Here is a 142,067-nt window from a genome sequence, read left to right as displayed (position 1 = left end):
TGGGGGATTACGGCCGTAGCCCTTTTTCTTTTGTGGATGAGGTTTAATTTGCTGCTAAATTGCGCTTGCCCCCTGCCACATCATCATCATCGTTTTGAGGGCCTTGCTCATTTCTTTCAAGTGTCTAAATGCTCACTTTTGCAACAATTTAGTGCACATGCAACGCTTTCATAATTAGTTCAAGTGGCAGCTAGAGAGAACCTGGTGGTTGCACGTTAATTGGTAAGACTGAAAGGGCAAAAAAAGGGTTAACCCAAAACAAAGTATAAATTTCTCTCTATTTCATAAGGGGGGGAAGCCCCTCCTTTGCCTTTTGCCATAAATCCTTTGTTCTGAGGATGACTCTTGGGATTATTTATCTGTAAGAAATTCGCATTAAAGCGCTATATATCATAGGCACAGACACATATATGTGGATGGGGGTGGGGGGGTTCTACCTCCCCCTGTAACATGATTTTTTTTTTGGGGAGGCAGCCGAGGCCTTGGCTTTCCTTTTGCGCGCGAAAACCCTCGAAAGAAAATACTCGAGTGGCAGCGAGAGAGGGAGAAAGAGAGGGTGTAATTTTCGGTGCATGCGTTTAATGAGCTGCCGCGATGCACCACACCGGATGCCATTTTGTGGGCAGTTTGGTTAAATGCAGCACACAGCAGAGGCAACTATTTTGGGACCTGGCAGGCAGCCCCTTGAAGTGGAGGACAATCCACACGATAAGCAAGAAGACAACAGCGCCAGAGCCAGGGCCAGGCCCAGAGAGAAATCCTGGCAACGACAACCAACAACTGCGATGGCGAAAATGCGTGGAAAATGTGTAAATGACACCAAGCAATTTACAATAATTGCTGGCAGCGTGGCAGCGAGGCAGCGTGGCACAGAGAGGCACAGAGAGAGAGGCCTTAAAGTGCACTTGAACTTAAGCTGATGCTGCCACAGAAACGTAGGCAAGAACCAAGTCAAACGGGGAGGCAGGGAGTCGTAGAAATCTTATTAAAACTTACAGCTGCAATAAATAAAATAAATTTATTCCATTATGTTAACCAAACACGATTTACGGATTATAAAGATGATTTATAATCAGATCCAAACACCGTAATCCACTTGCATAAACAGGCAAAGGCGACGAGCGGAGAGCCAGAGCCAGGCAGGAGCAAAAACATGAAGCATAACAAGCAGTCGAGACCACACGGAACCCCCTGGCAGGACGAGGAGAGCCAGCCAGAGCCAGAGCCAGCCCGGTTAGGATGCCAGCCAGTCGACAGCTTACCTGAAGCCGGCACGGGGAGGCGTCTCCCGGCTTATGAAAACTGAATCGATTTCAATATTTACACAGGAGCCGGGCGAAGTCAAGGCGCAGTCCGTCGGAGCGTCAATCGAGCGAATGTTGGGGCACGGAAGCGGAAGTGTATAATTTAAAATTGACCCCAATGCGGGGTCACAGGGGGGGGCGTTTGGGGGGGCGGTGTCCTTGGCTGGGATTTGGTTTTGTTTTGGGGGGGAAACTCCTTTCCAGTTAGCTTCATTAGCCATGAACGTTGAAGGGACTCGAAAGCGCGACACAGATCAGGTTGAATGCATTCAGTGCCCCATGCCCCATGCCCCATGCCACATGCCACCCCCTCCCAGTACATGAATTTCCCATAAACGAAAGCTGAAGGCCTGTAGAGGAGTCCGGATTCCGGATTCCGGTTTGAACGGCTCAGCCGAGATTGAAAGCCCAACAATGGCAATGTGCTCGGATGTGCTCCTGCGGGTCGGCTGAAAAGAGCATGCTATTTGCATATCATTACATCACGTGTGTGTGTGCGGGTTGCACAGGTGCACAGACAGGGGCAGGGGCACAGCGGCAGGGGCACAGCGGCAGGGGCACAGCGGCAGCGGCAGACATTTCCAGGCCATCAAACCGAGACACTCGATAAATCAGTTTGACAAATACACAAATCGATCAGATTGAAATGATTCGCGAGTGAGTGGCACCAGACAGGAGGGGATTTCTAAAAGTTTGGGGGTGGCACTGCTGATTGCTGTCTTTACCACCGATTAAGTGGCAAAAAGAGAAGCCCAAATGGAGCCCAAAACTGGCCAAAACACACATAGGGCTCCTCCAAAGTCTCCTCTCTTTCTGGCTTTCCGGCCAGAGCCTCCTCTCTCTCTGGGTTTCCGTCCAGAGCCTCCTCCTCTCTCTGGCTTTCCGTCCAGACCCTCCTCTCTCTCTGGCTCTCCGGCCAGAGCCTCCTCCTCTCTCCCTGGCTTTCCGGCCAGAGCCTCCTCCTCCACTCTGATTCTTGGAATTGGAAACTCTATCCCTCTGTGTGTCTGTAATTTTATGCGGATGCTTGTTTCTTGTGATTTAATGAACTCATTAACATAATCTTAACATCTCATCAACTCCTAGACAAGTTCAACCAACAGCAGACAGACCCAGAGAGGGAGGCAGGCAGTCAGGGGGTGCTGTGGCCGGACAACATGTTGCATGCGTCATGCGGGTGCCCCGTGAGTTATGCTTCGGAAATTGCGCTCATGTAACCATGTAATTATTACATTGCAGCCCAAATCAATACATGCACATGTACTTGTACTTGTACTTGTCCCGGCCCGGCCCGACCCAGCCCGGCCCGGCCATGGCCACTGTGGAATGCTGTTGACGTTAGTCGGGCACACAATGAGCCAAATTCTAATTATTATGGCCACAACTGGCAGGCGAGACAACCGACAACACAGGATACGGTTGAGGATTTGAGGAGTTCAGCCGCTGAGGAATGGAGTTCTCTACTAATTGGTGTGCCCCCCCACCCCCCGTGCCTCCACCACCCCCTCAACCCAGACGATACCCGATAGGCTCTGAGGGCGGGCTGCGGTCCATTTTGGCAGTCGTCTCCAGTATCACAGGCAGAGAAAAACAGCTCAGGTTTAACCTCGATTTTGACATTATTATGAACAGATTTTTATAATTAATTTTTATTATTTAATTTTTAATATTTCTCTATAATACATAAAAGTGTGTGGAGTCCTCGGGCAGTACTACATTTAAAAAAGAACCAGGTCTAACTGACTAATAGTTTTTGCCCATTAATTCTGGATAAATCGCGGTCTATAGAGGGTATTTTTTGTTAATTGTTATTCATATTAAAAATAAATATATTTTCAATTTAAAAATAGTTGTATATAATTTTAAACAAATATATATAGACATATTTCATATTAAAATTAAATAAATTTCCATAAAAATGGGAATTAAAAATTATTTAAATATTTTAAAATTAAAACCATTTATTTTTAACATACTAAACATATTAAAAAAATTGAATTTTAATTCTGGACACATCGCAATATATGTATGTATATATATTTCATATTTCAATTAAATAAATTGCCATAAAAATAGGAATTAAAAATTAAACATATGTTTAAAAAAAAAGAATTTTAATTCTGGCATCGTGGCATATATATATTTCATATTTAAATTACAAAAATTTTAATAAAAATAGGAATTAAAAAGTAATTAAAAAAGTTAAAATTAAAAATTAAAACTAAATATATTTTGATTAAACATATATTAAAAAAAAAAAATCATTTGAATTCTGGATAAATCGTGGTATATTTATATTTCATATTTAAATTAAATATATTCCCATAGAAATGGGAATTAAAAATTAATTAAAAAATTCATTAAACATTTTTAAATACATACAAAATATAAAATCAAAATTAATTAAAATAGATCGCGGTATATGTATATATTTTTTTTATATTTTAATTTTTTTTATCAAAAAATGTATCTAAAGATTAAATATAAATTATATTTAATTTAGTTTTATTTCTATTTAAAAACCGAATATTTTTTGTAAACTTCTTGGCACATTTTTCTCTGAGTGCAGGTTGAATGAACACATTTTGGGTGCTCAATGTTATACCCGTTTACGGAGCCATAAAGAGGTCGGCGTACTCTTGAATTGATGGGGCCGGGGAACAGTCCGTATCAGTACTGTAAAGTACAGTAAAGTAAAGTACGATGGTTGTAAATCACACGAATGCGAATTAAAACTCAAGCGCATTAAGGTCATATCTCTCCGGCTGCGTGGGGATAAGCGGCATGGCTGGTGGAGCAAAGCGGAGTGGAGCGCAGAGCTAATAAATTCTATAATCTGCATAAAAAAAAAAACCCAGAATTTTGTAATCAAAAGTATAAAATGAAATATACCCCGACTCGCACACTCCCTCTACGGGCAGTGCATGCAAATGGGGCAGGCTGAGAAATCTGAGGCGACACCAGCTTGTTGAATACAATTATGGCCGAGCCGTTGAGATTGAGACTCCGTCTAGTCCGTCCAGCAACGTCCCAGCACAAGATGATGAAGTTGCCACTTAGCTAGTAACAGCAACACAAGTGCCACATTAACAAGCGGCAACAGCAAACGGCAACGGCTACAAACAATAAGGAGACAAAGAAGACATCTACCGAAGCGTCGAATACCCTTTAGACTAGGCTAAAACCTGCCTTTGGGCCTTTGGGCAGGTAAGTCGGTCCCCAGAATCCAGCAAAGAAAAGATTGTTAAACCCTTTGCTCGCAGCCACTGATGAGCATAGCACCCTCTCTGTCTGACGCTCTTTGAAAAGGGTATGCCTCCAGCATCCAGGGACGTTTTATTGCCCAACCAGGCGCTGAAAGACGGCCGTCGAGTGGGGGGCAAAGTGCTGCAGCAAGTTTATATTTAATTTCTGGCGCGGCAGAGACTCAAATATGTAGGGGTTTCCTCCTACGGATGACTCGGCTCTCGGTTCTCGGCTGCAGGTGCGCCATTCAGCGTCGTGTCGCCATGGATCAAAGCCTGGCAGCTGGCAACGGCGGACAACTCTTGTCGACGTTTATGAAAAATTACCAGCATGAAAGGACTCAAGGAGCCGAAAGACACTGCGACAAGTGAGTCGGGCCTGGGGGCGGGGCCTGAAGGGCGCGTGCGAACGCGCGAGTGAGCAAATAAGCAGGCCCGAAATGAGTCCTCGAAGCGGTGTCAAGAGGACAAGGGGCAAGGGGCAGGGACTACGGACGGACGGGCAAAAGACAATAAGCGCATAAATTACGCACGAAATGTGCAGGGCCCTCCACACCCCCCGCTCCGGCCCAAGAGGTGGATACAGATACGGATACTGGCGACAGGACGCACACCCGGATAGTTGCCTTTACTTGTAAGGTTACAAACGTAATGAAAACGTAAATCCCAGCCTGGCATTCACAACTCAACGCAATTTCTTTTCTTTCTTTATTTCTTTTTTCTTTTTTGGGCGGCCCCGGAAAACGCATCCTCCGTCCGGGCTTAACGGCGGCTTGTGCCCGGACTTTTGCGGTGCGCGGACTTACATGCAAGGCGTACGGGAGTATCTGCTGCCTTTCATGCCGTTCCGTGGCGTTCCTTTTCCTGAAGATCCCTGGACCGCCACCACACTGAGCCTCTGAAATTTATTATAGGTGGTGCCACACCCAGGGGCACGTTCTCGCCACTCAATTCCCCGCTGGTCGTCGGGTCGGTGTGGGGCCTGGACGTTGCCGTAATATTTTTATAAGTAGGCGGTGGGTCTTTTGCGGCGGCGGCAGGATTTCGCCGAGTCATAAAGTAACTCGTCTTTCGTTTTTCCTTTCTTTTTTCTTTTTTTTTGTCCATAGCGGAAATTACATATTTCTATGTTAATTTACAGGAATATTCCGTAGAAGTGCAGGTGCTCCCCCACCGTTCTCCTCTATTATGCGTAAATTGCCGCAGCGTTAGCGACCAAAGAATGGGTTGCGGGGTTGGGGGTTGGGGGAAACTTTGCCTAATTAGAAAATCACAGCAGCAGCAGATTGCAGGCTCCTCCGCTCCACCACATAATTTCGTTGCGTCGGGCATGTCGTGCGGCGGCATCGCAACACAAAACTGTGGCATAGACCGACCAATTTGGCAATGCAGAAAGTAGCCAGAGAAGAGACCAGAACCGGGACCAGGACCAGGACCTGCACCAGGAGATCACGCAGGTCTGTGGGCGTCTGCACTGCGTTAAGCTGGCAGATTGCATCCCCAGCTATAGGGTTTTCCCTTTTCTGGTTTTTCTTTTTTATTTTTATGTGTTATTATTTGTGTTTTTACTCCACAGGTTGCCATGCAATTAGCGCAAAAAGCGCAAGGTATTACCACGCATTCCGCCACTGCCATTCGCATTTAATGAAATAAATGTGAGGGACATTACGACCATAAGATACCCTCTAAACGGTGGCTACTTAAGTAGTGCTCTTACAAGGTTTGAGGCTGGTTGCAGTAAAAACCTTTTTTTTTCATGGGAATTAAAATTTTTGTTGCTCATTTAAGAAATACTGAAGGAAAAACTAGCCTATACATTATTCTAAATTTACTGAAATTTAAAGAGAAAACTAAAACTATTTTGAAATAAAAAACAAATGGCAAATAAAAAAATATTCTGGTATTTTTATATAAAACTTGAAGATAGAAATTTTGTTTACATTTTTATAATACAACTTATAAATATTTAAGTATATATTTAAAATTATATGGTTAAAAAAAATGTAAGTTAATAAAATATTCGATTTCAATTTCTATTTAAATTTTCATAGTCCAAATTTGTATTTTAAATTTAAAAAATTTTAAGATTTTTTATAAAAATTTAAAAATATAAAATTTTTGTAGGTTTTCATAATACAAATTATAAGTAATATCTATAATATTTAACTAAAAAAAAATGGAACGTTCCCCTTGTATATATGTAAAGTAAAAATTTATTTTTGTTACCATATTTTGAAGGGACCGTTTACCTATAAAATATAATTGTATTAAACTTATATTTTACATTTAATGAAAAAAATTATTTGAATTTTTTTTATAGTTTTTTATACAAATTATAAAGTATGAACGATTTAACAATTTAATTCAAATTTAGGGCTAATTAGAGCTTATTCTGTTCAGGATACCTCTTAAAAAATACAAATTATAAGTACAAATATCTGAAAGAGTTATTATAATAGAAATACATATTTAAGGTTAAACATTTTCTTTAATCTTAAAATTAAATTTATTTTATATTCGATAATTCAAATTTTTTTATATCTGTATTACAAAAATGTCAAAATATGGGCGATAAAACAATTTATAAGTAATTAGAGTTTATTCTGTTCCAGGATACCTCTTGAAAGAAAATAGTGTAGCTTTGATCGCACACCTTGGTTGCTTTTTTGGACTCTTTTTTGTGCTCCAATAATCCTCCAGAATGCTTGGAAAGCCCTCCTTATTGGCACATTGCACATAACATTCCCGAACACAGCATGCCCTTGAAGTCGAACGAATATCGCCGCCGTTCATACATATTTGTAAAACATTAAGCAGGGCCAGGGACAGGGACAGGGCCAGGGCCCAAAACCTGCTGACAATGTTAGGCAACAAATGTGTGTTAGCGACCACGGAACCGAAAAATTGATGTTACTGCCAACGAGCCGGACAACCAGGAACCAGTAACCCACAACCAACAATCAGCCGGGAGCAAAGAGCAGAGCAGAGGAGTGGGGAGGAGAGGAGAGGAGCGGTCAAGAGCCATTCCCAGTTGACATTAACGCGTTAATTGCATTTTCATGTTGTTCGCTGAATGTTTATGCGTGTGGGAGTGCGTGGTCTGGTCTGGTCTGGTCTGGTCGGCGGCTGGTTATAGCCGTGTGCCAAAGACGGATGCCACCGACGGCACATAATGCGTTAATGAAGCGCACTCATCCCCATGCCACCGCCATGTCCATGGCCATGTTGCGATTCGTCTAATGGCCTAATGAGTCCGCGGGCCGTACAATACCAATATAGACAGATCCCTGTGTATTCCCGGAGCCTCAGCGCCAAGAATAACAACAGTTGTCAATGTATCATTAGTCCCCATCAGGTCGCAAAAACAGAAAAAAAACAGACACACAAACAGCCCACGAAACAGTCGACTGATGCAATAGATTAGCCATACTCGTATCGTATCGGCAAATGACAAACCCCCATCGCTTTTCCTTTGAGTATAATTGCGCTGGCCCTGCACGCAGAGGCCCCGAGGGGCCCCGGGCCAGGCTTCCTGCATGGCTAATGAGTCCTTTGCTGAGATTTGATACAAATATGCCAATTGGATTTCACGCCGGGATGATGAGAACTTGCCAACTTTTAAGTGCAACCCTTGCAGATGTCACCCTTAGGGCACCCGGAGGCCGCCTCTTTATTAGACGCGTTCAAAAATGCGGCTCAATCAGCTGAAGATTGGTTGTTGGCTGGGCTTGGATGATGCATCAACAGCACTTTCAATAAACGCGGCTCGGTGGGCGGGGGCGCGAACCAATTGAGGGTACTTCTGGCCTTTTCCGCCACTTCAAAGGCCAACAGTTCGCACCTTGGCTCTGTTGTTGTTGTTGTTGTTGTTGTCCTTGTTGCCGTTGCCATGTCAAACACTAAAATATCTTGAGGGGTTTACGCAATTTCGTTTCATTTCATTTGTACTACCTCGTAGAATACTCAGAGGAGTATCTTAGGCAGTGTCTCTGTTCTGCAAGGCTGTATCGCACTTTAAAACTATTAAAAATAAATAAATAACAAAAAAAAGTTAAAAAATGGAAAAAATAATATGTAAAAAATAACAATTAAATACAAAAAACCATTAAAAATAAATAAATAAACTAATAAATCTTGAGCATGAACTGAAATCATCAATCCAATAAAAAACTACATAAAACAAATAATTAAAAAAATAAATAACAATTAAAACAAAGTTTTAAAATAAATAACTAAATACACCTAATAAAATAAAAATAAATAAATTACAATTAAAGACAAAAACAATTGTAAAAAAATAAATTCTCCTAATAAGTCTTGAGCATGAACTTTAATCATCAATCAAGTAAAAAACTTTAAAAAAAATAAGAAAAATTATGATTTAAAAAAAATTGTTAATTAAATACACCTAATAGGTCTTTAGCATGAACCTATGTAAATCAGCATAATTAATTTGTAATTCATTTATTTAATTTTCACTTTAAATTAAAGTATTATTATTTTATTTTTTCCTTTGTTTTTATCCCAATTATACCCAATTAAGTCTAAATTCAAACTTTTACACGACTTTTACCACCCCAATAATAATTATTAATTAAATTATTAATTAATTTTAGTCTATTTTTAGGTTAAAAATTTTTATTTATTTTTTAACCTTTTAGTTATAGGAAGGATAAAGATATAATACGTGATGTCCACGTTTATAAATGTTTTCAATGAGGAAAACTGTTTTTTTATGCTCCAACAATCTATCAAAATCCCTTTCTACTCGTCTAAGAGAGCACTCTCTTGAGTAGAGGGTATCTTGTAGTCCTCTCGTAGCCTTCAAATTTCGGACTTGTTTTGCATTTGAATGGTGGCTTCTGTTTGAATTGTGTTGGCTGTTGCTGTTGCTGGCTGGCTGCTGGGTGTTGCTACCTCTTGTCCTGTTTGCTGTTCGTTTGGCACAAATTGTTTGCCCAAAAGGCAATTTGACTGGCTGTGCCCCTCTGTTCGAGTGTGTGTGCGTGTGTTTTGTGACTTGTTTGTCTATTAATTATGTATTTTTACACCCTCCCACAATCAGCGACACGCAGTTGGAAACTATAATTGTTTATTTGCATTTAATTTGCATTTTAATATTGCCATATGTCACCAAAAAAAAACTAATCCCATGGTTTCTCTCACATTACCATAATTTTGGCCCACACGATGCTTCACCTCTTTTGGCCATCATTCAAGTGAAATGTCTGCTTCATTGACGTTTTGCTGTCTAAAACCAAAACCAAGCCAGGCGAAACCAGAAAATTATATATGATATATAATTCCAGTTAGCTGTGATTTATACAATTTCAAATATGCTAATTTCTATGGCATTTCTATTCGACTGCTGCTTAATCATCATTGTGGCACCTGAAATAAATCACTTAATGCCACATTTATAGATTGCCCAGTGGTTTTCAACATCAATCAAATGGAAGATGGACTGCAGCTTGGGGAGGGCTATTCGCCTGATAATTGAGACAAATTTTCCGCCCTCCTGCTTTTTGGGGAAATTTTCAAACTAAGAAAGATATACACGAGACTTGCTTAAATTTATTTTTATTTTTCAAATGGCAATCATTAGGTCTCCCCTTTCTCTGTGAGGCATCTAATGAGTGTAAACATTTCAACGCTGCCTGAACTCTGACCCCCCCCACTGTACTGGCTGGCCTTTGGCCCGTCGGACTTGCTTTGTGTTTCGGTGTTTCTGGATCTTGTTTGGGGTTAAGGGAAATAAATGCTGATTGACTTTTATTGCTTTGTCATTGTTGTTGTTGTTGTACAGTTAATAGGGCCATAACATTAACGCCAGCGTCACGATTTACTGCACTTTTGCCATACACTTGAATTATTTAAGGAACTTTAAGGGGGAGAGGGGATTGGGGGAGGACAGTGTGCAAAATCGAAACTGCAAATTGGTTGAAAAAGTCTGCCAAAAGTGGCCCAAACAGGCAGCATATGTGCTGCCATGGCAGGGAGGGGGCGGAGCGTGGGAGCATGGAAGGGTGGCAGCTTCATCCCTTCCTGTTGTGCAACATGAAACAATAACAGTAAAAGTATTGACTGGATTTTCCAAACGGTTGCATTTCATAAGACTTTTCCTATGCGACGGCACTTGGTCGGGCCATTGTCTCTCCTCCGCTCCGCCCATGCACACACACACAGGGGCAGGGGGCCGTGGGTCGGGGGTCGGTGGCTCAGAGCTCAATTTAAAGTTATTGAAAAGTTCGAGGGGTACTTTGGGTCGCGTTCAATCTGGAAATTGCTTTAATCTCTGAAGTGTGCGTGTGCGCTTGAGGATTTACGAGTACGAGTACCCCCTCCCCTTCCCCACCCACCCATGCCGATCCGGCGGGAGATGTTGATAAGCTGTGACAAAGTGCACTTGGGATCAGGACAGACCCCGCCCCCGCCCCCACCCCCGCCCTGTCATCAAATTCTGTATTTTTATAAACTCTTTTTCGTTGCAGATCGTTTGTCAGCGATAATATCGAATGTCAATGTCAGGATGCCATCCAAAAATGGAGGAAAGGGTACTTATCCGATGAAGCCGATGTGCGACGAGAGTCCTGCTCGAGTTGAGGCAATTTTCGAGCGATTTGTAAGCGATTGCCCTGGGCTGGGGGTTGGGGGTTGGGGGGGGGGGGGGGGGGGGTAACTGCTTTCATAATTCAAGCAAAACGGGAGCCAGAGCGTTCGTTCAATTTCCATTAGACGACTGGGCCAATAAAATAAGGAAAAATATGCAACAGCCCTAGGTAGGGACTACACAGGCCCCAACAAGTTTTGTATTGAATGTTATTTGTTTTCTAAACTGCCGCCAAAGCTCGGCGATGCCAGGGCCAGGGCCTGCACTTAAGTGTATTGAAAATTATTGCAAAAATATAATTGAATTGCCTCGATACACTCAGACGGGACTTTGCTGCTGCTGCACACATTCCCAGGGAATTTGTTGGATGGACATCCAGACCCCCCCTCCACCCACACCCCTGGACTATGAGTGGATGTGTTGCCTGGCTTTTGATTTACTTTTTGTGGGCACTGTTTTTCCCGTCGATATTGGCTTAGATTTTGTTTCTCCCTGCACTCAAATTTTTACCATTCACGGCACTTGTTTGTCCTCTGGTGTTTGGTATTTTTTTTTTTTTTGGGTTTTTGTTTTTAAGAATTTTTTTGTAGCAGCAGCAGCAGCACCTAACATATTTGCAACCCTTTTAGGCAAAGTGAAAAATCCCAAAGCAAAATTCGCGAAATTACCAAATGAAATTTTTATGAATGAGAGCCTGTGTGTGTGTGTGTGTGTGTGTGTGCAGCACAGATATGGGGGCTATTAGAGCCGGCTAATATTGCATCGATTTCACAGGTTGCCGGATGCCGAACACCAAGTGTTAGGGAGTTTTTGGAAACGCAATTTTATTGCCTTGTTTCGTTTTTGGTTGAAATAATTTATGAGGGTCGCCGTGGAGCACAGATCGGGCCATATTTCGAACTAAGCCCGATACCAATACTGGTACCGGAAACCGAGCTGCTCGTGTAATTTACGCTTCGCGCCAAAGGGTTCAGCGCCTTAATGGCTTTATGAGCGCCAGGGGGCAATGGCAAACGAGGCATTATTATTATGTTTACGGTAGTCGGGCGGTGCGGGGCGTGTGGCTCACATGACTATCTACCAGGATATAGAGTACATTTGTATACATGAGCTGTGGGAGCCTGTCTATTGTTGGAGTGAAGCTGTTCCACAGAATGCCGGCTGAATGTTGCAGTCATTAGCGACGCTTGCCTAATGAGGTTCCCAGGATAGTCGACAACTGTCTGCCAGCTGGGACGGGACCGACTGGCATTGGGATAGAGATCGGGACGGGAACGAGAACGAGAACGAGACAGCCACTGCCACTGGGGGGGTTGATGTTCCGTTCTGTCGCTTATTGATTCCAAGCTGCAAGCGATTTCCACTGCAACCTCCTGACACTCCCCAGGACTATGACTATGGCCGTATTGTGCCGAGCACGCGTTCGGTTTTGTTATCAGGCAACTGCAATCCTGTGTCCTGGGGTGGAGCTCCGCTCCCTTCTCGCTGGCACAAAACGGCGACTAATTTGGTTTTTGGTGGCGGCATCAGCGGGTCTGTTTTATGAGGATGTCGTGTACATCGGACATTCATTAAACTTGGCCCAAATGTTCGAGGCGGGGGGGGGGGGGTGTAGATGACAGAGAGTTGTGGTCACTGCTACGTCTTTGTAGGTGCTACCCAGTAATCTTAGAGAGCGGCGGGTATATCGAAGAAAGGAAATATTTGTGACAGAGCTGGCAAATAAAACTCCAGACAAAAGGCAATTCGTTCCGTCTCTGCTTTGAATCTAAGCGAGAGATAAGCTTTGCAAAGAAATCGGTACTTTATTTGTTCCGCCGCTCTCTCTCACCCACAGCGCATCGAACTGTGTCTGTTATTGTTGTTCTTGTTATTGCAAGGCAGACGTTCTTTGTCGCTCTCTTTCTCTCACCGAAATGCGTCTCCGTTTTGAGCGATCACTGGCTGCCAAAGCCTGACTTTGCTTGTGCTGCAGCGGTTCATTGTCGCTCTCGCTCTCACTGAAATGCCTCTCTTAATCTAGTGGTTGTTATTGTTGCGAGACAGACGCGTTCAATCGTGCCGAACCGAAGGCACAAATCAAAGCCCACGCCGGCGCAGGTAGAAAAGGTGCTCGGCTCAGTGAGGGAGATCGGGTGTGTGCTTGGTTTGCGGCTCGGGCGATTAGTGAGCAAATCTCATTTGCCGAACTCTGCTTTTACATTATTTCTGCCAGTAGAGGACATATTTTCGTCGCCACATTCACTGGGCCCTTTCCCACATGTTGTTGTTGTTATTTGTCGTCGTTTTGTTTCAATATTTCAATATTTTGACATACGCGACTTGCTGACTCCCTTGCCCGCCCCTGTGCATATCGAAAGACCACCAGCGGCCACACCCCTTGCCGTTAACAGCCCTTTTGCGCCCCGCTCGTACCCCCTCATTACGGTCGACGAGAGACGCCACGGGATATAGCCGACGTCTGCTGTTGTTGGATTGCGGCTGGTGATGGTTTGGTGGTTGTTGTCCTCATCTATGAGGTAATGGTAATGGTGGTAGTGCTAGTGGTTCCCCCTCCCCCTTCTGCTGTTGTTTGGACGATTCTTTGCCGAAATTAATTTTAAGTAGGTGGACAGCATTTCGCCGCCGCAATAATTCTTCATGTAACTGGCACTGCTGTTATTTTGCTTTCCCCTCTCTTCCCCTCTCTTCTCTTTTCTGGTGTTTTTTTTTTTTTGCGTCGAAAATTTATAGCGATTTCTTTTCCGGTCTTTTGGTTGCCCGGGACGCCGGGTTCCTTTTCTCCCGCTTCGCTTTGCGTAATGAATTTTTATTGTGATGGCGCGTTTGGCTTCACTTCCTCTGCCGTCTGACGATTGCCGGCTGCCCACATCCCCGGCTCAAGTCGAACTGCGCTTTATCTCTGGCTGTTGCATATTCATGATCTATGCCCCAGCCACAGCACTGCCGCTCTGCTGCTTGGCTGGCTGCTCCTGCTTTTCATTTTAATGGCCTTCGCGCACAAATAAACATCACTCATTTTTGGGCCCACCCCCCAAGCCCCCCCAAATTTATGTATGGCCGAGAGAGAGAGAGAGAGAGTGGCATCTTTGGCATATGTCTCTTGTGCTCTTTCTGTTGTATAATAATTGTTAAATAGGCCTGCAAGTGCTTAAGGAGGCCGCCTTCTATTCTAAAAGCAATTCCTTGCTTTATGCCAGGGCATATTTCACCATTAGACCCCCCCCCCACACACAGAGATACATTTTGGGTTGCAAATAAATATTTATGCCAAGTACATGACACCATTTGGCCATAATCTTCGAACCGTATCTCAGGGTATACTCCTTTTGGCCTTTATCTTAATCTCAGCCTCAGGTTTTGTCCAACGGGAAATTAAAATTAATGATGCCTGAAAACCTGAAAAGGTGTAAAAATAAAAAATTTATTGTACACGAAATTCAAAAAATAAAATCGAAAAAAATGTAACACAAAAAATTTGTTGCAAATTAAAAGTCAGTCCAGGGCGGCGTCACGTGCCGCTCATTAAACGCATCGCTGGAAATCTGAGAAATCAGCTGCTCTGCAGACGTCCCGGTTGTCAACAACTGGGCTCCCATCCGTGCCACCGAGAGTCCTTGCTTAATTACCGACAACGTCGCGAGTCGCAAATCTGCGGCTTAATGCATATTTCAGGCAACCCTTCGCTGGGTCCTGGTGCTGGGTCCTGGTCCTGGGCCTGTGGAAAAACACGTTTAGACTTGAAGTGCGTTTGAGCGCAAATTAATTAGGCCAATTAAAGCGGCGTAATTGAGTTGTTGCGTGCCTGCCTGGCACAAGGACACACAGCAGTCAGCATCTGGATCTCCCCCGCCCCTCCCCGCCCCCCGCACAGATTTGCAACCATTTGGCTTTGCTTTTGTCAGAGAGAGTCCTGGACAATCTGCTGGCTCCAAATGCTGCTGCCGTTTGTTGTCCCCTTTCCCGATTTGCCTTCAAGGACACTCATTAGTTAGAATCGAAGGCGATATATAGTTGGGGGTCCTGCGAGGACGACATGTCCTCCGCAACATTAGCTGCACAGCAAGTTTTTCCAAGTGGCAGCAACAGAAGCAGCAGCAGCAGCAGCCGTTGCACTAGCCGCAATAACTTCAAAGGCAGAAAGCGGCTAGCGTCAAGCGGAAGCTGGCAAAGATGCTGCTAACAAAGTTCTTGAAAAGTCAAAGGAAGCCAAAGTGGCAAACGGGTTGAGACAGAGGGATAAGATGGCAAAGATTCTGGCCAGGAGATGGCGGGGCGAGGCGAGGCGAGGAGTGGCGTCGAGTCGAGGGCCGTCAGAAATTCCCCAAAGTCGCATAACTCCAACGAGGCGGCAGGAGGGGGGGGAGTGGCAGCAGGAGTGGAAGTGGTGCTCTGAAGGAGTAAATTCTAACTGAAAGGAAAGTAGGAAATGTGGCGCGAATCCTTTCTGTTGGCTCTTCCTGCCGCTAGCCGACTGTTTTTGTGCGTCACCATCGGCTGTGGCTGTGGAAAAATGGTTAAAGCGAACTTTTCACATTATTTTTGAGCCATTTCGACCTCATTGAAGCGCAACACAAAGCAGCAGCAGCAGCAGCAGCAGCATAAAGTGCCGCCCAAGAAACTTTGCTCGGAGGCGGTGGCAGGCGCCATTTTGGGGAGTCTCGACGAACGAAATCTATTTGTGATTTATATTTTTGGACCCAGCACTGGGTCGCTTTTGTTGCACGACTCCCATAACCAAAATTGTGGCTGCCACTCGGAAGAGTGAGAGTGAGAGCGAGACCTGGGCGTCTGCTGCAGGGCCCCAGCCGCAGGACCATGAAGTGCAGGTCTACCCTAAAGAATGCCAGCCCCAGTCCCCAGTCCTAGCCCCAGTCCTGGCTGCTGGCTGCTGACGTCTAACGACTTGTGAAGCAATCGAGTTGAAAGCTGAGCTCACTCGGCAAAAGCCTGGGTCCCCTCGGCCGACATGATTGCGTTGCCATTTCTGTTTATGCAACTCAATAAATCACTGCCCCCATCCCCGGCCGCCAAAGTGGTCAAAAGTGTACCCAAAGCAAATGAAACGAAACAAAGACGGGCGGACCCCTCAGGGAGCAAAGAATAGCATTAACAGGGACAGAAAGAAAAAAGAAACAGGATACTGAAACGGATTTCACGCCGTGCGAATATCAATTTCAAATTTGCCAAGCCCACAACAGCCCCAGGAGCAGCAGGACCACGGAATCCCTGCCAGGAATCGGAGAACAAACAAGGTACATGGACACCGCCAGACAGAGGAAAGGGTTGCTGTGCCCGCCACGCGTCTAATGAAGTGCCCTGCAGTTGGTCGAGTGCTCTTCAAGAACTTCGGGGACTTGGCCTTGTGTTTGCCATAATTTGTTTGACCTTTCAATCGGATTCATTTAAGTGTTGCACTGTTGCACGGATGCCGGGTAGGAGGCCGCCTGCCTTTGTTATCTTAAGCGGCGGCCGTGGCGGGGTCGCGTGCCACGCACTAGATCCTTCAACCGATACATGCTCATAGCTTTTGGCACTATACCATTTTCATATTTGTGGATGGTCTCATTGTCTGGTTGTCGCCTCTGTCTCTCTGTCTGTTGGCAGCGTGCTAGAATAATCAGTTTCTCATAAATTCAAATCAGTTTGTGGCACATACAGACATTTATGCGAGTGCGAGTGCGAGTGCGAGTACGAGTACGCGTGTCTCTATCCCTCTCTATCGCTCTATATCGCTCTCTATTGTGTGCGAGATTTATGTGTCTGGAACGGAGAAGACTGAAATATGAACACATAATAATTTGGATTTTTACACACGGAGTACAGGGTATACGTATGGTTTTAGTGGAGGGATAGGCCACAGAGGGTTCTTCAAAGAAAATTAGAGCCGAAGCTAAAACACAATACTTCGTAGCCAACAAAAATTATAAAGTAAACAAGTTTCCAGTGAGTTAAAAAAAAATCTGGAAGTTTTTATTTATTAAATTAATTTAAAAAATATATACTTTTTAATCTAGAATGTAAAATAAGGAATTTTTTTCATACACATTTTGATATTGAAATGAAAATATTTTTTAAATATTTTTCATATATAAATTAATGATGTTTCATACTTAAATTAAATTTTCCCCTACTTAGATTAAATGAAGTTACAATTGAAACATATTTTATACTTCAATTTATTTAAAATCAAATTTAAAACAAAATTTAAATATTTCATATTTAAATGAAAATTATTTCATATTTAAATTAATTATGTCATATTTAAATTATATTAAAATTCAAATATATTTGGTACTTAAACTCTTATACTAAAATATTGTCATAGATAACTTAAATTTAAATTGAAATATAACATATTTAATTTTAATATGTTTGATATTTAAACTAATTTTTCGTCTATTTAAATTAAATTTAAAAACTCTTATGGTTGAATTAAATTAAAGTTAAAATGAAATATTTCATATTAAAATAATTATATATACTCGAACTTTTACTTAAAAATTTAAAAAATCTTAAAAATATGTAGGAATGTTAATTAATATAACTTTTGTTGGTATTCAGTGTATGTTTTATATATTATTCTGGGTGGTTTTTAATACCTACGACTTTCGCGACGGACAACTGATGAGACGACGACTGACAACCGATCAAATGAGAGCCCTCTCTCGGGCGGCTCTCGCGCTCTCGTGATCTGCTCTCTGCTCTCTCGCTTTCGGAATAGCCGCCTTCTTACATGAGCTTTTGCCCTGTAAATTACAGGGTGTGCCCTAGTTCGTATGTCATATTTATTGGTTCTTTCTTGCCTTTGCTTCGATTGCACTTTTTGGCCCGTCAAGATGGGCGGCGGAGGAGCACCAGGCACTTGTGCAAGAAAGTTGCCAACTCAAAGACAAAGCCCAACCACGCACTTTTCCCCCACTCGAAAAGAGTGCCAGCCAGATCAGACCAGACCAGACCATACCCAAACCAGACCAGACCAGACCAGCCTGTAGACTGGTGGCATCCCATCCCCAGCTGCCACTCACATGCAATCATAATCAGAGCCGAGCCCCCCCCTTGCTGGTTCCCCCCTGATTTCTGCCTTACTGGCGTCTCTCCAAATTTAATTACACGGCATCGCTTTGAAGCGCCCAAAACGGGCAGAAAATTGATAAACAATGAAAATTGAATTGTGCGAAACTGAAAGGGAAAAGCCGCGACAAACGAGGGTGGCCCGGCCGATAGGGAAAGTAAAGGTTACAAAGGGTTGGGCGGTCACACACACACACACACACGTACAAGTTGTTAATAAAATAAACAAAGTTTTCTACCAGCAACCCCCAGGAACACCCACCCCCACCCCCAACCCCTCCTCATGCCATCACCGTGTGGTGGCAAATACATTTGTCACCCCTGCAAATCATATAATCGCCGCCGTTGCGCGACTTTCAATAATCAAATTTAAAATATTCCTTCTGCCATCCTTACCCCCCTCCCCCTTCCAGGCCTTGCCTTTTGCTGACTGTTTGTTTTGGCCATGCGGGGTCCTGGCCCGTTTTGTTGTGCGACTTTTATTGAGATTTATTGCAGTTCATTGGGAGGCGCCATGCAAGCGACGACCAACCCCCCCGCTGTGGAGCTGGCATACCAATACCCTTTCCTGCCAGTCCCGACTTTACTCTAATCCCCAAGTTCTGACATACCAGAGGAGCCGAGCCAGCAGTCTTGAAGTGCAGCTAAGACCCCAAGAGGATATTCGGATGAAATTGCAGCTGCGGTCTCAAAGAGAGTATTTAGACATCAGCCTTGAGCCGTGAGGAATTCCTCTGGTTTTTTCTTAGCAAATACTTTATTCACTTTGTCTATGTTTGCGCATAATCTCTGGTTTATTGAACATGTGCCCGGGCAAAAGGGAGATTTATGAACACTCGACACCCGAGGCTCGAGCCAGAAGGCTCACCTTTAAGCAGGCGCTTGTACACGGCTACATCGTACAAGGGCATCGCAGTCCGGGCTGTTATCGAGCTCTAATTAATTTCATTTGGACTTTAACAAGTCGCACCCGCCGCCCCCGCCCCCCAAAAGGGTGGAGCGGACACGCAAAACCCCGACACGGGGTGGTTGTCCCGATATCGAATTCCAGTCGCGACTTGATTTGACTTCCTAACTGCCCTGTCATTATGCCTTCGTTTTGTATCTGTATCTGAGCGCAGCTCATTTCATTACTGCGTTCATTAATTTGTGTTTCTGTCTGGCTCTGTCACAGGGTTACTTTTCCTTTTCCTTTTTTTTTTTTGGATTTTTTTGATACACGGTACTCTTGGAATTCAAAGGGTAGATGGATCCATGGACTGACAGGGCAGGCCATTAGGCAATCAATCAGTTTTCGTATATTTCCAGCAAAAGGTAGTGGTCTTTTTTTGGGTATATCTAACAATTTCTTGTCTTGGTTCCATCTGTTTATAAAAAAAAATATACAACAACAAATTTTTTTATTCATTTTTTTGTGTATTTTTTTTAGAATTTTTAAATTTGAAGTCTGCACAGCCAGAATATGATTCAAAAAACTATTTAAAATTTGATTCTAAAATAAAATGTGCAATGCAGAATTCAGAATTTAGTCTGCTTTTCGGAATTTTATTCAGAATAATATTTAATATTTTGGGTTTTTTTACTAGTTCTAAAAAATAATTTAATGCATTTAGCAGCCTTTAAAAAAGAAAATAAAAATACAAAAAAGAATGCAATCCAGAATTCCGCATTCTCTACTTTTCAGAACCAGAATGTGTTTCAGAACCATATTATATATTTTTGCTTATTATTTTTAAAAATAATAGTAATTTAGAGCATTTGGCAGCCTATAAAAAATATAGAAAAAGAAATGCAAACCAAAATTCAGCACACAGTTTTCTTTTTATGGATCTTATAAACATAATTCGAATCGTAATAGTTTTTAATAATTTTGTAGTATATTTAAAAAATAATTTTTCAGCATAAAAAAAAAATTTAAAAAAAAGCAATCTGTAATTCAGCATCCAGAATTTCTTTTCGTAGTCCTTATATCCATAATTGGAATCGGAATCGTTTTTAATATTTGTTAGTATTTTTTAAAAATAATTTAGTGCATTTTACAACAATTAAAAATAAAAAAAAAATGCAATCCAGAATTCTGAATTTATTCTGATTTTCGGAGCCCTCACAAGCAGAATAAGTTTTTATATTTTTTTCACAATTTAAAACATATTTTAATGCATTTAAAAAAATTTGAATTTAAAGAAATAATTTTAAATAATTCCAGCAGGACCCGAAAAAACGAGGTAATGGCAATGTCTCTTCACTATTTTTATTAGTTTTTTTTCAGACACCCCAAAAGTGTGGAGGCTCTCCAATAGAAAGTAACACCGCTTGAGGGGTATCTGGCGAGTCTGCACCATTACTGGCAGTGTGCCCGGCTGGCCGTGACGACAACGCACTTGCGTGTTTAAATGTTGAAATGTCCCATTCGGCATCGAGCCGCGGCTGGGCGGCGGTGGGGGTCGAATGCACCATATTGCAGCAGTCGCACTCCTCAAAATGAGAGGGTGGTTGTTGGAGGGGTGTGGGGCAGGGCAGGGGCAGGGCTGGCACCTTCGACTGGGTGGCTACATGCAACGGTAATTTGTTTTCATTTAGCTTAACGCTTGTATTTGGCATTTGGACATGCACCCGGACCCGGGGGTTGCTCCACATTCCCTCCACTTTCCCTTCCCTTTCACGGGGTTTTACTTTTCGCGGGTTCGCTTCATAAATGTCATATGAGTTGTACGTTTCAATTAATATTGTTTGTGGATTGTTTACTTTTTTTGGGTTCTCGGGATACGCTGGATTCGCTGGGGTTCTGTTTCCTGGAACTCGCGTGTCTCAAGTGATGAATGTGGCGTAACATTCGGCCTAAGTGATAGACATTTGTCCGTAATCCTCCCGCCTACCTCCCCCCCACCCAAAACTGTGACTCGTTTTTGGAGGTTTTCCTGGAATCCAATCTGGAGTTATGAAATTTTAATTCGCTTAGGGTTTGCGTCTGCGTCGACGTCTGCGTCTGGGAAGTTTGATTCCCAATTGTCTCAAGTTTATTTTGCTGCAATTATCGGGGGCACCCAGACAGCCGGGGAGACCGCCGTACTGGGTTGAGGGGGGGGGCCTCCAATGAATGGCAAAAGTTGTCTGTTTTGGGGCCAGAATATTCTGGGTTCCGTTTTTGTTTTCTTAAGCGGAAGCCGGAAGTTGCTGTTGTAAAATATGAAGAAGAATATGCAGGAAATGCAAAGTTTTTGCATCCAAACAAAAAAAACAAAAAAAATCCCCTCTGGAGCCAAAGTTAAGCCTGGAAGATGGAGCGGGTTTCATTAAAAAAAAAAAGTTCAATGTCACAAAACAACACCAGGATCCTTGGTTCCTTGTTTTCCCTGCAACTTCCTGACGGGTTTTCCTTCTTTTTCGCACATAAAAACGCCAGGACTGCTGTCCGACTGTGTCCTGGTGCTGTGCATAATTTTCAAATTCACTTTTATGTGTGGGCCCTGCCTTCAAAGAAAATTGACTTCCTTTCAGGGGCTGAAGTCCGGGCTAATCATAACGAGATCGGCCGGCGAACCTGCCGCATCATTGCAAAACATTTCAACCCTCCCCCCCCTCTGCACCTTGGGGGGGAGGGGGTGTGTGCGGCGGCAATAACACGTCTCTCTCTCTCCCTCGACCAGAGTGCCTGCTGCTTGCCACACATTTGGGTTATGCCCAGTCCCCAGTGCCGTATTACCTTTTTTTTATGTTTATGTGGCACAAAAAAAAAAAGACGAGTGCCCCAATCCGATTCGAACCTCGGTGCTGCGCTCTTGGGCGGAAGTTTAAAATGTACACATATCTGACAAATATCCATTATCACGCCACGTACTTCGGAGTGGCTGTCGTGCCTCAATATTCGTAATTTATAGTTGATGATATTGCAGAAAATACATATATACAGGGCACCCCCCAGACCCCTGTTTCGGTGCCAGTCCCTGCACTCAGTCCTTTTGCCAATTCAGCTTTTAATTCGTCGTCAGTGCTGTTTAACAGCCGGCAAAGAACTGAGGCCCACGTGTCGTCTGCCCTGCCGTGTCCTGCCCGTGTCCTGGCTGTCCCGGCTGCCATGACTGTCGATAGTACGATACGGGAACTGTAACGGACATTAAACCTGACAATGGCCAAAATGCTGGATAGACGAAGGGACGGACGTCTGGCCCCGTCCCGTATTTGGAGGCGCGTACGTGTGGAACATTTGACGATTGGACGGAACGCCGTCCCGTGAGTTGCGTTTTTTGGCCCTGCTTTAAATCTGGCCTGGGCTTGGATTTAAGCCTAGGTGATGAGAAGGCTAAAAAATGACGCGCAATTAGACCCAGGGCCAAGGCAAAAGGTAGGGCCTAAAGTGGGTGGGGGTCTCGGCTCTGATTGAGTGGCCTTCACTAAAGTGCGACTATCTTTCAAGGGGAGATGACTTCAACTTTGCCTAGAAATATCTTTGGGTATCGACAAGGTATCGATGGAGAACAAAAATTGAGAGAAACTTTAAACAATTCTCTTTGGAAGACATACAATTTAGAGGATATCGGAGCGGTATTTCAATTTCTTAAAAATATTCTAACTATTTATGACCAAAAAAAGGGTTTGATTTTTCTTGGGTATTAGCCAAGGTATCGTTGGAAAAAAAAATGTAAAGAAAGTTCAAATATTTCGTTTTTAAATCCATACATTTTGTAGGATTTCAACGCAGCTTTTACATTTTTAAAAAATATTATAATAATTTATGACAAAAAAAAAAATAATTGTTTATGAGAATGTGAACGTTCCACTTTGTTTTAATTTTTCTTTAAGAATAGCCAAGGTATCCATGGAGAAAAAAACTTTAAGAAAATTCTAATAATTCTCTTTTGAATCTATAATATTTTTAGGATAACTACGTGGTTTTTAAATTTTTTTTAAAATATTCTAGGATTTATGACCAAAAAAAAAAAAGAATTATTTATGAGAATGTGATAAATCCACTTTGGTTTGATTTTTCTTGGGGAATACTAAAGGTAACGATGGAGAAAAAAAAATTCAAAGATAGTTTAAACAATTCTCTTTTGAAGGTATAAAATTTGAAAGATATCAGAGCGGTTTTAAAATTTTTTTAAAATATTTTAGGCATTTATGCCTAAGAATCTAAAAGTTTCATTTTGGTTTGATTTTTCTTTAAAAATAGCCGATGGTATCGATAGGGAACAAAAATTAACAGAAAGTTCAAACAATTCTGTTGTGAATCCATAACATTTCTGGAATATTCCTGCAGTTTTGGAATTTTTAAAAAATATTCCAAGCCTAGGACCAAAAAAATATATATATTTCTATGAGAATGAGAAAGTTCCACTTTGGTGTGATTTTTCTTTGCGAATAACAAAGGTATCGTTGTAGTACAAAAATTTAAGGAAAGTTGAAACAATGCTGTTTTGAATCTATAATATTTTTGAAATATCCACACGGTTTTTGTTTTTTTTTTTTAATATTTTGCGCTGATGTTGCACATTGTGTAAGCACTTAAGACCAACAAAAAGAAGCCTAATCCCCCCTTTGCGGAACATGAAAAAACTAACAAAAAAACAAAGAAAGATATAACGATTTGCCATTAGATCATCCATCGAGCGTCTGGCACTGGTGTGCATTGGAAACCACAAAGCTAATTAGCTCTCAGCGTCAATTTCCGCACGTTTTAATTTTGCAATTTCCTTTGTGATGATTGCTCCTCTGGTGGCTGCTGCTCGGCAGCTCGGCAAAAACTTAATGATTTCCATGCACCAGCAGAGACCACCCTCCGCCCCCCGCCCCCCAAGCCGGGCGCATCTCCACGTTCGATTTGTATTTATCTAAGCACTCTGCAAACGACAGAAACCGGTTTGGGGGGAGAGGCTTTCACATCAATTAAACTTATCATCCAGACATTTGTGGGGGGGGGGACTAGAGCGGGGGCTGGGGGGCTGCCTTGCCATGCGTAAACTTTTGCATTTCCCACATGGATTGCGTCGCAACCATTAGGTAGGAGTATATTTATGTTTCATCCGGAACCGAAGAGACAGACAAACAAACAATTAGGCAAAGCATTGCCAGAGATCTCAATTGGAATTATTGCAAACGTTTTTTGGGCTCATACATATATGGAGATATTTGTTACAAATGTTTATGCTAATACCGGACCCCTAACGGAAGATCTAAGCATCGATTAAATGCGTTTGGGGAAAATTGCTCAAATGAAACGAAAACAAATCGAAGACAGGCCGAAGATGGAGATTGCACCTGAGAGGTTTCTAATTGGATTTCTCTGGGCCCCACCACCCCCCTTTGGGTGATGCCTGCACGTCGCCAGGACTCGACATGGCCTAATGTCTGCGACGTGAATTGCATAAAACTGACGGCTGCGGCGTCCAGACATCAATGTCGCCCTCGTGTCGCCATCGGAAATTGTCCCAAGTGCAGCCGGAAAAGCGTTTAATATTCGGTGGAAAAAGAAAAAAGGAAGAAAAAGAGGAAGTCATGTTGAAGGTCCTTTTTATGCGAGTGACCAAATCGTTGTCTGCATAGCAAATTCACATTGGCATATGGCCGGGGGGAGTCCTTGAGCGGTCGCTTAATTATTTTAAATCCATATTCAATAATCTCTCACGGCAATTGTTCATCTTATCCGCCCGTCGCCTCTGACATGTGTCAGCTGTCGGGGGGAAAAACCGCAAAAAGCTTCCTCCTTTACGGCGGAAAACAAAAAAAAATCAATGCCAACCCAAGTGAAAGGAAGCCCAGGAGGAGGCAACAAAAAAACATTGGGGAAATCTCTTTTTCGAGATCAAAGTGCCATTGTGCAATACAACGCAGGATGGCAGACCGACAGACAGACAGACAGACAGACGGACAGAAGGAACACTCCGGGCCGGGATAATGGAAAAGCGTAATCGCGTAAAATTTGCCTTGTACATCGTTCGGTGATAAATGATTGTCATAAATAAAAGCGCAAAGGCGGTCAATGGCGGCGTACACGGTGTGCCAGTGGTTCCCAAAAAAAAAAAAAAAGAAGAAAAGTAAAAAAAGACCCGATGGATATTGATGCTTAAGAATTTTTATCGCACAATTTTGTACGGCTCGGCATTTGTTGGAGGACTCGCAAGTCATTAATCACAAATCGGCCCAGCAAAAAGCCAAAAAACGAAGCCATTTGTACAGTTCACTTTGTGGTGGGGCCGGGCACGGGCCCGGGCCCCCGTCTGGAGGACTCAAGTTTTAATTGTGAAAACTTGAGCCAAGATTTGGCATTTGCCAAACTACAAACTGGCTTGGAGGATAAGGTTTGACGGCTGGTCAAGAAAACTGCAAAATTACACCCAGAGAAAAGAGGCATCAAGCAAGAAGCAGGCAAAATCGAACAGAATAACGAAAATGTGCGTGTGAGCATGTCGCCAGGACGTGGAATTTAAGCATAAGGCACACGAGATGCAGGAAATCAGCAGCAACCTTTGGAAGGGAACCAGTGCGAAGGTAAGTGATGTATTTGAGGGTCATAGAGTAAAAGGCAGACCACGACTACAAGTCCAGACATCGAGAATTTAACAAAAAAGACAAATACTGCATATTCCGCTCATCCGAAAGTGATGATTGCGGCCTTAGGCAAGGAATTCTAACATTGTGATGAGCTCAAATTGATAGAGGAGTCGGGAAAAAGGGAACTATCAGAGGTAGAATCTTTAGAATCATTGAAGGGCTTGTTCATGGGCATTGATCCAGATGCAAAGCTGTTCCTAAGGTTCCTTAGTTCCTTCGGAGCAACGTACATACATTCTTTGTTCCTTTTTTTCACCATAGCACTTTTCTCCGAGTGTAGCAGTACGATAATGTAAAGTACTCGAATAGTAAAGCCCAGGCTTTTCCAGGAATGGCTTGTATTCAGAGGGTGTTTGACTTTTCCAGGAATTGCTTATGTTCCGAGTGTGTTTGATTCTGTTTTTTCTCAGTAGAGAGCTACCCAAAATGGCCACCACCTTTAAACATGTCCCATAGGTGGGCTGAGTGGCTGCCTTTTCTTGGACTGTGCGCCTACATATGCACACACAGGCACGTACTCTCGCCGGGCCGGGACCGGCCATCTTCTTAATCTTAATTGCGGCACATTAGCACAATAAACCAAACGAATGGCCAAACATTATCATAAATAATAAGGCAGCTTTCGTATGGCTCAATGCGCGGCAGGACATCCGCTGGACCACCGCCTGCTGCTGGTCGTTCCCCTTGTTCCTTGGTCCTTGTTGACTAAAATATGAATAGTGTAATATTGGAATAATGTCGGAATGATGTGTGCCACGCCCAGCGGAAATGGGATTCCGGGAATTCAGAGGGGGGAGTAAATTGATGGTAATGCATTTTTGCATGTCCTTCGAAGGAGGAAGAAGCAGCCGCTTTCGGAGTGATATTAACTATTGATTCTGCAATTAGTTTTGTTAATAATTCAGGGTGGGGGGTGGGGGGTGGGGGTGGCAGTCCTTTATTTGATTTTTGATGGGGCGTGGCGGCACATATGTGACTTTATTGGATCTGTATTTGATTGATGAGGCTTGTTATTGCTAGTTTTTGGGGGTGGAGAAAACTTTAATTGAACTGCGAAAACCTCAAAACTAATCGCCATAACAGGGCAAGAGCAAAGCAAATATGAGTAGAGGAAGGGAAGGGTCCTGATCTACAAATCACAATTCTAAGCATATAAATTATTGCCTTTTAGCACCTTTCACCCCTATGCCCATTCCCTCCCTTGGGTTGGTTTTTTTTTCCTGTGGTGGTGGTTTGTGTTCCCCTCCCCCCCCTTGGCGGGGTAAAGAAGTCAGGGGGGTGGTTGCAACATGAAAAACTATTAGCACTTTTAACGTTTAAGCGGATTAAGTGCTGCAGGAGGCAGCAGGCTCAACGAAGGACGTTTAAGAGCACCAGACTGTCACTGTCCTTGTCGATGTTGGTCTTCCGGCTGCTGCTGCTCCCACTGCTCTGCTGCTCTGCTGCTGCCACTGTTGCATGTCGCATGTGGTCGAGGCTTATGCCAGAAAGTGTCAAACAAAAACTTTCACCGGCCTCCACCCACCCCCACCCCCGGCCCAAGGCCCAAATTCAACTAATTTGCCAGCAGCAGCAGCAGAGGCTCGAAAAAAAATAATACTAAAGACAGCAAAAGTAACCAAAGTAAAGCAAATAGACAGAACAACGACAAAACAATCCTATGGGAGTCCTATGACGACTGAAAGGTACCCTGGAAAACAAATATACCCAAAAAAAAAATAATTCTCGAAAATAAAGCAAATAAAAGAGGTTCTTTTAAGGCAGAAATTGTGTCTGTAAAATGATGAAAGATAGACAAAAATAAGGCTGTAGGGCTGGTTGAGTAGATCACATACCCATATTAAACCTCGGTCGAGGTCTTGGGACTCTCTATCTATCTTTCAATTATTAGATGCTTAAAGAAATTCCCGATTTACTAAGACGAAGGCATTGCAAGTTGTTTAATTACATCTGTTTTTATTGAGCAGAGTGTTCATGGATTGGGCCATCTTTTAAAGATATTTTCTCTGGCGCTCCATCAAGTTTTCAGTCTCCATCAAAGTCGATCTCTTAGTTCTCCCCTCACTGGTTCTTGGCTTCAATTTGCATTACTTTTTGGGTGATAACCCTTCGACTTTTGGCAGGCCTAGAAACAGGCAAAATATTTGGCCATTTTGCGAATTTTTTCTGCGCCAAAAACCAAAAAAATATGTTATGGCTTTAAAAAAAAAAGTAAGATCTTTTATATGATTTTTATTGGCGTTCATTTAATGACTATACCCGAAGATAGATACATTTATATACATATAGATACATACATACATATGTATGGATTTACAGTGTTGTGAAAAATATTAAGGATACCCGGCTGTTTCCACATTGAAGTCTATTTCCAGTAGTTTTGAAGTCAGTATAGTAGAAACAGCCAAATGTCCTTAATATTTTTCATACCTCAAGTATATCAAGGAAATTCCTGAGTTTTCCACTAGTTTTTCTGTTCCTATAACCTTTATTTTGTATGGGAAGATCTTCTTTTAAGACTGTATAATTCCTTTAATTCCCCAAAAATCAAGCCAGAAATCATAGAATTTATCTCATGAATGACAAAGGTACTTTTTTTTGTAGAGGATTCTTTTCTAGATAAACTTTTTTGATACTTTTTGTAGACATTTTTAGATTCTATAAATACTTTATAGTTACACACTCGCCCCTGCCCACTCGCCTTGTTGCTGGGCGAGGCCCCCGACTCACTCGCCTCGCTTGCTCGCGCAGATATGAGCAAATTTCGAAATACGAAAACGACGAAAACCGAAAACCTTTTTTTATAGAAGTTTTACTCTTCATTCCGAGAGGCTTTCTTCGCATACACCCTCTCCACGATTACAGGGTACACAGAACCCGAAAAAAATAAAAAAAGGGATGTGATACGGGAATGGAAAGGGATAAGAATTGGAAATGTGAAAATATGTGCGAGTGTTTTTGGTCTCCTAGCCGAGGGGTGGGGGTGGGGGTGTGGGTGCGGGCAGCGGCTGTTTACATTGCAAAAAGCATTGAAGTGCAGTGAAAACAACACACGGAACAACAGCCACACCCACTGTGGGTGGCCGTTGCCAAGGGTAACCCGGGGGGGGGGGGTACCCAGGGGTGCCGGAGGAACATCTCTCAGAGGCACAGATTGGCCGGCTGCACGCATATCCTGGCTAGTGGCTGCTGGCTGCTGGCTGCGCCGAGGCATGCTTAATGCTATCAACACCATTACCGGTCGAGTGAGCGACCCTCCAGCAGCATCAGTGCAGTGCAGGGGGGGTGGGGGAGGGCACCACCAGGCCCCTGGTGGTCTGTTGTTGTCAATTGAATTGAATTCAATTGTTTTGCCTTTTTGCGCTGCAAATGTGTTGCAATCACGACGAGCCGCTTGTTTATTTGTTTGTTCCACCCCCACCACCCCCTCCAGCCCCCCCTCCCCGTGGCACCCGCATGCTGACTTCCTGGCCAACACAAACGTAATCCGCTTGGCCGCAGGTGGACCAATCTTAATGTCCAACCAACTGAATCGAGAAATGTTGTAATAATTGTGGCAGGCCTCCCACCCACCACGTGCCCCACGAAAGGAAGGGGCATGCGGCTCCTTCTTGGAATCTGTTTAATCAGCTTAGGGCCTATTATATTTGCTTGGAATTAGCCAGCGGCTCCTTGGCCTAATGAACAATCAAAAATGGCAGATGGCTAATCAAAACGTTAGTGGAAACCAAGTCATTATTCAATTATTGTTGAATGTTTGCTTTGGCTTTTTGAATTTATTCTTGGGAAATTATATTTTAAGACGGCTTTTAGGCCAAAGGCTTTAATTGGGAAAATGTATAAGCCGAAGGATTCTATTCGATTCCTCTATACCCAAGGCCCCCTTCCACCTGTCCTCCCCCCTCTTGAGAGCTGAATGTTCATATTTTCGAAAAACAAATTTATTTTCAAGCGCTTCCAATAAATTGAGACTGACCTGCGCGCCGTCCATGGCCGCCTGTTGACCCTTGACGCCTAGGTTGTTTCAATTTCCGCCTCTAACGGGAAAATATGACGACCCCCTTCCCCCCGCAGTCTGGAGTGCGGAACGGCGGGGATTATGTCTTTATGTGCATATTTTAAAATGTGCCAGGGCTGGAGCTGTTTTTCACTTTTGATGCAAAATCTGCCATTACTTCTAATGAAGTCGAAAGTCCTGCCGTTGCGGCAGTAACGCAAAACCGAAACAGAAACAAAGACAAAAGACCTCCGCACACCGCACCTCCCCCCTCCAAAACGGGGTCGGAAAAATATTCAAATTAATTTCTGTGTCCTGTTTTGGTCCTGTCGCCGGCTCCTTTGACCAGCGCGCCGTTTTTAATCCTGACTTATGGACTCCAGCGTATTCGGTTTCGTCATCGTCCTAATATCCACCAATCCGACAGTTGCCTTTTGTTTCCTGGCCGAAACCCGCTGACTGGCCTTTTTATGGACGAGTCGCATGAGGTTGTTTTTGGGGCCCATTTTGTTTAGTTTTAATTACACGCGAGTCTGCCTTTGCGCCAGGTTACGCATCGATGGCATCGCGGAGAGGGGTGGGGGGCCAACAAAATGTACCTCTACCATAGGCGTATATACATTTCGAAATGTTGCGGGAGACATTCGAAATGTTGGCAACATATTTCCAGGCAGTTCTGCTACCCCTGCGTTTCGGAGTGGCGTGAGAGAGAGCCAGCGCGGCGAAGAGAGCAAGATAGAGAGAGAGTTGCCGAGTGAGAGGAGGGAGAGGAGAAGTGCAGAGAGATCTCCCCGAAGGATCAGCCTGAGAAATTATATAATCCTCACTTTGTTTATAGAAAGAAAAGAAATGGGCCTTCTGGCGGGCCTTCTGATGGGCCATAATGTATAAATGTAGAGCTGCGTTCGCAACCACATTCCCCCCCCCCACCCCTTGGTTTTATATCTCTACCGACAAGCATGGACTTGATTATTCGCCGTGGCACAGTTCGTTCTGCGGCGAACAGCACCAGGGAGAGCAGCCGACCCGACGAGCAACCACCCACTCGCACGCGCTCTCGCTCTCTCGCGCTTGGGCACTTCGGGCCAGAGCCCGAGCCAACAACGAGCACACCCGAAGCCGCCCACGAAGCCACGAGTCCAGAGCGCTGCCAATAACGGTAAAAACGGTTTCAGTTGCTTCGAAACAGTGACACGATTCGCGCGCGACACGCTTCCTCCCCGCATCGACTGTGCGAACAGAACAGCTGTGTGCCAGAGCATAGGGATTTTCTTGCAGCCAGAGTGCAGAAATTTTCGCAGTGCTGTTCGTGCTAGTGCTCTTCGTATAACTGAATGAAACAAGTGCAAAATAACTGTATGATACAGTGACAAAAATATAACCAAGAATTTGTGTGTGGAGTGCTAGAAACCTTAAGGATCCGCCGAGACCCGCCCCCCCGCCAGCCCAGCTCGAAGGATAAGGTAATATTCTTACATTTTGGTAGCAGTTTTGCAAATATTCAAATTGGCCAAGAGCCAGCCAGCCGCCTAATTCTGTCTGACTGTCGCTTAGAATTTAAGCGTGTACGTGCCACCGAAGACACGGTGCGGCAAGACGGCGGGAGGTGCCTGCCAGTGTTTACATTTTGGATTTTATGCGATAATACTCAACACCCATCCGCAGGGAAAGCCGCCAAGAAAGACACGCTGCTGGCTGGCTGGCTGGCTGGCTGGTGGCTTCTTTTGCAGCTGCCAAATAAATACAGCAACAATAACAAGGCAGGCATTCAGCCAGGCAATAAAAAGCCACCGCCAAGGGCTTCTACCACACAGCCACAGCCGCAGCCGCAGCCGCAGCCACAGTCGCATCCGCAGAAGGAGTCTTAGCCGAAGAGCCTTCGAGGGCCTTCAGCTCCTCCTAAGCAAAGCAACAAAACCAATTTTCATTGTTTTGCGGTTCGCGGGGTGGGTGGGGGGTGCAAAATTTCCATCAGCCAGGACTGGAAAAAAAAGGAAAATATATATAAAAAAAAAAAATTGTGCAAATGCCAACATGAAATGAAGTAGAATGTGGCATGTGGCGTCTTTGGGGGGGGAAGGGGGCGGTGCAGGCGGAATGTTGCTGAAAATGAGAAATGAAATAAACACATGCGAAGGCGAAGGCGTTGCCGTTGGCCGAAGGAGCAAAAGTTTTGGTGGCGGAAAATCCCCTAGATCCCCCACAGATTTTAAGCGAATTTCGAAGAAGTTTTTGGAAAATTGTATCCCTGTTTTGATCAAGAAAATGCACATGTTTTTGGCGTAGAAAATATATACATTTTTTGGGTAGAAAAAATATATATTTTGGAGTTTAAAAATACACAATTTTTGGGGTAGTAAAAAAATATATTTTTGGATTAAAAAATTCACAATTTTTGGTGAAAAAACGACATCAATTTTGGGGAATAAAATTCATATATTTGGTGAAAAAAAATACACCAATTTTGGGGATAGAAAATATATATATTTTTGGGTAAAAAAAACACAATTTTTGGTGAAAAAAATACACATATTTGGAGGTAGAAAATATAGTTTTTTTTTTATCAAGAAAAAACACATGTTTTTGGTGAAAAAAATCCACAAATTTTAGGGCAGAAAATATTTACTTTTGGGGCTAGAAAATATATATATTTGGGGATAGAAAATATAGATATTTTAGGTGAAATAAATACACAAATAGTGTAGAATGAAATACACAAATTTTTGGTGAAAAGAATACATACATTTTGGTGAATAAAATCCATATATTTGGTAAAAAAATACACCAATTTTGGGTAGAAAAAAATATTTTTTTTGGAGTTCAAAAATTTATATATTTTGGAGTTTAAAAAAAAATATATTTTGGGTGTAGAGAATATAAATATTTTTGGGTTAAAAAAATACACCAATTTTTGTACGTTTAGGGGTAGAAAATATATATATTTTGGGATAAAAAATACACAATTTTTGGTTAAAAACAAAACATAAATTTGGGGTACAAAATGCACAAATTTTTGGGTTAAAAAATACACAAATTTGGGGCTCGAAAACATATACTTTTCTCCATTAAAATTCCAGTACTTTTCGACAGGGGGAAAATCCTTAAGTTTTTCCTAGGAAAAACATCAGATTTATGTACTTTTTGTATACCCTTTTTCTTGGGTTTTTCTTTGCTCGGAAAAACTTTAACGTACGGAAAACTTGAAGAAGATTTATAAATTAAGGAAAGGACTAAGAGGCAAGGATGTGCCGTGTGGTAAGCCCCACAATGAGCCCAATTCCCAGGCCCATTCCGGTTGGCAGTCGTGTGAGGCATAAATAAGTCGTTTGCAGCTGTTTTGGGTAGCACTTTTCGGCTGCGTGGCAATTGTTTGGGGCATGTATCGCAATTTTGTATGCTAAAATGTTTTGTGGCAAGGGCCGGTGGCACCCAAACTGACAGCCAGACACGCGCTAGCTGCCATTTAATGCAATTGATTTGTGTTGCCTAATTCGGTTAGACGTGGGCCTTATACTCAATGCGCCACTGCCACTCCAAGGCACTCTTGCCCCAAGCCGCAGCAGCGAATCAAAGGGCAGGCGACGGCGGCGGTGGAGCCCGTTTTAATTCCATTATCAGCGTTGGGCCCACTAAAACCAAAGACCAAAGCATCCAGCATCCTTTGGCAAGGACTTTTTGTCTCTGCCCCCCCCTCTGGCGGGATTTGGGGCACATACACGCACAAAAGTTGATTGATATTCAATTGGTGGTCACGCCACAAGTTGTTGCCCCCGCAACCCCGCTCTCCCCCACCCCTTTAAGCTCTTTAAGTAATTTATAAACGCCTTTCGACCAGGCCGAAACGAAAACGAAGCAATAACAAGTTTATTGGATTTGCTTTTCCTTCATGCACTTTGCTTTCGGCTTTCGGGTATTCCGCTTTGTCTAGAGGGAGATAGAGAGCCACAGAGAGGGGGAGAGGGGGGGAGGGAGAGGCGGAGAGGCTTTTCTTGTTGTGTGTTAATTGAATGCGATTAGACGTTCGGCAGCGGCTTTAAGGGCTCGGCAAATTGCTAAAGATAAAATGTATCCAAGCTGCGGCTAACGAGGCAGCCGTTGCTGCCACAAAATCAAGGGGGGGGGGGGGTTGGGCTGATTGGAAATTCAATGCGGTCGCGATAGCAGGCAGCCCGTGACCAGGTTTTTAACATTTTAATTATTGTACAGCAGGAATCATATTCCACAGACCACCCACCACCCCCCCTGTAAGCCTCTCAGCCGGGATCCGGGAGACTACCTCAATTTCCCTGCGGTTCTAGAGCCACTTGCCGTTGCGGGCACTCACTTTGCACAGTTTTTCCTGCCAATTTGCTCAATTTGTATTTCAAATCAAGCCTTGAGAGAGGGCCTCTCCCTGGAAAACTATGCCACCGCCTACGGTTTTCTTTTTATGCCCGACTCCGGCTCCGGCTCCGGCTCTCTTAGTGATATATATTACAAAGACGTGGTTTAAGTTCACGGCACAAAGTGGCTGGAATTTCATGAATTTCATTTGAATTCGTAATTGGCTTTTCCGTGAACGATGCCAGCTATCTGGCTTTATATTTATTTAAATTTCCCTGGAAAGAAATACACAAAAAATAGACCACTTCCAGGCCGAATTTAAGGAACTCCCAAAAATCGGTGCCCACTTCTAGGCAGAATTTAAGAGGCTGACTCCAAGGGTGGGGGGGGGAGGGGGGCCCTGCATTATGTTGTAGTTGTTGGCCAAGTTTTTAATTAAATTTCATGTTGACTTTTGTGTGTCTGTGTTGCCCGTAATATATGCCGTTTACTGCACACATATCCTTCCGCCCCCCCCCCGCCATGCCCCATCTCCATTGCAATCTTTGTGAATGTTGCACGACTCTGCACAAAATATTTGCGCACAAATTTGTTTATTGAAAGCAGCAGCTGGCAGCTGGAATGTTTGCCCCCCCAAAAATCTCGGCTTTGCCTCGATTCGGGGGGAGCCATTAAAAAGTTGCACCCAACCGACAGCTCTCTCTCTCTACCTCTCCCTCTCTCTCTCTCTGGCTTCCAATAACTTTCATTAATTTCCTTTTAGTTTTTCCTCGGGAAAAACTGTGTGTGTGTGCTTGGCACACATTAAAACACTAATTATCTGCATTAGTAATGGCTTACGAGTGCGCTGTGAGCCAAAAGGGGAATGAGAACATGATCTGGATGGGGGGGGAGGAGTGACAGGAGGGAGGTGGGGGGTGGTAGGGGGAGCTAGGAGGAGCTAGAGGGAGCCAGGAGGAGTCAGAAGCAAGCAGGAGGAGCTAGGAGGAGCTAGGAGGAGCTACGAGGAGCGAGGAGGAGTCAGAGGCAACCAGAAGGAGCCAGGAGGAACCAGGAGCCGCCAGAAGGAGTCAGAGGCAGCCAGGAAGAACCAGGACCAGGAAGAAGGTGCCCAGAGGAGCCAGGAACAACCAGGAACAGCCAGGAGCAGCCAGGACCCTACCTCTTGGCAGGCTAATACCTCCCTGGAGGAGCGGAAGGAAGACCTCCCCTGAGCTCTCCTGAAAAATGGCGCAACTTTAAAATGTTGAATCGGTCTACGGGCCATTTTCACGCCCAATTTCCAGTCATTTTTCATTGCCATGGCCCAAGTTTTCTGCTTTACTAATTACTTGGCACGGGTAGGGGGGCAGAGGGGCAAGAGGGGAAGGGGGGCTTGAAGGACGAGCCACCCTTTTGCTTGTCTCGCACAAACTTTGCTTTTAATTTGACAAATCATTGCGAGAGGGCGCCGCACATTTCACTCACTTTGACGGCCAAGAAAGGGTTCTTTTTGGCCCGAATGTTTGAGCCATTTTCCGCTGTTTGCATTTCAAAAAGTGCCCAGAGTTTTTTCTAGAGTTTTTCTTTAATTTCGGATGGTTTTTTCTTGTGTTTTTTGGTGCCTGAAAATAGTGGTTTAGCATTTAGATTATTGTTTTTCCTGGCAAACGCTTGCCCCCACAAGTGGCAGGTTGCCACGCAGGACAGGTGGGGCAATCGAGGCAAAAAGATAATATTATCTTCGCTGGCAAAAGGGGTTTTTCGTCCATTGTGTGGAAGCCCACAAATTAATCAAAATATTAAAAATAGACCCCCGAATTTGTATGAATGCCTGCAATGGCTGACCTTTCACCCTACCAGAAGAAAAAGGTCTGCCGGAAAACCTCAATCACGCAGAAACAATTTCTTGGGGGCAGGCGGTCAAAGGAAAAAGAAAAAGCGAAGAAAACCCCCGAAAACAACAACGGAAGAAGGGGTTGAAGGGCAAGGCCAGCCAGCCATCCCTCCAGCCTGCCAGTTCGTCCATTGTTCTACTTCAATGTGGCAGTGGCAAGGTCTTCCTGGTGGTCTTTCGTCCTTGTTTGAGGGTTACTCCTGCCTTTTGCTGGGGAGGCGTTGGAGCGCACTTTGGAGCTGTCTTTGGCTCTGGGCCCGCGGCCCAAAACATGACTTTGACATGCGCTTTGAAATTGTATAAATTTCGGTGCTTTTTGGAGTTAAATTTAACTATTTATGGGCTCAAACCCCTGGCCCCAGCCCTCGTCCTGGTCCTAGTCCTAGTCCTGGGTTTTTAGCTAATTAATGGACCATCATTGAAAAGCCCTCGCAGTGGAGGAAGCAGGCACTCGCTCTGGCATTTGCATACCAACCGGTAATTACTGCAGAATCCCCCCCCCCAACACCCTCCCCTCCCCCTCCCCCTGTGTTAACCTGCCCCAAACAGGCTACTTGACTGCCAGCTCCTGTGCTCGGTGCTTATGTGTTTTGTGTTGCGAAATAATTGATATTATAATTTAGTAGCGAGGCGACTTTTATGTCTGTTGCCCCATTCAGCGGGTACGTGCCTCAAAGAGACACCAGGAAGGGGGAGGGGGGGGGGTGTGTGTGTCGTCGGGACATGTGCGAGTGGAATTGAAATTAATTTCAACTACTTAAATGGCAGGAAGCCACCGCGCAGCTCCAGGACTCGACTACAGCCAGCCAGGACTATTTATTGCCAGTGTGTGGGTGCCTGCCGCCTCCTGTGGCATATCCTTTAGCTACCGTTTCAAGGCTCCACGTTATTAATATGCAAAATTAGCGCTTTACGTTTTTCTTTAATTAAAATTCTGTCAACGGGCTTGACTTTATAAGCACTCATTAGTTTATTGAGTTGCTGTCTGCCATGTGTGCGTCCCCCCCCCCCCTCCTCAACCCCCCTGCGACATGCCATTAGCACAATTTGTGGCAAGAGTTGATTGCCAGGCGATGCGGCTTTCATCGATTCGATGGCCCAACTTTCACCCCAAAACAAAATCAAAAGCAATCTAAACACCAAAACACAGTTAGTGAAAATAATTTGTACGCACTCAGACATCATTAAAGCCACCGCCAGCAGAGGGCCCCCCCAAAAAACTTTTCCCATAGGCCAGCACCACCGCAAAACGGCCAGGACACGCATCGAAATGTGGAATAGAGGAATGGAACGGTATGGAACGGCATGGAACGGCATGGAACGGTTTGGCGAAAGAAAAGAAAACTTATAATTGAATATTAAGACACTTTGGCGTTTAATGTGGTAATTAGAGTTAATAACCGGCCAAAGCAGGGCCAACGGCTTGGAAGGAACGTATCACTAAGTCGCCTTTGCGCCCCGCGCACACAAAAGGCCGGGTCCGGGCCGGGAGGGGGCCGGGAGGGGGCCGGGAGGGGGCGTTGGGGGAAACGAATTTCAAAAGAAAAACTTTCCGCAGTGGCAGAAAAGGCATTCAGAGAGCCCTTCGGCCATGGGCCTGGGTTCTGGGCTCTGCGCCTGGGCCTGGGCCTAAGCGGAAAAGCAAGCAACAGCTTTTGTGGCACCAACACTCACACACACACACACACACACACACACACACACACAGTTTCTTAGACTAACACGCATATTCATAAAGCAAATGAAAACTAGAAGAAAAACCTAAGAAAATCAAAAGAATCTTCAGGAGACGCACCAGAAAATACCCATTAAAAAAAGGAAACACTACAAAGATTGCAGAATCTTCAGTGACATTTTTTGACCATATTTTATATTTTGTTAATTAAATCAAATTTTAATTAAAATTTTAAAAAATTTAATAAGAATAAATTTTAAAAATTAAATATCATTTTATATTATTTTTGACAAAATTAATAAGGCAATTAAATTTGATGTATTCATTTGGTTATTATTATTATTATTATTAAATTAAATTTTACACATTAATTTTTTTTTTTAATGAAATATGTTTTTTTTTCTATTTACAAAACTAGAATTAGATTAAATTTAAAGGCATTAATTTAAATCTTAGGAATTATAATTAAACTAAATTTGATGCATTAGTTTTTTGTATTATTCTTAAAAAATTATAATAAAATTATATTTGTTATATTATATTATTCTTAAAAATTCTTAAAATTAAATTGTATTATGTTTGAATTTATAATTAAATTCAATTTAATGCATTGGTTTTTTTTATCATTTTTAAAAATTATAAGAAATATAAATTTGTTGCACTCATTTTTTTAACATATTTTAAAAATTAAAAAATAATTACAAAAATAAATACTCAACAAGTCCATGGTTTACATTATTTTTATAAGTTGTAGTCCGCCAAATTGTGGGTCTTTTGCTCCACTGAGCCCTGGCTCGGCGCCCAAACGTGTCGCGCGTTATGCAGCAGTGCCCCTCGGCGATACGGTTGTACCCCTGCCGTCTAAGACCTGCCAGGGTATGTATAAACTAGCAAAAAGAAAAGAAAACTGGTAAAGCAACGGCAGCTGGCGACGAAGGAAAATTGCCGCCCAGGAAACCCCGCCTGCGCAGGCCGGAGGGAGGGGAGGAGCAGGAGCAGGAGCAGGCGAATGAGGAGGGTTTAGCATTCACGGAATGCCGAGAACTATGGAAGGTTGCTGCAGGCCAGACGCTGACGCCGGTTACAGTTGAAATTTCAAGACAGCAAATTTTTAATTGCCTGGGCGGAGTCCTAGTCCTCCGTCGGTCCTGTCGGTCCGTTCTCCCATGAAGGTCGTTGTCATTTATGGGGGGCCATTCACAGAGCCCCCTGTCAGCGTATCTGGTGCTGCCCCCCGGGGCACGGGCATGGGCACGGGCACGGGCACGGCAAACAATTAAAGAGCACAAACAGTAAATTAGATGTTTACTCTCTGCCGGACGGAAGACGGCGCGTGAAATGGATCCGTAACAGTGGAGGAGGAGACGAAGGAGACACGGAAAACGTGTCACTAAGCCAATATGCCTAAGCTTTTTGGCCCAAAAACGAATTTCCTTTTGCCATCTTTTTCAGCCACTTGCACTTCCATTTACATAAACAATTTGTCAAACTGTCAGTATTTTGTGTGCTTTTTTTTCCACACCAGACAACCTGTCAACCCGCCCCCCCCAGCACCCCCACCCCCCCGCGCGACTGGCGCTTCTTCCGCGGGTCAATTTACGTTGTCAACTGTGATGGAGCCAGCGGTCAGTAACCTCCTTCCAACTGTTTGGGCACCTGTCTGTAGTCCGTATTTAACGCCTTTCTGCGGGAAATTGCAGACGAAATGAACTTGTTCCCCCGACGGCCAGGGGCTGTCGCTGAAATTAATGAGCATGTCACTGGGGGAGGGGGGACACAGAGGGCCAGACAGAGGGCTAGACCTGGAGTCAGGGGCAGAGGGCGCGGGCGGGTCCATCAGGAGGTCGTCTTCGTCGTCAACATGCGTTGACATTCTAATGACACTTACTTGACATGCTGTTTGTTAATGGTAATCAATAAATTATCTCTGGGCCCTCGCCGTGTCCGTGTGCGTGTCCGTGTGCCTGTGTGCCTGCGCCTGTGTGCGTGTTGTTAGAGGCCATGTTTTTGTGTGCTTCGACTATAATTGATTTAGGCTGAAAGAAGACTGACTGCAGGACTACTGCTGGGTGGTGGATAAGCCAGTGATTTATTGAGTAGCGACTTGGCCAAAAAGGTATTTCAATTTGTTTATTAATCACAGCTGGGGCCAAGGGGTGGGAAGTCTTGACTTGCCTTTTGTGTTGACAGAATCGTTGCATGTCATCGGCTCGGCAAATATCCGGAATAAAGTCAGAAACCTGCCGCATCATGTGCGTCTCGAGTGTGTGTTTGCCACAGGCCCCCACCCCACCCCTTCCCCCTGTTGGAATCCCATAAACCCGAAAGTCATTTGGGCGTAAAACAAAGAACACCTGCTGCTGCCGCTCGCGAGCGCACACCCCACCCCCCTCCCCCCCGTCATATGCCGTCATGCCAGGAGCAAAGCCAAAATCCTAGCACGCGTCGGCCACGCATCAAAAGGAGTGAGAGAGAGAGAGAGAGAGGGGGTGTACCCCCTTAATACAGGCAATCAATATATTCCCAATAACGTATTATTATTGCCATTCTCGGGAACGGGACATGGCTTTCTGGTGCTTGGGTTACGGCAGGATCCACCACAGCTGACGCAATGACAGCTGACACATGGAAACAGGAACGACAGACAGTGGGGACAGGGAAATATAACTAATATGTTGTGGAATCCTTTTCTTTTCTTTGGCTTAGATTCCTTACCATTTTGTGCATTTTTCGGTCTGTTTTCTCACATGTTGCGTATTATTCGTTATGTCATTCAATCTCGTTGTGTTTTACATTACGGCGTCTGTTGCTGTTGCTTTTGCTTTTGCTTGTGCTTTCTGCTGGCTGCTGCTTTTGCTATCTGCTGCTGCGCTGCTGCTGCTGCTTCTGCTGCTGCTGCTTCTGCCGGCTGCTGCTTTTGCTTACTGCTGGCTGCTGCTGCTGCTTCTGCTGTTGCTGTTTGTGTTTCTGTCCGCCCCGCCCCACTTTATGGCACAGTCAACAATTTTATTTGTTACACATATGAACCGTTGTCGTGACCAGCCTCCCGATCCGCCTTAGCTCAACCATTTCTATGTTGCGTCATTTTCGTTGTGTGTGCGTTTTTCTGTCTACGCTTGTAAAAGGGTATTATTCTTATTAGCAGAGCTTTGAGCAGCACAAAATGTAACGCCAGCCGCAGCAGAGCTTGCAAAGCCGCGCCTGAGATCGCGAACAAACACCCGAACACCCTTTCCAGCTTCGTTTCGTGTGCTTGGCTTCGTGCCTTCGCTTGAGCACGATTGATCAGGTCTCACAGTAACAAAAACAATACGCATTCGGTGAGAGAGGGAGAGCCACACAGCAAAAGCAAAAGGCGGGCTTTGGCAGCCTTCGATCAAAAAGACCGTCGGCAAAACAGAAAGTAATAGAAGACGGACGCAAAAAACGTGTGATGTGATTTTTGTTTGTTTTATTTTTCCTTGAGGGCTAGAAACAGTAAACCTCCTCGGAAAGTGTATCCACCGCTTCGTTTGGATCCCAAAACCAGACTTCCTTTCATGTTTTTGGGTTTTTTTTTTGCTGTGTTTTTGGGTTTGTTTACTCGGATGTTGTTTCCATTATTTACTTGGCCATTTATTTATTTGTAGGTGTCGAAAGGTTAACGTTTCCCTGCATATCCCCCATTGTACGTGTATTGTTCTATTATTCTATTATTATTATTATTCTGTTGCTTTTGTTTTGTGGGCTAAACTGTGGCTCTAACTGCTGATTGCCATTCAAATGCGGTTACGGTTTTTGTTTCCAGCTCTAACTTTCGCCAAAAATGCCGATTTTTCCAGCTCCCGGAGTAATGGCTGGAAAGCCTGCCCTGCGGTTACTTTTTTATGTTTGGCAATTTTTCATGCTGTCATTTTATTGATTTGATTTATGGATTTTGTGTGCAAAATTCGCAACAAATGTCGCCGTGCGGCTGCCCCAAAATGGTGGACAGGACAATGCGCTTGAATATTTGCATTTAAACTGCCCGGGAAGGTCCCGATTCAATTTCAAATTCAATTTCCAATGCTTATTTTGTTTAATTTAATTGTGTGCATCGCATCGAACATATTTATGCAGAGCTTCTGGTGGCTGCTCGGAAAATTCTATTTAAATGGGAAAATGTAGCAGGTTTTCCTGCCTGTCACTGGATTAGAGGCCATGCGGGAGTGCATAGGCCTTGCCGCAGAGTCCGTGCGCCGACGTGCCTCGCCATGCATGTTCGAGGATACAACAAAAGGCAGTCCTGAACGCAGGAAGAGAGAGCGAGGAGGAGGGGAGGGGAAAAAATGTTGACGGCACAAAATAGCAGCACAAGCAGAAATTGCATCCCAGGGCACTAAAAGGGATAATCCATTTCGGCATAATAAATAAAGCAGTAATTGCCAAGTGAATACGGCGCCGAGGCAGGCAGCTCCAGAGCTCCATGAACTCCAGAGCCAGTGCCAGACCCAGAGATGGATATGCATGTGCGAGAGTGTGGGGTGGGGGTGTGTCCGTGTCCTGTGGCAGACTGCCTGCCACCCTGCATAATAGACGAATTATGTTTGCTTCAGCAAAAATGCCTAAGTATCAGGCGGCAGAGGTCCCTGGCGCTGCACCAGAGATAGGTCCTGGGCCCGGACCCCGGTTGGGGGCTGCATATTAAAGCAGACGTCTAACGCCTTAATATATGCAGAGATTACTTTCATATTTCATGTACGAGCACCGGAGACTCGTAGGTATTCATGGGCCCGGGCATTGTCCAGTGGCCCCGAAAGTTGAACAGAATTCAATTTTCACCACCCCCCCGCACCCTCCCCCCGCACCGTTAAAGCTGCCCGGACTTTGGCACAAAGATAAGCCCAAAAAGTTAAAGCTTCGGCCTCGGGCGACGGGATTTTGCATTCCACTCGAGTGCTAGATGGGTGCTTGACTTTTCTGCTGGAAAATGTCTGTCAACTTTGTAGACCCGCGCGCTCACACACACACACAGACAGGCACACACACACGAACACGGGAGTCAAGGAGTGTGTGATGCTGGAGATAACCTTTTGAACCTTTGACAAACTGCTGCAGCGCAACTTTTGCCATTCGTTTGGAAAATTTTAATAATCTTTTATCGAGCTGTATGTAGATCCTCCCCTACCCCCCCCCCCCTCACATCACTTGCCACATCTTCGTGCTTCTTCGTTTTTCATTAAAACTTGTTCAACTGCATAGAAGGTGGGAGCTCTGTGCGTGTGTCAGCCATCTTGCCACATTGTTGCCGTGTCAATTCCCGGTACCAGGCCCAGGCCTGTGGCCGTGGCAAGTGCTCCAGCTTGAACTTTGCACGCAGCCAGCCAGCCTTTGTGTATGACTGAAGGACTTGCCGCACACATCCATGCATCCACTTTTTTTCCTTTTTTGCGGCCTTTGAGCTGGAAGTTGGCTTGTTAATCATTTCGATGACAATGTGGTGCCCCACCGACAGGACTTTGTCGTTGCAAATAATTCACCTCCAGTGGCCGACAGAAGGGGGGGGCGGCGGGTTCCTCGTCTACAAGTTTTGCGTGGATGATCCTATGCCTTTGCCGCTAACCGTGTCTTTCCGTTTTTGTTAATTTTAATGAGGCACACTTGATAGTTGGCAGAGTGGCATTCAAGAACTACAACTGAGAAGAAAACTAAGAACGAAGAAACAAAGGGAACAATCTGGAGCATTGGCAAACTATGCTCTTGGTTCTCTTAGAGCAGAGCAGAGCTTAAAACAAATATCAGTCAGCGGCTGGCTGAGAGCACATACAAGAGAGCGCTCAAAGTCCAGCTACGGCAGCGCGCTCTCTTTTTGGTACAACAGCAAACTTCGTTCTTTGCTCTCTCATCAAAGATGTCGCTAAAGCGCACTCAGCACGTAAGATCCGCAAGAGAGTCGGACTCATACCAGAGAGCGCACTCTTCCAGGCTGCCAAAAAAAGCTCAAAGTCCACCTCCCGCAACTCACTGTCTTTTCTTCGTTCATCTCTTTCTCATCAATGCGCTCTCAGTTGTAAGATCCGACAGAGAGAGTCAGACTCATACCAGAGAGCGCTCTCTTCTAGGCTGCCAACAAAAGCTCAAAGTCCACCTCCCGCAACGCACTGTCTTTTCTTCGATCTTCTCTTTCTCATCAACCATGGCATCAATGCGCTCTCAGTTGTAAGATCCGACAGAGAGTCAGACTCATACCAGAGAGCGCTCTCTTGTGGATTATCAATAACAAGAAATGTCTGCTCTCTACAGTGCCATGCAATAGGAGATTTTTCTCTAAAGCAAAGCCAAAGCTCAAATCGAAACCGCTGCAGGAGGGCAGGGCAGCTCTTGTTGTCTTGCTGTTTGCCCCCTTGAGCCGCGCTGTGCTGTGCTGTGCCACTTGTTTGGCATTTGTTCGTTTAGTTTACAATGCAATTAACCCATTTTAAAGTTCCGCTAGTCGACCGCAGCGACGGGTTGCTCGAGAGCCTGACAGAAGACGAAGCTTTTCCTTTTTTCGCTGGGATTTAGTTTCACCCGGGCTCACAGTGCAGCGCAGCGCTCTCCCCTCAGCCAAATGAAAATCAGTTTCACAGCGAAACCAGCAAAAACTAATTACGACTTTGCTCCAAGGAAAACTTGCCGAGCGAGTAGCTGTGGAAATTGTACCGCAAAAGTGCAATTTGGTTGGAAAAGTCGAGGCGTGTGAACTGGCAAAAGTCGAGACTCAAGTTACGATGCGATGCGACGGCGACGGCATAAAAATTAAAAACATCTGAGCGTCGGAACGTGAAATGTTGTATCTTTTTTTTTGTTTTTTGTTTAAATAATTAAAACCGCTTTATTAGAATATTAAAGTTTTATGGCGACCGCAAACAGCGGCAAGGGTCCATCGTCACCGATGAAACGTTTAGCCAGAGCCGTCTGTGACCCGAACTCGGAGATCAGATGCCGAGGAGAAACGAGAGGGAGAAACGAGACACGAGAAATTTGTAGCCGTGTGTGTCGGTTGGTGCCCCCCCCCCCCCCCCACGCACAGCGTGTGGCATAAAAATCTGTAGGCCCAAAGCCCATAAAACTGATGATAATTTTGGCCACCGTCTCCAGGCTCCGATGACAACGACGACCCTGCATCTTTTGTTACCGTTTTATGTGCCCGCCGGCTATTTATTTACGGCTATTTACCGCCTACATGATAAAAGCCTTTTCCTTTTTGGGGCACGGGGCACGGGGCACCGACTTTTTGAGTAATTAAACGAGTGCTGGGCCAGTGCAGATTTGTGGCGACTCCTACGATAGATACAAAATATTTTATTGCTCCTCCAGGATATGAGCCCCAGCCTGAGCCTGAGCCCGAGGTAATAATGAAAACGATAGATAATTATGCCCCCCACCCCTCTCTAGCCCTGGGTCTATCCTTCGATCTGCTGGCATTTCGTGCGACTTTTAATGGACTTTTTCAAGCGTCCCAGTCGGCCAGTGAAAGTGGGTCCTGCCGCACGGGTTAATCTAAATTTATAACTTAATTTTTTTTTGTTCCTGAAGAGTCCAGTCGCCAGTCCTTGTCCACTTTTCGCTGTTGGTTTTTATGGCTGTGGCCGAGACGATGTACTCGATGTAGTTTTTTGGGTGGGGGGGGAGGTTGGGTGAGGTCCTGCACGGAAGTGATAATGAAATAATTTGAATTTTTTTCAGGCCACTCGCATGGCCCAGGATAAAGCTGGCAAACTCGTAAAATTATGCAAAACTTTGTCATTAAAAATGGCACAAGTGGTGGAGGAGGGTGGGGTGAACGGAGGGGGGGAGGGTATGGGGGAAAAGACTGAGGTTCCTTGGCCCCAGGAACAATTTGTTATTTGGCTTTGGACTTTGCTCTTGAAGTGTTGTTTACCCATGGCCCATAGGAGTTTATTCTCCCAAGCAGCGGCATGTGTGTGTGGCAGGACCCAGGCAGGACTCAGGCAGGACCCAGGCAAAAGGTTAAAAAACGGAACTTTTATAATTTAACTTGTGTGCTAATTGCACTTTGTGGGGTAATTTTGCGTGTCAGTGAAGTTTTCGCTCTGCAGACGCATTTCGGTGCGCCCCTCCCCCCCCGTGTGTGTGTGCCCCCTTGTGTGTGTGTGTGTGCATAGATGGATCCCTGCATGGGTTCATGGGGCGCATGTGAACTCTTTAAAGCCCGCTTTGAGCCACAACCAAAAAAAAAAAACCAAAACCCTTCCCGAGAGCTGCACTTGAAAGTTGGGCGCTTGGCGGCGGGAAGCTACCCCCAAAACGTCAAGGACTACAGGATACCACCTATACGGACCAGTACTGATACCATACACTGAGCGAAATAGGCTACCATTTGGGTGGAAAAATGTATAACAAGTGATTTTCCCGGCGAGTGGAAATTGTATAAAAGAAAGTGTTTTTCATTTACATTAAATATGGAAAAATTTATTTGATAAACTGTATTTCATTTAATTAAAATATAAAAAAAATGTCTATTGAAATGAAATACCTTTAATTTTTACTATTCGAAATATTCAATTTTAAATATATTTTTTATTGAAATTAAACACTTTTACTTTTTAAATTTGTATTATTCTAAATATTAAATTAATACATTTGGTTTTTAAATAAAAATAATTAAAATGAAATATTTTCATATTTTTATCATTTTTTTTTTTATAAAATAATTACTGATACAAATTATATGAAATTAAATGATCCTGTGAAAATATCTCCCTAAATAATCATCGAAATTTTATCCTGTGACTGTTGTATAAGTTGCTCTAATGGTATCAATGATATTATTTTATAATCAAAAATACAATCCTAATTGTATTAAAAAAAAGTAACAGCGAACAACATTATTGTATCTGTGATAATATTTTAAATATTATTTAATTTATTATTATTTATATTATTTCATATTTGAAATTAAAATTTTATTTAATTATTTTCATTATTGAATTATCAAATTAAAAATATTTTGTTTTTAAAATTAAAACTTTTCAATCAAAAACAAAAATTTACTTTTTAAATTAAATTTTTATGAAAGATATCAAAAATTAAGTTAAATATCAAACAAAATATATATATTTCTTAAACAAAAAATTCAATATTTAAAATATAAGCTTCGTCGTCGTCTGCAGGTTGTTCAGCCCCTAGTAATTTTATATAAATAAAACAAAAAATAAAGTAATATATTTAAAATCGAAAATAAATTATTTATTTAACATTTAATTTATGTTTAAATCAAATTAAATTCTGACTTTATTTGCATTGAAAAATGAGTGTTTACATTTTCGGCCAGTGTATATTGGTAGATCTATATGAATATGAGGGACAAGGAGTGGTTTGTGGTGCAAATTATTGCTGGAAGTGCCCAAACTCCCATTCAAACTTGCAACATACGAAATGCCCTTTTGAGTCTGCAACTGAAACAAATATTTATTTATTTATTGCAGATACAGATACAGATACAGTCGGACTCCGACAGGACTACTGTGGCAATTGGAGGACATGCAATGATAATTAGCTATTTGTTGGGCTCTCTCTGGCGCAATAAAAATTAATTAGAATTTTGTGAAGGATAAAAAAACTGCCACAGCGACTATGCAAAAATATGTTCAAGCTCAACTGAAATGAAAACTTAAAGCGGAAAAAAACCCCAAGGGAAACTCGAGGAAATTTCAACACAAAAAGCGAACAAAAATCGGTGGCAAAACAATGAAAATAATTTCGCGTGGCATACGTTGGGGCGCCGGTAAGGAAGACGACTCTGCCGCTAGCAGGAGGCGCCGCACAGCGCTCAAAATGAATTGCCCCATTCTGATTGTAATTAGCCTCGGATGGCTGCTGCACAGCCACGGCGGGGCAGCCGAGGCAGCCATTTCAAATCGAGGTAAGTGATTCGTGGCAGTGCCACCACCGTGCCACCATGTTGCACGTATAGTCACATCTAATTTGGCCAGAGCCAGAGGGGCTCTGCCATTTTCCATTCTCCATTCAACGGCACTCAACGCAAGTTGCATTTATGTAAAAGAGAGCGAGGCCAAAGAATACAATATATATATAATAAAATATGAGCAGGGAGTACTCGGTGGTTGGGGCTGTGGGGCCCCGCGTAATCCCCTTTTTGCTATTTTAATGCCAGTGTAACGCTGCATAAATCCAGGCGCCGTGGTCCTCGAGCACGTTGTGGTGTTTAATGTTTAAAGCCGCCAGGGAAATGGCGGAAAAAAACCCTAGATGGGGCGTGGTCACTAATCCCGCCCCCCCCCCTCACCCACCTCCACCACCGCCCACAATTAATAACTCGTTATGGGTCCTGAAGGCATTAGGCAGGCAGCCCAGGACCCAGGACTCTCTGAATTGAAAAGTTTTTTTGGAGACCCGCACAAATAGTTGGCTTATCTTTCAGGTGGAGGCCTGGAGGGGGGGTGGGGGGGTGGCTGGGCCAACCAATCGATAAATTTAAGAGCACAACATTTGTCTCCATTATCGCAAACGAAAAAACTGCGGAGCGCATAAAAGAGCCATCGATGCGTGGCGCACACGGCTAGAGGGGGAGGGGGAAGGGGGAAGGGGGACTTGGGGGCTTTGCAGCGAAAGGGCGTGCTCAATAAAACAGAACAAACCAAAGGGAGACCCTCCGCCCCACGCACCGCCCCCCCACAGGATCTCTGTGGCGCCACCAGAGTGGAAAAAGGTGCAAAAAGCAAAAGCAAAACCAGTAAAGGTATATCAAAGGTGAGAATGTGCTTTTGTCACTGATCATAAATTTCTTCGTTTTGCCGGTATCCACAACAGGATGCGTGTGTGTATCTTGTATCTGGGTATCCTTGCAGGGCAATAAAACGTAACAATTGACAACGGAACGCAGCGAAAGGGGGGAGGAGAGGAGAGCGGGTCCTGACAAATGTTTATTGAGTAACACGAGCCATAAACTGCAAGTCAGCTGCCCCCCAAAAACTTTCTTTTGACCCATTTCCCAGGAGCTGCAGCAGGAGCAGTGGGTGGAGCAGGAGCAGGCGGAGGAGCAGGAGCAGCGGGAGGAGCAGTGGGTGGAGCAGTGGGTGGAGCAGTGGGTGGCGCTGTGGGTGGAGCAGCTGGAGCTTCAGTTGTCTGTTTGCAGCACGTGATGTACTTGCCGCATCACCATTTTATAAACTGACAACAATTTTTCATAAGTTTTCCAGCAGCCAACACAAACAACAGCTGTTTTTCCGCCTCGAGGGTTTAGCCAAAACCCCCCAAAAATCCCCCACCCGACTGGATTTTTGCATATCTTGCCGTTTTGTTTGCCATTTTAGTGATTTCACTTAAATTTTCATAACAAAATATGCACAGTGCGTGCTTGCAACAGCAGCAGCAGCAGCAGCAGCAGTCGGGTGTGGCAGCAACATGTTCTGGCTGTCATATATTTTTCCAACAGATTTTTTTTTGTTTTTCGCCTCTCTCAACGGCTAAAACCGCATTTGGTGTGTTCATGGGTTTAGAGGGGGGGTCCCCCAACCCCCCCCGCTTTGGGGATGTACTGGTCTGATATTTGCGAATCCCTTTGGGTATGTAGCCGGCAATAAATTTCCATCAGTCGTCGTCGTGCCTTGCCCCAAGCCCAGCCGACTGTGGCCCCCTCCCCCCCTCCCCCCCTTCTGGGGGGCGGAAAATCTGTGTGGCTCAGCTGTTGGGGGCCGCTGTGTTGCGGTTTGTACCGTTTGTTCCTCATATTTCCCTGCATACAATTCATTTTCTATATTGCTCGGGAAAAGCAAAGCCTCTTTGCGGCTACGGCCCTACTTCTTCTGTACGGCTCAATTACGTGACCAGGACTCACCCGGATAGCTCTTCTCCGGCTGGTAGTTGACAAACCGAAAAAAATGATTGAATGATTCCTCTAGAGAGGGGGTGGGGGGCTGGGTGTGGGTGTGGGTGTGGGGCCATAACTTAAAAAAAGGGAACGAGCGAAATGGAAATTGAAAATATCCTATTACCAGGGGATTGGCGCCGACAGCAACACCAAAATGTAATTGTGGCAGGATGGAGGGGCAGTGGGGCACATTCTATACCCCAGGCGATTGTCATGTGATAATTATACGAGGAGGAGCCAGACCGAACCCCAACAAAAAGCTAGAAATCCCCAAGAAATTTATTAATTAGCGGCTGCCACATTCGTCTCCCTCTCTCTCTCTCTCTCTCTCTGTGTGGCATGTTTTGCGGCAAACATTTCACCAATTAAAGCCAATTTTCCAATGTTTCCCCGGCATTCAAATGGGGTGGGGTGGGGTGGGGTTGGGGTCTCGAGGTTCCCGTGGGTGGTTCGCTGGTTCGGAATGGGTCCGTAGCATCCACTAATCGCATTATTAACGCGCCGTTAACATTTTGCGACATTGACTTGAACTTTGGAAGTGACTTTCAGAGGCAGAGGGGGGGTGGCGGGGGGCTAAGGATTTGCTTGGCATTCAAAATATGCTTAGAAGTCTTGGCCAGGGCCAACATTTATATAATACCCTTGAAGTTTTTCGGGGCCTTTTGCCAAATTCCGCCTGAATGAACGCCAACGAATATGGCATGTCCCTGGGCAGTCCTCAGTGTCTCTCCCCCCATCCCCCCCACTCCCACAGTCGTAATCATAATAATTAATACCCATTTATACCTTCTGCCAAACTGGAATCAAGTCATTATCGCCCCATCCACTTGCCGGAGTGATAATTACGGGGGCTACGGAGTGCTCCAAGTGCACAGATTGTCGGTCCCCGAAAAGTATGCACTACTAATGGCAGTCCTCGAGTATGCAATCCCTCTGTGGGGTGGGGGGTGGGTATATGTTGTGCATAATGAGTGCACATAAAGTTTTATTGCTCTGACTGGTCGATGGGTATGGTGGCGAGGGATAGTGGCAGGGGGAATGGCAGGGAAACACCTGTGAAAGCCATTAAGTTCCTTTGGCCAGCCATAGATATCGTGCGTGCCAGGGCCACAAGCCATTGACAGTCAACGGGAAAAAATTGTGTGGATTTTTATGGCCCATGAAGGAAGAGTATCATGATTTTGACCACAGGCTTGTGGACTGTGGAAATAACACAAATACAAACGGCCTGAGGGCACGAAAAGACTCTTTCTTGGGCTAGGCGGAACTCTTAAATCGAAGGCTTTAAGAGCGTTTCGGACAAGCAACAACAACAAAAAACAGAAACAGAATCCAAGCACAACCGAGCGCGCTGATCTCTCACTGAACCGAACACCTTTTTTCTACCTGCGCTTTCGGGTGCTCTGCTTCGTGGCTTCGTCTCGCAATAGCAACAACAACAAAGAGGCGCATTTCGTGCGCTAGGCGGTGGGTGAGAGACAGAGAGCGGCAGAACAAGCAGCGATCTGCCAAGGCAGACGGAAAAAAGCAGGACGGCAAAAAGGGAGCACGATGGATCATGTCTGTGTCGCAATAGCAACCACAACAAAGATTCACATTTCGATCGCTAGGCGGCGGGTGAAAGAGAGCGGGAGAACAAGCTCCGATCTGTTTGTAAAGCTTGCCAAGGCAAACGGAAAAAAGTAGGACGGCAAAAAGGAAGCATGATTGAACACGTCTGTCTCTCGCAATAGCAACAACAACAAGAGGCGCATTACGTGCGCTAGGCGGCGGGTGAGAGAGAGAGCTGCAGAACAAGCAGCGATCTGCCAAGTCAGACGGAAAAACAGCTGGCGGACAAAAGAAGCAAGATGGAACACGTCTGTCTCTCGCAATAGCAACAACAACAAAGAGGCATATTTCGTGCGCTTGGCGGCGGGTGAAAGAGAGAGCGGCAGAACAAGCAGCGATCTGCCAAGTCAGACGGAAAAAAGCTGGCGGGCAAAAAGGAAGCAAGATGGAACACGTCTTTCTCGCTATAGCAACAACAACAAGAGGCACATTTCGTGCGCTAGGCGGTGGGTGAAAAAGCACCGATCTGTTTGTAAAGCTTGCCCAGGCAGACGGAAAAAAGCTGGAGGGCAAAAAGTACCCATCTCTCTACAAAGCTTTTAAAGGTAGACGAAATTAAAGCTTGAGGGCAAAGTCTTATCTTTTTATTTTTTCATTGGCTGCGAAAGGCGAAACACACAAAATTGTGCATAAAATAAAACAAAATATGTTTGTTTAGTATTATTCTCTCTTATTTCGAGCTCTGGTTTCTCCGAAGCTCAGCAGAGTATTTCAAGCTTCGGCTGGCTTTCATCGTTTTTTTTCAGTAAAAATATAAATTTTTCAACATTTTGAAATAATATACGATCGAAAGGGAAGGCGGTTGGAGTGGTTGGAACAAATAGCGGACCAAATGACTGTAATTTGCATTGGTAACCCACCCACGCCCCACAGCCACAGCCACACCCACTCACAGTGAAACACAAAGAGAGAGTGGAGAGCGGGGAGTGGAGAGCGGGTGCGTAGTTTAACACCTGCATGAGTGCTGGGCAGCTTCTGTTTGTGTTGGAGCTTTCAATTTAAATACAAATACACACACACACACACACTACAGAGAGAGAGACTCGCCGAGTGTGTGTTTGCACACGGACTGTTTGCGGCACGTCACAAAAGTTTCCTGCTGAATTTCCCTTCATTTCCTGCCCGAAAGAGATTATTATTTTCATTTAATGCCATAGCCAAACGACACAGAAAGGTGGGGGAGAAGCCATGGAGGGGACTCACGACAGGACACGACAGAAGCAGAGGTTCATTTTCATATTTATGCCGTCGCCCCCCGCAAACTGTTTACTTACTCGTGTACCGCCGCCCTTCATTAACGCTTCATTCGCGGCAAACTTTTAATTTTGGCCGCGACCTGTTAAGGCCATGGCTTTGTCGGGTCCGCATCCGCATCCTTGACGAACAGGAGAGCCTTGTCCCCGTCGTCTGTGGTTCGTTCCATGTCGTATATTTGCATACTTCCGGTGCGCGGCAAAATGATGATCATTATTATTTCTGTTGTTTGCTGCTGTCGTTACTGTGGCCATTACCGTTATTGCAACAGCACTTACCCGTCGAGGCCCCACCCTAGAGCCAGCACGCTCACCAGGCTCTCTTCCGCTCTCTTCCGCTCTCTCCGGCTTGGAGTTCTTTTCCGAAAATGGCCGCCATGCGGTTATGGCTTATTTGTGCAAATGAGCCGCCGTCCGTTTCATTGTCCTTTGGGGTGGCGGCATGCAAATGATTGTTTTGTCGGTGGCTGGCCTGGCTGGCCCCAACAAGGTCACGACATGCAGGCCTCAAGGACATGCGTACACGTACGAACGCATCATTTGCGGCTTAAGGACTCAAGTAAGGGCCTTCCACAGCCCTCCCCCTCTCTCCACCAATTTCGTGGCCACTTTCGGCCTTGTAGTGGCTGCTGCTTGCCTGCCGCTCAATTGATTGATTCCCGAGGCGTGCAAGTGCTGCATTTACTTAAAACCCTGCCGAGCCCCGGGCTCCTGGTCTCACTCTTTAAACTTTCGACCACAAAATGGCTGCCACACAAATTGCACCTGCTGCTCGCCACCCCCCCCCCCAGCTCGTAAAACAGGGTCCTCCCACTCCCTGGGTGGTTATAGCCCCTCCAAAGGGTATCCCTGTTGTTGCTTTTAAGAGCCATTTGTCCAATGCCCGCGGCTATTTACAGCCATTGTAAGGACTTGCCACGGCAGTGGGTCACAGCAGATGCTGCTCCCTCGCTCTCTCCTCCCTCCTCCCTCTCTCCTCTTTCTTCTTGGCTTAATTTCAAAACAGTTGCGATTCTATTGGCAGTTATGCTGCAAAATTTATAGCCATACTCTCCGAAACTGGGTTAGATGCATATACCATCCCTGGATGGCTGCGGGGCCAGCGATTAGTGTTGAGTAACATCATTTTTTACCACTCTGCTATCGAGGAACTTTTCCCCCATTGTCGAATAATGGGAAAATCTTGTCGGCGCAAAAACTTTGTGTCTGGCAACGGCAAATCGAAGAAGAAACAATGTGTTCCATATAGTAATCGTTTTCCCTTTCTTCTGGGCAGAGGCCTTCTTCTGGTGTCTCGGGTTCAATGGGGAATGCGTGCTGTTTCTCATTTGCCGGTCATTACCATAGCCTCGACGCTTTGGATTCGGTTTGGGGGCCGTACTCTGGTCTATTTCAGAAGACTGAAGACCTTCGTGGGGCTGAGACCTGGCGCTGCGTGTGTTTCAAGCGACAAGGCAAGGACAAAACTAACGTCAGGATGCGGCACAACGTGGTGGCTTACTTGTATTGCCTTTTACGGGATCTGTATGCCGAGCATGGCGATCCACGGGTGGCCCACCTGCCTTTGGTCGGCAATCTGTGGATTGTCCTGGCCTTCGTGGCCCTCTATCTGGCCTTTGTGCTCCACTACGGGCCCAAGTGGATGGCGCACCGCCGGCCGTACGAGCTGAAGACCGTCATGCAGGTGTACAATGTCGTCCAGGTGGTGGCCAACACGGGCGTCTTTCTGTTTGGCCTCTCGAACACCTACCTGCGGCCGGGCTTCAGCTGGTCCTGCCAGCCCGTCGACCACACGGACACCACGCCGCGGATGATGAATGTCCTGTATGCCTCCTACGGCTACTATATGCTCAAGTATCTGGATCTGCTCGACACGGTCGGTAGACGGTCCATTGGGGGGAGTATTTCGGAGTAACCGCCTCTCTGTCCCTTCCGCAGGTGTTCATTGTCCTGCGCAAGAAGAACGAGCAGGTGAGCTTCCTGCATGTCTACCATCACGGCGGCATGGTGTTCGGCGTCTCCGTCTACATGACCTTCCTCGGCGGCTCCCACTGCACGATGCTGGGCATCATCAATCTGCTGGTGCACAGCGTCATGTACGCCTACTACTATGCCTCCTCGGTGGGCGCCCTGCGGCACCTGCTCTGGTGGAAGCGTCGCATCACCCAGCTGCAGCTCCTACAATTCGGCTACCTCACGTGCCACTTCCTGCTGGTGATCGTACGGAATCCTTGCCACTTTCCCGTGTTCATCGCATTCATCGGTTTCATTCAGAACATCTTTATGTTCTCCATGTTCTTGGACTTTTACTACAAGGCCTATATAAGGAAGCACCCGAAACGGAGGCCAGAGTCCGGTCTAGAGCTCAGCTGAGTCCCCCACCCCCCTTCCCCGCCCCCCGCCAAGTAGATGTTTAAATGCCGCGTGTGTCAGTCGCTTATGCAAATTATTGCCGCGTTATAAATAAACATTCGAATTGCTACCTCTTTGCATCGTAAATTGTTTTGCTTTGGTAATCAATAGCCTCGGGGGGGTGGGGTGGGGGGCACTCATGAGGCAAGTTCTGGCCTCAAAAGGGTCAAATGAAATATCAATGAAGTCGAAACAAAGTCGCACGAGGCCCGGGGCAGCCTTTTAACTTTTTGGCCAAGGCAAACATAGACCTGCCCCACCCCCCTCTACCCCTCTTACTCCCCCCCCTGCCTTGTTAAACACATTTGCCTGGCAGGCCCAAGTTTTACATCTGGTTTTCTCTCTTTAAAAATGCTTGTAAGCGGGCCGCAGGGCCACGTTTGTGCCTCGTTTAGGCCCGCACAATATTTTTTCAGTTATGTAAATTTCTTTTTTTTTTTTTGGGGGGACCTGCTCAGCGGAGCGTAGGACCCTTCCGATGGCAAATTAAAAGCCAACAAACCGAAGGTCACACAGGCTTTATTTTGGTTTGTGGCAGGCGCCAAATGGAGCTTATTAAGTGGCACAGACAGGGCCTCAGAGGGAAATGCATGTCGGGGCCTCTGCTTGGTCGTGCGTTTGCCCAAAGACATTAAAACTTTTCTAATAACAAAACTTGTGTCGCTGAAGCCGAGCGTAAACAGACTCGGCTCTGGCACGGAAACAGGACGGATGTGGCCACAATGTTGCCCAGCCACGGAGGCTGTAGTCAGGGTTGAACGAACCCTGGAGCCATCAATCAGGCAAATGCAGGGGATCCCGTGTATATCGTGCCCCATTTATGACTCGCACTTGCAGCATTTAAGTGCGGCATTCTTTATGGCCAATCGGCAGCCTCCCATGTATCGAATGTAAGTAATAAGGAGCACTTTTACGACGACTCCCACGTCCTGCTGCCAATCAATATCTTGGCTGCCCCTCCGCAATTTTCTATTGATGTTCGGTCCGTGGCCCTAATCGCTTGAAGCTCTTTATAATCCCATGAAAATGAACACCAAAATCTGGCCAGGAAGAATCTCTTTCATGTGTGTCCCCCAGACCCCACCTGAAGCCCGTTTTGAGGCTCCTTTCACCTGTTGCGGCCCACGCGTCGTATGCGTAATGAAGAAATTCAAATGCCATTAAGTTTATCCCCCCCACAGTTCGGTTCAGTGCTCAATGACCTTTTCCACCTGGCCAAAGGACCCTCCCTGGCTGGATCACATTTGCCTAATGGAGATTAGCCGGCATTTGGTTTTTATTTGAATTTATTGCCGATGCCTATCGATTTTTTTTTTTCCTGTCGCACTTGAGCACTTTTTGTCTGCTTTTATCGGTGTAACAAAACAATAAATCCTTGCTTGTGTGTGTCCTGCCAAATGAGTGGAAATTTGTAATAAATCCAAGGGCTAGAGGGGTGGTGGGAGGGGCTTATCTGGTTGGGCGATTTGGTTAATTTGAAAGTACCCGCTGCACGCATGGGTATAAATCAAAGTAATTAACTGGCAGGCCCTGCAACAGGTCACAGGGGGGGGGTCAAGGAAGCGCCACACCAAAAACCCAATCAATCAACTCAATTAATATCGAAGGACTGTAGGGTAATGCACTGGCTAATATCCTAGCCAGTCGCAGGAGTGGGCAAACTTTTGTCGTATTTGACTTTGGCCAAGTTTCTGGCAGGACTCTCCAAAGGGAGGGCACAGAGTGCAGTGCATTTGCCGGCAGGACTCTCCAAAGGGGGAGACACAGAGTGCAGTGCAGCACTGACCGAGAACTTATGACTTGTCAACCAGCGCGTATACTTTATTGAACTTTGAGCAGGGACCACAGCCAGGACCAAGTTTCCACCACCTTCGCAGGGGGGAGGGGTGTGGGGGGGTGGTCTCTCCGCCACTTGCTGCCATAAATCAATACATTTCAATTCCTTCGCCTCCATGCGAATGCATTCGAGTGCTGCTCCTGCCGAGTAAATAACCAACAAGGACTTTGCTCAGCACTTGAGCAATATCTCCGCATAAGTAGGGGGTGGGGAGGGGGGGGGCCGATAATGAAGCATCCCAGGGAAGCTGTGTCTTCAGCGGGTTAAATGAGCTGGAAGTCCTCTCTCTCTCGCTGCCAAATGGCCGCCAAGAGCGGGCCAAGATAAATGCTGTAATAATATGCTTTATAGCCAAGAATTTTATTTAGCCAGGTTTTGGCCTGGTCTCCACCTCAAGACGAGAGTCGATTGTCCTGGGACAAACAGATATCCTGTTGGGGAGAACAAAACACAGCCCCAACCGCAGCAGCTGCTGGCCAGGAGGGGGTGTGGGGGCCCAGTTGTGGCCCCAAAATGCAGTAAACATAAACTGCAACAGCAGAGACCACACCCACAGCCAGAACGAACGCCCAGCGGAGCGTTTTCCTAGCCTTCTTTTTTTTTTTTTGGGTTCAAAACTTTTCAGGCCCCCACTGGAGCCCTCCCCTCGCCGCATTGGTCATGCCGCTCACGTAGCCAGCCAAAAAACTAAAACAAAACAAAGTAAAACCAAAAAAGGAAAAACCAGCCACCAAGAAGTTTGCCTTCGAAGGGGGGGAAAGGAGGAAAAGGAGGAAAGGTGCCTGGCAGTGCCAATTGTGCTATTTAATTAAAACTACATTTTTGGTTAGCAGACAGGGTGGCTGTACAGGGTGTCCCGGACTTCTCTGAGACACTTGATGCGCCCGAAAGAGTGTCAGAATCGTAAAGAAAAACCCAAAAGAAAATGGCACGGAATTTGCCCTTTTCACATAATTTACTTTTTCAATAATTCACACAGCCCTAACGGTGGCCAGAGGCGGGCGGGGTGGGCATGGCCAAAACATGGCCAAGAAATTAAAAATACAACAGGAAAGGGTAGGGTGGAGTGGGGTGGGGTTTGGGGACCGGAAAAGGATTGCTCTGACAGCCATACTAATTGGTTTGTTTTACTCGTGACTCTAATTAAAAAATTTACTTTACGACTTTTGCCAAGGCCAGGGAGGACCTAATGACGGTACGCGAAGAACCGGAGAAAACTGGAGACAAGATGCGGGAACCCCGGAAGTGGTTGCCGGAGAAAAACCCTCAATAATGGCAGCGAAAATTGGCAACGCCAGCCTGAAATCAGCTGTTTTTCGCGAGCATGTGCCAGAAAAGGCCAAAGGCGGGGGGAGAAAGCATAATTTAGATGGAGATGAAGCTTATCAAGAGGCGAGAAAAAAAGGGATGCCTGTATTTTAATTAGGGACTCGCCAGGGCCCAAAAATATGTGTGTAGCCGGACGGAGTCCAGGACAGGACGGAGTCCGAGATGTACTAAATCGAGTTAAATGCAATCAAAGCCAAGATAAACCCCCCTCCGACCGCCCCCCCCCCCCGACCACGGCTGTCCGTGCCGTGCACTGCACTCCACGCAATTATCGACTGGGGGGCCCGGACCCCAAAGAGAGCTAATTTATCGACAGACCATCGGAGGATAGTTCTTCTCTCCTTTTTTTTCCTTCTCTTTTTTTTGTGTAACAAGTTCGTTCAAGTTTGTTAAAGCCGGGCAGCGTCATGGGCCCGGATGGAGGCGGCAAAAACAAGGTTGAAAAAGGCGAAAGAGGCGAAAGAAGCGAAAGAAACGAAAGGATAATTCTGTTCAATGATTGCAATTTCAGGCAGCGCGTACTCTCGAGAAATCAGGCAAACATTTCGAGTATTTCGGTTCGATTAGTTTTTCCGGCTGTGGCTGGAGCGTGGGCGGAGGGGGGAGGCAGGTGTGGATGTCCGTGCAGGTGCATTTGCTGTTTGCCTACGTCTACATCTATATCGGGGTCCGAGTGGGCGACCATGTCCGTGTCCATGTCCTTGTCCGTGTCTACGTCTATGTTTATCTTCCGTTTTCGTGCACAAATTGGAAAAGTTCCACGCGGTGCGGCACACAAAACAAATCCAACAAAGCAAAAAGTTCATTTCCTATTTATATTAATTTTCAGCTCGATTTTTCCTGCCTTGCCTCGAAAGCTTCTTTAATTTCGCTTAAATTAGTCGTCAATTTGTCAGAGCAAACAGTTTTCCAGCAAAGGGGGGGAGGGGTGGGCTGCGGGCTACGGGAAAAGCGGCTTTTAAAATCAATAATTGTATGGGGCCCCGTGTGGGTGTACGTGTGCTGTTTGGGACATAATGTGCGCCATAATCATCTCAAAGGACACACAGGATTTGCATATTAAATACATTTCCCCTCACGGCCCCCCCCCCCCCCCCCCACACATTTCTTTTTCGGCTTCTGCACGTGGGCTGCTGCTGGTGGAGTCACCCCCCAAGGAGACAATTTCACTTTTGTGTCCTTTAAACAGACAGTTTTGTACGAAAATCAAGTACAAAGTGGTGGGCGTGCCCACATATGTATGCCTTCCTCCCACACAACACACCTACACTCGCAGAACACACACATACTCGTATCTTGTAGCTGTATGATTAACTGTGGAGTGTATTACTCGTCGCTTGTTATGCCCCAACCACCGCAGAGATTCTGTAATTTTAAGCAGCAAGAAAGACAAGAGAACAGATTTGTTTGGCTTGGATGATGATTAGAACAAAAGATATCAGATTGAACGGCAGTTTACGAAACGCAAACAACCCACGGCACATTTTTTTCCACTGCAGAAAGCACAGCCGATATTTTTTCGCTCTCTCACTGACCCGAGCACCTTTTCTACCTGCTCTTTCGGGTGCTCTGCTTCGTGCTTTCGGTAGAGCACGATTGAACGCGTCTGTCTCGCAACAACAACAACCAGCAGATTAGGCGACGCATTTCGGTGCGAGAGAGAGAGAGAGCGACAAAGCACCGCTCTCTTTGCCAAGCTTATTGCGGCAGCGTAAGCAAAGTCTGGCTTTGGCAGCCAGCGATCGCTCAAAAAGGGAGACGAAAGCAGAATCGAATGTTTCTTTTTGTTCAGTTTTTCTGCATTGTGTTTGTTGAAAAACTGTTTATTTTAGAAACCCAGAAACTCTTGCGTTTTATTCCCCTCTCTTTAGGGTATCTATTACTTCGACATTTTGTTCTTTCTGCTTAAGCTTCCCTTATTAAAATCTGAATTTAGCTGAAATTCATTTACGTATTGACGTAATGCGGCATTGCATACTTCTGCTGCCGATAAGACTGTGACAGTGGCTGGGATGGGGGGCGCTCGTATATCCCCGGCAAAACAAGAAAAAAATCAAAGCTGGAAGTTGTCACACCCCTGGGACTTGGCAGGGATTCTGTCAAGGGGCGTTGGTACTTTTATTATCGGCCCGAGATGGCAACAACAGTCAACCGACCAAAAACCGAATTGAGATGCTAAGCACTGCGCTGAGATTCCGGTTGGGTCCCCAGGAATGCCACCGAACACCCCAGAGCACCCAGAACGGGTGACATCGAGCCCGAGACCGCGCCAGAGACAAGAGCGGTGGATAAATTACGAGCAGAGCAGAGCAGCAACAATGGACCCCATGCCACTCCCCCCACCCGGTAGCAGGGAATGAATGACTCCGGGAAGATGAAGTTTCGAGTGAGTTCTGCTACCCATTTCTTAGCCCTGTCTCCACCGCAAACCGACGAAAAGAAATAATGAAGAATCCACCCACCAGCCACCACCCACCAGACCATTCCAGGGGGTGGGGGTGCGCGCAGGTGAGAGCGGAAGGCTGCTGCTGCTGCTGGCAAGATTGAGATAACACGCGAATTTGTCGCGCTGGCAGATTTGAAACAGCGACATTGATAAGCCAGCGATTGGAGACCAGAGTTCGTTCGCAGAAGAGTGACAAGTCTCCCAGGAAACGGAAACAGCGGAATCGCAATCCATGATGATGGGCAGGAGGCAGGACACAGAGCAAGAGACAGAGACAGAGTAAAGTCTCAAGATGACAACAGCCAGTGCCAATCACAACGACAACGAGAGGGCCCAACAAGGCCGCTGGGACAGATTCTCGGTGGCTACAACAAATTCCGGGGCGATAAGTCAGACTAATGTCTTGTGGATGTGCTAAGGAGCAGTCCCTGGCCCCATTGCTGGCATTTGCCATTGTGCCTGTGCTTTGCATACTAAGAGCCAACACGTCCTGGCCAAATGAGAAACGAAACGTCAACTGTGAGAGGGCTTATTGATTTAAGCGCTTTTAATTGCAGACAACGGGGCGGACATCCCACGCACTGGATGTTCGAAATTGAATTGAAGTCCGGAGCTGGAGCCGGAGCTGGAGCTGGAGTTTGGGAGCGGTACGTGATGGTTGCCTTTGAATATGCAAAAGCATAAATTTGAATTTTAAATTAAGTTCTTTGGGCCCAGGGGAACGAAATTATAGAAGCTTATGTTTTCAATTAAGCAGTTTTTGCACATCAGGTGCGTTTAATGCCACTCAGACGGTCAGACGGCAGACAAAGCCGGGGAAGAAAAGAACCCATAAATGACAAGCGGACAACTAAGCGGACGGGGGGAGGGGGCATCGTTAAGCTTTTTAATGTACAAATTTTGTCGCCAGACGACGGCATCGTCAGCTGTTGTCAGCGAAGACAATTCGAGAAGCTTTCAGCAGAAAGACAGAGAGCGGGAGAGCGGTAGAGCGGGAGAGCGAACCGAGAGATATATATGTATATATTAAAAGCGACAGCCGACAAGTGCCGAAAATTGAAATGAGTGGAATCGGGTCGCCCACACGCTCGTCGGAGGCAGCAGCAGGTGCGGGTGCCGCCATTGATGCTTGGAAAAGGAATATTCCCATAAATGCTGGCAACTCGTTGGACGGAACGGAGGCCCGGGGTGAAGCTGTCACCCAGCATCATCAAGTGCAAACAATGAGCGCTTCAAGTGGCTGGAGAGGACAGGAGCGGCAGGAGAGGCTTGTTTAATGAAAGGACAGAGTATCAAGCGAAAGCAAAACATATGAGCAAAGGACTGTTTAATGAATAGCCCCGGGTTAATATTTGCCTTGCTTTCTTTCTAGCTCGCTTTTTGCTCTCTCACTCACTCGCTCACTCCCTGTTTGTTTCTGGGCAGAAGGGACAATATTGAAGTTTCTCGTTAGGAGCAGCAGAAGCAAAAGAAAAAACCCAGGGAACCCAAACAGAGTCCGGGATGTGTCCTGGCTCTGACTCTGGGTCTGGCCTACCACCAGTCAGGCCTACCGAAGGTTGACAAACAAAGCGGCTTTTGTTTTCAACAGCCAAGAGGGCAGACGGTGGGGCTATGGACCAAAGATGCCGCAGGTGTAAACTTCAAAAGGAGCACTCGGCAAGGGACGACTGCTCGGAGATGGCTGAGTGGTTGGATGGGTGGTTGTAATGAGGAAAGCGGTTCACGGGTGGTAGGACATCCCTAATACGATTTTGTGTCCATAACGATAGACACATAATACATAAATCACTTATCGGGTGGAGATCTACTAGTCCCCACCCCTGGGGCGGGTCATTTAGCTTAGCCGTCGGCTTATCATATACATAGCTCCATTCTGGAGCTAATTTCGAGTCCCCTTCTGTAAGGAGCAGATGCGGAAAGATGTCACTGGGTGGAAGTGAAAAGAAAAACAAATATCTGCCGAGAAATAGAAAGTTAATAGCAAAATGCTGTCACAACACATCCCCAGACAGACAGACAGAGACAGAGAGAGACACTCATTGGCAGCATCATTCATCTGTGCATACGGACGGTCTGTAAATACAGGACGGACGGAGAACGAGATGAAGGATAGACGGATAGACGGATAGACGGGAATGTGAGATATCCAGGACACGCTGGACGGAAAGTAGACACTTGTTTTTGCCTTGGCAGCGTCTCGATGGCAGCTTGTTAATATGCAACTGTTTTTGTTGCGCTCCCCAGAAATGCTGCTGTTGCATGTTCATTTCCATACACACACGAGGGGTGAGGGGAGAGGGGTAGGGGAGAGGGATTCCATCCGTCAAATGGAAATTGAATGGATTTTGATTTCATATTTTTTGCCCTTGGCATATTTTAAAATTTGATTTACTTGCCACATGCTGGGGCGGACAGCAAGCAAAAATCAAAAAACAAAATGTAAATCTCATGTCAGAAATGTCTTAAAGGGAATCTATGGCTGTGGTTGTGGTTTCTTTAAAGTTGCATTCGAATAAATTGTTAAATGGAAAAGATAGATTGTATTTTATGCAATTCTTGAGGTTTTTCTTTGGTCTGAAAGGCAGCCCAGAGCCCTTCCCCGAGCGCCTCTTATGCTTATCCATAATCGGTCGACTGTTTTGCATAATCGTCGACTGTGACATGGCCTTTTAATGTACAGCACACGCAGCGGCATTCCATCCACACCCTCCGGCCGGCAGAGCAACGGGCGGCCCGTAGTCCGTAGCCCGGAGCCTTGTACAGTTTTATTAATCGACGCGTGTCACTTATTAGCCGCAGGATTTTTCATATGCTGCACACGCACATGGTGCGGGGCGTGCCTCAACCCTTTGACGGGCAAAACAAAAGCAGAGAGCATTTTGTGCTTTGATAAATGACGTACACACACACACACACACACAAACACACACACGCCGTAGCCCGCAGTCGGTTCGCAGTTGGGAAAATGGAGAAAAACTAACAATCGCATAGAGAAATCAACAGAGAAGCCGGCAAACAGCCACAGCCACAGCCACAATTAATTATAATTTTTCCTTTCTCCAAATTAGATGTGCATGTTTGCCGCTCATATTTTATCAGATAAGCCACCAAAAGAGGCAGCGAACCAGGTGGTACAGTGGGGGGGCCAACGGGGCAGGTGGCTGTGTTCTAAATAAAAGTCTAAATATTTGAATGAAAATTCAGGCAAGAAATAGCCATGAACTAAATTTAATTGCAAGTAATTTGTATATATTTAATGGATAAAGAATGTATTAATTACTTCTACAATGCACAATGCAGAAAAACTGTACAAAAAGAAACCTTCGATTCTGTTTTCGTCTTCCTTTTGAGCGATCGCTGGCTGCCAAAGCCAGACTTTGCTAGCGCTTCCGCGATAAGCAAAGAGAGCGGTGCTTTGTCGCTCTCTCTCTCTCTCACCGAAATGCTTCGCCTAATCTGGTGGTTGTTGTTATTGCGAGACAGACAAGTTCAATCGTGCTCTACCGAAAGCACGAAGCACCCGCAAGCGCAGGTAGAAAAGGTGCTCGGGTCAGTGAGAGAGAGAAAAAAGATCGGCTGTGCTTTCTGCAGTGGAAAAAATATGTGCCGTGGCTTATTTGCGTTTCAATTGGGTATCTTTTGTTCTCGTCATTATCCAAGCGCAACAAATTTCTTGTTGAATATATTCAAAGACTATACAATACAATATTATATAGTCTTTGATATATTCTAGTCTTGTTCAAGAAAAATCGAAATAATTGCATGAAAATTCATACAAAGAAATGCCAAGAAATTGGTATTCTTGCTTTAAATATTTGTAATTTAAGAGCATAAAATTGTTTGTTGGCTGGAAAATATCATTGAACATGTTATTAATTACTTACAAAAGTCAACATTCATTCTCTGATGCCTTTTGTGGTTTTATTTATTTGCAGGTAAGTCCGGGCCGTAAAAAGAGCAAAAAGAGGCGTTTATTGTTTGAAAACGGAGGGAAAATAATATTATTTAAACAGAGGGAAACGCCTCAAACAAGCTGCCTATTAAAAATGCAATAAATTCCAACAGAAACACACACACACACACGCACATAATATATATATGTACGTGTCTGGCTGGATTCGGTGTGTTTGACAGGCAATCCATAAAAAATGCAACGCCCCCGACGGCAGGCAGGATGGAGTCTGGAAAATGTTTTCAAACTAATTCCTGGCCAAATGCATGAGAAACTAATCACGAATGCAGCCACAGATACATCATAGAGAAAGGAAGATTGGCAGTTCTGATTCAATTATAATTGCCAGCCTCCGCCCCAGCCCCTGCCCCAGCCCCATTCCAGAGGCCATATTAAAGGCACTAAAGCGAAAATCAATAAGAATTTATTCCATGTCACTCGAGTCTCGAGTCTGCAGGATCCTGCGGTCTGGCACAGTTTTCAATTTCATTTTCTATCCTAGAATCGAATGCCTCCGCACACACGGCGACGTGGAGGCTCCTTCCTTCCGTTTGCTGCCGGATTATACCAGGCCGTTTCTTTTTATTTTCCGCTCGGATTTTGCTGCAACGACTTGCAGCGGCCTCCACTCGTGTGCACAGCTTGTTTCCGTTTCCGGGGCAGACAACATTTTCTTGGCCTCCCCCACGACCTCGTTTCCATTGATTTTGGGTCTCCTTTTTTTTTTGTGTGGGTTTCGAAATTAAAATAATTAGAAAGAGGATTGTCGAAGGACCCTGCTCGCACTGTCACTTTGGGGCGGGGGATTAAGGACTCCCCAGACGATACATTGACACATATCACAGATCCAATGTCCTGCCTGGTCCTTGCATAATTGATTTGCAAATATGCTCAAGGAGACAAGGACAAAAAAGTACTGCCCAAAAAGGAAATATATTCATGCATACATAAGCAGAGAATTTGATTTTCCAGAGGGGCGGGGGGGTCCTGGCCGGTCCTGTCGGCCTGTGCTCTGGGGACAGGGCCATTAAATTTGGCTTAAATATGAAATAACACAGACAGAGCACCCCGTCCACCCCCCTCCATGCCGCCCAGAGTCTGTCAAGTGTTTATCTTTCAAATTGAAGCGGACCTAAGACCCGGACCCGAGAATTTCTGCTTGATTTATGCCCAGAAAATGAAACCACAAGCAACCCTGCCCCTTTGTCCTTGCAGGATGTTGAAAAATTGTTGCCCAATTTGTCCTGGCTGCGTGTGGATGCACTTCCACATGCCTCCACACATTTGCTGCCACTTAAACAAGCCTGGTCCGGACAATTTACGGCCCTCTCCTCCGGCCGGACATTGCAGCCAGCCTCTGTTTGTCCCCCCCCCCCCCCCCTAATCCTGGGAGCGACTGCCAACCAAACTCATTAACATTTTCCCAACAAACGAACCACAAATTATCCTGTTTAATTTATTTTCAAACTAAAAAAAAGAGAGAGAGAAAGACTCAACCAGGAGGACGGACAGACGGAGAGATGGACAGCGAAAACATGGCCAAATAAATGGGCAGAAATAAGCGCCAGGCAAAAGTAACAGGCAAACATTAGTTAGCTGAAAATTGGCCAGAACCGCTGCAGTCCCAGTCACTGTCCCTCTCCCTGTCAGTGGCCCTAACCATGGCCCTAACCATGGCTCTAACCCTGTACCAGTCCCAGGCCCTGTCCCTCTCCTGGTCGCTGTGCCTCTCCCTGTCACTGTGCCTCTCCCTGTCACTCCACCTATCCCTCTCCCAGTCACTGTCCCTATCTCTGGCCCTAACCCTGCCCCAGTCCCAGGCCCAACTCCCGCCCCTCTCCCTGTCACTCCACCTATCCCTCTCCCAGTCACTGTCCCTCTTCCTGTCCCCAGTCCCTGCCCTCTCCCCCCCTCTAGGGACGTGTACCTACCACATTCCCGGTTTTTTTGATTAAATGCACGTAATTATCCAAACGCCCGTAATCGGGCTAATAGTGCAAATGCGGCCAAAACGACTCGAAACGAGTGCTCTTTAAAGCCTTTTTGCAAAGTTTAGTGGCTATTTATTTATTCGAATCTATCAAAATGTGTGGGAGTGCCTCAGTGGGCGGGGCAGGGGGCGGAGACGGCCCTTTGTTTGCTTTTCGTATTAACAAAACGACACTCGGCTGACCCTCATAATAAAATAATAGGATTTGCGAAGGGGGCAGGGGCAGGGGCGGGGGTGGGGGCCAAACATTTGCAGAAGGCACAACCGTTAACACAAATATGAGATGGCCAATACGGCCGTCACTTTAGGCCATTTTCGCTGAAAGTTTCGAGTGCATTTTCGATCTCCAGACCAAAAACAGACACCCCCGAAGGCGAGCCTGGGCCATAATTAGGCGGGAGGGTGAAATGGAGTGTCCTGGACCCGCCTTAAAGCCAGTGCCATAATGTTGCCATTTAATTTGTCAGTCGGTTAAACATGGCCGGAAGCCCAAATCTGATACATGAAATTCGTAGATATCGCCAGGAAATAAAACAAAACGATCGCAGTAGCGAAAATCAAATTGAAATTCTCTTCTCTTGGCGACCAGGAAGCAGCTTCCGACCAGCAAAGGGCCCCATAAAACGTGGCCAACAGCCAAGAGCCAAGAGCCAAGGGCCCGGACAGGAACTGGACATGCGGCGCGGAAATGTCTTGTACAAAAAGTACAAATGCTCCACGACAGTCGAGAAAAGTTCAAAGACGACAAAGGATGCGAGGAAGTGGCAGGACAGAGAGAGAGAGAGAGAGGAAAAAAAAGAAAATGAAAATTGAATGGCCACGCTCGGTTGGGTTCTCCCTCGCTCTCTCTTTGGCCAGGCTTTGGGCCAGGAAGATGGCCATTATACTTTATGCAAATCTTGTGGCAGCTTTAACAAGCCAGGACCGAGACCAGGGACGATGGTTGCCCCCAAAAGCCGCAGCAAGCAGCCGCCGCTCTACGCATTTTAATTTAATTAATTTAAATTCTTAATGTGATATCATATGCCCTGCACAGGGCCTCTAACTATGTGGCCCCGCACTAGGTATTTTTCTATTTTTTCTAGATTTTTCTGTTGGCGTTGCAATTGCTTAATGTTTTGTGAAACCATTTTGAGGCGTTGCAGGAGGCTTTTTTCCAAGCAATTGACACTGGAATGGTCTTTAAATTCAAATTAGCACTGATCCAAGGGGCAAAGGGGCGGGGATTTTTCTGTAAATTATTAGCAGAAATTCCTGTCAATAGGCGGCCTCTCAAGAGTTTGATTTAAGGCCTTTAAGGGCTGTAGCCTAAGCCACTACTTCCGGGCTTTCGCCATTTCTGGCCTGGCTTTTTCGGGCATTTACCAAAACATAAACTCCCGATCAAGGGGGCTCGTCACGTTTGCCGTTTTAATATTTTTATGGCGTGGGGGGGGGGGGGGTTCTTTTAGCCACTGTTTACCCTCGATGGCCCGCAAGGGTGCGAAAGGGTTTTGCCGCCTCAGCGATTTGGGGAGTATTGTTTTTTATGATTTAATTTAAAGGGTTTTCGTCGTGCCTGAAATATAAATAACCAAGGAGCTGCCAGGACAAGGCAATAAAACAATTTACGAGTCGCACCCCGGCATCAAATAGGGGCACGGGGCACGCTTATTACGCATACGCCGAGTGCACCGTCAACAAGCGTAAATCAAACGTGGCTCTCACGGCTCGAACTGCGAATGCAAATTGAGAAACTGTCAGCAACCAGGAGCAACCAAACAGACAGGCAGTAAGGATGCAGGCTGCAGGTTGGAGGGTGTTGAGGGGTGGTGGTAGGGGGGGGGGGGGGGGGGGCAAAGTGCAGCGCCTGCTAAGTGCAAACGTAAACGAAAAATAGCTCGAAAAAATAGCATTTCGCTTGCGGATTTATTTGGCATTTCAAAATTTAATGCGCTGGGTGGGGCACCAAAGGGGTGGGGGGGGTACACACACTGCTCCCAATAATGTTATGCAAATGATATGTGCATAAAAGTCAAGCCGGATTCTGACAGCAAGAGGCCACGCCCAGCAATGCAAATGGGCGGTGGGACGGGGGGGGGGGGGGGGGGGGGGGGGGGGGGGGGGGGTGGGGCGGTGTGACGGTGGGGCGTTGGAGCGGATGAGCGGATTTGCGGTGGCTCCGAGTCAGTGTCGTTGGGGAATGTGTGGCAGCTTTCACATGTGAAACCAGTTAGAAAGATGAATAGATTGACTATCGACAAGCGCAAGGGATTGACAGGTTTACGCCCAGCGCGAGGCAAGAAGAGGAGGAGGAGGAGGTGCAGGAGGAGCAAGAGGAGGAGGAGCAGGAGCAGATGGAGGAGGAGCAAGAGGAGAAGGTGGACGAGGAGGTGCAGGAGGAGGAGGACGAGGAGGTGCAGGAGGAGGAGGACCAGGAGGAGGAGGAGGACCAGACTGTGGAGGAGCAGTAGGACTAGAAGGAAGAGCAGGACGAGCAGCAGTAGTACCTGCCAAAGGACCACCATGACGTACAGCTAGATGATGCTGGCATTTGCATATTTCGGGTGTCAAATGGAGGGGAGGCAGAGCGGGGTGGGGTCCGGGGACAGGTGGGTAAATGCCATTCGCTGCTTGAATGACATTTCACTCGCACTCGCACTCGCGTTTTTTTTGCTGTCCCACCGTGGAAATTGCTTGGGAATTGCCATGCCGATGCAGCACAAAGCGGCACGTCCTTCACACGTTCCACCTGCCGCTGGAGAGGACTCTGATAAATGCACTTGCCACCGCGGGAGTCAAGCGGGTTACATCCCGCCAGCTGCATCTAATGTGCGTCTTCGGGTGCGCTCAAATTGCAGGCAATCAAAATGAATTGGCCACAGAGAGAGAAAGCCAGAGCTTTAAGCCAACACGGGGTGGTGGGTGGAGCCTCTGGCTAACACTCGACACCCGTAAATAATTTGCATGCATTAAATATGCAACAAAGCAAAGGCAAAAGCAAAAGCAAAAGAGCACAAAATGCAATATGCTGGCGAGCATGCGGATGCCGTTGCAGGTGTGGCAATGAGGCCCGCGGCAGCCCCGCCATATGGAAATGGGAATCTCGGCTAACAAGAAGCCACCGCCGAAACACGAAGCACGAAAGGCAAAGCGAGAGCACAAAATGTAATGAACAATCCCGCAGAAAGCTAAACTTTCTTTGGGGTTCTTTTTGCATATTTTAAAATGCATTGAAATGCAGATAGCGCACGTGTGGTGCAACCCCCCTGCCCCCACCCCCCAGTAAACACTAAACAAAGCATCTACCGGGGATACCCTTTGCCCATCCGATGGTCCTTCTGGGCCAGAGGACCCCGCACTTGCGACACGTGGCAGAAGTTTTAATGAAACAAACTGCGGTGGCTGCAACCCCAGAAGCGAGCTTGCTGCCACCACGCAACGGAAATGAGAAATGTGCGGGCGAGTGCAACAAATTCAGAGCCCACCAAATGGAGCACATTCTAGCATATTTCAGTCGCTCAGGCGACAAGTGCCACCGAAACTGATTCCGCATGCCTCAAATCTAGTGCATCGAAATCGAATCGAGGCCTCCCCCCACAGAACTGAGGCCGGCGCTTGTCAGGGGGGGGGGGGGGGTGCCGGTGCCGGAGATACTTGAGAGCCAGTATTTGTGCAACAATGTTGACGGTCCCCGCAACGCATTGTCGCTGCCAGCAAGAACATGCCCCACCGCCTCATGGAGTGGCACTGGCGGCGTGTGTTTGTGCAGCAGATAAATTATTTAAGCAACAAACTGCGCTTTTCGCACCACTTGCCATTCGAGCAGGTGCAGGGGCATGTGTGCCACAATCGAGGCAGCTGCAGATGGAAATCAATCAGCATTAAAACGCGCTAGAGTCCCGTGTACCCTGCGTATCAGCAGGATAACGAAAATGTGCGTGTGAGCAGGTCGCTCATTCATCAATCTGGCCAGGGTATCGCAACGTTCGACCCCCAAATGCCTTGCTTTTCAAATTGAGTTTATTGTGTGGCAGAGGGGCAGCGGGGCAGCGGGGCAGCCGGTTGCGGTAAGCAGACGATGCACTCACTCACTGGCAGTTACTCACACAACCGCAGAGCTGTATGCTATATGCATTTTTGATGTAAGTGCTCCTCTACGGCTGTGTGTGTGTGTGTGTGCTGGCGGCTCATGTGACACAGTTTCGCGACAGTGCAGTGCGAGGACACCGAAACCATTCGCGCTCATTTTTCATCGCCGACAGAGAGAAAGTGTTCGGCGCGGAAGTGGCGAAAGTTTTTGCCATGCCACACGACTAGCTCTCAACGTGAGAGTGTATATGTGCGTGTGTGTGTGTGCACGAGTGTGGCATGCATTTAAGAACACTTCGCGTTGAGCTCTCGCGCCTTTAAGTATGCAACATTATTGCTCGTTGGTCGAGAGACAACGAATAAAGTTCGTCGTTCCATCGAAGCCCGCACGCAGTTTTAATGCAATTTTGTGCATACTTTGAAACCAGTTTGAAATTGTTTAATGCGCCCACAACCCAGCCCCCCCCAACCCAAGGCTTACGCACACACGAACACCTCTTCCTTCGAGGACGAAGTGGTTTGCATGTTTAATGCATTTCAAGCCAGCAATTTAAGGCCAACTGCAGTTTTTGGCCATTCGAGAAATATGTGCCAGCGCCTCGACATGTGCCACTTGGGGCACACAATTTTTGCATAAAATTCATGTGCAAAACTCTAATTTCGGAACCGGACCCAGGCCGGACCCGGGCCGGACCCTGGCCGAAGTGCATATCGCGCCAGAGTCCCCAAAAAAACCTACGAAATATTTATGCATGGTGAGATATTAACGCCGGGAGGCAGCCACCCAGCCGGGCAGCCCGGCTCGTATTTCCACAGCCAGTCCGGGGCATAAAAGAGATTTAAAGTGGCCTGCCAGGCACTCGGCAGGACACTTTTTACGGCCCCCACTGTGTGTGTGTGTGTGTGTGTGCGCAGGACTGGACTCTGAGGCAGGGATTGGGAGCCCCAGCTCTAAAACTTAAAGTTCATTTAGCTGCGAAATTTCCACAATTTTACACAAGCCTGCACTCTGGCCCCAAACTCTCAGAGAGAGGGAGAGTGGACCAGCATTAAAGTCGCACCAATTTGGCGCTGCTTCCTTTGTTGTAGTCCTGGACGCTTGCACCATAAAATGATGATCTGCGAAAATGTCCTTTTATGTCTGTTGGACGCTAAGGACCTGTAAAAGTGTCTCTTAAGAATGTAGCTGCTAGGAGGGGGTGGACACAGCCCACCTGCTGGTGGCGTGGCACGTAGTGCGGGGGGGGGGGGGGGGGGGGGCGCTGCGTCTGGTTGCCATAAAAGATAAAACGAAAGCACAAACGGAAAAGTGCAGCCAGCAGGGCGACCTTTGGCCTGTTTGCTGATGCTGCCGTTTACCAGCTTTTGGGGCAGCAGCTCCTTGGGGGCGTTGCACAACAAGCTGCAGACCAAATTTGTTACGCTGCTCTTGCCCGAGACACCAGCGTTTTCGGGGGGCATGCCCCTGGCAGGCATTTGCCATGCTTCGCTGCGCTCATTTGTCGCCAAAAGCCAACGATGGCCAACGATGCCCCAAGGACACCACCGACAGTGCGTTGGCACCACGGACGCCCCCCCCCCCCCCCCCCCCCCCCCCCCCCCCCTAACGGTTTATGGGCCGCCTGGGAGCCCTGGGCCGCCACCCGTATAGGCGTTAAGGACAACATTTTTATGCTAATTGAAAGCCATCGATATCGGGGGGGGGGGTCTAACGATACCATAAACATAACTCAAGCTCATGTTTCTTTCTCTCTCTCTCTCTCTCTTACAGGCAGCAACAGCCGCTCGATGAGCAACGTGCAACAATCGGCGGCCGCCCCCTCATCGCTGACCGCCTCGCTGCCGCGCTTCCTCTCACGCGGCCACACCTACCGCGCCGTTGTGGGCGACACACTCGTCCTGCCCTGCCAGGTGGAGAATCTGGGTGAGTCCTGCCGTTGGCTTAGTATAATTAATCCCGCCAGCAAAATTTGATCCAAAGCCGACAAAAATAATAATATCAGCAGCAGGCAGGCAGCCAAAAATTATGCAAAATACATGCAAATATGTTTAGCCAGAATGTCATTTCACATAAATTTAATTTACAACAGCCAAGGGGGAGGGGGGTAGGGGCCAGAAACAGCTGTCAGCAGATTGTCGCAAAAATATGCAACATCACACATGTGCGTATTGGCAGCAAATAAATTAGCCTGATTAAGGCCAGGGAGGGGGGGATCCAATGGACCATTCAGGCGAAAATTGTGGCCTGAATGGAGGGGCGTAGGGGGCGATTTGAAGGAGGAGCAGCAGTCCAGTGCACGGCCAGCCTGGGCCCTTCCTGGAGTCCTTGGAAAAACTGGCAAACAGCTCACCTGTCAAGGGGTGAGACTTCAATCAATTAAAGGCCACAATATTTGCTCCGTCTAAACACAGCCCCTAATGGTGGGCCGCCCTCTGGGTGGGGCTGTGTCGACCCAGTTGCAGAGGCAACTGCCGTTGACATGCCAATAAATAAAATGCAATTAACCGTTCGCTGCAGCCAAATGAAAATAAATTGCACATCGATGGCAGTGCGACGACAGTGGCAGATTGACAGCAGTCAAAGGTCACAGATAGCAGCGCCGTACACGGCGAAAAAAAAAGCATACAAAGAAAGCCCCACAAACAGCAATTCCTGGCCACAATCGAGTGCTGTTTTGCGCGCAGTGTGGCTTGTTTTTTCGAGTCAAAAGTATTTTTCAATTAATTGGAACGACATTAAACTGCAATGATTTCCCATTAACGCCTGATGTTTCGTGACTTTTTGCGTGGCCTGTCGCTGATTTTCAATCCCTGGCAAAAACACATCCATTTTTGGGGGGGCTTAAAGCCCGCCGAAGCCTCATCAATGGCGGCATTTGCTGGCCCCCCCCCCGATTGCACCCTGCTCTGGTTTTATTTCTGGCTTTCGGCGAGGTCAAGCAGTAGGTGGAAAAGCCCTTAATCCAATAAAAGAAATTAAGTATCAAATGGTCTACGAACACTGACGAATACGTATACGCCATGGTGTCGCTTAAGGTTTTAAATTGGCTTTTCATTGGTCGAAGGTATTGAATTACCAAATTGCCTCCACCTCCCATTGAAAAAGGGATTGAAAGGGGTTGAAAGTGGTTGAAAGGGATAAGTAATGCCCCCCGTATCTGTGCTGGGGCCAGCCCTGTGTTGGCCAATACAAATTCATACATTGACGAGCTATAAAATGAAATTTTTATTGCTGCCAGTCCGACCGCCATTAGAGTCTAATAAAATGCAGGACCCACCACACACACACACAGACAATCATCATGCCACAAAATGCCCCGGCAATTGCTGTGTAAGACTCCAGCCGATTCAATAATAATCGAACCCAATAAAACGATGATTGCTTGTGGGTTTCTTTTTGGGGGCAGGATACGAGTGGTTTACTTTAACTTTTGGTGGGGGGGGGGGGGGGGGGGGGCTACGGCTTATGGTATTTGCATTTGGCGTGGCAGTGGGCTGTGTTTTCCTTTTGTTCTGTTAATAACCGGAAGGAAATCGGCACACGGCACACGGCCCACTGAGCACACTCTCATTACGCGTGCGGCATCCATAATGCAACGCGCTTTAAGCTGTGATTATTTAATGGCCGGCTTGTCAGCTGCCGCCCGACCGCCCCCCCGGGCCAAAAGGTTGCAGAAATGAAAACATTTCATTAAAATTTTATATTCGAATGCCACCCCCTCCCCGCCCCCCTCCCCCTGTGGCCGGCGTCGTCGTCCTTGTGTCGTGTGTTTACACAGCTCTGATTTTGGTTTAACGGCACGTATACGTAATATGACCATGCGGCGCTTTTCCACGTATTCGTTGTGTTTTTTTTTTTTTAACATTTCCATAATAAATACAAGTTCATAAATTTGTTCAAGAGAACAGCCATCAAATAAATAAACATATTATACGCCACTTAATCGCATTGTGCCGTTTTTCCTTTTCTTTTCTTTTCTTTTATTTTCTTTTATTTTTTTGTGGGCTAAGAAAAGAATAAAATATGCAAAGAATAATGCCCGTAACATCTGCAAAATTATGTCATTTATATGAGCAAACATACTAAAAAATAGATGAAAACAGAAGCCCCAGCCACGGGGACACAGGGAGGGTCCTGGAGGGTCCTCGAGATGGATAGAAAGATACACATGTATCTCTCTCTGTGTGTGTTTTTTTGTGGAGGGAAAACTATTTCCAGGCCCTGGAAAGCAGACACATTTTGCCTCACTTTCTCCCTCTCTCTCTCTCTCCCTCTCTCCACAGGCAACTTTGTGCTGTTGTGGCGACGTGGAACAAATGTGCTCACTGCCTCCAACATAATGGTCACCCGGGATGAGCGCGTAAGACTGATAGATGGCTATAATTTAGAGATATCCGATTTGGAGCCGCAAGATGCCGGGGATTATGTTTGTCAAATCAGTGACAAAATAAATCGTGATCAAGTGCATACTGTGGAGATATTGGGTGAGTACACAGCCCCCCCTTGCGTATCTATTAATAACCCCCATTCCACCCCCCAGTGCCGCCCAGCGTTCGGGCCATACCCACATCCGGCCAGCTGCAGGCCCGCAAGGGCGGACCCATCACCCTGGAGTGCAAGGGCTCTGGCAATCCGGTGCCCACCATCTACTGGACTAAAAAGGTGGGTTGTACTACTTTCTCCTTTCACTTCCAATGGTGTTTTCAGGTGCATTTCATTTGGCTTTAATCGCGCCCCCAGACTGTGTTTAAACAGCGACTTCTTGGCCTGAGAAAATGCCTTTTTCTAGGGTGAAAGTATGATGCCACATCTCTGAAACATTCCATTCCCAGGGCGGCACAAAGTGAAATGATAAATTTGTTAGGCAGCATGTGGCATGCGGCCGTAATGGGAGGCAATTATGAATTCAACAAACACATAATTTTACGCATGAGCCCACAAAGGGATCACATATTTGCCAGCCATTCAAAGTGGGTCAAAATGGTTGCAGGAGGGGCCGAGGGGCGGTCAGGGGGGGGACCTGTATGACTTGCAAATGCCAATGCGAGCTGGCAATTAGTTTTCGCTGCTAATTTTCGAGGAGTCCATCAACACAGGGCAACAGGGTCTGATTCTGGCATTCATACGGAATCATTTGGGTGCCAACATGAGGGATACACACTAAATCACTGTCAATGCCACACAGTATGCAAACAAGCAGGGACCAGACCGAATACTCGACTCGAACCTGCAGTCAAATTGTAATTAATGCGATTCATAGACCCAGAGACAGAGGCAGAGCCAGAGCCAGAGACAGAGCCAGGACCAGAGCCAGGGACAGAGCCAGAGCCAGAGCCAGGACCAGAGACAGGGACAGAGCCAGGGACAGAGACAGAGCCAGGGCCAGAGCCAGAGCCAGGACCAGAGCCAGAGCCAGTCGTAGTTCCCAGGCCACTGGCAAACAGAAAGTGACCCAGTGTCCCTGTCAGTGTCACTTCAACAGATCGAACCTTTGCGGAAACCGAGACGGAGGGCAGGTCAAACTTTCAATAAAGCAAGTGTCGGAGCAGGCACTCCACAAGGGAAGGGGGGACGAGGGCTGTGCCGGAGTCGTATCTTCATTTCGGTAAGAGTTCCGTTTGCATTACTGCACTTTGGCGCATTTGACATTTCCGTTCGATTTGTTTGTCTGCATGCAGGCAGGGGACTCCGCCTCCCTCCGCCTCCCTCCGCCCCCCCCAAAGACACTGCCAAGTTGTATGTCATTTCATTTTCCATTCCATTCCGTTCCGTTTCAATCTATCCTCGAGTTCTGGCGCTTCCGCTGCTGCTGTCAGAGCCCGAGCGTGTGTTCAGGTTGACACGTGCCACCCTTGGGGGCACAGCAAGTCGGTTGCCAAAGAAAAGACGCTCTGCTTTTGGGACACAGTCCCCCCCCCGCCCCCCCTCCTCGATGGCTGTGTTTACATCCAGTTTTGCATGCTCCACATCCAATATTTGAGCGCAACTTGACTTTTGGCTTCACAGCACCGCCCTTCCACCTCTGCCCTCTGCCCCTGGCCCTGCCCCTGCCACCGCCCTGTGCATTGGGGGAGCGTCCTTCTTCTCGTTTCTCCTACTTTTTGTGACTAAATCGTTTCCATTCTCCCTCGTTCTCCGCCTCCTCTTCCAGAGCGGCGCTAACAAGTCGACGGCCCGCATCGGCGACGGCCCCATCCTGACGCTGGAGAAGCTGGAGCGCCAGCAGGCGGGCGTCTACCAGTGCACCGCCGACAACGGCGTGGGCGATCCAGTCACCGTCGACATGCGTCTGGATGTGCTCTGTAAGTATCCTGCAACCCATCAATCATGGAGGCAGGTCCCTTATGTCTCGTAAATCAGTGGCAGCAAAAGTATCTCCACACCGAGATGCATGCCACACAAAGCAGCGAGTCTTAGCGACTGTATATAAATTGATTTTTGACTGTAATCAGATTGCCGCTTTCATGTGCTAAATTCTTTTCTCCCTCTCTCCGACGGATGCCTTTGTCTGTGCCGCACAGATCCACCGGATATACAAGTGGAAAAGTCCTGGATACACTCGGGCGAGGGCTTCGAGGCGAAACTCGTTTGCATTGTCTACGCTGATCCAGTCGCAACGGTTTGTTGGCTCTTTGAATGCATTTCATTCCGTTTCCATTGTATCCAGCAGATAGTTTTTTGTTATTTTCGTGGATTTTTAGATTATTACGATTACCCCCCCCCCCCCCCCCCCCCCCCCCCCCCCCCCCCCCCCCCCCCCCCAGTCCCCCACCGTAGCCCCACCATCGCCCGTTTTATGCAAGAACTTTGTTTTCAGGTCACCTTTTTTTCTGGGGGGTTTTTTTTTCGTTATCCTTTCTCGTATCCCGTTCTGTTTCTGTCATGTTTTGTGCTGGGCTTTCTTTCTTTTTGTTGCTGTGGCAAATTAATGCCATTTTTCGTTTCTTGTGGGTCAAATTTGGAGCTGAATTTATTAGTTGTCCTTCGTACTGCTGCAGGTGTCCTGGTACCAGAACTCATTTCCGATACAAACGACCGATAGACGAATCATGAACACCAGAGGCAATCGACACACACTCACCATACGCCACATCCAGCAGGAGGACTTTGGCAACTACAGGTGAGTGCCACTCAAGGACACGGAGTAGAGGGGCGTGCCCACACACAGAGCCTGAGCCAGAGCGTTGATTTAGTCAATTTGGTAACTTTTGCTACAACTTATTTCACTTTCTGGCAGCCACCGAGAGCCACTGAGCGGTTCAAAGTTCCCTCCGTTGACTGGAATCAGTCCGTTGCTTTATTTGCTATATGCTTCACAGACCCCACGTCCAGCCAAGGGGGAATTCTCCCTCCCTCCCCTACCCTTTATCACTGGCGTCCATTTTGCGGACAAACAAGTTTTCCACATCAATGTCAATCTGTCTGAAACATATTAAAGAAGCGGAAGTTTCGCCATGTTGACACAACATTTCATGCACAAAGTTTTAGTGGGGGGCTGCCCCCCTGCCCCCCCTGCACCTGGGCCCACCCACAGTGAGTGGCTTTTGTGCACACGACGTGTCGACGTGTTGGGATTAGTTGAGTCGACTTGCCGCACAGCCACACAGATCGATGCCCTACAGGGCGTATGTGTAATGCAGAATTAAAAGGAAATTAGTTTTATTTTTGAAACCCACTACTGGTACTCCTTCTAACTCGAACTCTTCTCCCCCCCCCCTTTCAGCTGCGTGGCCGACAACTCTTTGGGACGCTCCCGCAAGTACATGGAGCTGTCGGGCCGCCCCGGACCCGCCGAGTTCTACTCGCCCAAGTGGGGCCGCTCGCCGGACAGCTACAATCTGACATGGAAAATCGATAGCTACCCGCCGCTGGAGGAGGTGCGTCTGCTCTACCGTCGTGTGCTGGTAAGTGCGGATACAATATCAATTAATTAACCGTGAAATATGCACAAAAAAATCCACGCCCGTCTCACATCTAGACAATGCCGCAGATGTGGCAGATGTGGCAGGTAACCCGATGCCCTGCCACATGCGTGCGGTGCACTAATGAAGCACGTGATTAAAATAATATTCTGTGCGATGAAATGTCTCGGGAACCCATGGAAATAGAAGAAAACGGCGGCAATTATGAGGGAAATAAAGCAAAAGGGAGCCGCGGGGGGCGGGGGCAGGGGCAGAGTCAAAGGCAGAGAAGGAGAAGGAGCCACAGTCGGAGGCACATTCAGCATCTGCCTTTGGGTGGCGGCGCACAGACAAAAGTGATTTTTAATATCAACGAAAAATGTCGCTTAATTGCAACTTGTGGCTACAACGGTAGCAATGGCGCAGGGGCGGTGGGTTGGAGGGGAGGTGGCTTCATGAGGCGCAACAAATTTAATGAGATTTTTCACTTACGCGCTCTTGGCGATGAATGTCATACACCGGCCCCGCCCCGCCTCGCCCTCGTACTCTTGCTCGGCAGCCCTGAAGTGCAATTATGGCTGGATATTGGAGTGGGGGGCGTGGCAGGTCGATGCTTAATTGATGATGTCCCTGTCATAACTGCAACGAGCGATGGGTCATTGGTTCGCCAAGCAGGGGGGCACGGGGGGGAAGCCTGTAGTCGGGTTTCTGCGGCAGGACATGAAATTAATTAAGGAATCAAAGGAAAACTGTCGAATGGTAGAGTCAGACACTTAATTTGCTTCTCTCCTTCTCCATCCCGTATAGATGAACGATACCTTCCAGCAGCCGGGCAGGTGGCACGACTTTATACTCACACCCGAACACCGGCCGGCCTCGGAGCCCCTGACACACATCATGTCCTACACCATTAAGAATCTGTATCCTGGGGCTTACTACGAGGCGATTGTGCAGGCCAAGAACCGCTACGGCTGGAACGAGGTGAGTCCCACACGCCCACACGCCCACACCCCGGACACAGTTCGACACTCTGTCTAAATTGGACGCCACGGGGCGGCTACTTAATCTTGATTTTGTGTACTGAACCCCTGACGACGCTTTTCTTGCACTTTCACCCTAACCCCACCCCCACCACCCCCCATCCATTGCAGGTCAGCGATATATTTCAATTTATCGTGGCCAGCAACAGCCTGGACATTGCCCCCGAGGACGCCGAGGTGGTGGCCAGCTCCAAGTCGCGCAGCAACAGCGGAGCCATCAGCAGCCTACAAGGCCCACTGCCCCAGTGCCTGCTCCTGCACATGGCCCTGCTGCTGGCCCTGGCCTTGAGTAATTGTCAGTACGACAGGCGTCGACTGGGCCTGGGCCTGGGCTAAGCGACCGCAGAGCAAAACAGCAACGCATGCCACAAAACGGGGCAGAGGCCGAGAATGACTTGATTTTGGTTGGAATTTGTACATCTTTTTGGATTGACTAACCCGCTAATGGTATTCCCCTACCCCCCAACCCCCCACAACAACTACAGCAAGCTAACCAAAGAGCAAGAACCCAAAGAAATGGAAACCAAAATAAAAACCCACATGTAAATACTATTTTGAAAAGAGTTTTGTCCACGATTTAATTAGCACACATACTCGTACATTATATGGCAAAGGAAAATGGAGAATGGAGCAAAGGAAAATGCGAGTCGAGCAGGCAAAAAGCCCCATGATAGCCATGATAGCCATTATAGCCACGTAAGCCAATCGAAAATAGGTCATGTAAATATTAAGAGCATTAGATATCTGAATGTGAATGAACTACATTTTACTCCGCATAAAGAAACGTGTATGTAAATTAAGCAAAACATTATATAGTGATATTATTTAAAGCATAAATAATAAATATCGAAATACTCACTCGAACACAAGGCATCCCCCCCCACACATGTCCTGTGTTTGTTGTTCATTTTTGCCTGTATTTTAGCCCGTAAGTGCACCAGTAAGCCAGCAAAACACACAGAAAATTGGCATCAAATAGAGTGTTTCTTCGATGTAAACTAGAACTTAAGCAAACGAAAAACCCCAAAAAGAAGAATACAATGTTGTACCACCAAAACTAAAAACTAGGCTAATACTTTGCTCCCCCGTAAATACAATAGAATTTACCATAGAATATTCGTATTTGAATGTGAATTTTTGGAATATTTGTGACTCGTGACTCGTGACAGCAGAGCAGGCCCTGTAAATACATGAGGAATACTTATTGAGCAAGCATTTTATCAGCTTATGCACTTGTACATTCTAGCCTGCCCATCCCCCCACCCCCACCCCCCCCAAAAAAACCGAAAGCGTTACAATTTATCTACATAAATGTGTATGTGTGTGTGTACCTAAACATAGCCAGAAGAAAGGATTAACCATTACCATTACCACAGATACAATGTACGAGTCCCACACTCACATAGATACAGATTTAGAGAGCAGAACAGGGCACCTTTTGGGCAGCCTGTTCCTTAGCGGAGAGTTCATTAATTACTAACTACTTAGTACTACAACTACAACTACAACTACGATGCTAATTGTATGATTAAAGCGCATAAGAAAACCCTCAAATATTCAACAAATTAAAATAAAGCATTAGATGTAAAACTAAACTCGGCTCCAAATTGGTTTCATTTCCACTCCACATTCGATGGGGGCCCAAGTAGTGGGGGGGATGAAATTTAAATGTTGCAATTGCCGGACCGGGAAACTTTCTCAACAATTTACCAGAGAGAACGTTTTTAATATATAATCGTCAATGGCACTCGTGTCCAGGCCCAAGGACCTGCCCAGGACCTGCCCAGGACCTGCTTAGGACCTGCTCAGGGACGTTTTTCCAATATTTTTTCATCGTTCGAACTAAGGACATTACCTCGAGCACTTCTAAGCTGACCAGTGGACCAGGGACACAGAGAACTCGCAGGACTCGCAGGACATTGGGACAGGCGGCATACGTGCCCGGCTTAAATTATTAAAACTTTTGCATTTCGTAAAAGTTTATGCATGAAATTTCATGGGGCGCACAAAACTCCTTGAGCTGCGTTTTTATACAGCGTCGAGTGGCATCATCGTTGGGGGGCGGGGGCCGAGGCGGAGGCGGAGACGGAAGCCAGGCAAAAATTTTCTACCAATGCAAGTTGCATTTAGAACGGAACGAAACGAAACGGAACGAAGCGGATGCCCCCGGATGCCGTTGCCAGTTACAAGTTGCCACTGCCGCTCCTGATGGTATTTGCATGTTGCAAGAAAGCAATGCGTCGTGTGGGAGTGGCAGGCACAAACTTAGTGACCATTATGCATGCAAGTCTCAATATATTTCACATGAATTTTAATGAAATTTGTGTCGTTGAACTGGCCTGTCCCCAAGGAGCACTCCTGTGGTGGTCCTGCCCTGTCCTGCCCCGTCCATGGCTGGGAATTTTGTGCAAATCATATCGCATAATTGGAAAGCCACAAGCGACTATTTCCAGCTATTTGCATTACGGAGAGGGAAGCTCGGTGGGGGCCCTGGGACAAGTTTTTGGCGCATATTAATTAGCTCGTTTATCATCTGAACACTTTTCCGACAGCCAGGCCAGGCCAGGCCAGCCCCGTGCTCGAACTCGAACTTGTACTCGAAGCAATGTAAAATTAATTAAGTTGCGCCACAAGGAAACTTTTCCGGCGCCTCTGTTGCACATGGAACCGAGTGCAATTGGTATTCATTTCAAATGGATCCGGCATCAGTTGAGGCAGAAGCAATAAAAAAAACTGCTGCCAAAAGAAACTGTTAACTAACGAAAATGAAATCATAATTAATATTGGTGGAATCGGCAAAGTGCAGAGCTGCCCCGCTGCCCCCCTGCCGCCCCCCCGACCCCCCTGACAATCCTTCGCAGACAGGACGAGTCAGTCAGGCAAGCAGGCGTCAAGGCGAGCAAGATTCAAACTTTTATAATTAAAATTTTGCAGCTCCAGTATTTTCAGTGATTTTTTCCCGTTTCGTACCTGCTCGCCAGGCAAATCATAAAGCTACATGGAGCCAAGAAGGTGGGGTGGACGGGGGGCAGTGGGGGCGGTAGGGGGCCGTGGGGGGCGTGGCGAAACTTTGCCGTTCGAGTGCGAATTAAATTAATTTTCAACTGATTTGATTTCTCGCAAAAGCTATTGCTAAAATGTAAGTTTCTGGCCATTGCCAATGGAAAAGTTGTCCCCGTCCGATACCATTTTTGTGTGGAGAATGCGAGGCGAATTAAATTAACAAAGACAGAGACAAAAGGGAAGGAATTTCATATGTTGTGCGGACAAAGGAAAAGGCAAAGGGCACCGCAAGAGAGGAGCCAGCCAGGATGCGTTGCCTGGCCAACGCACAATAACTCAATGAAATGGGGCCCAAAATCGGGAGACGGGGACCAGGGTGGCGCTGTGACCAAACAAATTTACATAATTCCTGAGTCGCCCTGCTTTTAGGGGTCTGATATTTATGGAGGGCAGCTTAATGGCGGTTTAAAACGGTTGCAGCCGAGAGCTGGAAAAATCGCTCTCGAACCACTCGGAGATACACGGATACACAGCGCCATGGCACACACTCGCACACGAGCATTATGCTAAAACAAATCTACATAATTTAGGAGTAGGCCACGCCGCCGCCACGCCAGGACGAAACAACAACAACAAAAAATAGCAACAGCCGTAGCTGTGGGGCCCCCAAGCCTGTCATTGCCGCACAAATCAAAAGGCAGGCAGGCGGGCAGGCAGGCAGACAGGATCTCCTTTGGAGAAAATTATTTGCGGATGCTAAGAAAAATTTGTACATCAATCGATTTTGTTTGATTTTTTTCTCTCTGGCTGTGGCTGCCACTTCCATTTCTCTGTTGAGTTGGCCACAAGAGATTTGCATAATTCATGGCGCTGATGGCTGGTGAGGATTCCAGGATGGGCCTCTTCTTCGAGTGCTGGGCGGAGCTGGGGGTGGCGGGGGGGCATGTGTCTGCCTGATTGCTTTGAGTGGCTCATTTCGCACAGCCTGCCCTGCCCCACCAGTGCTGCTGCTGCTGCTGCTGCTGTGCGGTGCGGTGCGAGGGGTAAATTGGAAAAGTATGTCTAAGGCCGACACCCTCCGCCCCCAACGACGAATCCTGTACTGTTGTGGCATCCGAGCCGTATAATTTTCGCCTTGGCCTGCGTGTGGCACGTGAGTGGAGCATGTAGTTTTTTAATCAACTTGCAACATGCAAAACCAATGACAGTTCCAGTGGCTGTCGACTGACGACTGCGTGCCGGGGACCACCGTTAGCCCCAAAAAGAAAAACCATCCAAAAGCAAACAAGTTATGCCGTCAATTTCAATTTATATTCTAATGACATATTGTTCCAGCCATTGTCAATTTTTGTTGCGCGTGTCACCGAAACGGAAACCGAACTCGTGGAGATGGAGACGGCGAAATTTAAAAACAATTTTCAAAACTTGCCCCAGAGAGAGATTCGTATTATGTTTAACTCATTTTCATAAAGCACTGTGCTGGGAGGGAGGGAGGGGCCGGGGCGCGGGCAGGCTGAAATTATAATGCGAAAACAGCAACAGCGGCGACACCAAAGCGCGACAAAGTTCAGGCAGAACAAAAGTTTATCTCGTACTTTGTTTGCATACACAAAGCCCGAACGAAGAAGAAGCTCTGCTCCGCTCTGCTCTCCGCGGTTCTGCTCTGCTCTGTCCCGCTCTGCTGTGCACTGCTTTGCTTCGCTCTGCTCTGCTCTGTCCCGCTCTGCTGTGCACTGCTTGGCTCTGCTCTGCCCGCTCTGCTTCGCTCTGCCCTGCTGTGCTTCGCTCTGCTCTGCTCAGCTCTGCTCTGCTCTGTCCCACTCTGCTCTGCTCGGTACAGCTTCGCTCTCCTCTGCTTCCGCTCTGCTCTACTCTGTTCTGTTCTGGCAATCGTTGCATGAAATTCAGCGCAGGAATAAGCCACGGAAACACTGCTTTGCGGTGGCTGGCTGCCATCCATCCCGTCTCTGGGATAGAAACAATGACGCCCCCCCAGGGCTGAGCGTCGAGTGCTGAATGCCGTGTGCCGTCTGCCGTGTGCCGTGTGCCGGGCGTTGAGCGATTTCTTTTCATAAAGATAAATGCCAGAAAGTTGAGGCTGGCTGCAGCAGTGTGGAAGTCGTACTGCAATCTGCCGACGCTACAGGAGCTTCTGGACGAACCGCTCCTCCCCCCTCCCCCCGCCGTTAAAGTAAAGCTTAGTTCGTCTGCCTGGGGCTTTGTTAAAGCTTCTCTCTGTCGCCGTCGCCGTCTTTCGCGCTACTGCACGGCATTAACTCGGCCATGTAAAATAATTTACGGCGCTGCATTGCAAATGACATTGACTTTATACTTTTGCAGCTTTTGTACCCTGTAATTGTGCGAGCGAAGGAAGGCCTCGACTGTTGATCAAGCAAATGCCCGGCGGAGAGCTATGCATTTTCTACAAACTGGCTGTGGAACGATTACCGGGTATCTTATAGTCGGAAGGCCCCCTTTGGGGTTCTCTCTAGTTCATATTTCATGTGGGCAGAGTTCGGCTTTCCCTCGCGCTGCGTCACGCTCGCTTCCGCGGCATCGCCTGTGTGGTGCACATTTCGTCGTATGTTGCATGCCGTCCAGCCTGCTGCTGCCGAGAGCTGGGCCAATTGACCAATGGCTGCTTATCAGGCGAGAACATGGTTCTATGGAATTTCATTAGGCTTCACCTCCCCCTTCCCACCGCCACTCACCCACGCTTGCGTACCCCCTCCGCCGCTGTTCTACTGCCTGGTTAATGGTCGGTTGTTGGCCTTTTTTATTACCGCATTGTTCGTTGTCGTTGTCGTTGTCGCAACAGCCCGCGTTGGCTAATGGCGTTAGTTCGTTAGCCAAGCGATAAGATTGCCAGCCGAAGGGGGGCCGGTTCAAAGAACAGGGAGGGCAAGGCATCCCCATCTCTCAATCTGGCGACAGGAAGCTCTTTAATTATGAGCAGTTGTTAAGCAGTCCTTTAGAACATGAGTACCCTAACCCTCACCCTCACCCTAGCCCATCCCGTAGTACCCTTAACGATACCCCGATACGAAATCTTCCCTTAACCGATACTCTAGTCAGTGACCCGTGTCACCTGTAATTGTAAGCTATGAAATTCTACTTGATTCTTGGACAGTTAAAACCATTTGTAGAACCAATTCAAAGAAAATGTAACAGGAACGAAGGACGACACGTAAAGCCTATTACTCTGTTGGTTCACGCCCACGGGAAATAATTCCAGCAAGCCCCGCTGGAGAAAATATCCTTGATCCTTGGTCCCTGATGAGAAATGCATTAGATCAAGGAAGCTACTCTGAACACAGGAAGCCATCGCACGCCTAGATCGAGCTGTATTTTTGTTGTTGTGCAACAAAAAGCATCAAAGTCGATTGACAGGACTCTCCCGGAGAGACATGCCACGCCCAGATTGGCTGCCGGCTTCAGTATTGTAATTACTCGCGAATGTTTGGAGCGCTATTTCTCAGCCAAATAGGGCCAGATCGGTGAAGGACCTAGTCTCCCAGGACCGCGAGGATCCAGACTGTCGAACGGCATCAAAATCTCGACTTCGAAAATGAGGCCGATTTTTGGCAAATTTAATGATGTAACCATCATGATTTTTTGCGAAAATCGTGAAAAAATTGATGTCCCTTTTTTCGGCGGCAGTCGATTGGCAGGACTCTCGCGGTCACGGAGAGACATGCCACGCTCCGATCGGCCGACGTATCGCAGAGATATAGCGTGCAGGAAAAACCAGTATTTTAATTACTCGCAAATCCCAATCTTTTGAAGGGCATATCTCAGACAAATAGGGCCAGATCGGTCAAGGACCTAGTCTCCCAGGATCGCGAGGATCCAGACTGTCGATCGGCATGAAAATCTCGACTTCGAAAATGAGGCCGACTTTTGGCAAATTTAATGATGTAACCATCATGATTTTTTGCGAAAATCGTGAAAAAATTGATGTCCCTTTTTTCGGCGGCAGTCGATTGGCAGGACTCTCGCGGTCACGGAGAGACATGCCACGCTCCGATCGGCCGACGTATCGCAGAGATATAGCGTGAAGAAAAAACCAGTATTTTACTGAAATACAAGTATCAATCTTTGGAAGGGCATATCTCAGACAAATAGGGCCAGATCGGTCAAGGACCTAGTCTCCCAGGATCGCGAGGATCCAGACTGTCGATCGGCATGAAAATCTCGACTTCGAAAATGAGGCCGATTTTTGGCAAATTTAATGATGTAACCATCATGATTTCTGCGAATATCGGGAAAAAATTGATGTCCCTTTTTTCGGCGGCAGTCGATTGGCAGGACTCTCGCGGTCACGGAGAGACATGCCACGCTCCGATCGGCCGACGTATCGCAGAGATATAGCGTGAAGAAAAAACCAGTATTTTACTGAAATACAAGTATCAATCTTTGGAAGGGCATATCTCTGACAAATAGGGCCAGATCGGTCAAGGACCTAGTCTCCCAGGATCGCGAGGATCCAGACTGTCGATCGGCATGAAAATCTCGACTTCGAAAATGAGGCCGATTTTTGGCAAATTTAATGATGTAACCATCATGATTTTTTGCGAAAATCGTGAAAAAATTGATATCCTTTTTTCCGGCGGCAGTCGATTGGCAGGACTCTCCCGATCACGGAGAGATATGCCACGCCCAGATCGGTCCATAAATAGTCGAGATACAGCCAAAGATAATGAGTGAAAATCGGCCATTTTGGTTGAAAGTTGAGGATTGTTGTTGCACCACAACCAAAATCGTTGGAGAAAGTTTATTTTTCTAATTTTAGATGTAGAACAATGAAAAACAACAACAGACTACAACAAGCCAGTTTTGCTTGATTGTTTTCTCCGCTATTTGTGGCCCGATTAGTGTGATGGCTTCCGGGATCGACCCGACTAAATGGAGCTCTTATCAAGGATCCAAAATATTTTTTCCAATCAAACATATCAGTATTTATTTATTTGTTTTTATTCGACAAAGGAATCAAAATAGTCCTTTACTGACGTATTTCTATCTTAAATAATAATAAAAAACAAAAAATTACAAAATCATATATGAGATAATTGGTCCGCTGGAGATCAACCACAAAGGGTGCATGGGTCCTTAGGCTCCTTGTAGGCGTACTCAAGCCAATACTTCTAATCAGCTCAGGGCAATCGCTGTTATCCACTAAGAATTTATAGCTAAAAAGCTGAGTAGCAAGAGTCCTTCCATCCTAGAGGGAGGAGAGATGCACGAGGTGAAACCTGCGGACTTTCTGGATGCCAGGATGGGCTACAGCTAAAAAAGGCGTAAGTGAATCAGTATATAATTTTGGACATATTTTAAAATATATCTTCTTTCACAGAGGACTTATGTACCCCACGCTTTACCTCAAACCGAGTCGTATCCGGTTTCCCCCGCCACACGGAGTCCTATCCAAGCATTAGCGAGGCGCATTCGGTACTGACCGAGTCCTAACTCAGCCAGACAGAGCCATATCCCAGCAGGACGGAGGCGCACCCCTTGCAATATCAGACCTAACAGCCCATCGTCATCCTTCGACCTGGCCATCGACAAAAAGGGTTTTGTCTATGGCAGCCTAGGAGGGGCTACGCGGACTGCTAGGCTCTAAATAGATCTCGTTGTTGTTAGATTTAAGGATATATAAGGATGTAGATAGTAGATACAAATGCTTTCCACGTGTTCATTTATTTACACTATGCTAAGTTTCGATGAATAAAACGATTGAAAAATAATCCTTGCTGTGTCCTGTATGGGGGTAGCTATCCTGCTTACAAAAAGGCGTGGCAGGTTCAGATCGGTTCACTAATAGCGGAGAAAAATAAAAATTTTTGATTGGGGAAAATGTCCTTGATCCTTGATAAGGACTCCAATAAATCAAGGACATTTTTCGATCACAGGAAGACGTCGGACTCCTAGATCGGCCCACAAATAGCCGAGAAAACTGCATATCTGCGTTTGGGGTTGTTGGGGAGTCCTTGTAGAAGGATTAAGGACATGCTTCTTATCTCGGCGGGCCATGGTGCGTCCCGATCGGGCCACAAATAATGGAGGAAACAAGATATATAGGTCCGGAGAAAATATCCTTGATCCTGGGTCCTTGATAAGGACTGCATCGAGTCAGGGACAGTTTTCCGAACACAGGAAGCCGTCGCGCGTCCCTATCGTGCTTCAAATAACGGAGAAATCAACAAAAGTTGTTCCTGTCAATTGTTGTACAACAAATTGTTGTTGTTGTACAACAACAACTCTCAAATTGCGACCGCTCAAATGGCCAAAATCGAGAATTTTACAACTGGGATACCAGGCGAACAGAAATCAGCAGCAAGCAACTTTTGCGATTGCACAAAAATCGTTGCATACTTTTGGGGGAAAATAATATTTCAAAAAATAAACCAACGACCTTCTGCTGATTTCTGTTCGCCTGGTATCCCAGATCTGAAATTCGAAAAATCTCGGTTTTGAGCGCCACCAAATTGATGTTGTTGTAATAACTGGATGTGGGTGTTGTAATTTGTTGTTCATGGAATACATCCACCATTTTTTATCCGATCGGACCGCGCGACGGCTTCCTGTGCTCGTAATAGCTTCCTTGTTCTAATACAGTCCTTATCCAGGACCCATGATCGAGGATATTTTCTCCGGACATATATATCTTGTTTTCTCCATTATTTGTGACCCGATCGGGACGTGCCATGGCCCGCCGTGATAAGAAAAATGTCCTTAATCCTTCGGTAAGGACTCCTCAACAACCCCAAACGCAGATATGCAGTTTTCTCGGCTATTTGTGGGCCGATCTAGGAGTCCGACGTCTTCCTGTGATCGAAAAATGTCCTTGATTTATTGGAGTCCTTATCAAGGATCAAGGACATTTTCCCCAATCAAAAATATTTATTTTTCTCCGCTACCCCTTTTTGTAAGCAGGATATCTACCCCCAAACAGGACACAGCAAGGATTATTTTTCAGTCGTTTTATTCATCAAAACTTAGCATAGTGTAAATAAATGAACACGTGGAAAGCATTTGTATCTACTATCTACATCCTTATATGTATATCCTTAAATCTAACAACAACGAGTTATATTTATAGTCTAGAAGTCCGCGTAGCCCCTCCTTTGGATGCCATAGACAAAACCCTTGTTGTCGGTGGCCAGGTCGGATGACGATGGGCTGTTAGGTCTGATATTGCAAGGGGTGCGCTTCTGTCCTGCTGGGTTAGGACTCGGTCCGGATAGGTCTTGGTCTTGGATTGGACTCCTCCGTGTGGCGGGGTCAAATCGGACACGACTCGGTTTGAGGTAAAGCGTGGGTTACATAAGTCCTCTGTGAAGGAAGATATATTTGAAAATATGTACAAAATTATATACTGATTTACTTACGCGTTTTGAGGCCATAGCTCCTCCTGGCATCCAGAAAGTTCGCAGGTTTCGCCACGTACATCTCTCCTTCCTCTAGGATGGAAGGACTCTTGCTGCTCAGATCTTTATCTATAATTCTTAGTGGATAACAGCGATTGACTTGAGCTGATTAGTAGGATTGGCTTGAGTACGCCTGCAAGGAGCCTAAGGACCCATGCACCCTTTGTGGTTGATCTCCACCGGACCAGCTATTTCATATATGATTTTGTAAATTTTTGTTTTTTGTTATTATTTAAGATAGAAATAAGTTAATTAAAGATTATTTTGATTCCTTTGTCGAATAATAAAACAAATAAATAAATACTGATATGTTTGATTGGGAAAAATATTTTGGATCCTTGATAAGGGCTCCATTAGGTCGGGTCGATCACAGGAAGCCATCACACTGATCGGGCCACAAATAGCGGAGAAAACAATCAAGCAAAACTGGCTTGTTGTAGTCTGTTGTTGTTTTTCATTGTTCTACATCTAAAATTAGAAAAATAAACTTTCTCCAACGATTTTGGTTGTGGTGCAACAACAATCCTCAACTTTCAACCAAAATGGCCGATTTTCACTCATTATCTTTGGCTGTATCTCGACTATTTATGGACCGATCTGGGCGTGGCATATCTCTCCGTGATCGGGAGAGTCCTGCCAATCGACTGCCGCCGGAAAAAGGGACATCAATTTTTTCACGATTTTCGCAAAAAATCATGATGGTTACATCATTAAATTTGCCAAAAATCGGCCTCATTTTCGAAGTCGAGATTTTGATGCCGATCGACAGTCTGGATCCTCGCGAGCCTGGGAGACTTGGTCCTTGACCGATCTGGCCCTATTTGTCTGAGATATGCCCTTCCAAAGATTGGGATTTGCGAGTAATTAAAATACTGGTTTTTCCTGCACGCTATATCTCTGCGATACATCGGCCGATCGGAGCGTGGCATGTCTCTCCGTGATCGGGAGAGTCCTGCCAGTCGACTGCCTCCGAAAAAAGGGACATCAATTTTTTCCCGATTTTCGCAAAAAATCATGATGGTTACATCATTAAATTTGCCAAAAATCGGCCTCATTTTCGAAGTCGAGATTTTGATGCCGATCGACAGTCTGGATCCTTGCGGTCCTGAAAGAGTTGGTCCTTCACAAATTTGTTCGTGTTTGTCTGAGATATAGTCATCCAAAGACTTCTAACAACATCTTGATGAATCTAAATTCTAGTAGTCCGCGTAGTCCCTCCTTTGGTTGCCATAGACAAAGTCCTTGTTGTCGATGGCCAGGTCGAAGGAAAACGTCGGCCTGTTAGGTTCGGATCTTGCAAGGAGTGCGTTTCTGTCCTGCTGGGATATGGTTCTGTCTGGCTGGCATAATTCTTGGATAGGACTCCGTCTGGCAGGGGGAAATCGGATACGAATCGTTTTGCGGCAAAGCATAGGGTACAGTCCTCGGTGAAGGAATATTTATTTTAAAATAAATCCACAATTATATACTGAATCACTTACGTGTTTCGAAGCTGAAGCCCAGCGCTTGAAGCGGTGGCGTATGAATGGGGGGCTGCTTTCCCGAGGACGTGAACCAACCATTCCGCTGTCGATCTTTTTTCCCGGCTGCAGCGGACGGGACGCCACATTGTCAGCAGTGGCCTCATGGCTATGGACATGGCCTGCAGTGGACAGCCATCAACGAGAGCACACTCGCTCATATGAACCGGAAGAGCAGAAGGGTGAAGGCCCTCATACACGATGGTGGGCACATCGGCTTCCGCGGGCACGCAAGAGGTATTGCTGGCCACTGGAGGAGGCGACCTGCTTAAATGAAAGGAAGAGTTAAATAAAGTAAATGAATAAATAATAACCTAATAACTTTACCTGGCGGGGCAAGAGGAGGGCCAGAGAGGGTCTCGGCCAATAGAGTTGGAGGGAATAAAAAATAAAAGAAGAACAAAGGAAAAATAGTCAATGAAAAAGATGAATAGGGGGGAAACAAGGAATACTTACTCGGTCAAAGCCGATGAGGGCAGACGGAGTCGGTAATGTATGCACCTGCGAAGCACGAACGTCGTACTTCGGACACGGCAAAGTGAAGGTTAAGGCCTCGGGCCGCATATCCTGGCAAATATATCATGAAATATGCTTGAAGGAATAAAAGATTTATTATCAGGGATCATCGGTTTTCAATTAACTTTCAACAGGGTTCACAGGGTTTTCGGAGCGAGCCAGACCCAGCTTTGCCATACTTGAAATCATTTGTCCATTTCTTGTTTTCTGATGCGAATGCAAAGAAAATAAAAATGCTAACACACATACGTACTTGCAGGTTCTGTCTCCGAATGGGCAAATGATTACTACAAGCTGTGTAGACCCATATGATAACCCAATTTATAGGTCCTTAATGCCCATAATCATGGATGACATATATAATATTGCTCAATAACAATTTACAGTGCAATATACATATGATATGGTTTTTGTATCTATGTGTTTTTATGTTTATGCGATTAGATTTTACGAGTATAAGTACAAATATATATATTCGCACCTGGAATACCCTAATGGACAATTATTCCAGTGTGAAGTCATGTCTTCAAAACACAGAACTCAAAAACCAAAACCTATGCATGCAGAATGTGCTACTTTTTGAACACCAATCCATTTATACGCTAGACCCTCAAGAGACACATCTATGTACTATATCGATAGTGATGGCACTGACCGAGGAGCAACAGGCTCAACTCGAAGATACTTAATCTGGACCATGGCACCTGTTCGTCTAAGCCTAAGGGTCGACCGAAGCGCAAATAGAAATATATTACTACAAAATAAAACAAACTTTGCTCAATAATTGCCCTCTCAGGCAAGGCGGTTTGTCACGTGAGAATCCTATTCGGAATAATGCTTACACAAGCGCAGTCTGTCGCCGGGCGGGCCTTTGATAGGTAGGCACCGATCCCACGCCCCAAACACATGTACTCCTGTCACGACTCTCGCACGCAACTGCTGCCCCGGCGACAGGTCAGAGCAACAGTCAGCCCAGAGTCAGAGTCAGAGTCAGAGCCAAAGCCGGAGTCAGTCAGCGACAAAGTCAAAGCCAAAGCTGAAGCCAAAGCCGAAGCCGGAGCCCGAGTGAAGGCAGCCACAATCATTCACATTTAAATTAACATTTCCCGGCACCGATTATCCTAATTGGGAGCTGGCCTTAGACCCCTACGTGGGGCTGTGCGACTGTGGGAGATGTGAGTCGGCTGTTACTTGGGTGCTTGCCGAGCGGCAGGTACAGTCGGCACGCGAGTCTGTTGAAAAATGGATTTAATGTGACGCAAAACAAGCGCGGACTCATAAAAATGAAATGGAAATTAATCAAATTAGCATTTTGTACAAATAGCAAAGCATTACCTCGCTTATGCCAGCGATTTGTAATGCCAGAATTCCGGAAAGAGGATTGTAGGATGTGGGATGTAGGATGTTGGATGGTTGATGGCTGAAAACTCCCGTCCCGGACGGGGACATGCTAGAGCGGTTTAGTTGTACACCCGGAATAAACGTACATGCAATCCGGCCACGCCAAAAAGTGATTGCATAATTACTCAGAAGGCAGGCAAGTGCCAGTGTGCCCCGAGGACCACAAAAGTATCTCCGAATGAAAATTAAAAGTAATGACCACAGCCTCAGCTTAGAGACACATCCCATGCCCATTCCCATGCCCATCCTCATCCCCATCCCCATCCCCATTCCCATCCCCACCGATTGCCCCGAATCAATTAGGCTGCCTGTCCTTCAGTACGAGGTCAGGCAGGCTCTGAGTTCTACTCCATTTTCGGGCTACGCCCTACGCCCAAAAACGTGGCAAACGTAGCTCGGGCTTTCCTCCTGCGATTTTATTGCAACACAATGGTATTTTAAGTGCAAACAATAAAAATGATTTATTGCCCCACAATGAGGGCCGTCTTCGTCGCCGTCTAAGGTGGAAAGGCGAATGTGTTCCTTGGTGGGGCTTTTGGCATTTTGTTTTCTGCTGTAATTAGAATAAAAAATGCATGTGGCTCCAATGCTACACAAAAATTGAATGATTCCCACCTGGGCCCGAATACACGATTATACACTTAGACTGAATTATTTACAAGTCTTTTGGGGAACGCCGTGTTTGAAATGTTCGATATTCATTAAGAGCCTTCTCTGAGCAGCCTTCAGGCTCGTCTTCAAGGGAAAATCCTAAGTGCAGGCTGCAGGCAGGAAGGAGAGTAAAAACTATGCCAAATGTGCAAAATGAAAACTTTTGGGAAAACAAAGAAAGGGTTAGAAGAAGCAAGGGAGTAAAAGAGCAAAAGGTAATGTCAAATGTGGGTTAATATGATTTATGGAAATTTGCCAGCTTCGCATTGGGGAAAAGCACTCGACCCGCACTGGAGCCTTTGTGTGTTTGCCAACTCAGGTGGGTGCCCGTGGCCCCTCAGGTATTCGCTTTCACATTTCCGCTTCCACCCCTCCCCAGGCCCGTGCACACACACAAAGTCGTTTGTGGCATGACTCCGTCCGTGTCTGGGAGGGAGGTGGAACATTTTTACTTTTTGCACAAATTTGTCAACTGAAACAGTTGACGTTAGACTCAATGCAGCTACCAGCCCGCATAATGCCAGGCATTTTTGGTGTCATTGTTAAGGAGCCAAGGCAGCCATCCGCAGACACACACACACACACACACAGACACGATACAGAGACAGAGAGAAAGCCAAAAGGCGTAGACTCGACTCCATTTGCCTGCCTCGGCAATGTCAGTGTCATGTTTGGGGCTGCTGCTGCTCGACACTTCTTTCTGGTGAAAGGTTTTTCATTTGACAAATGCTGATTAAGCCGCCGACTGAGAGTACAAAATATTTGCTTATACGAGTTTCGGGATGGAAAAGCCGGCGGCTGATGATCCGCCTATCCCTGGAGTGCGTCTGTGTCTGGCCATAGTCTGGGCCCATTCAATCAAGTCTCATCAGCCGGTGACTGAAGATGTCCCTCCCGAATATGTTTTTCAGCATTAAACAGATTGCTGCTGCTGCTGCTGCTGCCGCTGTGAAACCCCAATCGTTGGCGAGATTGAAAAGTCAACATGGCCGAAGGTGACAACAAAACCAAATAAATGGACATGACACGCATATTTAATACGCCCCCTCACACACACACACACAAACAGACACCCCATGGCCCCATCTGCCACCCTCTCACGCGCGTGGCCTGTGCCACATTCTGGATGATAGGATCGCTAGGCAGGGGTCCTGCTTGTCATGATATTTGTGTTGCCTTTTCTCCTGATTTTATTGTGTGAATATGTGGCACATTATTCATGATTAGGTTGAGGTCGTTTGCTCCTCGTTTTTGTGTATGTGTGCCACCCCCCAACCCCCACCCATCAGTAAGTGTGTGAGTGGAGTGTTTACCCACTTTGATTGCTTGACAAGGTGGCTGTCCTGCACTGTCCTGTCCCGCTCGAGTAAGGCTTGAAGTCTGAGGGCTATAATTAGTCGCACAAGTTCCGCTTTCGGTAGGCAAAAAGCCGGGCGCTAATGAGGCCAATAACTCAATTGCGGCCAGGGGACAGCCGCACAAATCTCAAAAGTTTAAAGCGTTTACACACCATTTAAATCAAAATTAATGTCCGATTGCCGGGCCAGGGCCACCTGGAAGGCACCAGCAGTAGTTGTAGTACGAGTATTAGCTGGAAATCATTTCGTTTTAATGACTCCACGCTTCGAATAAACTTTTTAATTACAAACTTCAATTACAATTAACGAGCGGCCGCTAAGCCGGAACACAAAACCGGAATGGAGCCGGGGCTCGGCTCAGAGAAGCAAAGATTCTGCTCCGTCTATCTGTTGTGTGGCTCCTCCGTTTGCATAATTGCCTTGGTCCAAACGGGCTGACAATGACGGTACAAGGCAGGGCAGGGCAAGGCGAGGCGAGGCAGGGCAGGGCAGGGCAGGGCAAGGCGAGGCAAGGCAAGGCACTGGCTAAGCTGCTTCCTTGGCCCTGGCCATGGCCAACGCCAACCCATCCATGGATAATTAAGAATAATAATTACCTCCCTTTCTGCAGTTTATCTGCGTCTGTCGGGCTCTCATTTTTTATTTCCTTTCGCCAAAGCTGCAAATAATGTTGATCCGCCCTGCCCGGGGATTGGCTGTGGTTTCTGAAGGACATACCTCGAAGTACGTATATATTTCCCAATTAATGCGATAATGCACTCGTTCTGGAGTCTCCAATCCATGCAAATTTTGTACCAATTTGTTGCTGACTCCGGCCCCTGGCAGAGGGAATAAAAAACTTTGTTCGCGAATAAAATTTAAATTGAAACTCAAAAGAGAGCACGAGAGATGTCAGCTTTAACTTTATGCGTTATGTGCCTGTGTCCCCCTATACCCCCCAACCTCCCCCCCTACCTCCCCCCAAGCCAAGTTTCAGCCGCTATTTGTTCTACACAGCTCGGAAAATGGCAATTGGCTTGCGTTTGCCCCCAACTTTGTTTCACTTTTGCCCGTCGCGGCTTCTAATTTTGCCTTTTTGTCTGGTTTTTTTTTTTTGTTTTTTGACAAAATAAAAACTTTTCAATTTGACTTCTTGTTTGCCGAAACTCAAAAGTTTCGAATGAGTGAAACAAACAAAAAAAGAACCGAAAAAGAGAAAAAGAAAAGGCATACCTGGCACCGAACAAAAGACTTGAAATGGCCAATGCTGACAGTTCAAAGGAATCTGTCCCAGGCAGGTTCGAGTGCGGGCACAACTTTATTCAAATTCTCGTGAGCCACCGAAATAGTGGGTCCTCATATGTGTCGCCAGCTGTCGATCTTTTCAAGGTGCGATGTGGCCTAATGGCTGGCCAGCAATTCAATTGTATTCCTGGTTGCCATCGCTCTTTGCCACTCTGCCGATTTTCAATTTCCATCAGCAGACAACAATATCCAGCTCCAGCTCCAGAGCCGGGCTATACAATTTTGTCAAACACCAGGCCAATAAATAGTCATAACAGCACCCACCTGGTGGCATGGGGCTTCCGAGATTCGAATGAAAAAGCGGAGCAATCAGTGCGGGGGTTAGGGGCCGCTGCTGCATTATCCATACCGTGGCCATCATCGTCATCACCATCGTCAGCCCTGTCAGACACGCCGCAATGTGTGACATTCTTTGCATGTCTTACTGACATCTAACATTTGCGTTTCGTGTTTCATGCCCGTGTACTCGCCTCGTCGCGCGCCGCCTCGCGGTGTGTCCTGTTTGCTGTGGCGTCAGGCAAACGGTAGTTTTTTTTTGCGGCTGGCTGCGGCTGCGACTGCGGTCCTGGCAAATAGACAATCAATGGTTCCTGGGGCGAAATTGAAACGCAAGCAATGGTTCGGTGTCTCTGTGTTCTGTATCGTTGTTATACAAGTTTTAGATTGCGTGTACTCGTAGTACATGTACCAGTCGATCCGTCCGTAAGAGTAAATTGAATTTTTTTCCCCTCTCCCCCAACCACCGCCAGACGACAAAACAAAACAGCTCAATAAAAGTGTCAAATGGGGCAAATGCCTAGCCGCCGCACCAGTCTGAACGGTTTTTTGAGTAACTTTTGCCAATTGGCTCTCGGCCTCAAAATGGGAACAAAGCAAATCCATCAATCAATGCGGAGAGAGTTTGTGAGAGTGGATGTGCAGGGGTGTGTGAGTGTGGCAATCTTTTAACTACTCATTTATGTGCTCTAAGAGTGCTTGAGCTGGGACTTGTGTGTGTGTGTGTGGGGGTGGGGGGTGGGAGGGGGTTGGGTCATGGAGTGGCTGCTGCAATTAATTGGCCGAGCTCCAGCAACACTTCTCTTGTCCCTCTCACTGGCTGTAGTTCCAATAAATTGTTTTACACTGGTTGCCACTTGCAACGGCATGGGGCAGGGGGGCAGCGGATCGACTACAACAATAACTTCAACAAATAGCAGTGGCACAGCACAGCAGGCAACTGCTACTTCAGCCGTTCAGCCATTGTGTACTGGTGTGTGTTTGTTTGCTGGCCAATGGACCGACGTGACGTATACGTAATATTTCATTTCATTTGTACAACGCACATACGCGCAGCCCGTTCCTCCCCATCTATGCGTGTGTGTGTGTGTGTGTGTGTGTTTGCTTACCGCTTGCCTCTGGCCCAGCGATGGGCATGGGGCACGGCTACGGCGACGACTACACGGACTCTTCACGGCCTACAAACGTTTGCACAAAGGTTCAACACCGTTATTTATTTAATTGCATTCAATTTGCGGTTAATTGTTAAACAATGCTGCCCGGCAATGGCCACGCTGCACTGAACCTCGAAGCCTTTGACTCGCACAAAGTTCATTTCGCATAATGGCCAAAAGGTGCGTACGAGTAGGTGCTGCGGAGACGGGGACGGGCTCCGTTGTCCGGGCTGTTTTGCAAAATGGAAGAGCTTGTGTGTGTGTGTGTGTGTGTGTGTTTGTTGAGCAAACAACTACGAGTGCGGTTTTAATTGAACTCAAGTGATGCTGAGCACTGGATGGGCATGGGCCGCTCACTTTTTGCACGAATGCGGGCGAACCAGAGAGGGAGGGAGAGACAGTGCGCCCTCTCTAATGAGCGGTCAAATATTTACACAGGAATGCTACTCGTCGAGCTTCAAGTAATTAGCTTTTAAATTGGCCGACATATCTCACTCTCGAAATCCCATAAACTAGACCAATTTGCCGGCGACCGACCACACACTCGCACAAGTTTATCTCGAATTCACGGAATTCATGGCCCGCCAGCAGCGACAAATTATAAAACAAATTTGCCTGCCATTGGGCAAAAAGTAAAATAAATAACAATTATGGGAAACAAATCAGGACCAGGTTAGCAGTTATCAGCGGCTGCGGCGGCCACCTCCGCATTGCCGGGGAAATTAGCGGCCGAATGCCTGGGCGCCTAAACCATTGTTATCGGCCCCCCCTGCCGCCCGGCCGCTGACCAGAAAAAATTTGCATTTCAATGGGAAATAAAGTAACTGCGGACTCCATTGGACGCTAATCGCCTCGCCTCGCCTCACAAATGTGTGTGTGTGTGTGTGTGGCATGTGGCGGCAGCGGCTTTGGCATCGGCATCGGCATCGGCATCCAATTAAAATGCATCGTTTTGTAAGTACTGCGGAATGTTGGGTGCTGCTGCTGCTGCTGCTGTCTCCTCCATTCAAAATTGAAACAAAAACTATAATCGCTTTGGCAGGGATTACAACACACAGAAACATGTGGCCGATCCCCGCGCCGTCTGAGATTTGCCGGACCAGATCCACGACCAACACACCATATCCCATCCCTATCGATGCCCGGCCGCTCCTGTGGTCATGTGCAACATGCGAATTATATTTTGTGTGTATTTTTATCGCAAATTCAATTCAATTGCGATAATAATACAATTTATTTGCAGCAATTTGTTTCTCTCTGTGTGTGTTTTCTATGCGAGAGTTCTGAAATTTAGTGGCTGTCGAATGGCGAATTATAATTATGTGCCTGGCTGCTTCCACGGGCTTCTGCTTAAATTGAAATTATATAATTATGTTTATTAAATACACAAATTCACTCACATAATATATGGATATACATATACCTATCTGGGTAAACGTGGGCCGACAGCACTTTTAATGGCCTCTATCAGCAGTTGCCCCAAAATGCCATGGAAAAATGCCATGCCCTGCGGCAACGGGAACCACAAGCAGCCCAAAAAAGCCCATTAAAAGCCGCCTAGCAGGGCTCCAGAATAGGGCCTCGACAGAGGCCCACACGAGAATTTACACAGGGTATACGGGGTGTATTGGAAACCATCAAAATAGATAAGAAGACGATTCCCCCTGTTCAGGGAAGTCGCTGGAACAGATGAACAGTGTTGCTAACAGCCCAGGTTAACAGCCTGTTACCGCTCAGGGCAGCAGCACGAACAGAGCAACAGTGGTGTTAACTGCCTGCTACCACTCACGTTTAACAGCTTGTAGCCGCTCTCGTTTACAGCGCACTGTTAGCGCCCAGGTTAACAGCCGTTACCGCTCACCTTTAACAGCCTGTTACCGCTCAGGGCAGCAGATCGAGCACAGTAACAGGGGTGTTAACAGCTTGTTATCACTCACCTTTAACAGCCTGTAGCCGCTCTCGGTTACAGCGCACTGTTAGCGCTGCCACGATCCACACGATTTAACTTAGGTTTAAAGGCAGTAAGATTTACGCAGGAAAGAAATATAAGGAAGGAAAATATATGTACATAGTGAATTATAACGAATATATGTATGGAATCAATTCTATCCACCCTGCTACATATACAAATAATATTAAACTTAAATCCTAACAATAACAGATCAACGAAGAACTAACAAAACCAATCACAGCAGCAGAAATACAATTTCTCTCCTTAGATGATGATTTAAAGACTCTAATCTAATCTCTTCAGAATTGTGTATCTTCCGAGGGTATCCGCTGTTTCATTCTCTCTCCTTTTCCGTCCCCAGCTTATTGTCTGTTTATCAATGTGTTTACCTTTGAGCATCTTTTGTTATACTTTATGCTGCCCGACGGCTGTTTGTGCGCAAAATGCATTTGTTTCGATATGCCGCCCCATATAAAATAAATTGAATACATATTTCTTTCAGCTCGAATGACTGTATATCGAGTGGCAGGGACTGTGCGGTGGGTCTGGGTACTCCAATAGAGATGCAGTACAGTGGAATGCCGCCGCTAAAACAAACATCCGAGTCGTCTGCCGGAAATGGGATACAAGTTCAGAGCTGAAGCTGGAGCTGGAGCTCGAGCTGGATATCAGCGCATTTGCAGTGGCAATAAAGTCCCTCCGAAACAGTGGCGACACAAAAAGAACTTGTAAAGTGGCAAAGAGCTGCGAATGGAGGCAGTGGTGTGGCCAAAAAGGGGCCAACAGCTATAGCCCATAGTATTCTCCTTTAGGAGAATGATTCTCTACTAGTACCTGGCAAAATATCCACTTGATAGCCATATGGCAGGTAGAACGGCTCCCCCAGTGGTGGAACTGCTGGGTGGAAAACGGAGACACATTGGCTCACAAATGTTTATAGCACTAATTTTATTTGTCAAACTAACAGAAGAGGAACAACAGCGACAAACAGTAGCGAGGCAAGGCAAGGCAAGGCAAGGCAAATAAATGTGTCTGAGAAACGATTGAGCGCGTTCAGAGACGACAGTCATATAAACAGAGGGACATAAAACTCATACGACATGTGGGCTGGGCCGGCAGGCACTCGTAAGGGAAGTGCGTAAGCGTGAGAACATGGCACTTCATTCACGCCCCGGAAGTGCCTCCCACCACATGTCTCCATCTCTCTCTCTCTCTCTCTCTCTCTCTCTCTCTGTCTCTGTCCAAAGTTGGACTAAAAGAAAGACAAACTGAAACTAGAAACAAAGCCAGGACTAGAGTTGTGCCTGCCGAACAATTTATACGACTATTTGAAGCTGGAGAAGTCTGAGTAAACGCTGCTTAAGTGTGCGTAAATCTATAAGGACCGATGCTGGGAGGACACACCCTGCCCCACCCCCACCCCCACCCACACCCTCACAGAACCTATCGAAAGATGTTCGGCAGTCTTCATTGTCACCCGACATCTTTCTCCCAATGTTAACACATCGTTGCCGTCGTCTGCTGTCTTTCACAGCATCCCAGAGTCCCCCCCTCCACGACTTTCTCCCGAGTCCCGACGTTGTTTTTATGCTGTAAAGCATTTTCATTTGTTTTTAGTTTCTTTCCTTTTTTTTTTGACTGCCTTTCAAGCAGAGAAGTAGGGGATTTGTGGCTCACTCTCTATCCCCCATGGGGACGGGACATTCGCCCTTGCTTGGCTCCTTGGAAATTGATAGTTTTAGCCGACAGATTATGATCTGTTTATTGTGCAAAGTGCTGTAAAGTTCGGGGCAGCAATTAAGCCGCCTAAACGGGACGGGTGTGAAATGTGCTTCTGGTGATAGAAGAGGCAGCCTCTGAGGGAGAGGGAGAGGCGCCCGTCAGGCTTTGTTGTCCTTCATGTTCGATGGACCGATAGGGAACTTTAACTTAATTTACTTGGTGGCAGGAGGCAACAGCCTCCTGTTCCTGTTCCTGTCCCTGTCCCTGTCCCTGCCCAGCGCCTCGTCGAGCTGGCGAGAGAACAACAAGAATTGAACTTATTTCCGGCGGAAGTATCAGTATTTGGCAATTTCCGGTCGGGCAACGTTTTTTCTCGTTTTCCCGCACGCCCAGCAGCAGCAGCAGCTCTTGCCGAAGCAATAAATGTTAATACATATTAAGCGATTTCCTTCGAGAAGACAATAAAGTTTGCCACGTCCGAGGAAGTCAATTTCCCCGAGTCGGAGTGTAATTAAACCCTTGGATGGAAGATGGCAGATGCCAGATGAAAGATGCCCGATGGAAGATGGAAAACTAGACGCAACCACTCAGCGTGGAACGCCACTTCCATTAGTCCTCTGCATTCATTAGAGCCGCTGGCCCGGCCCGGCCCACAATCATCATCAATAATACCGCTCCGAAAACACATCACAAATTAATTTTGACAGCTCTTGGCAACGATTAATATCAATTATTCAAATAGTTTTGCAAGTTGGCATTGCTGCCGCCTCATCGATGAGCGTCTCCTCTATTATGGGCCATTGACAATGGCCTAAGCATGCCAGAAGGCTGTGCGGCGGCTCTTCCTGGATTAGGCCTTTGTTATTGGCCCATTCATATGGGAGCGAGCGGCTTGCAAGTGAAGGCTTTGCTGTAAGAGCATCTGATCTATGGCCATGAATGGAGCCCCGTGGAGCAGCGGGGGCTCCTTTCTAATTGGATTCTTGGAAATTAAAGCCGCTTAAAGTGCATTTCCCACATTCGCATGGTGGTAATATTTTTATGTCCGTTTGAATTCCGTACAAATGGGTTGTCCCTCTGACCCCGACTCGGCCCGTTCGAGTGGCACACAATTTTGCAAATTATGCGTGCGCATGTATGAAATACCAAATTGACTAATATTTATTTATACAATTTTGCGGTCCACGGCATGCAGATAATTCAATTCCTGTGTCAAATTTACCAAAATGTGCGTGTGCCGGTGCCTGTGCCGGTGGCTGTGCCTGTGCGTGTGCACCTGCCCGGCGCTCACCTCAAATGCAATTCAATTTTGCGATAAACCAATTTAAAGCAGACCAAAAATCGGGCGAAAAAATGCCAGAAATAATATATATACACATATAATGTGAGTGTCGATTTATCAGGCCTTTTCGGTCTCTCATTCGCCTCACTGCTGCTGCGGTCAGAGGTTATCAATCGTTCGCCGCCAGAGTCCCGTTTCCTGAATTCATCAGAAGAGCTCTGCAATTGTACAATTTCCCCTGCAATTCCTCCTCTATTTTATTTGCAATTATGTTTGAGTAGTCTTCTGCATAAAACTCCGAGAACTGCTGCCACATCCCCCACCCGAAGATCACCCCCAAAGCCCCCTATGCCCCAAAGGCTGTCCAAGAGAAGGGTAACAATATTTTCGCTTGCCTGACACGCCAAGTGTCAAACACACCTTCGAGCGGTTGTGGCACTGCCACTGCCACCACCAGGAGTCCGCCACGAGGCCAGCAGGCCATGAGTGGGTATTAAAGACTGAGTGAGCAATTGTGAAATGGGCAGGGCAGGGCTGGGCAGGGCTGGGCAGGGTTGGGTTTCGGTTGGAGGGGCCTCATGGGCGGAGTCAACAATTTTGTCTAATTACAACACGAGAAACAAGACGCCAGGCGACAAGCCATAAAAAATATGCCATTTGCACGAAAATAACTGTGATGTGCTGTGACCTGTGACCTGCGTATCGAAAGCCTAAGAGCCACAGATACAGCCAACAAATGGCTTAATTCGGCCAGGAATGCTCAGACGATAAAAAGTACAAGTATTAAAATTAACAAAACAAGGCCCAGTCCTAGACAACAGACGAGACGATGGGGGGGGCTGGTAGATTGGGCGACATCTATGAGAGTGCGAGGGGAGAGTCGTCCCATCACGTGATTGACGCACATTTCAAACGTGGAATTTCCAGCTGCTAACTCGACGCACCCTCTCGCGATCGGCAGCAACCATCTACAACATTCTGGCTGTGGAAGTGGAAATTTTATGTGTCTTCGTCATGTTAATTGTTTTCCTTTGTTGGTATTCCCGGCTATTGTTTCTGGATGGACTGGATGGCTTTGTTATAAGCCATAATTTGTGCGCTTATAACTCAAAAGTTTCACCGTCAAGGCGAACGCAACTAACTTTATTAACCGAAGGAGAACAGTCGGCATGCGGCATGCGGCATGCGGCAGGCGCCAGGCCCAGGACTTCATTTGAGTTCATTCTTTTTGTTTTCTTGATTTCCGTTTCCGACGACGCAACTTTCTTTAGCTTGTTTTTATGGTAATCGGCGCATAACAAAAACCACAATACCCAACCACGCCCACAGCACATACCCTCGAGACATAGCCAGGGTTGAGGGCCACCTGTGAGTGGGGGGGGGGGGGGGCTGTGGCATGGCATTTGGAAATTAAACAGCGCATAGTCCTTAAAATTTTATAACTTAATTTCTGTTGCTTTGGTATTTTTGTGAACTTTTTGATTTGATTTCCGTTTGCCACTCGCGCAACTCCTTTTGTGGCAGTATCGGCTCCTTGGGTGTCCTGAGTGTGGCAGGCAGGTGATTGTGGCTGGTGGGGGGCATTCGGGACGGTGGTGACGTGCCTGGCGTTCTTTTTCTGCCGGAATTCGGCATGCGAATTAGAATAATAAACTGTTGGAATTTATTTCGCACAGGAAAATACTTTGGCTGCGCTGATAAGGTTGATCTATGGCCGGTGGCACTTGAATGGCCGCCGATAAGGAGACGACGGCATCCAGTGTTGAGGGATTATGCCGGGGCAGCATAATTGATGCGCCCTGGGGCATGCGATGGGGCCATTTCGAAGTCGATTGGATCCGCAGACATAACTCAATTGTGGTAATGCAAATCTTGGCTCTTACGCACTTCATTATGGCTCCCACCGAGGGCTCCGTTTCAAAAGAACTACTTAATTCCTTTGAGTGTTTGCCCTGTAAATCTTGGCGTACCGGGTTCCACTGTCAGTGGTGGAACCTAGTTTCATTATGCTAATTGCACGGACATCAACTGGGGAAAACAATGCTGAAAATAACAAAGAACGGGGCCAGGTGCGGGGCAGGGGCTGCTGACTGGGGGCTGGGGGCTGGGCAATGGAAACCAAAGAATTTTCATTAAAAAATGTTCATTTAGTTGCACAATTATTTTTGTGCAGCAATTTTAATAACACTAATTTACCTTCAATTTTCTCAACTCTTTTTCCGTGCCACACTCACAAAGGCGACCAATGCCAGGAGCGGGCACAAACGGAGAGACAGACGGACAGAGGGAGAGAGAGAGAATACCAGTTAAAAATATGCGCAGCTGCACGAATAAAAAATTATAAGTTTTTTTCTCTCGATTCTCCGTTTTTTGCCGTCTTTTAATTTGATTCCTTTCAGCATTCACTCAACCAGGCCACAGATGAAGACCCGACGACCGGCACTGGCGTCGTACGTCATGCGAGCGGCCAAAGCAATGGGGCAACGGGGCCACAGCAAAAACAAAATCATCAAAAGCGGACATAGGACCGGGAGCGGGAGCGGGACCAGGACCAGGATCCCGCCAGGACTGAGCCAAGTTCATTCTAAGCCGTTTGCATTGCAAATGGTGCATCTGCCCGGCGACAAAAGGCAAAGAAGATGGGAACTATTGCCATTGCCCTACGGCAGAGGCTGTGGATGTGGATGTGGATCGAGGACCGGGACCGGGACCAGCCTGGTTGGCCCCACAATCACTTTTCAATTAAATGGCATTCTTCTCTTGGCCATTATTTCATGTTTTCTCCTCTCGGCTTTGTTTTCTTGCTGTTTGCCGCTGCCGCTGCCGCTGCCACTGCGAGTGCTCTGGGCCAAATGTGCCTGCCACAAAGGCAGCAGGCGTAAAGAGGCGCAGTATAGGGGGGGAACTGAACTGAACAGAACAGTTCTTTGAAAATAACGAAATCATTTTGGGTTCATTTATTTACTTGACCAACTCAGATGAAAGTCTTTGAGCCTCACAGCCGCACAGCCGCATGGCAGCTTGGCAGATGTTTCAATTGTCAATCATTAATTCGGGGATTGATTTGACACGACGGAAGATAATTCAAAGCATTTAAATCCCTGAAAATTAATTAGAAAATCAATTAGCAGGGACTCCAGTTCGGGATTAACATAGATCCCAGTCATAATTAGGTGCCGAAAAAGCTTTTCTTTTGGCCCAAAAGGCACCCTGAGAAAAACAATAAAGTCTGTCCCCCGACGCCCGACGCCCGTTCACTTTTCAAACTTCGCTTTGGGATGCGATGCCGTGTTAGTCCTCCAGGATTAGGGCTAAACTTTGGTAATTCAGGGCAAGTTTTTTGAGAGCACCAGCAGTAAGCAAATAACTGGCAAATTAGGCCAATAAAAAAAAGGTTCCCGGAGTATTGCTTAGATTGAAAACGAATTGAAAAACTCACCTCGGTGGAGGGTCCGTCTTGGAGCCGAAGTGATTGCGGAAGCTTAGAGAAAATATGTCTAGAACTTTTCGCATTTAGTTTTATTTTCATTTTCATTTGCACTGGCACTTTGTACGCGCATTACCGAGTGCAACTAAGTACAGGCACACACATTAGTATAAGTACTACAGCTAGTGGTAGAGGGGTAGGGGGGTAGAGTTGGATTAAAACTTGTAGCTGGCGGAGTTCCGGTTAAGCCTGATGGCATCCACGGGGCAAGATCGTTGCGTCTTGCAGCAGCTCCGTTTATGTCCGTTTGTATGCGTTTGCGGGGGCCTCGGGCAAGGTGGGAGTGGTGGCCGCCTCCTGTACGGCATCGCCATGTTTGAGCCAGTGCGGAGCTAGCCGCAGCATGAGGATGGCGCCCAGCGGCGCCGTGAATATAATCGCCAGCACCGAGATGATGAGCACATTGCCCGCCAGGGCCAGCTGCGCTTCGTTGGCCACGCTGGCAGCACGTGCCAGATCCAGGGCCACGGGACCCAGCGCCGCCTAAGGACCCACAGAAGGAGGGGAGAGAGAGAGAGAGGAAGGGCTCACTGATTAGATGGCTCAAATTAAGAACAGGCAACCGCTGCGTATGAGTGATATGAGCACAGCGCAGCGCCAACCAGATTAAAATACGGTTTTGCTGTACAATTTTAATTAAATCAGTACGAAAAAAGGCAAGAAGAAGGTGGACAGTGAAATATGTGACCGCCGACGGACCGCATATTAGGGAAAAGTTCAGCAGCCAGCCAGCCAGCCAGCGACAGTGCCACATGTTGGCTTTAGCTTTGGTCAAAACTCGAAGTAAGACAGCAGGCTGCAGGCAGCAGGCAGCAGGCGGCGGCTTAGTAAGCCAGCGGAACATTTAAATTTCAGTCAACCACAGAAACAGATGCACACACGCACACACACACACACACGCATTGGCCAGGCGACATAAACAAAATGTCCGTTTGTGGTTAAACTGCAAACAAAAGGCTTCCATGCCAACTGCAGCAGAGTCCTCGTCCTCGTCCACGACCTGCGAATTCGTGTATTACTTAGGCATTTCGATGAGAACAGGGACAAGCAACCCCTTCGGGTGTTGCTGGTGTTAGTGGTGTTGCCATGGCCAGCAGGGGCATGGACCGAGTGAAATGTCCAGCAACGAAGTAAAAAACTTCTCGGGGAATGGGTCAGAGGCAGAACTCGAGCTGGGGACTAACCGCAGCAACATGACACGCGGAACGGGAAACTTACTTGGACAGTTGCTTTGGGAAAACCGGAAATTGTAATGTAGGCACGTTCCTTTCTCGACAGATTTCCGCCATATGTGGATAAATATGCAAAACCCAAGCGAAACTGCAAACGAGAACAAGAACAAGAACAAGAAAAGGGTCAGCGCTGGTTAGTCGTTTCTCTATATTTTTTTTCGCTTCGTTCTCGGTTCTCCGTTCTCTGTTTTCTCCCTGTTCTTCTGTTGTGTGCAGGTAACATTTGCATTTCGTGGCCCAGAACATTTTCATTTCGGTTCAACCCTCGCCGACCGGACAGCCCCTCTTTGTTTTTTGGCGGTGGGATGACCCGAAGCCGCGGGGACTGTCGCACAGCAGCAGCAGCAGAGTATTCCCTGCACAAACTGAGTGAGGACCGAAAGAAATTAAATAAGTGGCAAGGCGAACAGTGAACAGTGAACAGTGAACGGAGAACGGAGCACATTGTTGCATTCCCCCATAGAGCCACCGTGCCACCGGCGACCGGCAACCGGCGACCGTTTTAATTACCAAACTTCCGACCAGCACCAGCAATGCCCCATAACCGATTACATGGCCCTGCAGCACGTTGAAATTAATTTCCTTGCCGATGAGTGCGAACGAGACGGGCTTGAGGAACTTCCACAGTAGATCCAGGCGCTTGGGGACACTGGCCTGCAAGAAAAGACAGAGAGAGTGAGAGAGAGCGAGAGATAAAGTCCATAAATTCTGATTAGATCAATATATTCCCATATGGCATGCAATTAGGACTGCTTATGTCGTTTCCTTCCACGTAAAGAGGCAATTAAAATCCATTGGCCAGCCAGTGCACACAGAAAGGATGGAAGATTCTTGGAAAAACTTTCGCCTGAAAGTCAACAATGTCGGAGGCAGCATCTAGAGCAGGGCTAAAGGTATTAGCCAAGAGCTAAAAACAAATCGAGAACTAACAGTCGGGCCCCAACAGGGCACAAGGCACATGATGTCACAAATTACCTAGCAAAAGTCGCCCACACAAACAGAGGTTTTTCAGAGAGCTGGCACGCTGTGTGGCTGTTTCTCCGATATAAAAAATGGCACTATTGCATGCTACATTTTTCAAGAACCAAACGAAAAAAAAAAACTACAACACAGGTGAGGCCCAGGCCCCCTCCGCACCCCCCAAAGCACTCAGTTACGCAAAGGCAGGACCAAAACACTCTCGAGAGCACACTAGCTTTTTGTGGAAGGAGCCCCTGGCCCCCGGTCCCCCATCGTTCAACTTACAATCTGATGGGCCTGCAGTTGGTGCGGTGTCAGCTTGCTCTCCTCCCGCCTCCAGCCAATCCTCGCAATAAAGGCAGTCGTCACACATCCCAGGGCACCGGCCGACGTATAGCCAATGACGCGGCTGCCCATCACGGCGATGGTGCCGCCCAAGATGGTCAGAACGAAGCGGAGGCCATTTGCGTACGTCTGCAAGGGATGAATCAAAAGACAGACATGTGAAAAGAGTGGATGGGAAAATGGTTGAGTTAGGCATACGCATACGTAAAAAGAACGAAAAAAACAAAACCAAATCACTTTACAAAACTCTGATGGAAACTGTTTTTTTTCCTCCCATTGTTTGTGCTCTTTCTGCTTTGACGGGCAGTGCGCCGTGTGGTCAGGTTGCGTATACGCAACGTGTGCACCAGTCGACAGGATCGACAAAAAATGCCTTGTTTTCCCATTTTTGCCCGTTCTGTTTTGATGTTCCTTTGGCTTTTGCTTGCATACGAAATTTTTAGTCAGAACTCGAAAAAAATCTGTAGCTAAATGGCCCGAACAACGATTTCGATCCGATAAACCTCGCCTCGAATAAAGTTATCTTTTTGTTGTCTTCTGTCTTATATTTTCTAGGTATATTTTACTCGTTTTAGTCGTTTAGTCCGGCCAGGGGGGAAGCTTGTTGGTTTTGCTGGACAGGTGTTGAGGCTGATTGAGATCTTTTAATTTTCGTCCTAGCTGGCTGGATGGCTGGCTGGCTGGCTGGCTGGCTGGCCCTTTCAGAGCACTCACTTTGGCACACCGCAAATCGCTGCAATTCAATTTTCCTTCACTCCACTTGTCCTTTGTCCACAGATTTAGAAAAGGTTTAAGCTGCATTTTCCTCAAATCGAATGAAATTGCATTCAATTGCGCTTCGTTAGGCGACTCGCTCGGACACTCTCCTGCACTTGCCATGAAAAGTACTCTCTGAACTTTTAATTTTCCTCCTCCCCACCCCCCCCTGCCCACTCCCGAGTAGGTACTATAATAAGTTGAGTTTTCTTCTCTACCTCCTGAAATTGCAAACTTTTGCCCCGAATATCGTATTGCAGAAAAAATACTGCCAACGCGGAAGAAAAGGAAGAGGAAAATGTTGAATGCGGAAAGCGCAGTGCTGGAAAGGTGACTGCGAAATTACAAGAGACTGCGTAATCATAATAAAATAAAAGCAGCGCCAAGCACCAATGACACGCGAGAAGATGCTGGAGACCAAAAAAAAAGACGCGAGGAGGCCTGATGACAGCCACACACACACACTCGCACCGCCTTACAGATACCCACAGTGTTAGTCTGTGGCTGTGTGTGTGTGTGTTTGCAAGGATGTAAGGATGCAGCGACTTCAACGTCGCACAGCGTGAAATTTTTGTACAAACTGCAGCGCCGCGTGGCTGCGGATGCCACTTGACGACGACGAAGCCAACGACGGCCCCGCGCCGCGCTTTACAGAAAACAAAAGTTATGAGAGGTCTATGTGTGTGTGCCTGTGTGTGAGTGTGTGTGTGTATGTGTGGTTATATGGTTGTGTGGCAGCCCCAGTGCATTCGGTGGCACCACCCATGGCGTTTGATTATGCGCGCCATTAGCGGTGTAAGTTGCGGCAATGAGTTTTGTGGCTGCGGCTGTGGCTGCCACAATGTCCCCAGCATAACTTCACATAGATGCTGGCAGTAACTGTCGTCGCAAATGTCGCCAGCACCGTCGTCGTCGTCGTCGTCGTCGTCGCCAGCTCCGTCGTCGTTGCCGCTTTGCATGTAAGTGTCTTTTTATGCAAAATGCACCCACACATTCACACCAAACCCTCTCCGCCTCCCCCGCCCGCCTCTTGTGTGCATATGGCACCCAACGCCTGCCAGCCCCCAACCCAGCGGTGCTTGTGCGCGTTTTGCATCATTAAATGCGCTGATTGAGTGTCTAAGTGTTCACTGAATGTGCATTTTAAGTGCAGCTCCAGCTAGCTCCACGTCTGCGCCTTTGTCTGGCACGGACATCGTCGGTTCGGGGCTGGGCCGCTTACCGCATTGCGAGATGGCAAGAACTGGAGCATCATGCCGTACAGATAGCCGAAAACGAGTCCAATTCCAATGCCAATGGGACCCTGCAGCACTTGCTGTGTGAGCGAGGCTGTAAGCAAGAGCAAAGAGAGTATTTATTTCACAGTGGAGCTGTGGAGGGTGGCTGGTGGCAGGTGGCACGCACTTGTGGAGAAGATGACGCTGATTATCACGCCGAACATGAAGATGGACACCACATCGTTGCATGTGGTCATCGCATAGATGAGGGTGTGTATGCCGCTGTTCAGGCCCAGGCGATCCTCCTTCAGCTTAAGCATAACGGTGACCACCACATTCGGGGAGATGGCGGTGATGACCAAGCTGTGTGGGGGTATTACGAAACGGAAACATTGATAGCCATCCAACCAAGCAGGCCACAGCCCACACACTCACCCCAAGGTAATGCCCCAGAGCCAGGGCATCGAGAGGGTAAGGTAGGCCAGTCCGGCGATGGCCGCCACCTCGGCAATCGTCGGCAGCAGCGTCAGGCGGAGAATCATAAGCCACAGCCGCTTAAACGCCTCCCCGTCCAGTCCGAGGCCGGCCAGGAGCATGATATTGATCAGGGCCATTTCCCTGTTGAGAAGTTTAGACACTTTTCCATTGGTAACTGCTCGTCTTAGCCGCCCTCCGGGCGACCAGCTCTTACCTCAGAAACAGCTCGAATCCCTGATAGCCTTCGAAATTTGCCAGCCCCAAATTGGCGTAGAGCACGCCGAAGAAGAGCATGCCCAGCATGTCGGGCAAGTGGACAAAGGTCACCAGGATTCCGGATAGCTGGGCGCCCACAAACAGGAACGCTATGCGCATGATGACTGTCTGGGGCGCTGAGAATTCCCTCAGCAGTATCCAGGCCATGGCCCACAGGCCCAGAAAGATGACCAGCAGGGCGACATGCTCGGAAATCAAGGACCAATGCAGCACCAAGTGACGCCACCTGCAAAACAGGCATCGAAACGATTAAATCAATGAACAAATAAAGCACACACAAAAATATTAGGTTATATTTATAATTATTACCTCCCCATCGTCCTGGAAAATTCAATGCAAAAAGGGCAATCTTTTTTCTACACACTTGAGATTCTTTGTGGAATTTTAACGTTGTTGAAGGAGAGGAGGGTATTTTGGGGGTTTGTTTAACTATTTGCCAGCAAGATAGTTTGTTGGAGGAAGGAGTTTAGGAGATAAAGTATCTTCCTTTCATTGAATCTCTAGATTTTCGTGGAGACTCCACCCGTTTTTGTGCCACACAAAATTATGGATATTAAAGCGAGGAAGACCCTCCATCTGAGTGCCATTTTGTTGGCCAGGTTAACAGGCAAACTCCCACAAAATGTCATCACAGCCGTGCACAGAATATTACAATAGTCCAGCAGAACACACAGTATCTTGCCCCAAAGACCAGACCCCGATTATGACTCCTGTAGGTCCTGTGAGTGGGAGTGGTCAGGCTGTAATTGAATAGTCAATAGCTATTGGAGATGATGGCATAGTTTTGGATTAAGCTTTCGAATTGGAATCCTCCTGCCATGCTCCATGTTTCCGACATACCTTGAGATGAGCTTCGCTTTCTCTATCAACAGCTGAGCTGCTGCTGAGGAGCGACAGTCCATTACCAACAATTAGGCCCTCGAAAGGGTGAAACCTACTCCGTCTGAGTGCTCAGAATGTACTGAAGAAAGGCAGGGACAGCCGTTCGGGAGTTTCGTGTGTCTCTGTTAATCAGGTGAATTATGTAAATGTAATTGCTGCTAATTGCCAAGCTCCTTTGGAGCTATAAAGCCCCCCGGACCTTAGCAACGGCCGACAAACGCTAACCAAATGGACAGCCACAAGCAACGCATTGAGTCCATGCACCTGATTCTTCAGGTCATGCGACTCTTCGGCCTCTGGCCCTGGTCTTTGTCCGAGGGGGACCACTGGACGGTGTGGGGTTTCGTGCGGCGAAACTATCGCTTTCTGCTGCATCTCCCCATAACATTCACCTTCATCGGACTCATGTGGCTGGAGGCCTTCGTCTCGAGCAACCTCGAGCAGGCGGGCCAAGTGCTGTACATGTCCATCACGGAGATGGCGCTGGTCGTTAAGATTCTCAGCATTTGGCATCACCGCTCGGCCGCCTGGCAGCTGATGCACGACTTCCAGCAGGCCCCAGAGCTCCGCCTGCGCTCCCAGGAGGAGCAGCTATTCTGGCAGCGGGAGCAGCGCTACTTCAAGTGGTTCTTCTACATCTACATACTCATCAGCCTGGGCGTGGTCTACAGCGGCTGTACTGGGGTGCTCTTTCTGAAGGAGTACGAGCTGCCCTTCGCCTACTACGTGCCCTTCGAGTGGCGCAACGAGCGGGGCTATTGGTTCGCCTATGGCTACGATATGGCGGGCATGACGCTGACCTGCATCTCAAACATTACACTGGACACCCTGGGCTGCTATTTCCTGTTCCACATCTCCATGCTCTACCGACTGCTGGGCATGCGATTGAGGGCACTGAAGAGTACAGCGGATGAGACCTACTTTGGCCAGGAGCTGCGTCAGATCTTCGATATGCATCAGAGCGTGCGCAGGTCTGTAGATCCTTACACGTATATCCTATTGGTACCACTACTCTTCCACTTTGCAGGTTGACCCACACCTGCCAGGCAATAGTGTCGCCGTATATTCTCTCCCAGATTATTCTGAGTGCCCTGATCATCTGCTTCAGCGGCTATCGCCTCCAGCATGTGGGCATCCGGGCCAATCCTGGCCAATTCATAGCCATGCTGCAGTTTGTCAGCGTTATGATCCTGCAGATCTATCTGCCCTGCTACTACGGCAACGAGATCACCGTCTATGCCCACCAGCTGACCAACGAGGTCTACCACACCAACTGGCTCCACTGCAGGCCCCCCCTCCGCAAGCTGCTCAACGGCTACATGGAGCACCTGAAGCAGCCAGTCGCCATCAGAGCTGGCAACTTCTTTGCAGTTGGTTTGCCAATTTTCGTAAAGGTTCTTATCGAATAGAAATGCCTTTTGGGAGTGCCCACCCATTAAACAACTCTTTTGCAGACCATCAACAATGCCTACAGTTTCCTGGCCCTCCTGCTGAATGTCTCTAAATGAGAAGTGGTTCTCTTTATTAGAAATATTTAACACAATTAGAATACGTATTTTGAATTGCAATAAACAGAGATTTATAGAAAACCAAGCATTACTTAGTGTATTCTTAAAGGGGGTTGATTTATTAACTAGTTCTTGAGTTTTCTTGAGAATTTAACTTCTAAAAATAGAGCCATACCATAGATAAAAGAATAGTCATTTAAAATTGGTAGAAAACTTCATCTTTAGGTGGCTATATTTTCAGAAATATCCACTCTATCGACACGAAATTCTCTTTTTATTACATTAACTTTTGGGGAAAGTTAATGCAGATAATAAAATATGTTATTGGAAATAGTTCCAAGCCTTCAGAGTAGTTAAATAAACTCAAATTTGAGCATAGATTTATGGAGATATTTCCTTGAAATTTTGCTTGGCATACACTCCTCCTGAAAGGCATGACTTTAGTCCTTATATTTCATCCTCGCATTTAAACAGAATATTCTGAAGATATTTGTGGCTGCATGCTGTACTTCAAACTATTAGATACAGCCATATGAACAGCCTTGAATGAACTGAGAACAGATGTATCCTCAAGTCTGCGCTCCTGCCCCCACTCCTGGCAGCCATTGCGTGACTGATGTATTTTGGTAGGAGACAGACGACAGTCAATGGGAAACATTATGTCAGCGGGCTAATTATTGTAATTGCCTTTGCCTTTAAAATTGTATAAATATTTTGGCTAATTAACGAAACGACTCAGGGCTGGAGCATCGTTGGAGCAGGGCTCACAAAAAGAACCAGTTCCACTCGATTCAACGTTAAATAAGTGAAAATAAATCATTCAATGGATGCCAGCCACTTCTTGGGGCTCAGTTTCAGGACTTAAACGGGAACTGGAATCCGAAAAGTGTGTTCCAAGGGGAAACGAATCGAGAATACAACCCTAGTTCTGAATTTTCGTCAACCGAAGGCCATACGTCTATAAAAGGAGACAATGTCATTGGTTTTTCCATTGTGGTATTATTCTTGAGTCGCTGAAAATGCAGGCCACGGATCGTATAGCTGCTGTTCGGTTTCTGATTACGGTCCAGCGCTGGACGGGGCTCCTGAAATGGCAGGATGAGAATAGTCATGACCTCTGGACATGGGTCAAGCGCATCCATCCGTTTGCCCTGCATCTGCCGCTGACTTTCACCTACATTGGCCTGATGTGGCTGGAGGCACTCACCTCCGCCGACTTCGAGCAGGCTGGCCAGGTGCTGTACATGTCGGTGACGGAGCTGGCGCTGGTCACCAAGCTCATCAACATCTGGTATAGGCGAGAGCAGGTGGCGGGGTTCATTCACAAACTGGCAGACGATCCCGCCTACGAGCTATGCAATCCCGAGGAAAGGGAGTTCTGGCACCGCCAGCAGATGCACTTCCAGCGCATCTTCTACTTTTATATCCGGGGCAGCCTGTTCGTGGCAGCGATGGGCTTTTCCAGCGTGTTCTTTCAGGAGGAGTACGAGCTGCCCTTCGGCTACTACGTGCCGTTCGAGTGGCGCACCCCGGAGCGCTACTACTACGCCTGGGGCTACAACGTGATTGCCATGACGCTGTGCTGTTTGTCCAACATCCTGCTCGACACCATGGGCTGCTACTTTATGTTCCAGATCGCCCTGCTCTATCGGGTGATGAACCTCCGCCTGCAGGCCCTGCACCGGACCCCGGAGAGGGAGTCCGCGCCCCGGCTGCGTGCCATTTTCCGGCTGCACACACGAGTGCGCCGCCTGACGCGGCAGTGCGAGGCACTGGTCTCCCCCTACGTCCTCTCGCAGGTGGTGTTTAGCGCCTTCATCATCTGCTTCAGTGCCTATCGGCTGGTCCACATGGGCTTCAGGGAGCGGCCGGGTCTCTTCCTCACGACCCTGCAGTTTGTGGCCGTGATGATTGTCCAGATATTCCTGCCCTGCTACTACGGCAACGAGCTGACCTTCCATGCCAGCGCCCTCACCGACAGCGTGTTCCGCACCAATTGGCTGGAGTACTCGGTGCCCACCCGTAAGCTGCTCAACTGCTACATGGAGTTCCTGAAGCGACCCGTCAAGGTGCGAGCCGGAGTCTTCTTCGAAATTGGCCTGCCCATATTTGTCAAGGTTGCAGCACTCTCTCTGTGGCGCCACTCCATGCTAACTTGTGTTTCCTCTGCAGACAATCAACAATGCCTACAGTTTCTTTGCCCTGCTCTTGAAAGTATCCAAGTAAGCGGAGAGCTCCCCACAATGGAGCCCAGACCCCCAGGGAGGGCCAGGCCACACAAAGTGTGTTAAACACAACACCATAACCCAGCAGCAGCAGCAGTAGCACCAGCAGCAGCACCGCAGTAACTCATACGACACGTTGTCTGCACCCCGCACCGAGAACAACATCGAGAATAAATGCCGCCAGCCAGCAAGGCATTTCGCCAGCTATTAAAGTAAGTGTCACTGCCAAAAAGGCGAAAGGAGACAGCACAAAAAACAAAAAGAAACAAAAAGAAATCAGGCCTGACTGCGACTAGACGTCGACCCGGGGAATTTGGGACCCAGACGAAGACCCACAGCCAGGCGGAAGCACGCGCGGGTGACTAGTGTGGCAGCAACAGCCATGAGCACCATTGTTAGCGCATAAAAGAAATAGAAAACCCAATGCAAAGCAAAGCAAAGACCGGATATGCGAAAAACGCGTGCAATGCAAGTGTGAATGGCGGCGCGGCTGGCTGTCCCGCCGGAAGTGCATTCAAAGGGCTAAGCACGGATCCGCACAATGGCAGAGTGCAGGGCTCCCGGGGTCTGTCTGCCTCGGCTCGGCCACATGAGCATTTCACTTACCACTTGGGTCCTTTGTACTCCTCGCTCTGGACTCCTCCGCCGGGAATGGGCACGGGTACGGGCACGGGCAGGGCTCCCCCATTGTTGCCGGCAACATTTTGTTGTGTTGTATTTGTTGAATTTAATGATGTCGGCGTTAAAATTATTGTTGCAGCGTTTTGTGTGGCGGAGGCATCGCCTCCTGCTCCCGCTCCCGCTCCCACTCCCGTTCCATTTCCATCCGTCCGCGCTTTGTTGTAGTCTTCCGGGAATTTTTGTATGTCTAATTTCGTATGCAACGGCGGGCCAGAGTTGCCACTCAGTGTGTCCTGTGGCGCAGTGTTGCCGTTTCTGCCCTGCTCCTGTGTCATGTTGTCAGCCTTCGGCTGCTTTTGTTGCTGTCTGCTGCGCTTAGCTGTAAGTGGCAAACAGATTTAAATGTTTTAATAGATATGTCAACGTCAGAGAGAGAGAGAGAGTGCAGAATTCCCTTGGAGCCAAACCGAAACCGAACAAACCCATCGAAGGCACAAGCACTAACAAGCTGCATTTAACCCATTTTGCATTCATTTCTGCAGCTCATGCATAAGTAAAACCCGGAGGAGCGGAGAGCCCGGGAGGAGCCCGCGTCAACGGCAGTGTCAACGGTTCTGGCATCCCGGCAGTCGGCAGCCGGCAGTCGGTTTAAATTGCAAAGTGCAGCCGAGTGCGGCTCTCATACGTACTACCTGTAATGCTCGTACTACTCAAGGTGGTGTCGACGATGGCAAAATGAAGATTGCAACAAAGATTGACAAGCGTTGATTGCAAGGAGAGAGCCCCAAAGAAGGGGTCTGAGTGCGGCGAGCTGGCTGCCAGCGAGTCAAGGATGATAACCGTGCTCCTGCTGCCGGCAAGGAAATTGTTTTCGCCAGGCCACGACAAAGCCTCTGCCAGTCGACAGGTGTGTCGAGTCGGCTCTGGCTTTGGCTCTGGTTCTGGCTCTGGCTCTGAGGCACAGCCTCTGCGAGTCGCCTCCGCCATAATTGGCGTTATTGTTGCCGCGACAACTTCACACTTTGCCACTGCCACTGCCAGTGCAATGGGGCAGGGCGGGGCAGGGCTGGGTGGGAGGCGGCAGAGGTCTGCAAGGAGCCTAAGAAATACATAAATATTTCCATTTATAATTAGCGCACTTAATGCCGGTTCGAGTCCGCCCGTCGACAGCCTGTCGAACCATTCCGGGCAATTGACGCGCTTCTAGCCGGGCTAATTGGATGGCAGACTCCTCTGGCTGTGGCTCTAGCTCTGTGCTCCCTATTTGCATATGAAGCGCTGCTCTAATAACGACAATTTTCAATCCAGTTCTCACAATTATTATGCAAGACTGTGACTGTGTGTGTGGCGACTGTTTGTGTGTGTGTGTGTGTGTGTGTTAGGCTGTGCAATCAGCAGTTGATTTGATTTGAGATTCTTTTACTTTTTTTGTATTTCCTCAGAATCGACTGGTGTTTGTATTTGATTTTAGAAGACAATCTGCTTGTCAATTGTCAACCGAACTCCGGCCGGGTCGCTTGTCCGTACGTGTTAATTGTCCGCAAATATTTAGCGCCAATTCGAGGCTCCAGATTCGACACATTGTGACAATCGGCCTGTTTGCGTATCTGCTTCTGTATGCCCTGGATCACGTGTCGCCCGAGATTCAGGCTATCATGCGACCTATTGATACGCAGAAGAAACGCTAATGGGGGGGATGGTGTCATAATCTCAAGAGGAAGGGTCTCTAAATCAAGTTGGACTTAGAGTATTGCTTTGTGAGTAATTGGATTGAATCAAACTGCAGGAAGTTGGAGCAGGAAATCAAATTTACTTCACTGAAAATATTCAATCGGCATTGATTTCACTCGACTTTCCATCTGCTGCTCTGAAGAAAACAAAGGGAATATATAAGGAACAGATAAGCAGATCCATTCAGCAGCCATAAATTCCAGCATTGGCACTGTTTGCACTGCAAAAATCACTCATACGCACAGGTGGCTCTGTCCACAGATATACAAAAAGCGAAAGTGCGGCTGATTTTCGGCACTATCACCCTCTGATCATTCAGCGAGAGAGATACAGGAAGTATAGACTACACAGAACACTGCTTTAAAATCTACAGATGATTCAATCTCTGTCTATCCCGCGAGAGGGGCTCCCATAATCTATTCAAATATATCCCAGACACACTCGCCTTCGACTACAACCACAGCTGATCTATAGACGGTATTCCAGCGCTGCTCAGCAATAGAAAACTAATAGAAACTCAGAGAGAGAGAGAGAGAAGGAGAGGGAAAAGCCCAAGGCCCTGTGCGGCTCTTCACCCTCTCTTTTAGTTTGTAAATTAATTTATAATTACACTAACAATGTATTATAATCAGCAGCAACTGATTATTAAATATTAAATATTTAATACAAAGTTTCCAAAATAAACTTTTTTAATAATCTGTGTTTTCCATTGTGCGTTAAATATAAAACATTATTTTTAATAGATTTTCCAAAAAATAATGCATGAAACTAAATAAATTTGTGGTCGGCTAAGTGGTGGCTTTCCCCCGTGATGCGACGCGCGTTTGTAAACACTCACCCGAGCAATTTTCTATGAATAAATAAGTTTTTAATAAGCACAACACTTGCAAATTTCGATGGAATATTACGTCGAGCACATTCTATTCAGGGCGGCCAATGTTAACCGATTGAATCTTTTTTTTTTGCCGAGTGATAACTAATCGCATTCGATGCCGGCTGACAACTGACTTTTATAAGAGCATCTCTCGCATCTACGGTGTGGGGCGCCGTATATACTCGCACTTTTTATCTTATGCTAATAAAAAAAACATACAGTCTCCGCAGTCGCCGAGAGATACTCTCGCACGGGCGAGTGAGACATATAAAATATTTGTTTAATATTTTAAAATTAGCAAATAAATTGGAAGACAACAGAGCGGATGAGAGCGTGAGAGGAGAGACGCGAGTGAGAGCTGGGAAAATATTGGATTATTAACAGACAAATTCAATGGAATTAACAGCAGCATGGCATTGAAAAAAAGAGTTGTCCGTGGTGTGCGATCAAACAGCGCTAGAACATCGATTAACAGGCCGGAGAAGTGCACTGGCAAACAGCCCCTGGGCCCCGAGCATAATTATGATTACGAGCATTTGCTTATCAATTAATTAGCCCCATAATCAACACAGAAACTTATGTACGCTCGGTAAATATTTGCCATTTCAGTTCAGTTGCGTTTAGGCGTTCAGTGCCTCAGTTCCTCCAAGCCTATTGCAAGTTCAATGAGAAGTTCGCGTTTTGGCTATGGCAAATATTTAAGTTTTGCTAATTAATTTAAAATATCTTCGCCATAACAAACTGTCTTGAGGCCTAGCCTCAGGCATGGCAGGGAAATGGGAAATGGAAAATGGGTTTGGTTTTGGAAGCTAAAGAAATGATAGCACTTTTGCCCACCATTTTTTTTGTGAATTATGTGCCTCATTTAAAAGTTTTCCGCACACCGAATCGTAGTAGTTTTTGTGTCGGGCATGGGGAAAAAATTGTGCATAAATTGTGTGCAAAGGTGTCAGCAGAGATAGCAGGCAAAGAGCAAGGAGGGACAGAGAGTGGGGGAGGTATTGTAAGACAGGACTTTCGGCTGCAATCAAGTGGCTGGAGAGAGCACCGGTAGCGTGGAGAGTGGTAGCACTTCTCCTGTGATATTTCATATTCATGCCCTGCACTCGGCAGGACAGACAACAGCAAAAAGACAGAAAATGTTGAGCCAACTTGAACTGCAAGTTGGGCGGGTCATTAAGGCTTTCTTTGCACTCGAAGACCACGGACGGGGCCCAGGCCGGGCCGGGCCGGGCCAGGCCCCATTGATTATTACCTTTGCCAGAAGCTCCATCTCTCCCCCATTGACCAGGGGGCGGATAGTTCTTGAGACTCTCCAGGTCCACGTCCACGCCCATTGTTGGGGGCGGGTGGGCTTTGCGTACTTGTCCCTTCCGTGGCACTTTTTGGCATTTTATCTTGTCATATTTTCTGCAACTTTCAAGTGACCAGGCACGAAAATAATGCAAAAGTTTTTTAAAGCCAGTCGCCCCATGGATGTGCCTCGCACAGAATTTCGCTTTTCAATTGCTGCGAAACTTTTCACACAAATTATACGACGACTACGACTGACGCACAAAAAAACAGACACTCCGCTCTCACGCTGCCCCGAAGAAAGCCCAAGTCATGGATGCAAAGATGGCGACGAGTGCATTTCCGGGTGATGGTAAAAGTTTTTGTCATTCGGTTGTCATATGGCCCCATCTCCATTCCCATCCCCATCCCCATACAAAAGGCGAGGAGACAATGCGTTGCGTACACATCTGAGGTGTTAATTGGAATCAAGGCAAAACACTTTCGCACGGCCACAGGCCACAGGGCTGAAGGAAAAACCCAAAACAAGCTTCGGAAAATCTCCACCGAGACATCGGTGGAAACTTCTTAAAGATCTAATGGAAAATTTATTGTTCTTTTTGAAGTTGCTGAAAGTTCATTCTTTCTTGCCTTTCCGTTGTGTCACTTTTCATTTAGATTGCTTGTACGGGGCATGGGGCATGGGGCATGCAGCAAGAAACTGCATAGAGTGCCATAAATTTGTTTAATATTTTACTGATTCATTCGCTGGAGGGTGCACTCCTGGATGCACTCATAAGTGTTTCCAGTGATTTATATGAGTTATTCAACTATTCATTATTTACAGATCCCTTTTTTCAATATGTTTAAACGGTAAATAGCACAGGAGGACAACGACGACGACGACTACGACGATGCTGATGACTTCTGCTGGGTATCCTGTGTAGCCTTGTGTGTGCGTTTGCTAAAGAGTTTCAAGTTCCAGGACTCTGTCTGAGTGTGTCCGTGTCTGCAGCATACATACATATATCAATTCACGTTTCTCCCCGTACATAACATACATTTATTTTATTTTATATATGTTTACTTAAGCGTGCCACCCTTTAACTATGCCACCCATCATCGCCCCCCACCCCTGTCTGCTGTCCTGAATGTGTTTGTGCGCAGAGAAGGATTCCTGTTGCATCCTTTTATGCACTTGCCTGTTAACCAGTGCGTGCAAAACACATTCAAAAAATAATTTCTTTTCGCAGAAAATATTGTATGTGCTTCCATCGAGCAGCAGCAGCGGCAGAGGCAGCGACAGCAGATTGCATTCCCGCCAAGAGATGAACTCACGCTTCAGCGATTCGCATCTAATTTAGTGCTCATGCGAGTGCGAGAGTGCGAGTGCGAGTACGAGTACGATATTGCAACGTCAACAGCAAATCAGTGGAAACTGCCAGCTTCTTGGCTCAAGGCATAGAAAACTCTTCAAGCTTCGAAAGACAGAGACACAGAGCGACAGAGAGAGAAAGAAAAAAAAACAGGTCAACCCGTCATATGCACTCAAAGACCATTCACATTCACAGCTTAGCAAATAAAAGGACAGATTGAAAATGCAAAACTAAATAAACAAGTCCTCGGCATCACTCACAGAAAGGAAAAAAAAAACACTGTCAAAGATGATACGACGACAGGGAAAGCGCTCGATTAAGCGTAGTTTAGAAATTAGCCGTGCCACTCGAGACCCAGTCGACGTTCGCGTGGCAAGTGCAAGTGCAACAGACAGCATACAGCTATGCGACTCCGTGGCAAGTCAAAGCCCAAATGCTGTGGGGCATCAACGCATCAACGTCAATGCACATGGCGTCGAAAGGAGAGGTTTGTGCCACAAGAGTCATGGGGCGTGTATGGGGTATGTAAGTTGAAATTTTCCCATTCATTTGGCAGTCATTATGCTCAGTCAGAGCGTAGCAGCCAGCAACAACAGCTACAGCAACGTTGGCATTTATAAATGTCATACACTGCGTATACGTAATAAACCGACCTGAGCACAGCGCCTCGCCGTAGAGACGTGCACACGCCTTGCATTTATCAATAGTCGAGAATGTTTGTGTGCAAAGCGTATATCATGTTGGCTTTAGTTAACAGAAACGTCGCCCAAGTGACAGACGACCGAAAGCAGAGGCGAAGGAGGCAGGCGGCAGAAGGCAGGAGGAGATCTGGGGACACACATCCATTTAAGATTGAGCTTGAGAGATTGCCTGGAAACGCAGCATTTAAATAGAATTTATTTAATATAAACGAGCTGGCATTAGCTATGCTATCCCCCCCGTTTGGCCTGCGGCGGGCGGTGCCGAGAGAATCTATTTAAATATGACTTTTTCGAGCGAGAATCAGTGGTGAAACTCGAACTGAATGCACAGGAAATGAGCTCCGCACCGACTAATGCATATTCATGGAAACATACTTTTCCGAAGGCCTGTGGGCATCCTGGCCCAGTCCGTGAGTCCGTGGGTCCGTGGGTCCGTGGGTCCGGGCCCAGTGTTAGTTTTCTGATTGTGGGCATTTGTGCGCAACTAAAACAGCTCATTATTCGTTGGAAATATTCCGTAGTTTGGCAGTGTTAACCCTGCCGCAACAGTCCAAAAAGCCCTGCCCGTTTGCAATGGCCCCAACGGCGAAAGTTTTTCCCGGACAGATGCAAAACAATCGCAACTGCAAGAGCATTTCAACAATAATAGCTGTTGGATTCGGGGAAAAACAAGCCGCGACCACCTGCCAAAACAGGCAAAGAGAAGGGTCAACCGAGAATAAACAGAAACTAGCCGGAGATGGGAGGATAGTTCACAGCCTGCACCCACTGGTCACACTGGTCCTTGGATGCATGATTCTGTTAGCCAAGGGCTGTGGCTGTGGCAGTGGCATACTATCTGACAGCTCAAGAAAGTGCATGCGAATGAGACGGGACAGGCAGCCATGCCAATTCCAGACATTCTGGCGTCAATATACGGAAATATTACGTATACGGCTGCCAAGCGTGGCTCCCCGGTATCTCTCTGGCTCTTCCAAGCAGCATCCTAGCAAAACGAACGCTCTGTGGCAGTATCTGGAGTTCACTTAAAATCGAAATGCCTCAATCAGCTCATGGCACAGCTCAGAGTCAGGACTGTGATTCGACTTTAGACACAGCGTGTTGCATGCATCCCTCCACTCCTCCTCCACCACCTCCTCCTAGCTGGCGCTATTTGCACAAACTCGAGCGGAGAACGGGAGTGAAACAAAAACTTTGAATAAGCAAACTATGAATATACTGATATGCTGATATATATACCTACTATACATATATCTGTATTTGTATCTGTATCTTCATGCTCGCATGTGCATGCGTATGTATCTTTATGTGTGCAATGTGCTTTTGTCTGTCTCTGCGCTCACTTCAGACCAACTTCGCTTGGTTGGCCAACAAAAGCGTTGACGTTGTGCGGAAACTATGTGCATTTGAATGTCTTACTCTTGTCTCTCCCTCTCTCTTTTTGGTCCTCTGGCTGACTGTGTGTTTGCGTGGGGAAAAGGAAAAGAATTTCCGGTGCAAATATTTTTGCTTTGCTCCAGCACCAAATTCTCTGTGCTCTCCATGACAACAAACCCATGCAGGACCAGGACCAGGACCACCGCACTCAAAGCACAATTAGATGTATCACTCACCTTCTGGGAGGACGGGCACTGAGATTTGCTGCCCCTTGAACGATGACTGGCCATGGCTGCGTGGCGGTGGCTGGGGACGCTCCGTGCTGGGCCCCAGCAGATGCTCCTTTTCGGGCTCCAAATCGGTGAGAATGCAGGCGGTCACTGTTTCGCTGGCTCGCCGCAGCAGCTGCAAAGGCAACTGGTTGGCAGCATCCTGCGGGCGATCATCTTTCGGCATCGCTGGGGCCTCATAGGAGTCCTCGAACGGGTTGCTGCTGCGGAAGGCCTGCAGCTGGGGGCCATTGTCGCCGGCCACCACATCGAATACATCTGTCGGGACGAGATTTAGTCATTAGTTGGCATAATCAATTTCCGAAATCCGATTTATTTGCACACGATTTATTTATTGGCACTTTTGGAAAAAAAAACAAGAAAAAATACAATTCGTATTTAATTGATTAACCATAAACTCGTAAATTAACAGCGCCGTGGAAAAAATCCACATGCTAAATATAATAAAAAAAAAAGATTGACAGTCGACCCTTAGATACCCTTGCGGAGCTATACTTTCGATGGATAAACAAATACTTATCCTTCCATCTATCGTTTGTATTACTTCTTGGCAAATTTCAAATAATGTTATTTAATGTTCAAGAAAGAAGATTCGTAACAAACATCTTGTCAAATAGCTAATACTCGTACTCACCAAATTCGCTGCTCACGTTCATGTTCGGTGTTTCTCCCTATTTAGCACGCGTTGGGTTTCACAGCGAAAGAAGAGCGAAGCAAAACAAAACTGAGCAAAAGTCAAAAGCAAAAAAGCACAAAACAAAGAGAGGTCGCCGCCGCTCCGATACTCAATGATGACGTATGCTCTAGAGCTTTATTGACAGCCGCGCGAGAAGAAGAACGACAGGGCAAAGAGATAGAGCGATAGCTACGCAATCAACGACCACTTGACCGACGGACGCTTCGCTACGCGACCAGACCGAACGCTGCACTGCAAGAAAGAACAATAAGACGCGCGACAGTCGGGCACGACCGGAGTAGCCGCGGCGCCCTGTGGAGAGGGTCTGCGGCAGTGGGTACATCGGATTTCATTAATTGTATTACACGTGCTCTGGCAAATATTTGCGCAACGCATTAATTAGAAAAGCAATTGAGGCGGCGATTGTGCACTTGGAACGGCGGCTGGGCGCTCTCTTCGATTAAAACTAATTGGCAAACAAATAAGCGTCGCAAAACAAACGCCGAACGAAGCGAAGTCGCCCCGTCCCCGACCGCGACCGCGTGAATGGAGAAAAATTAGCAAAGAGAGATTATGTATGGGAAAGAGAAGAGCGGTTCGCCAGAGGGAACGAGTTGGAAGAGAGAGAGGGAATGAGTAGATGTAAGGAATCGAGTAGATGGGGTTAAACAGTGAAAGACAGAGAGTGTCGCGATTGTAGAGGGGACATTTTAATACAGGGTGAGAAGCATGATTTCCTTGCCTTGTCTTGGCAGCGTTTTGTGAGCGCGGGTCACCTGTTAATAATACCTTGAGCTTGAGCTGGCCACGACGTTTATGGAGTTGCTGCGAAGGGTGCAGTCTGAGACAGAGGGGGAAGCGGATTGTGATGGACAGTTGAAAAATGGGAAGCTGAGTGAGAACAAGACAGAGTGAGAAGCTTGTGGGCCTGGGGGGAGCGGTAGTAGAGCGGGGAGATACTGAGTATAGCAGAGCTGGAAACACTGAGTCCAGGTGTATTTAGACAAGGTAAGGCACTCCCGCTCTACGGCAGTGCGCATATTCTTATCGTATAATCATCTCCCTCTCTGCTTGAACGCTTGAAGTTTGACCCCAGAAAACATGATGAGGTCATATATTTCTCCATTTCCTTACCTCATCTAAATATACTTTGCTCTAAGTCCCTGTGCAGTCGCCTGAAAGCTTTTGTTTTCACAGAACGGATGAGCCAGAACCTCTTATCTTTCTTACGAAATACGATTGTACTTCTCATATTTGTAGCTCCCAAATTAGCCGATAAATAGTTGAAATGAAAGATCGATAATAAAATATCCGGAATTGATAAAGAAGTGAGTGAGCGGCTACTGAAATATTACGAAACTCGAGTATATGGTTGTCAAGCAGAGGTTGTTAGACTTTTTGTGTGATATATGTAAATATGTACTTTGATTTCAGTAATGGCATTCGATCCGAACCGAACCCAACCTATCCCATTAAATATGGCAGATGTTCTGGCACTTGTTTCCAGCATTGATCCCTCTAATATACATTAAATAAACACAATAATACTTAATTTTATTAACCTCAAACAAATTTTAGCAAAGATCTTTAATCCCTAAAATTCAATTAAATCAAACGATTCAAAAACCTCCAAAGGTTTAGCAGCCTTCAATCATGTATTTTGTTCATGTCAGTGACCAATTGCTCACAACCAAACACCCCCCTCCCCTTCTCTGATATCCTTGGGTCGGTCTGGGGCACGATGCATTTGTTTTTATAATTGTTTTCTGAAATTTGCATTTTTACCGGCTCATCATTTTTGCCACGGGTTTTTTCGTAATTGCGATGCCGGAGCCTTTTTAATTTACCTGATGGACCGCTAAGGACACCGAACAGTGCTTTCATTGTCCACCCACCCGCCAACACCATTTCTCGTGTTGCAACCAGATCATCTCCTCATCATCAGGGGCACACATAATGCGTCAGGTTGTGCGAAAAAAGTGTCGTGTGCAGAAATTTTTAATTTATTTTAACTATGTACACTTTTTTTGTTTGTTGCACGATACACACATCCCAGGCCTCAGTGCAGGGCAGTACAGTACAGTAGAGTACAGTGCAGTGCAGTGTATAAGATGGCAATGGCATGGATGATGTTGCTGATGACGATGATGATGGCTCATCAAAAACAAACAGGCGACAGCGTGGAAAGGCTACAAAAGGCAAACCAAAGCTGGTCGAGGCAAAAAAACAAAAAGAAAAAAAACTGTAATAAAGCAAAACGTTCCTTTATTTGCCCCTGCACATGCAACCAGCCACCCAAAAACACGGACTATACAGCACTATAGTACTCTGTGATTTTCGTTGTATGAAAATTGAAGTTTTTTCCTTAAATATAGTAAACATCGATGGTGCAGAGATTTATGTATTGCATGGCACTGTTGAAAATAGCTCGATGGTCTGTGCCCCGTGTTTACTGTTTGTCGGACAGAAGAGGCGGCAATTTACGCCCACACGCACAAGGACACACACACACACATACACCCACACAGGGAACAGTAGGAGCAGCAAGTACATCGGGCAAAAAACATTAATTTGCATGCAAGTCAATTATCAGGAGGCAGCAAACAGACAAGCTCTAGTCGTGGCTGCCTCCTGCTGCGGCGGTTTCTGCTGGTTTGCAATGCAAATATCGGAGTTATTTTTCATCAAGAAAAATTCCCCCCCTAATGAACCACGAAACAGGAATACTCTTGACCAAAAAACAAGAATGTTATTAAAATGCGAAACTGTGCATCGATGTTGGGTATCTGTGGCGCTTACCGAGCCTTACCGTTTCCGATATCCATACGAGTATCTTCCATCTAATATAGGGTATAAAAAACGTCGATATCTGCTTGACTCGTAAATTGCCTGGCCAGCAAAATTCTAAATGTTTTTATTAATTAAAAATATTGCACATTAAACACATTTTCAAATTGCGTTTGGCATTTTTTCGAATAAATACACGAACACGAACATTGGCACCAAAAAAAAATGCAAATATAATTTACAAAGCACACACCCGTCAAGGCTCGTCAAGAGACTTTGATTCCACGCTCCATTTGTATTTGCATTTGGGTTTTTATTTAATTTCTGAACTACTCTGGGAGTGCCATGAAAATTGGTAGTAAAGTACACAGATTCTAAAGGGGAAAATTCATTTGCAGTCTTCACTAATCACTAAACTAAACTAATCACTAAGTGGGCTTAGTCTAAGGCTAAATGGTTAAGGATTCTGGCAAGAGGTCTGGCGACTCCGGAAGGACTTTGCTTTCACTGTGATATCAAAGGCTGCGCAGGCGTTCTCCTCCAGGCTGGGGCAGGTGAGGAAATGGCCAGATGCAGCAATCTCCGGCCAACTGCGTCTGAGTGACTGGGCAGGACCGAACCACTTGACACGCCCGCACTGTGTCTCGATGACAGTCTCAAAGTGGGGCTGTGGCTCCTCCTGTGGCCGGTCCAGGTGCCAGAGGAAGACGGCATGCCCCTGCCCTGTGCCGATCGGTATGACAGCCAGGAAAAATGTGTGCACTCTGACAGTCTCGTGGCCCGGGCTGACATCCTCGCTCAGACTGAGGCATGCCACCGCCTGCTGGGACGGCAGCTGGACGTGCAGCCGCTCCCCGAACGTGCCGTAGGACTGCAGCACGGCCAGGCGGTGCTCGCTGCTGAGATGCCTCAGGAGCTGCCACTCGCAGGACTTTATTGATGTCGCACCCGTCGGCCCCGAAACTAGGGATGACGTTGCCTGATTTACTTCAGATGCTGGCGCCTGTTTATGGCTCCCCACTGATAAGGTGGCCGCTGCAATTTCGGCTGCCGCAGCAGTGGCCGCCGCCTCTGCGCCGCTGGCCCCATCTTTGACGGTTGACAATTTGGCCTGTCCCGCTGGCTGGGAAAGTTTCAGCGCCGCGCTGCTGCTCCTGATGCTGCTGCAGCTGGAGATACATGATTTCCCAGTGGGGCAATGATAATTTTGAAATAGCAGCTGGCCTTTGCCGCCGCCAGCTGACTGCATCACCTGCTCCTGCTCCTCGTGTTGGTGCTGCCCACTATTTATGTTTGCAACTTCATCACTGCGCAATCCGTCTTGATCTTTGCCTGTAAGCCGCCAACTTTTCTTGCTCAACTTTAACTTTGGTTTAACGAGCATATTGTTGCTCTCGAGCTCGAGGAGCTGCTTCTTCTGCTCCGCCTCGTTGAAACGAGTCTCCTGGTGCTGCACTTTTATCAGTGTGCAACGTTGCAGGACCTTCTTGTCCTCATCCTGGCCCTGGCTGCTGCTCTCGTCGCGGCTGCTGTTGCGGTTGTTGTCGGCGACATTATTTCGAATTCGAGCATTTGCCTCATTTCCCTTTGGCATTTGCCGGTGCTGCTGCAACGGGGAGTCGCCTCCCCCATCACACCCACCTGCTCCGCTGTCTGTCCCATTCAGAACCACAACTGCCACTGCGTCCAGCTGCAGTTGCCTGGAGATTTGTTTGCCGCACTTCTTGCCGGAGTTCGACTTGGCCAGCGCCATTTTTGGTTGATTATGATATTCATTTGTGCACTTGTTGACGCTGCTCGGTTTTCGCTGGCCCTCCGGGTCCGGGTCCTGGTCCTGGTCCTGGTCCGCAGTCACCTTGTTGGCTTTTGCTTTTCCTGCAACAAAAACGGAAAAAGTTCAACGAATTGCACAACAAAAAATAGGTCCCAAAATGGAAATGCAATAAATGTTGCCACGAATAAATATCTATGGCCGCCCCACAGTCCCCCCAGGACCATCCCTGCATCCCTCCATACGCACAATTGTTGATGGCTTGAAATTTTCAAGTTTTCCTGCAGTCGGAATTGTCCTTTTGCGCTCGTTAGGTCTTTCCACGAACCCTACACAACCGCCAGCTCCTGCCCCCTGGCCAGGAAACTCTCAAGAAGTTTAAGTGGCAAATGAAAATAGAAAAAAAAGTAAATAAATTTCTCCATCTTTATATAAATATGAACGGAGCAAGAGGAGTGGGGAGGCGAGTGGGGAGTGGGGGAAATCTCAGCAAAAACATAAAGAATGCACACTTAATGTAGAAGCAATAAAAACGTACTAAGCAGAGACTAAGCTAAACAAAAGGAAACAAGAAAAGAAGTCTGCTAGAGACTGCTATAGATATGATTTCGACTGTAAGATACCCGCTAATCAGGTATCCTAATCAGCTATCCTTCTAGCCCTCTTTGGGGCAGAAGCGACTTTTGTAAGCCAAATCCATATCTCGTATTCATATCTTCTGTATCTGCAAAATGTAAATAATTATTTACTTGGTATTCCTTCCTGTATTTGAGATATAATAAACCCACGCACTCTTCTAGTACCGTGTACAGCCCTTACAAAAACGCACAGGAAGTTGGTAAAAAAAAAAGACAACAACAAAAAAACTGAAGACCAACAAGTAAAAGCAAATGCAGACAACGGCGGAAAATTCGTTCATGTTTGTTCTTGTTGCCGCTTGTTACCTACGCTGTAAACTTCACTTGAAGTTGAGTTGGGCGGACGCGGACACGGCCGTGGACGAGGACGCGGAGGCGGACGCGGACACAGATTGAAAATGGCAACGAGGGCGGCGTCCAAACTTTAAGCGAAAGAACAGCGGAAACAACAGGAATATGTAACGCAATGCCAACAGTATGGCAACGGCAACGGCAACGGCATAAAGCGTGAAAAACTTTAGCAATTTATGTTACATAATTATGCTATAAAAAGAAGAAGAAAAACAGCGAAAAGATGAGCCATTGCGCTCAATTTCAAGCACTCTTGACTTGGCTCACATTTTCCTTTCATTTGCTTTCAGGACTCTCTCTCTCTCTCTCTCCCACTCTGTCTCCTTCGGCCGAGATTTAAGTGAAACATTGACACTTGGCGCTACTCAAAAGTTTTTGGCACAAAGTAAATGACAGCTGGATGATATATCTTTTGATATGGTGGGCCGAGGATCCCACCCGGCCCAGACAGATGTCGCCTAATGACGACGCTAATTTGGGTATCGTTTTGCCACGATTAAATAGATAAAAGTTATAAATACAAGTAAGTAAATGTTGGTTGCACTCACCGCCGTCGCAGGGAAAGTTCTCCGCCAGCAGGGTGAATAATTTATCCGACAGCAGGCAGCGGCCCCTGGGCCCCAGTGGCACACGACACACCGGACACTTCACGGACCGGCTGCGGCAATTATTGCAGAGCACGTGTCCGTTGCAGCACTGCCATCCAGGTGGTTTGATGACCTGATTTTTGTTGGTTGTTGGCCCGAGGCAGGAAGGGGTGGAAACCGAAGTCAAAGGAAGTGCAGCCACAAAGTGAGAATAAATCAAAAAAGAAAAAAAAAAAAAAAGGGAAAATCTTTGTGAAAATATATACATAATTATACAATGGAGGGGGAGTATGTGTGTGTATGGGGGGGATGTGGTTTATTTCATTTAATTATAGCTATCATGGATAGTGAGCACACTCAAAGGAAGCACTCTCTGATTGCTTCTTGATTGTAATGCGAATGGGATTTTGAGGAAAAAGCAATTCTAGTCAACGTCATATGTAACATAACGCTCAAAAATGAAACTAAATTTGATTATTGCTCTGTCGGGGCAGGGCATCAATCGGAATTCACCGAAACATGGTTCTCCTTCTCCTTATTGAGGCTCCGGCTCCTGTTTTTCCTTTCTCGCATTGGCATGCAAAATGTATTATTTTGGGTATGCTGTGCGCAGAAAGCTTTCCATTTAAATTGAAAATCAAATTGAAAATATTGCAAGCGGATTTAAAATAATACAACTGTATGAACGAGTTTTTGATGCGCACAAAAATACTTTTGCGCATTTCAAGCTGGCCCTGGCATCGCCTCACAAAACTGAAAAACACTGCAAAACAACAGAGAACAAAATATACGTACATATAACAAAAAATGGAAGAAAAACGGAAAGCGGAAAATCGGATCGACTGACAGACTGAAGAATATGTATTGAAATTTGTATGATGCTTTTTGTCTCTGCCCCGCCATAAAAGGGGGGAAGACACGTGTGCGTCTGTGTTCGGGGGGGCAAAAACTGTTGTAAATATGCAGCCAAACATAAATTTGGCTGAATAAAGAAACAATTTCTGGTCTGAAGCTTTCCATACTTTTTTGCTCTCACCGATTTGGCCAAACTGCTTTGCAAGTATTACAAATGTAAAGCGATTCGTTTGCAATTTAAACTAAAAACAGAGACAGAAGCCGGAAGGTTACATTCTCTGTCGAATGGACTATTCGATGTCTCCTTACCTTTTTGCTGAGCTCTAAAATTTAAGACGGATCTGGGAAAACTCTCAAAATAAACAAGGGCCTATAGACACTTCCCATGATATGGGAACACTAGGCTGATATTCTTTCTACAAAAACCACATACCCTGCCAGTATTTTATTAAATAAAACCGGAAGCAAATACAAATACAAAATAAGAATACACAACTACAAGCATTTTCAAGAGCTTGTACGTGTGCGGAATAGTTTTTAATTCTGTTCGTTTTTGATTGTTTGAAATTGGCTTAAATGGCTATAAGCAAAAGCTTTCTATTTTAATACCCTTCCATACATAAACAAAGACTCCAATTAGTGATGGAAATCAATTAAATGATCTAAGCAAAGCAAATATTGCTGGAAATGGAAGTGGAAATGGAATCGGAATCGGAATTGAAGCATTCGCTGTATCGCCGTCCAGCAATTGGTTTGAATGCGGAAACGAGAGCATATAAAAATTGTTTGCACTGACTGAGTGATTGTTCATTTGGGATAGTTGTTGGTATTTTTTAATCAAATTTATGCTCAACTTTTGATACCTTTTTATAGGTCATCCTAAAGGTATGCAGCACTTTTAGTGTGTAGAATTCATGTATACCTTATGTAGAGTGAACTTGGTCTGTATGTAGATATTATGTAGAACGAGGGGGAACGTGAGTTGCTGCTAGTGTTGTGTTGCTCATGAGTGAGTGAACAAAAAAGAGTTGTTCACTTAAGTGAGCAACTGAACATGTTCCTTCCAAGTTGTTCTTTTTTGTTCACTTGTTCTTTGTTGTTCACTTGTTCTTTTTTGCTCACTTGTTCTTTGTTGTTCACTTGTTCATTTTTACTCACTTGTTCTCTACTCACTTTTTGCGCAATTTTGCTCCTCAAAGGGCATTTTGCGATCTGGCAGCTTTGCTCATATTTGCGTTTACTTCACACTTTTTGTATTACCGGCAATGCTATTTACTCTTTTGAAAAATTCACTATGTCGCTAATTCGAAAGTATAGTGAAATTTAGAACCATCTGCGCATGAATAGTGAACAACTGAGAGAGCAAGTCAGCAACTGAGCAAGTGAGCAACTGAGCAAGTGAGCAACTGAGCAAGTGAACAAGTGAGTAACTGAGCAATCTAAGAGAGCAAGTGAGCAAATGAGCAATATGAGTGAGTTGACTCACTTACTAAAAAAGAACAAGTGAACATGTTCACCAAAATGAGCAATGTTTACCCAACACTAGTTGCTGCGGACACCGCAACTCTACAGTTATACCCGATACATAGTCAGTACGGCTCTCCTCCGGCAGACGCCGCTAATGACACAGAGTGCGTGCGAGAGAGACAGAAAATCAGTCTGAGCGTGACGTCGGGCGCTGCGTAGCCACTGCAACGTATTTGATATACGTTATTTGGTTACTCTAGCCTTAATAGTCTCTGAGATTTGTGGATGCCCCAGATTTTCGTCCTTTGCGGGGGCAGAAGGGGGTGTGGCAAAGTTTTGAAACATACTTGTAACAGTGACATATCAGAGAAGTCCGAATATAAAATATCGTTGCTCTAGCTCTTGTTGTCTTTGAGCACTAGGCGCTGATAGGGACGGACAGACGGACGGACGGACAGACAGACAGGGCTCAATCGACTCGGCTGTTGATGCTGATCAAGAATATATGTACATATATACTTTATGGGGTCGGAAACGCTTCCTTTTGGACGTTACACACATCCATTTTCACCACAAATCTAATATACCTCCAATACTCATTTAGAGTATCGGGTATAAAAATACCAAGACCAATTAAATTCGACTTTAAACCCTTTCAAACCCCAAAGCAGCTTTAAACTTTGTGGTGCCTGATGGCACCTGCGTGCAAAAGGCGTTTCTAGTGAAAAGTACATAGAGATCCCATGTCAAGAAGTTACTCGAACAGCAATCCAACGATTGTGTGTTTCTTTCACACAAGTGGGAGATGAAACTTAATAAAATTTCAAAAGGCAATGCATTTTTCCCAATTTACTCGTTTTCTTAATTCAAGAAAAGCCTGGGGGGCTTTGGTTGAAAGCCGAGTGTAAGTTAATCATCTTTTGATGTTGAAAGCCAATTCCTTGAATTTCCAGGACTGGGCTGTGTTTGCTTTTGAAATTTATGAAAATTAAATGAACTGCAAATTTATGCATATTTAAATGAAACAAAAACAGTTTCATGCCCGATTTAATGTCAAACAAGGGAGACCCAATGCCAAATCCGACCTGCCTTATCCGACCGCCAGGAGCATGCCAACGGCAAGGGAAGGACTAATGCCAGCGATTATCTTTTGAAGGGAATCGAGAACAGAATGCACTAGTATTGAAAATCAAGCAAAACAAAATCCCTTAATAACTTAATGGACTTGTGTGTGTTTTTGCATACATAAATAGAACCCAAACACGCTCAGACACGCATGCACATGCACATGCATGCATAAGGAATACGAGTGTGGCACTATATAGTGGATATACTCGCACTAGAGTAGCCCATAATACAAAACTCGTATAATGCCAGCTTCGTGCTTCAGTAATAATTGCCAAATCTAAAGGACTCTCCAGCAACTAAGCCGCAGGCCGGAGAGGGAGCATGGGGATATCCCAGAGATGATAGAGATAGAAGATAGAAGATAGAGGAGATGGGGAGGTGTATCCCAGAATAAACTGATTTTGGGTTAATAAACAAATTATTCAGTGCAGCTGCAAGTGGAGTTCGAGTCCCAGACAGCTCTGTGGCGGCTCTCTAGCTGGCTGCCCCACTTTGAAGGCGTTGCAGCGTGGCTATTTCTGGGGGCAGGGGGCCAGGGAGGGTACGAGGAGGCTGGGAGCGATATGTCCTTTCAGTCCGGTCCGGGTCTCCTGCACATGCTTAATTTATAGCCACACACACACACAGACACACAAGCACACGGACAGTGACACTGCCACACGGAGATGTGCTGCAAGCGAGAATTTCATTTGAAAATAACTTTACATTTTAAATGGCCGCCTGCACGGGCCAGTGGCAGGAGGCAAGAGGCAAGAGGCAAGCGGGGCGGGGGCTGCAGGTCTGGACACTCTTTATCTTGTCTAATTAATTAAATTTATGTTTTTGCTGACAAGCTGGGCATAAATAAATTTAAAGCCGGACACTCGCCAGCAGCTTCAATTTAAATGCACAACGAGCTCTGGGCGCAGCAGAATCAGGACAGAATCAGGAGCACCCAGAAGGAGGGTGGACCCGCGGGCGAATGACACGATTAGGCACACTGACTTTCTACGCCATACCTATATACCTATATATATATATATACATATGTGTGTGCACACATCTGCCTAATCGTCAATATTTGATTTTTAAACGACATAATCAATCACTTTGTCGTGCATATACTCGCTTGTACATATGTATTTTGCCAAACTAATCAAATCACATGCCAGAGCAAACATTTATCAAAAATCTACTTCAATGTGGGACGAAAAAAAGAATATACAAAAACAAGAGGTAAATACTGGCTAGAATCGATGGCTAGAATACCCTTACCGAACCTTTTTAAGGACTTTCCAACAAGGAAAAGCATAAGTTAAGCTTACAAATATCTGATTAATATCATAGTACACTCAGCCAGGGTGCTCATAGCTCATATAAAAACACTTGGCCAGAACATAACCGACGGCCATTAACTGCCAACATGACGACATGAATGAAGCTGCAGGTGGGGGTGGAGGTGGCTGAGGCTCGGCTCTGGCGTGGTGCGTCGTTTGAGTAATTGAGTAAACAATGCCGGCACGGTATATATACATACCTGCTTGACAGAGAGAGCGAGAGAGAGAGAGAGGGAGTGGTGAGAGTGGTTAGGGGCCAAGAGTCAAGAGGGCAGCAATCACTGGCAGCAGCCCAACGTTGCAAACTTTATATACAGTCAAGTGATTAGCAACAAACTTGCGCAGCAAAATCAACGCAGTACCGGAAGGGGGACTGGGAGACTGGCACCGGCACTGCCACTGCGACTGCCACTGGGATTGGCACTGGGATTGGGACTAGGATCAGGACTAACAGTAACAGCAGCAGAGAGCCTCTCAAAGGCAAACAAGCGGCAACTGGCAACTACGTAAGTTTTGAGAGAGTTCCGTCGAGTTGAGTTTAGATAATGACGAACTAAAACTAAAGCCCGAGCTGCTGTCGATGCACGGGCCACAGAGGCGACCTCATCGATATGCAACGCACATGCAACGACGGTCTGGATTGGCCTTTTCGTGGCAATGCCACTCACCCGCACCCGCACCCGCACCTCACCCACTTACCTCAAGGCACACAGGACACTCCAGTAATTGGGAAATATGTTGAAGGCATGTTGCAAACTTTTGCAGCGATTGTTGATTAATTCCATGCTGCTGCAAAGACACAAAGCGAGGGGAAAACTTTGGTTAATTTTAGTGTTCTGGCTTCAAGGTTGAGAGAATTGCAATCAAATGAGTCCGAGGAATGCCTTTAATGGTATTGAATGCTTCCATTTGGACGGATTTGCATGCGATTATCAAAACGAGCAAAGCACTGCATTATTGTGATTCAATAAAATGATTAAACTGCCAACGACAGGATGCATGTTACATCCGAGAGATACATATATCCATGGTCGAGTTTAATCTGTTTAACTGACACACACACAGACACACGGAGACTCGATTTGATGCAGATGCATAGCCTTCAGCCTTGATTGAAATGGACGTTCCACGTGCACCACGTGCACCAGGTATGCCAGAAATGTGTCTGTGTGGCAGCAATTTTCGACTGTCCGACAGGGTCCACCCCTTTGAGGACATTTGGGTCAATTGAATTGTAATAAAGTACACATGATGTGTCAAGAACAAAATTGCATTATTTCAATTCAATTGAATTTAATAAAATAAACAGCTTCTCGGTCGGCAACAGACAAACAGCAAACACAGACATACAGACAGACAGACAGACGGACACGCCCATGGCAAAGCCCCAAGGCAATGGCAGGACACCTCCGGGCTGGGGCCTTGTAATATATTTTACATGTGGCCCATTCAGCATTCAGCATAAATGAATAGCATTCGATTGGATAACCCAAAGTAAGTCAAGGATACATGTACGGTAGATGCATTTTTAAAAGCAGAATCGAATGATTGGTGCTCTTCTGAGGCAATCACTCTGGGGTAATGGCTAAGTAGACCAGGCTGTAGCGACTAATTGCTAAGACAGAGACAGCAGTCATTAAGCCAATCAGCATTACGTAACGCTCAGTGGCACGTGAACAACAGCAGCGGCAACAAGCATTACCACTACAGTACAGTACCTAGCCACTTTGCGGCACATTCGTGTATGACAATGCCCCATTTAACCATCGGCAAATCAGCTACAAGTACAGGCTGACAGCACTTGAGGCATCTGCATTGTGCGGCAAGTGGCAGCGCGTTTTCGACTCACCACAGCATGGGATGCCTCCTCGGCATCCTCGGACGATGTGAGGGCCGCCTGCTGGCGCCACACCATCATGGTCACACACTCGGCCCCACTCTGCCAGTGCTCTGCCAGGCGATTGGCCAGCTCACTGATCCGCAGGCCGAGTATGTCCACTCCATTCAGCTCTAGCAGAGTATCGCCAAGGCGGACACCGCCCCGGGCCGCATTCGATTTCTCCTGCACCCCGCTGACCCATGGATACGGGTCCCAGGGGGCACGACTCAAGTTCAGGCCCAGCGTTCCGTTGGCGCAGGCGTAGATGGTGCACAATTGGAGCATCCTTGTCGTTCAAGTTTCAACTGCGAATAAACGGAGAAATTGGCTTGAATTAAATCCAGAATCTCTCAAGGTCGCACACGTCTGTGGCATTTCATGCAATTTATGTCTCGGCACACACGCACCGCATCGCACCGCACCGCACCGCACCGCACCGCACTGCCGAGAGGCCAGACATAACACTGTTTGGGCCGACATAAATTTGGCCAATTTTCAACACTTGAGGCGTTTGCCAGACAACTCACACTCACACACACAGTCACACATCTAATTACCTGCACAGACACACACATACTCGTAGAGAGAGATAGAGAGAGGGGAGGGTATGCCACAGCGTCTCGTGCTTAGTTTTGCCTGTGAAAAATGGTGCCAAACTGTTTTATTTCCCTTGCTGAGTGGGCGTGTCATCGGTTCGAGGCCTCATCCTGCTTTTGACATTCCCATCACGTACACAGGCGCGCACACACTTGTATGTATTATACATGCGTGGGTGTGTGTGTGTTCCAGTGTGTGTCTGATGGGGCAACCACTTGTATCATTTGCACCTTTCTGTGGGCAATTCTTTCACCTTTCGGCAGCTGCGCCGAAGCGCAATTAATTAGCAAAACTGCTACCAGAGCTGGCCCGACAAACTTTTGCCACCCAAAAGGCCGTAATTACGCATACGCCACCGTGGGCGGCCCGAAGTGCTCGAAATTTGCTCACATAAATCAAAAGTTTCGCAGTTCCCGCAGGCCAAACATTAGAAAAAAGGGGTTTCTTGAAAACTTGAACAAACTACAGAAAATCAATTAAAACCCTGGGGCAGACCGGCAACCCGCAACCCGCAACCGAAGCTCAATGTCTGGCAAAATGGCAGAAGTGCAGGGAAAATGGGAACCACATTTCATGTGCATGTATGTAGAAGTCGTTAATGAGGCAGCAGACGCAGATGTTGTATCCGTATCTCATCGAAAACATACGAGCCCCGTCCCTAACATTGTCGTCGTCAGTCGAAGGCGATAACGAGACCCAGAAGCAATCTACAGACAGTACGAGTTCTATTTGCACCTGGCAGCGCCTTCGCAAACCAGATTCTTTCGTCTAGTCATTCGACATTGTCGTTGCCAGTCTCCGCAGTGCGTCAGTCTCCGGGTCGTAGTCGTCGTTGGGCTATCTGTTGAGAAGATTCTCATCATTCTCAAATTGATTATTCGTACACTCGAAACTCTTTCAGCGCTGCGTTCAAGTATCTAAGTATCTACGGCTGTGATGTATCTGGTTTTTTTTTGTTTTTGCTCTCTCTATCTACGCACGCGGATACAGATACAACAAACTTGTTGAGCGCACTTCACTTCACTTCTTACTGACATTGGCCATGAAATCGGCTATGACGTCGACGGCGTGAAGTGAGCGCACAAAAAAAGAAACGTTCAATAAATTATTAAACAATAAATCGAAAATAAGCTGTTGCAGCAATTAAAAGCGATTGATACTTGTGTCTGGCCATTATTCAATTATGTATTATGCATGGATTTTTGTTTTTATTTTAATTATTTTTTTCGTTTTGTTCTCAACTTTCCAGCTTCCCCCGAAAGTTAAGGGCAATTAAGAAACTGATTTAATTATTTTTCAAAGCCGCACAAATTAATTAAAGTTGCGCCCAAAAAGACCATTCCAAACCACCAACAGTTGTGGACTCCGGCTCCGGCTGAGTGGGCAACCGCAGCCGGTCCGTTGCGATGCGGAGTTGCATCAATGCGCGGGAACCGCGAACCGAGAACCGAAAATACACAGAGAGCAGGAGAACAACCACAGAAAGCCACGTTTCGGCCATTGTTTTGGCCAAAAGTCAATGAAGCGCAGCAGTTAGCAAACAATTACGAAACCCAAACTAAAGGAAGACCCACCCGCGTACACTCCCCCCACCTTAAACTGGTAACGCTCCAATTGAAGCCCAACTTTATTAATTAATTGCCACATTTATACCGTAAAGTTTCCTCTATATTTTTGCTGTATTTCTTTGTCGGAAGCGAACTGTGCTTAGGCGCGTGCGAATTGCAACTAACTGGAAGTCAGTCGTCGGATAGCCAGCCGCCAGCCACCAGCCAACAGCCACTTGAAGGTAATGCACATTGCACACGGCAGAAACAGCTATGCTCGTAGCTGCATCTGTAGCGCAGATTTAGCTGATTTTTTGCCGCTTTCGTTTTCAGTACTATATCAAGTCGTGTCATGGGAGGGGGGATCGGAGGACGGGTCTGACGGAGCGAGACTAAAACAAACTCACACGAAAATTGCGTCACAATTACACGAAAGAAACCGCAAGCGAAAACATACGACAGAAACAGAGGCAGCGGCAGCGGCAGAGCGGAGACGAGGCGGCAGAGAGACAGAGACCCAGAAACCCCAAAGCGGGCAAAACTGTTGCGCATGCGCCATTGACGTTTCGCTGCATCTGACTCTCTCTCTCTCTCTCTCTCTCTTTAGCTGTGACTCAATCTCTGTCTCTGTCTGACTCAGCCCACAATTAGCAAGACTGAGTCTTGCGTTGCCGTGTAAATTTCCAATTGAATATGCCTGGGTTTTTTCTGTATGATATGTACCCTTGTAGAGGGTATTACGATCGTGAACAGATGTTTGAAATGCAGAAAAGGTAGTCGTTCCGATCGTGATGTGTTATGTCCATGTTTATATTAAAATTAGTTTAAACCCAAATCTTTGTGGGATGAACTTGTTTGTTGCTTAATAATCTCTTTAAGAACCAATATCCATAGCCATAAGCCATAGAAGTAGTAATTAGTCTCTACGGACAATAGTTCGAAAGGTTATATGAATCTGTAAGAGTATCCGTAGCTTCGGTTTCCTGCCTTTGTTTGTCTCCACTTTGTTTGGATTTCGCACAGAGTGTGAAATTCGCACAAACATTGCATGGCGCATGCGTAGAGGCACGGAGAGGCCCGTCTATGATTTATGAGCGCTTTTCTGATCACAATTTAGACTCGTTTCGTTTGTCTGTTATTTTTTCGTACGTACAGCAGGAAATGAGAATCAAAATAGAATAGCTCCGGCTAAACAAACTTGTTTGATGTCTTTAATTATGCGAAATGCGATTATAATTGTGCGTTACACTTCCGCGTTGAAGGAATGGAATGGAGAGCGTGGGGCGAGGAGCAATTATGAGGCGGTTTGTGAGGTAGCTGCCGCCTTGACCTAAGACAACGTTACCAAAGCGAACAGACCCAGACCCAGACCAGACCACCGACAATGGCCTCAGGGCTGTCCGAAAGCGTAAGGTCATGTGGCCCATTAGAGAGGTATAATTTTTACAGCAAAAGTTTCGTATGGCTTGACCGAACAATCGTTAATACAATTATTATGTTTGATGGAGCACACACGCACCGTTTTTTTGTTTTTTCTTTTTTTTTTGTAGTAGATGAGCACACAACGCTTTTGGCTTGGCTCTGCCTCAGCGCCTTCCTGTGAAAATCAATTTTCACAATTTTCCTTGTGAACTTTGCGGCTTTTCGCTTCGTCACCCTCGCAGTCAATTACACACACGCGGGGCTGATGTCTCAATTCGATGATGTCTTGGTCTGGGCGCCGGCGCCACGCACTTCGCGTCTGCTTGCGGAACTTGCGGGGTCGGCGCGTGCGCACTGCTTGAGCGTTGTGAAGAAACTGAAAGACTGACGATCCGGCGTCTGCGCAGCGCAGTGCACACCTGAGCGACGCACAGCGCCCTCTGCGGGCAAAGCTCCGGAGGCTGAACGCAAGCTTTCGAACGGTTTTTCAAACTTGTAAGCCATAAATATACCTGTGCCTTGAGCACTAGCCCACCTCCATC

At 46.6% G+C, this 142,067-nt stretch overlaps 7 protein-coding genes across 9 annotated transcripts; 4 read left to right on the top strand and 3 right to left on the bottom strand.

Moving 5' to 3' along the window:
- The first annotated feature begins 53,847 nt into the window (after positions 1 to 53,847).
- LOC113564920 (elongation of very long chain fatty acids protein F) lies at positions 53,848 to 54,743 on the top strand. The gene is made up of 2 exons (XM_026984353.1): positions 53,848 to 54,246; positions 54,309 to 54,743. Exons 1-2 carry the CDS (start codon positions 53,848 to 53,850, stop codon positions 54,741 to 54,743), a joined length of 834 nt encoding a protein of 277 aa, XP_026840154.1.
- An 11,267-nt stretch (positions 54,744 to 66,010) lies between these two features.
- LOC6598835 (brother of CDO) lies at positions 66,011 to 80,165 on the top strand. The gene is made up of 10 exons (XM_026984352.1): positions 66,011 to 66,272; positions 72,182 to 72,334; positions 74,614 to 74,895; positions 74,952 to 75,073; positions 76,563 to 76,713; positions 76,933 to 77,030; positions 77,410 to 77,531; positions 78,135 to 78,315; positions 79,120 to 79,293; positions 79,464 to 80,165. The coding sequence occupies exons 1-10, from the start codon at positions 66,011 to 66,013 to the stop codon at positions 79,686 to 79,688; spliced, it is 1,770 nt and encodes a 589-aa protein (XP_026840153.1). The 3' UTR covers positions 79,689 to 80,165.
- A 10,728-nt stretch (positions 80,166 to 90,893) lies between these two features.
- LOC6598834 lies at positions 90,894 to 91,707 on the bottom strand. Its single transcript, XM_026995314.1, has 3 exons — positions 91,630 to 91,707; positions 91,264 to 91,566; positions 90,894 to 91,150 (listed from the first exon to the last, which is right to left on the bottom strand). The coding sequence occupies exons 2-3, from the start codon at positions 91,461 to 91,463 to the stop codon at positions 90,979 to 90,981; spliced, it is 372 nt and encodes a 123-aa protein (XP_026851115.1). The 5' UTR covers positions 91,464 to 91,566; positions 91,630 to 91,707; the 3' UTR covers positions 90,894 to 90,978.
- A 14,837-nt stretch (positions 91,708 to 106,544) lies between these two features.
- LOC6598831 (sodium/hydrogen exchanger 9B2) lies at positions 106,545 to 125,447 on the bottom strand. Of its 3 annotated transcripts, none has more exons than XM_026993615.1 (11): positions 125,139 to 125,447; positions 124,451 to 124,762; positions 116,869 to 117,262; positions 111,586 to 111,873; positions 111,330 to 111,512; positions 111,082 to 111,257; positions 110,900 to 111,006; positions 108,862 to 109,050; positions 108,127 to 108,270; positions 107,603 to 107,704; positions 106,545 to 106,867 (listed from the first exon to the last, which is right to left on the bottom strand). In XM_026993615.1, exons 1-11 carry the CDS (start codon positions 125,158 to 125,160, stop codon positions 106,622 to 106,624), a joined length of 2,163 nt encoding a protein of 720 aa, XP_026849416.1. In that variant the 5' UTR covers positions 125,161 to 125,447; the 3' UTR covers positions 106,545 to 106,621. The 3 variants fall into 3 exon arrangements, with proteins under 3 accessions (XP_026849416.1, XP_026849423.1, XP_002023988.1); XM_026993622.1 differs by lacking the exons at positions 124,451 to 124,762; positions 125,139 to 125,447 and adding exons at positions 119,453 to 119,464; positions 119,523 to 119,526; XM_002023952.2 differs by lacking the exons at positions 124,451 to 124,762; positions 125,139 to 125,447 and adding an exon at positions 119,453 to 119,536.
- On the top strand, positions 112,758 to 114,037 carry LOC6598833 (odorant receptor 94a). Its single transcript, XM_026993628.1, has 3 exons — positions 112,758 to 113,500; positions 113,557 to 113,923; positions 113,984 to 114,037. Exons 1-3 carry the CDS (start codon positions 112,758 to 112,760, stop codon positions 114,035 to 114,037), a joined length of 1,164 nt encoding a protein of 387 aa, XP_026849429.1.
- On the top strand, positions 115,057 to 116,263 carry LOC6598832 (odorant receptor 94b). Its single transcript, XM_026993634.1, has 2 exons — positions 115,057 to 116,154; positions 116,210 to 116,263. The coding sequence occupies exons 1-2, from the start codon at positions 115,057 to 115,059 to the stop codon at positions 116,261 to 116,263; spliced, it is 1,152 nt and encodes a 383-aa protein (XP_026849435.1).
- Positions 125,448 to 128,259: 2,812 nt separating the features above from the next.
- On the bottom strand, positions 128,260 to 138,259 carry LOC6598814. Its single transcript, XM_002023950.2, has 4 exons — positions 137,930 to 138,259; positions 136,780 to 136,869; positions 131,276 to 131,447; positions 128,260 to 129,842 (listed from the first exon to the last, which is right to left on the bottom strand). The coding sequence occupies exons 1-4, from the start codon at positions 138,242 to 138,244 to the stop codon at positions 128,425 to 128,427; spliced, it is 1,995 nt and encodes a 664-aa protein (XP_002023986.2). The 5' UTR covers positions 138,245 to 138,259; the 3' UTR covers positions 128,260 to 128,424.
- Between the last annotated feature and the right edge of the window lie 3,808 nt (positions 138,260 to 142,067).

Source organism: Drosophila persimilis, unplaced genomic scaffold, assembly GCF_003286085.1.
Source record: "Drosophila persimilis strain 14011-0111.01,24,50 unplaced genomic scaffold, DperRS2 tig00000000-arrow-pilon, whole genome shotgun sequence".
Taxonomy (NCBI): Eukaryota; Metazoa; Arthropoda; class Insecta; order Diptera; family Drosophilidae; genus Drosophila; species Drosophila persimilis.
This window is presented reverse-complemented; position numbering and strand designations above follow the sequence as displayed.

What these genes read in the sequence shown, in the direction of transcription:
- LOC113564920 (XM_026984353.1), top strand. Translation starts at nt 53,848, where the DNA reads ATGCGGCACAACGTGGTGGCTTACTTGTATTGCCTTTTACGGGATCTG. An exon ending in ATCTGGATCTGCTCGACACG is followed by an intron (nt 54,247 to 54,308) that starts GTCGGTAGACGG and finishes TCCCTTCCGCAG; the next exon opens with GTGTTCATTGTCCTGCGCAA.
- LOC6598835 (XM_026984352.1), top strand. Translation starts at nt 66,011, where the DNA reads ATGGCCCTAACCATGGCTCTAACCCTGTACCAGTCCCAGGCCCTGTCC. An exon ending in GCATACTGTGGAGATATTGG is followed by an intron (nt 74,896 to 74,951) that starts GTGAGTACACAG and finishes TCCACCCCCCAG; the next exon opens with TGCCGCCCAGCGTTCGGGCC. An exon ending in ACGCTGATCCAGTCGCAACG is followed by an intron (nt 77,031 to 77,409) that starts GTTTGTTGGCTC and finishes GTACTGCTGCAG; the next exon opens with GTGTCCTGGTACCAGAACTC.
- LOC6598834 (XM_026995314.1), bottom strand. Translation starts at nt 91,463, where the DNA reads ATGAGCGAGTGTGCTCTCGTTGATGGCTGTCCACTGCAGGCCATGTCC. An exon ending in GGGCTTCAGCTTCGAAACAC is followed by an intron (nt 91,151 to 91,263) that starts GTAAGTGATTCA and finishes TCCCCCTGCCAG; the next exon opens with ACGGAGTCCTATCCAAGAAT.
- LOC6598833 (XM_026993628.1), top strand. Translation starts at nt 112,758, where the DNA reads ATGGACAGCCACAAGCAACGCATTGAGTCCATGCACCTGATTCTTCAG. An exon ending in ATGCATCAGAGCGTGCGCAG is followed by an intron (nt 113,501 to 113,556) that starts GTCTGTAGATCC and finishes TCCACTTTGCAG; the next exon opens with GTTGACCCACACCTGCCAGG. An exon ending in GTTTGCCAATTTTCGTAAAG is followed by an intron (nt 113,924 to 113,983) that starts GTTCTTATCGAA and finishes ACTCTTTTGCAG; the next exon opens with ACCATCAACAATGCCTACAG.
- LOC6598832 (XM_026993634.1), top strand. Translation starts at nt 115,057, where the DNA reads ATGCAGGCCACGGATCGTATAGCTGCTGTTCGGTTTCTGATTACGGTC. An exon ending in GCCTGCCCATATTTGTCAAG is followed by an intron (nt 116,155 to 116,209) that starts GTTGCAGCACTC and finishes TTTCCTCTGCAG; the next exon opens with ACAATCAACAATGCCTACAG.
- LOC6598831 (XM_026993615.1), bottom strand. Translation starts at nt 125,160, where the DNA reads ATGAACGTGAGCAGCGAATTTG. An exon ending in GAACGTGAGCAGCGAATTTG is followed by an intron (nt 124,763 to 125,138) that starts GTGAGTACGAGT and finishes TCGTCCCGACAG; the next exon opens with ATGTATTCGATGTGGTGGCC. An exon ending in CAGCGTCATCTTCTCCACAA is followed by an intron (nt 111,007 to 111,081) that starts GTGCGTGCCACC and finishes TCTTGCTTACAG; the next exon opens with CCTCGCTCACACAGCAAGTG.
- LOC6598814 (XM_002023950.2), bottom strand. Translation starts at nt 138,244, where the DNA reads ATGCTCCAATTGTGCACCATCTACGCCTGCGCCAACGGAACGCTGGGC. An exon ending in AGGAGGCATCCCATGCTGTG is followed by an intron (nt 136,870 to 137,929) that starts GTGAGTCGAAAA and finishes GTGTCTTTGCAG; the next exon opens with CAGCATGGAATTAATCAACA. An exon ending in GAACTTTCCCTGCGACGGCG is followed by an intron (nt 129,843 to 131,275) that starts GTGAGTGCAACC and finishes TTTTTGTTGCAG; the next exon opens with GAAAAGCAAAAGCCAACAAG.